This window comes from Desmodus rotundus, chromosome 4 (genome assembly GCF_022682495.2).
Source record: "Desmodus rotundus isolate HL8 chromosome 4, HLdesRot8A.1, whole genome shotgun sequence".
NCBI lineage: Eukaryota > Metazoa > Chordata > Mammalia > Chiroptera > Phyllostomidae > Desmodus > Desmodus rotundus.
In genome coordinates, this window is record NC_071390.1 from 48,382,671 (window position 1) to 48,513,260 (window position 130,590).

The 130,590-nt window shown below is 43.2% G+C and overlaps 3 protein-coding genes, 1 non-coding gene and 2 pseudogenes across 7 annotated transcripts; 5 read left to right on the top strand and 1 right to left on the bottom strand.

The window, feature by feature from the left end:
* Window positions 1–678: 678 nt before the first annotated feature.
* Window positions 679–28,514, top strand: VPS26A (VPS26 retromer complex component A). 2 transcript variants are annotated; one of them, XM_024561185.3, is made up of 9 exons: window positions 679–824; window positions 5,597–5,746; window positions 14,110–14,185; window positions 15,170–15,326; window positions 15,925–16,089; window positions 18,590–18,696; window positions 22,711–22,779; window positions 24,849–24,991; window positions 26,798–28,514. In XM_024561185.3, the coding sequence occupies exons 1-9, from the start codon at window positions 822–824 to the stop codon at window positions 26,909–26,911; spliced, it is 984 nt and encodes a 327-aa protein (XP_024416953.1). In that variant the 5' UTR covers window positions 679–821; the 3' UTR covers window positions 26,912–28,514. The 2 variants fall into 2 exon arrangements, with proteins under 2 accessions (XP_024416953.1, XP_071077330.1); XM_071221229.1 differs by lacking the exon at window positions 679–824 and adding an exon at window positions 1,146–1,169.
* On the top strand, window positions 19,809–20,403 carry LOC112305309 (small ribosomal subunit protein eS25-like; annotated as a pseudogene).
* LOC112305698 (U6 spliceosomal RNA) lies at window positions 22,137–22,243 on the top strand. The gene has a single exon (XR_008426787.1). It is a non-coding gene; the product is annotated as a U6 spliceosomal RNA (small nuclear RNA).
* A 5,434-nt stretch (window positions 28,515–33,948) lies between the features above and the next one.
* SUPV3L1 (Suv3 like RNA helicase) lies at window positions 33,949–64,088 on the top strand. Its single transcript, XM_024561283.3, has 15 exons — window positions 33,949–34,289; window positions 43,707–43,784; window positions 44,152–44,259; window positions 45,222–45,336; window positions 46,504–46,672; window positions 48,502–48,613; window positions 52,769–52,846; window positions 54,146–54,237; window positions 55,289–55,469; window positions 56,017–56,110; window positions 57,269–57,488; window positions 58,670–58,750; window positions 60,411–60,587; window positions 62,639–62,787; window positions 63,615–64,088. The coding sequence occupies exons 1-15, from the start codon at window positions 34,016–34,018 to the stop codon at window positions 64,045–64,047; spliced, it is 2,361 nt and encodes a 786-aa protein (XP_024417051.2). The 5' UTR covers window positions 33,949–34,015; the 3' UTR covers window positions 64,048–64,088.
* Window positions 64,089–75,823: 11,735 nt separating this feature from the next.
* On the top strand, window positions 75,824–122,943 carry HKDC1 (hexokinase domain containing 1). 2 transcript variants are annotated; one of them, XM_024561251.4, is made up of 18 exons: window positions 75,824–76,049; window positions 80,646–80,808; window positions 84,902–85,050; window positions 85,153–85,272; window positions 88,894–88,989; window positions 90,017–90,116; window positions 92,463–92,646; window positions 95,257–95,412; window positions 96,475–96,708; window positions 97,536–97,840; window positions 99,410–99,555; window positions 99,650–99,769; window positions 103,768–103,863; window positions 104,052–104,151; window positions 106,426–106,609; window positions 110,645–110,800; window positions 115,641–115,874; window positions 122,064–122,943. In XM_024561251.4, exons 1-18 carry the CDS (start codon window positions 75,987–75,989, stop codon window positions 122,206–122,208), a joined length of 2,751 nt encoding a protein of 916 aa, XP_024417019.2. In that variant the 5' UTR covers window positions 75,824–75,986; the 3' UTR covers window positions 122,209–122,943. The 2 variants fall into 2 exon arrangements, with proteins under 2 accessions (XP_024417019.2, XP_045052087.2); XM_045196152.3 differs by having other exon boundaries at window positions 75,825–76,049; window positions 90,014–90,116.
* A 6,528-nt stretch (window positions 122,944–129,471) lies between these two features.
* LOC112305521 (small ribosomal subunit protein eS24 pseudogene) lies at window positions 129,472–130,009 on the bottom strand (annotated as a pseudogene). The gene has a single exon (XR_011651171.1). The product of XR_011651171.1 is annotated as a small ribosomal subunit protein eS24 pseudogene (transcript).
* Between the last annotated feature and the right edge of the window lie 581 nt (window positions 130,010–130,590).

Sequence of the window (130,590 nt, forward strand, 5' to 3'; positions counted from 1 at the left end):
ATGAGGTTAAAGCCAGAGTACCCTTTAGGAGAACCATCGGACTTTTTGGGGAAGGCTTTTCCCCCTCACGGAATGGCAAGGCGGTACAATTTATCTGGGGGCCATCTATCTCGAGGTGCATCGTTCACGGTCCATGTACTTTAGGAAGCGACATTTCGGTACTCCAAATTTTTTTCAGTTGGTCCTTAGAGGCAACAAAGCTAACAAGTTCTCAAAACCCAGAAGTTCCCAGAGAGAGAGGGGTAGCTGGGTGGAGCTCGAGAAAGGTGGAGGAATGCCTCATTTCTGAATTAAAGACAGAAAGTCTGATGCGAAGCCTAAGACAGTAGGGGCTCGAGTAACAGCTTCCTGTCGTCCCCTCCGGGGCCAGAAACCCACCCGCAGAAAGAGCGTCCGGAACGAACCCTTCCCACCTTCGTCCTTTCCTAGCTACTAAGCTGGGTGGAAAGAACACGCCCATACGAGCAAAGAAGCTTGCCAGCAACCGCCCATCACGTGACCGAAAGGAGCGGGAGGACAACCAGGGGAGCCAACACGACAACCCAGGCCCCTCCCACTTTACGACATCTCGGTGCTCCGCCCCTTACGCCGTAGGGTGGAGCCCGAGGCCCCGCCTCCAAGCCGCCTCTTTCGCTCCAACGGGCTGGCCAGTAGGGCGGGGTGACAGGCCTGGAGGCGGCTGCTGCCGAGGCAGGGAGGGAAGGCAGGCAGAGGTCACGTGCCGTCGGCGGCCCTAGGTCACGTGACGGAGCGCGGGGGCTGGGAGTTCTCCTGAGAAAGGAGGAGTGGAGCTAGGGGGACGCGGTGGCGCGGCTCTGACAATGGTAAGTTCACGGCTACCCGCTCGTTTGCCTCCAGCCCTAGCCCGGGAGCGCGCGGCGGGACGGCCAACGGCGGTCCCGGCGTCGCGGAAGGGGCCGCGGAGAGCGGCGGGAGGGGGCAGGCTAGCGGGGCGGGTTAGGCCTGTCGGGCGGGCCCCGCCGGGTCGGGGGAGTGCGGGAGGCACCGTCTCTTCCCGGTCTCCGCCAGGCCCTAGCACCTGCGGGCGGCGACGCGCTCTCCGGGCGTTGTCGGAGACTCTGCCCGCGTTCCTCGATCGCCTGTGGGGGCCCTGGTTGGTTACGCGGACCTCGCCTCTGCGGGGGCCCGCCGCCGCCTCCCCTTCCAAGGTAGCCAGTCCGTCCGCTCTTCCCAGGCAACTTCGGTTTCTTTAACGTGGGACGACTCTTAGTCCTAGTTCCGGACTCGCAGGAAAAGGACGTGGTCACTCTCTTCCTGAGTGTCACTAGCTTGATAAACTCTATGATTTATTTATTTTTTTAACCTGGGAATGGTGACATTCTGAGAGTTCCTGGCCCCAGTTACGCCTGATGTTGACACTTGTAGAATGAAAAGGAAAAAAGAAAAGGACGTTGGAATAGGGGACATTTTTAACTCCAAGGACCAAGTTCCGTGGCCGCTGGTTTAAGCACTGGCTCTCATTTACTTCCCCAAGCTATTTCTAGAAACTTAACGCTTTGGGTTGTTAAAATGGCCTAGGGAGTAGAGGGCGGAAAATCAGAGTGTTCTAAACGCGGTGGGAATCATTAGCATGGGCCCGTGTGTTGCCAGTCTCTGGATTTGATCTCTCTGGGCGCGTTTTGTGGTAGTGTTCGTTTATTCGTTTCATTGAGCAAGAGTGTCTTGAACGCCTGCCGTGTGCTCTCATACAACCTGCTTTCCCAAAGCTCACTGGTTTAATAAGCTGCAAGACACTTTGGGCTTAAGACTAAGCTAGATTTATTTTTAAAACTTACTTTGAATAAATATAAGTAGAGACATGTTCATTCTTAAACTTGGAGCCTTTTTCCTTTTTATTTACCAAATAATTCCTTAGGTATATCCAGGTGCCCTGAGCAAGACTGAAACAGCTATTGCTCTTGTAGTTTACAATCTGGAGGGAGATACACATTTGCGTAATTATTTGTTTAACGTGGAAATTAGTTGTGATAAATACTAACAAGGAAGTGTTGAGGGACCTTGCCTTGTCAGGAGGTAGGGAAGTCTTTCATTGAATATAATTTGCAAAGAAAACTTTAAACGGCCCTTCTATTTTTTGCTTGCATTTAAAATCGTTACTTCTGATTAGTTTTTGAATTATGTTCATGAGCAATTTTATTTTCAACTTAGTCGTCAAACTAAATTCTGAGGCTTTATAACCTTGAAATGGGCATACGTGTAATATATGTATGAAAATCTGCTGTTTCATTGCTGTGCATGGGCTAAGTGAGTAAATTTTGAGAGCCTCCCTTCACTCACCTTGAGTTGCATTTCTTTACATCCATTGGACCTATACTGAAATTTCTTCAGTGAGAGCTAAAAAGTTTGTCTTTTAATGTAGCTACATATAATTTTGCTAGATGATAATACTCAGTATTGGATTTAAAAAACAATACAAACAATCTTAAGTTAACCTAAAGTCAGTGATAGGAGGTTTAGGCCATATTAGATAACTGTAAAGACAATTGCTGTGATGTTTTAATGGTCATATATTGCCGTCTAGTTATTTAAAGGCTACCTAAGTATTGGTCCTGAGAATCTCATATTCTAAATACTTACTTGAAGATATCTTTTCCAGAAAAACTGAGTAGTCTTTCTCTTTAAAGATCTGAAAACTGCCTTCTGTAATTTCAGCAAAAGTCTATGTTAATGCATCCTAATCTTATTTACAGTTTTTATTCCTGTTTCTTCCCAAGTGTCCACCATCCTAACAATTCTGTATTTTGTTTCCTCTCTACGTATGAGAAGTATTTAATTTGATTGTGAATAATTAAAAAATGTTAATTTTATGACTTTGAAATGACAGAAGATACACATCTTGAAATAAAAACTTTAAAAGCAAGACTTTGTGTAGAGAATTTTTCCTTTTAACTCCTTTTAGAAGAAAAACAAAAAAGAGAAACTTTTTTTCTCAGTTATTTTTTCTTGTTAAATATAAGACATCCACAATTTTTGGAGGCTTTTAGTAAGACTGATTCATTTTTGATGCATCCTAGTGATAAAAACTGGATGTTAATCCAGTGCTAAATTCTCATGGTGTCATTAACTAAACCTTGTTAAAGTGTTACAGTTTACTTCTCAACATGCTGTTACTTTGTATATGTAGTAGTATGTTGTTAAAATATCTTCTGATCTCTTCCAGGTTGGCCAAAAAGTCCATAGGGTTTTTTCCGTATCAAAGACACATTTTTCATTTTCACCAATAACTTTATTGATTTTGATATTTTGAGTATGTCGGCTATCTCCTGCATGGTATAACATTGGGTATTCTCAGTTAATGTCTTGATTTGATCGCTATCATCTTCACCTGGCTACATGACTGTGGAGCATCGTCAAGTGGGAAAGCTCCAGCACGAAACTGCATATTAGTTTTGACACTTTCCATCAGTCACAGCACCTTCTCCATTCACTGCACAGATTTTTTTTTTTTTTTTGCATTTCAGTTGCGTTTTTACCTTCCTTGAAATAATAAAGCATAATATCCTGAAAAGGTTGCTTATTTTCCTCTGTCTTCAATATTTTTTTAAATGGCTACACAAAAATTCACCGGTCTTGGTTTTTTTAAAAAATGCACTCAGATATGACAACTGCACAATATAATCTAACAAAATTGTTTCAAATGAAGTTAAAGGCAACTAAGCGCTTACTAGAGCCATCTTATGGGAAAAAAACAAACTTTTTGGCCAACCAGATATTTTTATTGTGTTGAAAATTAAGCCTACTTTCTAGTTTTCAGGTATGAAATACTTAATGGATATAGAAAATAATAAAAGATGACTTTACATATTTTAAATGTTTTGGAATTTTAATTCTTCTGTATTGTGTGAAAATAAGACATTTAATTATAATCATGTTATTAGTTAATTGTGAAGTTTTATAAGACAAGTCCATTTTACGTTTTAATTAGTGGCAATTTTAAAGATTTTATTCATTTACTTTTTAGAGAGGGGAAGGGAGGGAGAAAGAGAGGGAGAGAAACATCAATGTGTGGTTGCTTCTCATGTTCCCCCTACCAGGACCTGGCTGCATCCTGGCTGCAACCCAGGCTTGTGCCCTAGACTGGGAATCGAACTGGCGACCCTTTGATTCACAGGCCAGCATTCAACCACTGAGCCACACCAGCCAGGGTGGCAATTTTAATACTTATTTTTGATTACTTGATCTTTTTGAATCAGTCTTCAAATTCAAAGTTCAGCTCTGTGTGTTTGGGTAGATACCTAAGGGTGTAATTGCTGGGTCATAGTATATATTTATCTTTAATTTTACCAGATAACGCCAGCTGTTTCCTAAGCAGGTGTTCCAATTTATACTGTCACCAGCACATTGAAAGATTTTAAACAGAATGATGATCAGATTTATGTTTTTAAGAAATCACTCTGGTTGTTAGGGCAGAGTAAGAAGGGATGTAGGATAATAGGATAGACTGTTCTCTGTAAATATTTATTTTATTTTATTTATTTTTAGAGAGAGGGGAAGGGAGGGAGAAAGAGAGGGAGAGAAACATCAGTGTGTGAGAGAAACATCAATCAGTTGCCTCTCGCTCACACCCCAACCTGGGACCATCCCATAACCCAGGTATGTGACCTGACGAGGAATTCAACCAGGGACCTTTTTGCTGGACGACACCCAACCAACAGAGCCACACTGGTCAGGACTGTACATTTTTTAATATACTAGAAAAATTAGCTTTTGTTCATGACAATAATAATCCACAACTATATCTGATATTGGAATTACTAACGGATTTTGTGTTGCTAATGTGCTTTGGCATTCATAAGCAATTTGTCTTTGTCCCTTACAGTTCTGTCATTTTCAGGATTTATGGAACAAGGCTTATACATTTTCTTTGTAAAAATTCACAAAAATTTAATTATTCTCTCCCATTAGAGTGAGTTTTATTCCATTAGATTGAGTTTTATTCCAAGGGCTTATACGTCCTATTCAGACCTATATAGCAAGCAGTACATTATACAGGAAATAGTACATTGTAATAATTCATTTGGATTTGTACAAGCAATTTGGATTTATGAGTTCTGCTATAATGAAAGAAACTTACAGAAGTATAACTAAAGGTAACTTTTCAAATCCAGATGTTAAGAATTAATTTTTAAATTTCAGGTATATGTATTTGCTTACAGTATTTTGCTATTATAATGCACACTTTTTGTGCCCAAATTTTTGAGGGCAAATAAGGGTACGCATTATACGTGGGTGTAACGACTACATGCCATGGGTGTAAGCTGGTGTGTGATGCACACAAAAACATAGGTGCGCATTATACACGGCAAAAATGGTATTTATAATAGTTACCTATGGAAATTACTGAAATTACAGCATGTTTAAAGTTACGTAGTTTTTGTCTTTTTTATTATAAAAAATACAACATGAATTTATCCTCTTAAATTCAGTGTACAGTTTTAACTGTCAATTTAAGTCATTTCCTGTGAATTTACAGACTTTCGATCTCTTTAACTGTAGGACATAGGTAATTAAATTTGAATGACCAAATAGTGACTGACAAAACGTGATCATTATGAGCATTTTTCTTTTATTTCAGAGTTTTCTTGGTGGCTTTTTTGGTCCCATTTGTGAGATCGACGTTGTCCTTAATGATGGGGAAACCAGGAAAATGGCAGAAATGAAAACTGAAGATGGCAAAGTAGAAAAACACTATCTTTTCTATGATGGGGAATCTGTTTCTGGAAAGGTAAATCGTTTGTTTGTAGGATGCTAGAATTAGTCATCAAAGTGGTCTGTGCTATTTCTAAATTTGAATGATTTTATTGGAGATGGAATTCTTTCAGAGGGTTAGCTAAAATTCTTGATTCATTAGAACATTTACAGAAAACATTCTTTTTTTTTTTAAGATTTTATTTATATTTTTATAGAGAGGGGAAAGGAGGGAGGAAGAGAGGGAAAGAAACATTGATATGACAGAGAAACATCACAGCAACCCAGGCATGTGCTCTGACTGGGAATTGAACTGGCAACCTTTTGCTTTGCAGGATGATGCTCAGCCAACTAAGCCACACCGGTCAGAGCTATAGGAAAGATTCTTAAACTGAAAGGGTTACAGGGGTAGAGTCTGAATTAAATTGTGTGCAGAATTTTGTGTGTTTGTGACTATCTGCTTCAGACAATTTTTCCAGTGGGGCTGCAATCCATGCAAAGTTTATTTCTTCTGTAACATAAAGCTGAGTTACAGAGATTAAGGATAATTCTCTAGTATACCTTTCTAAAAGTTTCTCATTCTTTGTAGCTTATCTTTCTGTACTACTGCCATTGCATCTCTCATTTCTTGGTACCCTGTAGCGGACTCAGGTACATTTGGAATGTGTCTCTACATGGTCAGATACATTTATAATACCTTCTGTAATGTTTCACTTTCTCTCCTTTTCCTTATCAAGTGATACATAAGATTCTTATACTTTAGGAAATATGATCAATATTCATTAGTCTGTGATACTGAGGAGTGGTCATGCCATAGACAAAATCAAGCCATAAAACATTTGAAATAATTTTTTTAATGTAACATATGAGAGTTTTTCCTCCCTGCTTGTTAAATAACAGACACATGTTAGTTTGGAAAATAGCTATAATCCAATCATATGGAAAGAATTCACTTAAAATTTGGGTATGTTTCTTCTCTAGATTCTGCATTAATTAATGTTTATGTGACTATAGTATATTAAGCATACTTTTTCCCTGTTATTGGCAGATGACTTGTATACTCTGTCACAATTGTAATACATCTATGTATGTAAATTTCCCCCCAAATTTCTGTAGAATAAGATTAATAGGATGAATCCCTGAAAGTGAGTTTTTGGACCAGAAGATGTGAACATTTGAAGGGTGTTGACATACATTAATCTGGAAAATTTGCATCAAATCACACATCCATTATAATGTCTTGTTTCACCCAAAGGAACATTGAATATGATCACTTTTTAATCTTTGCTATTGTGATAGGTAAAGTGATATTATTCTTATAATTATCATTTGTTTGGTTACTGTTGTGGATAAGTTTAACTTAGGTTTATTAGCCATTTTAATGCATTGGCTGTTCTGGTCCTTTGCCAAAGTATTTCTATTGCTGATTTAGCATTATATCTGAAATAAATGTTTAGGTTTTCAACTTTACTTCTCTGGTACTCTTCCTTTAAAAAGATAGAGAGGAAGAGGAGGCTTAAAGAGCAGACAAAATTATCAAAAGGATGGAACATGTCAAATGAAAGAAGAGTGAATGAAATAGCGTTGGGTCTGTAGAAAAGAAGGCGTTCATGCGGTGGGTTGGAGGGGCAGGGATGCCAGTCTAGTACCAGTGTAGTCTTTCTAAGGAAAGCTCGAACCTGCTAAGACCTCAGATACTTAATTTGTAGATACGACAAGTAAATAAATATCTCTACTGCTAGGTTAAAAGCTTTTGAAGATCAGGGGGTCAGTGTGTGCTTGTGTTTTCTCCATGAAGTATAGTTTGTTTATATAATAGGCTCTCACGGAATATTTATTTGACTTGTTTATTTACTTTTTTTTAAGTCTAGTAGGGAACATTCCCATCTGGTTTAAAGTAATCTTATGTCATCTAGGCCAATTAGGCTGATGTTTATGGAATAAGTAAAGGAAGAAGGGAATACTTAAGGAAATACGGCTACCTCAGTATGGTTTTTAAAAAACAGCTGGCATTCAAATTACATTTTTGGAATTGCTAAGGATTGTATGTAGGCCTAATCAATAACTATAGAGTACATTTAAAAAATGACAAACCTCTTACAGGTAAATATTTTGCTCAAAGGATATTATATCTGGAATCTGATTATTTATTTACCTGAGATTTTTTCACTTTAACCTTTTTATTGTGAAATAAAACACATAAAAAACCACACAGAACAAACATTATATAAAGATACAAGTATTTTCTTATAATCACCATTCAAGTCAAGAAGAACTTTGCCAGCTACCTCATATGTTTCATCCCAAGCACAGTCCCTTCCCCTCGAAAGTAACCACTTTACCAACTTTTAAAATAATAAACTATGTTTCTTAATTGTTTAGTTTTGCTCCTTTAAAAGAAATTTATATGGCATTGAAATCTCTTAATCTCAGGTTCCCTCTTCATGCCTTTTTCTTCTTTATAATTTTTCTGTTGAAGAACCTGGGCCATTTGAACTGTAGCGCTCGTTCTCTCTGGCGGCATACTCGTGATGTGGTTATTGCCTGTTAATTGGCAGCTGGATCCAGAGGCTTGATCATATTCAAGCCTCTTGGCAAGAGTACAGGTGATGGTGTGGTTTTTCATCAGGGGATATGTGATGTCTAGTTTTCTGTTTTTCTCTTTTTTTCTTTTTTGCAACTCTTGTAACTGTGGTTAGTATTGATTCCTGGTATACCTCTAGAACAGGTCATTAAGTATGATTTATGAGCACTTCAAAAAGAAAGTTTAACAGAAAAAGAAGAAAACAAGCATTGGTTGTCTCTGACCCAGCATGGGTTATTAGGATAATTAGGTCATGATGGCAAAGTCCTCATGAATGGGATGAGTGCCCTTATAAAAGAGACTCGCAAGAAGCCCTATGCACCTTCTGCCACGTGAGGACGTGGTGAGAAGACAGCCATCTATGAACCAGAAGGCAAGCTCTCACCAGACACCAAATCTGTGGGTGCCTTGATCTTGTACTTCCAGCCTTCAGAACTGTGAGCAGGAATTTTCTGTTGTTTGTAAGCCCCCAGTCTATGGTATTTTGTTACAGCAGTCCAAGTGGACTAAGACACCTGTTAACCACTAAGGTACAAATCTGCTTTCTTTCACTATGGATTTGCCTATCTCGGACATTTCATGTAAATAAAATCATTATGTGTATCTAGCTCCTTTTATGATGTTTTCAAAATTTCTGTCTTTTAAAAAATTTTGGTAAAATATTTGCCATTTTTACCATTTTTTAAGTGTACAATTCAGTGGTGTTAATTGAATTCACAGTTTTGTACAACCATCACTACTGTTTCCAGCATTGGTTTATCAATCCGAACAAAACTTTGTACTCACTAAGCAATAACTACCCATTTCTCTTTTCTCCCAGTCCCTGGACACCTCTGGTGTCCTTTGTTTTTCTGTAAGTTTGCCTGTTCTTAGCATTTCATGTAAGTGGTCATACAAGATTTATCCTTTTGTGCCTGCCTTATTTCATTTACCATAATGTTTTCAAGGTTCATTCATGTTGTAGCATGTATCAAAACAACATTTTCATAGCTGAATGAAAATTCTAATATGTAATCATGCGATATGTGGATATGCCACATTTCCTTGTTTTCATTCATCAGTAAGAACATTTGGGTTTTTACTTTTTGGCTCTTATGAATAATGTACTTTTGTGAACAAGTTTTGTGTGAATATGTGTTTTCATTTCTCTTGAACGTACACCTAGGAGTCTTAATTGCTGGACCATATGTTAACTCTTTAACTTTTAGAGGACCTGCCAACCTTTCCCAAAGCAGTTGTACTTTATGCTCTCTGCAGCAGTGTTTGAGGGTTCCGGTTTCTTCACATTCGTGACGATGCTTATGATCGTCTATTTTTTATTAAGGCCATCCGGGTCGGTATGCAGTGGGATCTCTATGGTTTTGGTTTGCATTTCCCTAGTGACTAATTATATTGAGCAGCTTTTTTTTTCCTTATTGCTGTTTGTGTATCGTCTTTGGAGAAGAGTCTATTGCTATTCTTTGACCTTTTGTCATTGGATTATTTGTCTTTTTGTTGTTTTCTGTTACGTACGTACGTATGTATGTACGTATGTGTGTATATTCAAAATGTGTTTATTGGGATGTTCCCCCACTCAGCTTGATTCCAGTGCCTTTAGTGCTCCTTCCTTCTCTAAGCCTTGCTTTCCCTCCTGTAGGCTGGCAGAGCACAGGTAAGCAGTCAGCACACAACACTACTGTTGTGCATGGCCAAAGACGGTGGGGATTTTATAGCATCCTGGGCATTTCGCATCCATGAAGTAGGAGTTGGGGCTCTGCACCAGGCGCTTCTCGTGTTTCCTCTCTTTCTCTTCTGGAGAGGGAGGGATGAAGGAGATCCTTAGTGTGAGGCTTCTTGTGGGGAGGTCATCGCCACTGGCAAGGTGTCTTTGTTGAGTTGTCAAGTTCTTCATATAATTTGGATACAAGTCCTTTATCAGTTATGTTTTACAACTGTTTCTCTCATTCTGTAAGTTGTCTCTTTTATTGAAGCACTAAAGTTTTAAATTTTGATGAAATCCAGTTTATTTTTTCCTTTTGCTGCTTGTGCTTTTGGTGTCATCTAAGAAAGCATTGTCTCTCCGAGGTGATGAAGGTTTACACCTACCTTTCCTTCTAAGACTTTTATAATTGTAGCTTGTACATTTAGGTGTTTGATCCATTTTGAGTAATATTTGTACATGGTATGAGGTAGGGATCCGACGTCATTCTTTCATGTGTTGATATTTATTGTTCCAGCACTATTTGTTGAAAAGAACATTCTTTCCACATTGAGTTGTCTTGGGACTGTTGTAGCATCCACATTTTAGAGTTAAATTTAATTGCTGTTTGTCAAAAAATGTTTTGGAGAGTTTTTGAGGCATTCCTTAAGACAATTGGAAATACTTAGATTATCACAAGGCAAATAGGGAAATTTTAAAAAGCTACTTAGGTTCTTTTTATCCTTAGAATATTTACTGCTTTTGCTCATGTGACAAGTCTTCCTTAAGTCTAGAACAGTTGGACTGTATTACTGTATCTTCTGAGTAATTTGGGAGAGTTTTGCTGACTATGTGATTAATTATTGAAGTACATTTTTTTTGAATTGTGAAAACCATCTCTTGGGTCCAGCCATGCCCTTTCAAGCAAGAGAATAAGAAAGATTTCTTTTTTCCTCTTTGACAAACTGTTCATTGAATTTTGTGTCAATATGGGATGTCTCTTACTGTATCTTAGAACCCCAGGATTCAGGGAGGTGGTAAAGAGGCAGGGGTGATGAGGAAATTGTCTTGAAGTGATGGTATCAGGACCTAGCCACTTAGAGTGAACTCTGCATCTGTTCCTTATGGCAAAAGTGAACAAAGTCTGAGATGATAGAAGTTGATGGTGTAGATCTTCAAGCAAGGAATAGTTATTGTGGTATCTCATTTCAACATGATATGGACCATACTCTTCCAGCAGCATTTGGGAACTAATCTTGGATAAGCACAATCTCCAGCAACAATAATGTACAGATATCTTGGTGTCCACTGTAAGTGACCTATAATTGGCATGTAATATACTGAAATGTATTTGTTTTAATACAATATAGATGAATTTCACCCCTTAAAAGCTTTGAGATTGGCTTGTTAGAGCTGTTTTCATGGCCTTTTAAACATATATACATAGTCTCAAGTTTCTCTACTGTAATTACTTATTAATGGCAAAAGGAAAAATAATAACTTTAAATTGGAGAAACCTGAAGTTATCAAAGTGAACATCACCAGTACTAGAACTGGCTTCATGTGCTTCCTAACAAGATACACTGAGAAGGCCATGACTTCACTTTGTGGTGGTCTTGCCAAAAATGCATAAGCTGAGTCTAATTGTGATAAAACATCAAACAAACCTAAATTGAGAGACATTCTACAAAGTAACTGACTTGTATTCTTAGAAAAATGGAGGTCAAGAGAGGAGGTCGACTGAGGAATGTCCTAGATTAAAGGAGACCAAAGAAAAATAACTGTATGTAATGTATGATCCTGGATTGGAGCCTTGACAGGAGGAAAAAAGGATATAAAGTACGTTATTGGGACAATTGATGGAATTGAATATAGACTATGAAATGTTAACTTTCCTAATTTTGATACTTGCACTGTGATTATGTAAGAGAAAGTCCATTTCCTTAGCACGAAGTGTTTAGGGGTAGCAGGGCATGATGTCTCCAGTTATTCTCAGTTGTGAAAATAAGTCATATGTGTTTGCATGCATATGTGTGTATATAGAGAAGGTGATAAAGCACATGGGACAAAATACAAACACCTGATGTTTCTGTGTAAAGGTTATGTGGGATTTCCTTGTGCAGTTTTTGCAACTTTTCTCTCAGCTTGAAATTACATAATTAAAAGTTATAAGAGTGTGACTGAGTTGGTGTTAAAATTCTGTACCAGTTCACCATCATAATTTCATTTATTTTTCTATGCTCCTTTGCAGAATAGCTTTTAAGCCAATATGCTTAATTATTCCTTCCTATTCCGGGATTGTTAAGATTTCAGAATAGTTTGAATTAGGCTTAAAAGCGATTATATTTTAACATCAGTGGGAATCGACAATTTCAGCGTGTAAGCAGTTTGGTGGGAAAACAGAACAATTTTGCATTTCTACCTTTTGTGGTTTCGTAGTGGTTTTTTTTAACTGTAAACTTTAAAAATGTCAGATACAGCCATGTTCAAACAAAGATACTATTATAAACTGTTGCCACATAGACATTGTCTAAAGTATACTTTTTTCTATGTGCTTTATTAGTACAAATTAGGGAACAGCTCTGATTATTACTTGGCATACAAAACAGCTGGGAGTTATGCTTGTTTTATTTGTGGTTCAAGCCTGAAATTTAACTTGTTACTGTGTGTGAAACATATTTAAGTACTACTTTTTTTTCTTAAGTATTTTTCTGACTTTATATTTAAAAAAATGAAAAAAGCCCTTGAGAACTACAAAGAAGAAAACAAAATTATGCATAATCATACATTCATAAGTAACTGCTGTGAAGAGTATTTCTTTTCTGTAGTTTAAGGATATATATAATCGGCATGATAGTTGTACACAGTTTGACCACGCTTCTTTCATGTAACATATCATGCGCATCTCCCCACATCATTAAAAATTCTTTGACCATATTATTTTTAAACTTCAATAATATTTCATTATATGATGTATCACAATTTAATTATTTACTTATTTTCCTGAGATATTAATTTGGAAGGCAAGTAACTAACTCATCCTGGTTACAAATATGGAAGATATAGAAGAGTGATTAATTTATATAGTTTGTAACAGAAGTAATTGGACCTCTTTTTTATTGGTCTTTGATTTCCATTATCTTTTGAGAATCATTGTTGGAAGGAAAAGCTTTCAACAGTCAAGTTACTAATATGTTTTATAGTAAAACATATGCTTTTGTTTGTTAGCTAATCCTTAAACATCTGGAATTTTTAAAAAAGATTGTATTTATTTATTTTTAGAGATGGGGGAAGGAGGAGGGGAATAGAGGGAGAGAAACATCGATCAGCTGCCTCTCGCACTCACCCAAATGGAAACCTGGCCCACAGCCCAGGCATATGCCCTGACTGGGAGTTGAACCAGTGACCTTTCGGTTCGCAGGCTGGCGCTCAATCCACTGAGTCATACCAGCCAGGGCTGGAATTTTATTTTTAATATGTATGTACTTTACAGATATTTTGTCAAGTTAAAAATTTATAAATTTATAGTTTTCATTTGGCAGATATGAATTCATGGATTTTGAGATTATATATTTTGCTTCATAAATATGTAAGATAAATCATACTCAAAATTTAAAATTTAAATCTTTAAACATTCTGTCATTAGGATGAGAAGCAGACTCAGGACAAAAAATTGCTTTTAAGGGTAGAAATCATAAGAATGCAGCCTTGGTTACAAAAAGCTGAAAGTGATCTTTTAGGTCAGTTCTTGGAATTAGTTGCTTAGCTTACATTAAAATGCTGCTGTTGTAGGATTATTAAACTATTTGACCAGAAAACATATTTGAATAGTTGAAAGTTTTCCCTTTTTTTTTTTTGTTTTGATTGAGTCTTTATAGTTGTCCAGCTATAAGAAGGGTTCCTTCCTACCAAAGCTTTAAGTGTGCATGTAAGTAATAGGTTCATTAGTGATTGTATGTGAGTAAGTTATACATACGTTCTCAGGTGCTATAAAGGTCATCGTGATCTAGGTATGTGGTGGTGTCTCCAACTTCAAAAATAAATACCTGAAATATTACACATTGCATTCATCTGGAAGGAATCAATCGGTAGGCCCACTCAAAGGATTAACATCTCTTACAATTTCATGTTTTGGCAGGTAAACCTAGCCTTTAAGCAACCTGGAAAGAGGCTAGAGCACCAAGGAATTAGAATTGAATTTGTAGGTCAAATTGGTGAGTTGTAAAATAGTATTACTTTTTTTTTCTTTGATAACTAGAGGGTTGGATGTAGCACTTAAATAATTGAATTAGATCTTAGCTTTGTGGAAGGAATTGATTTTGCATAATAAAAGAAGATTTATTTTATAAACATTAAATTGTGTTTTAATTGTATTAAATGATATCTGACTCATCCTGCTTTTTATTATTAAAATTAATTACTAAAAATGAAAGGAGTTAACCGGCCTTGAAAAATAATTCAGGTAGATTAGCCGAGTCACTGAAATTTCCATCTGCCTCCATTTTTTTACCAGCTTCACTTACAAGTATGTGTCACCTTCATCCGTCACTTTCTAATTACCCATGCCATTTGTCTGCCTAACCTAGGATGTGCTTGTAGCCACTCACCTGTCAACAGAAACTTCCGTGTGAAAAGGAAAGGCATAATTTCTTCTTGACTTAGATCAACTTCTGTACATTTCCATACATATATTCACAGACATATTTGATTTTGCAGGAGTTTAACTGTATAAATCTTTTGGTATTGCAGATTCAGATAATAAAGAATTGGTCTTTATAATACTGTATACATAGCTAGTTTTAAAGCTAGCTTTCTAAGTTTTATTGTGCATTCTTAAAGCATCAAAGTTGGAATGGGTACGTTTATTTACATGTCTGCACTAGATGAGATTATGCTTGAGGGCCAAATTTGAGTAATTAACTGATGATTGATTTTCTTTTTTGTGTGTGTTATATATAGTTTTATCAAGGTAATATATTTGCCTAACTAAAGCAAAAGAATAAAAACACTTTTTGCCTTGAGGGTAGAAGGTTTGAATAATTGCTGGAAATGTGTCTTTTAAAACAGCTTCATATTGGGCAAACCCTACCTACGTTAAAAGAATGAATTCATTTTTATTTGCTTTGGAGGTAGAGATTTGGGTTTTAATGAAATGATATTAAATATAATCAGTCTTTTTGCTTTTTAAAATTTCTTAGAACTTTTCAATGACAAGAGTAATACTCACGAATTTGTAAACCTAGTGAAAGAACTAGCCTTACCTGGAGAACTGACCCAGAGCAGAAGTTATGATTTTGAATTTATGCAAGTTGAAAAGCCATATGAATCTTACATCGGTGCCAATGTCCGCTTGAGGTATGAATAAGGTGTAATAGAAACTGTATAGAGTCAAAACGAGAAAATGATAGTTATCAGGACTTCTATTATAATTCTGGACTGGAAGACTTAAAGAGTTTTAAAAATTCTGTCAGATGTTTTGTTTTGTCTGGCTAAAGGTGATCTGAGTAATAAGAGCCTTCTATCATTATAGATTTAGGGAACCTTGTTATGAGAAGTTTTAGTGTTACGCTTCCTTTGTATGAATTGTTCCTTGTACTTTATTTGTTGTGTAAATGGGATTACTCTCTGAATCCATTAGTTTCCCAACAGCTCTCATTTGTCATTTGCTCCATGGTTAAAGAGCGGTCTGGAGGGATTTCGTCCAGTGGGCTTGATGATAGCACTCCAGATTCATCTGAAAAGTGCGTGCACTAGTCTTGAAATTGAACTGGTTTCTTTTTTTCATAGTAGGGGCATTTATTTAAAATTAGAACTTCATGAACTAAATGAAGTAAGTTGATTACAAAAGAGTTCTAGCAATGGGAAAGCTGAGTTAAACAGTTAATGTTTGTTTTTTTAAAACACTGAAATTTATCATAGGAGATTTAACTTGATCTTTCCATTAACTTTGTAGGTATTTTCTTAAAGTGACAATAGTAAGAAGACTGACAGACTTGGTAAAAGAATATGATCTTATTGTTCACCAACTTGCTACCTACCCTGATGTTAACAACTCTATTAAGATGGAAGTGGGCATTGAAGATTGTCTACACATAGAATTTGAATATAATAAATCAAAGTAAGTACCTTTCACCAGCAGGTAACTTCAATGTTTGGGGGAAATTAAGAAGTAAGCTTTTCAGGTTTTTGTAAATTGGTCAAAATGAGGGTAGAATTGACATTAACCTGACTTAACAGACCAACAGAATCTCTGAGCTGAAAGAAACTTTAGAAGTTTGTTCTGGCTTCTGACAAAGTGCAAGTGTCTTTTATACTCTGTCCCTGCGAAGTCTCTGCCTGGTCCTTTTTTGTAGAGATCTTACCATCTCAGAAGGCAGCTAATCCCTTATGTTCATAAAAATTTACTTTACTGGCCTGACATCACTATAGCCTGGTCATCTTTTAAAAACTAAATAAAAACACTTTTTTCTCCTGACAAACAATAAATACATTTCATTATTAAAAATTTTGATAATGTGGGAGAGTCAGAGGAAGTAAAAATACCACATATTTTCACCTTTATCATTTAACAATACATTTTTTTAAGAAAAGATTTTATTTATTTATTTTTAGACAGAGAGGAAGGGAGGGAGAAAAAGAGGGAGAGAAACATCAGTGTGTGGTTGCCTCTTGAGCTCCCCGCACTGGGGACCTGGCCCGCAACCCAGGCCTGTGTCCTGACTGGGAATTGAACCAGTGACACTTTGGGTTGCAGGCCGGCACTCAATCCATGGAGCCACACCAGCCAGGGAATATATTTTCTTACATGTCTTTCCATGTGGGAGAGGGAGGTATGTATTTTTATATATGTTGTACTTTTACAGAAATGAGCTCACCCTTGTTTAGTTTAATGCCTTTTTAACTTTATTATGGAAAATTTCAAACATGTTCTAAAGTATATGAATATTACAATGAATCCTCATATACCCATTGCCTAGCTCCAGATTTGTTTGTCTGTATTCAGCCCTACACTCCCCACAGATAATGTAGCAGCAAATTCCAGATGTAAAATATTATTTATAAAAATTATGTATCATTTTTAATATGACTGTACTCATATCTAAAATATTAATAATTCCTTAATATCTTCACATATCCAGTTAATGTTCACATTTTCCTATATTGTTTCATACATAGTTTGTTTAAATCAGTATTCAAACAAGATTTGTTCAGAGTCAGTGCATCTAAACACATTGCATTTGGTTGTTTGACTCTTAAATCTCATTTATAGGTTTTTCCTGCTATTTTTTTTCATTAAAGCTTATTTGTTGGAGAAATGGATGTACACATGTGTTATCCCCTTCCTGTGCACTCTTCTGTTACATGACTCTTATTGGTTGTCACTCCCCAGTTTGTATCACTGAAAATGTGAAACGTCCGTTTAGTTTTTTCCATAAAATAAAAGGTGCATTTTTCATTTTCACCAATAATTTCATTGACTTGGATATTTTGAGTATGTCAGCTGTCTCCCGCTATCGGCTTCTAGTGGTCAGAGGCCGGGGTGCTGCCGAACATCTTCCAGTGCATGAGACAGCCCCAGTCTATCTTCCGTATTAAAATGGCTGCACAAAAATTCATCAATTCTGATGTGGTTTTTAAATGCATGCTGATATGACAGCGGTCACAATACAGTCTAACGGAATTGTTTTGAATTAAGTTAAAGACAACTAAGCACTACTAGAGCCATCATACAGAAAAAACAAAATGAACTTTTTGACCAACCCTATATATCATTGATAAAATTATCAGATAGGTTAGGACTTAAAAACTTGAAACCTTCAGACTGACATAACTGCATCAGTCAATTCCTGGGATATTATTTTGAGAGCTAAACCTGGGAAGAAGGTTTAAAAAGCCTTCTGGATATTGTGGGAATTCCCAGTTTTATTACCACTTCAAGTTACTTGAGTAAGGTCTTTGATTATTAGACATTACAGCAACAAACTCAACTAGGAAGTCTCTCTTTGAAGTCAAGTGATTTGTTAGCTACACTGTTCTAGCACTTGGAGTTATAATGATACTAAACTCTGTGTAGAGTTTTTATGGTTTGGAGATAATTTCATATACCAAATGAATATTTCAAGCATAAGATCTTAACTTTCCATGCTTAAGTTCTTTGGAAACTAAGTTATGCTCTGAGTAAGAACTAATAATCAGGCTGTTTTCCTTCTTAGGTGCATTGATAGGTGAAAGTTTGATTCCTTATTTTTATAGTACAGTCATTCACTGCATAATGACATTTCATTCAACAACACACCACACAGACAAAAGTGGTACATAAGCCTCAGTATAAGTAGGCTATACCATCTAGGTGCGTGTAAGTGCACCGTATGATGTTCACTCAACGACAAGATCACCTAATGATGCCTTTCGTAGAATGTCTCCCTGTCATTAAGCGGTGCATACTGTAAATTGATTAATACATTTTGAAAAAGAGGAACGTAAACAATACGAATAATCATTTTGACTTTTTAAATAGTTATTAATCTAAAGATGTTCAATAAAGCCTTTAGGGCATATTTTACTCTTTTTCTTTGTTTTTAACTATTTAGTAAGTGAGATATATTCTTTCTCCAAAGGTATCATTTAAAGGATGTGATTGTTGGAAAGATTTACTTCTTATTAGTAAGGATAAAAATCCAACATATGGAGTTACAACTGATCAAAAAAGAGATCACAGGCATTGGTAAGTTGAAACAGTATTTGAATGAAAATTCCCATTTTAGTTGAAATTTTAAAATATTTAAACATAAAATAAATATTCACACTGGATACTAACTTTGGCACTTAATATTGCTGGCAGTAGGTTACTCATTTATGTATTTAGAAAATTGATTTTTGAATACAGTAGTTCCTGTGTATTTGTGGAGGATACATTTTAAGACCCAGAGTGGATGCCCGAAACTATGGATAATATTGAACTCTGTATATACTTTGTTTCTTTCTATATATACAAACCTGTGGTAAAGTTTAGTTTATAAATAAGGCACAGTAAGAGATTAACAGTAATAATAGTAAAATAAAACAGTTAAAGAGCATACTATAATAAAAGTTATGTGAATGTGGTTTCATTCTCTTTCAAAATATCTTTTTTTTAAAAAAGATTCTATTTATTTATTTTTAGAGAGAGGGGAAGGGAGAGAGGGAGAGAAACATCAATGTGTGATTGCTTCTTGTGTGCCCCCTACTGGGGATCTGGACTGCAACCCAGGCATGTACCCTGACTGGGAATCGAAATGGTGATCCTTTGGTTCGCAAGTCGGCACTCAGTCTACTGAGACATGCCAGCCAGAGCCTCTGTCAAAATATCTTATTGTACTGTACTGTACTCATCCTTCTTTTGATCATATGAGATAATGCAATGCCTGTGTGATGAGATGAAGTGAGGTGAATGACGTAGGGTTACTTGAACATAAGCACTGTGACACCTTGACAGATGGTAAGATAACTGACATGAGGAATAGGCGGCTTATGCATCCTGGATACGCTGGACAAAAGGATGATTCACGCCCCAGGCAGAATGGAGCAGGTTGGCACGATACTCAGAACAACAAGCAATTTAAAGCTTATAAATTGTTTATTTCTGGAATTTTCCAGTTAATATTTTTGGATCATGATTGACAGCAGGTAATTGAAACCATGGATAAGGGGAGTGAACTGCTATAGGTACTAAATTCACCTGATTCAGAAATAAAGTATAAGAGACTATACAGTAAAAAGTGTCCTATTTCTGTATTTCAGCTCACAGGTAGTATGTTTATAAGTTTTAAAATCCTTCTAGACTTCCTTTTTGTCTGATATCTTATTGAGGCAGCAGTGGTAGCAGCTGTTCTTTTGAGTTTCCCTAAGGATGACAAGAAAAAAGATGTCAGAAAGTCGGCCAAGAAAGACAAAGACCCAGTGAATAAATCTGAGGGCACAGCCAAAAAGAAGAAATGGTCCAAAGGCAAAGTTCAGGAGAAGCCCAATAACCTGGTCTTTGTTTGACAAAGCAGCATATGACAAACTCTGTAAGGAAGTTCCCAGCTATAAGGGAGCTTCCAGCTCCTTATAACCCTAGCTGTTGTGTCTGAGACACGAAGATCCGTGGCTCCTTGGCCAGGGCAGCCCTTCAGGTGCTCCTTAGTAAAGGACTTACTCAACTAGTTTCAAAGCACAGAGCTCAAGGAATTTACACCAGAAACACCAAAGGTGGGGATGTCCCAGCTGCTGGTGAAGATGCGTGAACAACAGGTCCCACCAGCTGTGCATTTTGAAAAAGGAAACTTGGTTAAATAAAAAACCTTCTAGAGATTTATGCACATAGGCCCAAGTGTCTCTAGTTAAATGGTTACCTACAATACAAACTTGCTTTTTCACTTACATCTATGGATCTTTTCATATTAATATGTAAGAATGAACACTTCATTTTTTTAAATAGTACTCCATTTAGTATATGTAGTAGAATTTAACCACTCTTATATTGGTGGACATACAGGTTGTTTCCAGTCTTTTGTCATTACAAAAAGTGCTTCAGTTAATAATGTCATTTTGGCCCTGACTGGTGTGGCTCGATGGACTGAGTGGCAGCCTACAATCAGAGGGTCATGGTTTCGATTCCCAGTCGGCACATGCCTGGGTTGAGGGCCAGGTCCCCAGTGGGGGGCGTGCGAGAGGCAACCACACATTGATGTTGCTCTTCCTTTCTTCCCCTCTCTCTAAAAAGAAATAAATAGGTAAATAAATAAATAAATGAATCTTTAAAAAATGTCATTTTGCCTGTGTTTGTGTGTGTGCAGGATAAGTGGAATTGCTGTTGCAAAGGGTATCTTCATTTTTAATTTTGATATATAATACCAGTTTGTCCTCTTTAGGGTTTGTAACAGTTTGCACCTACCAGCAATGGCATGTGGAGGAGTGCCTCTTTTTCCTCTGTTCTCACCAGCACAAGGTCATAAAACTTGTAGCTGATGTGTTGGGTAGAGGGAAGAAGTTCCCCATTTAGTATGAATTTAGTTTTTTCATTCTGAGTGAGAGTGAGCATCTTTTCATGTGTGTAAGAGCTATTTACATTTCTATAAATTGCCTGTCCATATCCTTTGCCCCACCTCTATTGGATTATTAGGCTTTTTTATTTATAGAAACTATGTATCAGGGAAATCAATCCCTTTTTCTGTCAACAGCAAAAAAATAATTTTTTTCCCCCATGGGTGTCTTGCTATGGTGGTTTATGCCACGTAGAAGTTTTTGATATTTATGTAGTCATTTATTAGTTTTTCCTTTATGGACTCTGGGTTTTGTGCCAGAGTTTTAGACTCTGGTTTTTATGCCAGAATTAGAAAGTCCTTTTTCACACTGAGATTTCTAAGCATAATTTTCTTTGCTTGATTCTACTAAAATAATACATTATAGTTTGGGAATTTTGTTCAGATCATTTTGAATTTGTCCTGATGTAAGATAAGAGGTATGGATCCAACCTTACTTTTTCCAGATGCCTCCAAATCATTTATTGCTTCATAAACTTCCTTAAAAAAAATCCTTACTGAGGATATGTTTATTGATTTTATGAACAGGATGGGGAGAGAGAGAGAAACAGAAACATTGATCAGTTGCCCCCTGTATGTGCCCTGACTGGGAATTGAACCTGCAACCTTATGGTATATGGGATAATGCTCCAACCAACTGAGCCACCCAGCCAGGGCCATAAACCGCTTTTTAATTTTAATTAGTATGAAGATTTAGTTTGTCCCTTTAGCTTTGGGTTTTTTTTGTTTTTGTTTTTGTTTTTTTGCTGAAAATAATTCTAGGCAACAAACACTTTTTAAGAACTTATAATTGGTAGTAATAATTACAAACGTCTGTGATTTCTTAATCTCCGTATTTTACCTGCTAATAAATGTTTAAGTGATACAAAGACATTAAAACCAAACTCAGGTTCCCATTTGTTGTTTTTTTAAATTGTGTATTGAAATATTTTTTCTGAGTATAAAAATTGGTTATAGAAAATTTTAAATAAAAAATAACCTGTACTTAATCCAGAATAGACTTCAGTCTTTGCATGTTGTATATTTTACAACGTTGGGATCATTACTGTATGTTTTGGTATACTGTTTACTTACCACATCATTCTCTTTTTAAAAATGTCTTGTGCTCACTTCGGCAGCACATACACTAAAATTAGAATGCCACGGGGAAGATTAGCATGGCCCCAGTGCAAGGCTGACACACACATTTGGGAACACACACACATTATGGAACACACATTTGTTCCATATTTTTTACCCAATTAAAACATAAATAAATAAAGTGATTCCAATACTTTTTAGAAGGTGACTCCACAAATTTAAAAAACTGTATGTTAACCAAATATATAGTTTATGTTAAAGTTGACTTTAACTCCAGGAGAAGACAGTTTGGACGTTGCAGAGAAAACTAACGAGTCAGTGGTTGGTTCTGATGGGTATTGCTAGTTTTCAGTGTGGAAACTCTAGAAGGAACTCCGTGAAGAAGATTCTCTCATAAATCTGGGAGGAAGGGAGTGAAACATTCAGTGAGTGTTATGTGTAGATCATGAAATAGAAAAGAATGATCAACATTTTCACAACACGGAAAGATAAATTAGCACTAAAATAATGTAGTAGGAAAATAGGGAAGAAGTATTAAGACTGGACATTATATTCTGGAAATATTTAAATTAATATCATTTATGTTATTGCACTAGGACCCAGTACTACAACAGAAACAGAAACAATTGCTAAATATGAAATAATGGACGGTGCACCGGTCAAAGGTAACACACTTTTCATTCGTTTCTTTTGTACAATAGATAGTGCGAACAGCAGTGTCCGTGGCAGCTGGTTTGAAAGTATTTATGCCGTGCAAGAGTATTTGTGAATCCTTAAACGATTCCTACGGTAGATGGTTTCAAACATCATTTTTGTATATACACTGAGAAGACTGTAATAGTATTTCCTAGTCTGAAATAAGGTTTGATTTTTTTACTCAGTTTAAATTTAGAATTTAGAAGATACGTATATCTCTTCTTTTCTGAATTTATAATATTTTGATTGTCTTCTGTTATAGTAGTTCATCTCTATAAATCTTTTTTTATTGTTGCTGAACATAAGATGCAGTGTAGGTCAGCATTAATTCTTGTGAGATTCTAGAGTCCTGATAGCCCCCAAGAAAATAAGCAGTTCAATTGCTGGATAATTTTCAGTGTGTAAAATAGTGAAGCCAATATTTATCATTTTAAATTTACGGCTTTGTCTTTTTGTTACTCTGTTAGTAATTACTTCAAAAAGTAGCTCTCATTTTGCGTGCCAGTTACTCTCAGGTGCTCTAAAGTTCCCTACCACCCTTTAAGTTAGGAGGTGGTATCCCTTATTTTACAAATGAAACCAAGACGCAAACAGGTTAAAAAGCCTGTTAAAGGAGATAGTGTGGGGGAGGCAGAATTTTACTTTTACCCATCTTAGGTTTCCACCTGGGACCGTTAAAGAAAAAGATCACTAAGAGGAGAACAGTTTCTTTAATGTGTGCAGTGCACGTTGTGCAGGAGTAAACCTCCACAAAACAGGTCAGTCAGACCGTGGCTTCGAGTTTCAGCTTGTATAGCATCTTCCGAAGAACAATAAATTTGGAGAGAAATGACTAGACAGAAAAGAAGTGAGTTTTGGCCTTCTAAGGGTGGCAGACTGGGGGAAAGTAAACACATGGGAGGGAACTACCAGAGGAACGTTTGTTTGCAGACTCCTCTGGTGCCATCCCTGGGCTAGTTTGTCTCCAGTAAAAGGAGAATTAATGTCCTGTCTTAAGACAGAAAAGGGGCAGCCTTTTCTGCTTTTGCTGCTCCTTAACTGCCTTTAGCTCAAAATAATGTTTATGTCCGAGGCATATTTTGTGGTGACACATTCTGGTTTGCTTCGATAGCTAGTGAGCCCAGGCCTTTCCGACTCCAAGATCCACGAGTGTCTACTCTTAAGTTAGGCGGTATTACTTTGTAATACTCCAGCAGCCACAACTTGTTATGTAAAATGGTGAGTTGTGTATCTCAGGAAATAGATATGCACAAGAAAAGTATTATATAAAAAGATTCCAAATGGAATATGCAAATAATTACCCTTAGGAAAACAGAAGGTATGAGAATCTGAGTAACAATTTTTTTGGTAATAAAAGAATGTCATCATTCTGAACGTGTTTGTTGTTTTGGATGAATTAGTAATAAGTATTCAAGAACTTACACACGTGATTAGAAAGTATGGTCAACTTCATGAAAGTAGAAAATAATAAAACTATTAAAGAAGCACTTATCTGCTGGCAGTGTTTTAAGCTTTTTACATCTAGTGTTAACCCATACAGTCCTTATAAATTCTCTGCAAGAAAGGTGTCATTGGCATTTTCTCCATTTCACAGATGAGGAACTTGAAAAATTGTTAGGTGATATGGTCAAGATCCCACAGCCAGTAACGACAGAGTTGGATTAGAATCCAGGCATTCTGGCTCTAGAACAGTGGTTCTCATCTAGGGGCAATTTTGGGCCCCCTCACCCGCTATCCCCTCCGACATTTGGCAATGCCTGGAGACATTTTCGATTGTCACACTTGAGGAATATTACTGGCACATAGTGGGAAGAGGCCAGAGATGATGCTAAACCTCTTATAGTACGTAGGACCTTACCCACAACAAAAAATTAACAAACTCAAAATGTTAAAAGTGCCAAGGCTGAGAAACCCTGGTTTAAGGTTTTAGTTATGCTGCCTGCTCATGAGGAACTGAAGCACTAGTATCTTCTCTATAATGATTGGTGACTATATTTAATAATCTCTTAGAATTCAATGGAACTTGCTTTTCTTTCAGGTGAATCAATTCCAATAAGACTATTTTTAGCGGGATATGACCCAACTCCAACAATGAGAGATGTGAACAAAAAATTTTCTGTAAGGTACTTTTTGAATCTAGTCCTTGTTGATGAGGAGGACAGAAGGTACTTCAAGCAGCAGGTATGGTGCCACCCAGGCTGGTCTTTTTGTTCAGTGACAGTTGAACAGAAACACCTGAACAAACTCATTTCCTAAGCTTTACTATACTGAACAAGGGGTTGCTGATAAGTGCAAACACTGAGATTGTGAGAAGGAAGGAGGTGTGAATGGAATTGCGTGGTGATAGATCCCCCCAGTCATTCTGCAGGACTCCAGAATGGGCCACAGTTCAGCAGGGCTTTCATTTTTTTCTCGAACGTTTTTTATAAAAACACCTGCTGTTTAAAAAAAAAAAAAAGGAAAGAAAGAAAAAGAAATCAGGCAATGAACAAATTGAAGGAAAGGTCATCAAAAATTCCACCCTCGTGGTGATTGATTTTCCAGACAACGAACGTTGTGTGTGTGTTCGGTCACACAGTGCATGTTGTTCTTTACTCTTTCACCCAACAGTGTCTTGATTATCTTTTCTTTATCATCAACAAATACAAATTTCCATTAACACTTTTTTTTAAAGGTTTTATTTATTTATATTTAGAGAGAGGGGAAGGGGAGGAGAAAGAGAGGGAGAGAAACATCAATGTGTGGTTGCCTCTGGTGTGCCCCCATACTGGGGACCTGGCCCGCAACCCAGGCATGTGCCCTGCCTGGATATTGAACCAGCGATGCTTTGATTCTCAGGGCAGCACCCAATCCACTGAGCCACACCAGCCAGGGCTCCATTAACACTTTTTTAATGACTGAATTAACTTGATGGATTTGGAGGTTTCCCATTTTTCCTTATTGATTCTGTTATAAATGTTCATGAGATGACCCAAATCTCATAGTTTCTCATATAAAATTTTTACTCTAAATCTTGTTCTCATTTCAAAATCAAAGCCTGTGGTGAATTTTGAGTGAAGATTGTGATTAGAATGGTATGGTTTGTTTTTTTTTCTTTCCGTATTCTGAACCAGATTAATAGGTATTTCAATGTCAGTTGAGTGTTCAAATCATTTACGTACTGTGGCCTTACTGGATAAGTATGTTGCTTCCCATGGACATTCATTTGGATGTTTAAATTCTGGTATGTTAAAAAAAAAGCCTGTCATGACTTTATGAAGCAAGTAACTTTAGGAATTCAGAAGAGATCTCAGGATAGATTAGTTAGGGTCAAATTTAGATAGGCTGGGGAATAGAGTGTTAAAGAACGCATATATAGGGGAAGATGTAGGGCAGGCTTATTTGGAGTGTGTTGGAGGCAGAGTAACTCAGTTTGGCTGGAGAAGAGGTGGGTGTACTAGGGAGGGAAGGAAGTGGTAGGTGGTACATTGCATAATGGTTTTGGAGCGCCCCAAAGGCCTGATTGGAGGTTACCTGTAGGCATTGAGAACTGTTGAAGAGCAGTCAGGTAGTGTTTTAGATTAATCTGGTAGTCTGGTAATGATAGGAAGGACGGATTAGAAAGGGCCTCAGGCTAGCAAGGCAGTCATCTACAAGAACATATTTTAATATCTAAGATTGAAGTGACAAGGGCTTGAACTTGGATAAGAGTAGTGGAACAGCAAACCAAAGGACAGATTTAGTGTTTAAGTCAATAATAGCTAGAATTTTTGTGCCAGGTTGGATTGGTTGGTGGTGGTTGGGTGCATGGGAGCTGCTGGAGGGAAGCAGAGTGGGTAGAAAGGGCATTCCAGGATTAGACTTGGAAGGAAGTGGGTCAGTCAGAGCTTTAGTAGGGAAGAATTTCATTTTGGTTAAAATTGAAGTGGCAGTACTTTCAATGTGAAAACTTAAGGTATAAATAATACAAGAACATTAATTTTTGATATCTTCTTTGTTTTTAACTAGGAGATCATTTTATGGAGAAAAGCTCCTGAAAAACTGAGGAAACAGAGAACAAACTTTCACCAGCGATTTGAATCACCAGAATCACAGGCATCTGCTGAACAGCCTGAAATGTGAACTGAATAGGAGAAAGAAAGAAAAACAAAAAACTCTTATTACCGTTGAGATTAAGTTCGGCAGGTTAAAGATGGTTGCCGCATGTAGGGGGGAGAACACCAGAAGTCCATGTATAATAGTCTTCCTTTATCTTACAGTGCTGCATTTATTTTATGATATAACTAAATATTCTTCATGTACATACATTTAAAAAAGTGCTTTCTTTGAAACACTGGAACTTTCTTAAGCTGCCGGGTTTTTTCTTCTTTTTTTTTTTTTACTGCACACTTTGATTTGATGATAAGCACTCATGCATCAGTATAAACGTTTTCATATGAGTAGGCTGGTATCTGTAATTTTGCTTTCTTTCTGCATAATGTTGATTATAAATCCATTTCTCATGCTAGTGATTACCTCTTATTCTCTACATGCAAAATTATTTTGTGTTCAAATAAAACTAGAAAACCTGAGTGGCCCTTACATCCCAGAGAGATTTAAAATATGGCATCTCAGTATTTTTGTATATTACATTTTATGTTTTTACAAATGTATTTGAGAAATGCATATGGAATGTTTCACTGTAGGTTCTTCTGGTCTACCATTCCATAGCTTCCTGAATTTTATGCTCTTTGTAACCTTCTGTGGCAAGAATATTAATTTTTTCCCCAAGGGGTTGTGTGGCATGTCATCGCAGCCCTTTTAAAAATTTTTATTTATTGGCCATGTTGAGTAACTGTTTGGCTGCTGCTACCCAGCAGGTCCGCTGTATTTTCTGCAGTGTGGAGTTGACTCTATGTTGGCATTTTAGAATGTGTTAAAACTACGTAATTTTCCCATTAATACTTTGAAATTATTTTTAATTTAAGAAATCTTTTTACTACATACAAGCAAATACAATTTCTTTCACAAAGACTCTCTTCCCTTTTCAGGGGAGAATTTGAGGATGACGGGGGCGGTGGAGGTGGACCTGTTAATAAGCATGGAGTTATCCAGATCTGGACAATATCATGTTTGTTAAATTGGAACTTTGGCTTGTTCAAACTCAAATTTAAATTTAACCCATTCTGTTTAAATTTTAATACTAATTCAAGTCATTTGTTCAAAGTCTGAAAAAAGGAGGCTACAGTCATGAGCTAAGGTCTGACCTCAAATATACACTGAGTGTGGGTATAGGAACTAAACCCCGAAGCCTGTTGTGTGAAACTACTTTCACTTATGGTCCATTGGTTTTTGTACCAATATATTTTATACACTTCAGTGCAAGTCTCGTCAGTTAACCTTACTTTATGAGTAAGCTAAGTAACCCAAATTACATTTCTTTAAACTTATTTTACTACTATGGCACTTTGATAAAATGGTCAGTAACCAACTTCTTTGCTGACAAGAGGTTCCATGTACCATGTGCTGGAGCATCTATTTTACATGTAGTTATCCGTGAATGGTAATGTTTTCCTTTCATGTAAGTGCCTGTTCAGAGTTTCAAAACTTAAAAATGCCAAATATTTTCATGGTCACCTGCATGTAGTAATCTAGAAAATATTCAAAGGAAATTTGAAAACCAATTGTATTCATCCAGCCTCAAATTGTGAGACCATGATGTATAATAAAGAATTTGAGAGATAAACACATGTCTGTACGGTCAATTAATATTTGACAAAGGGGGCACGAGCATACAGTGGAGTAAAAATAGTCTCTCCCATAAATGGTATTGGGAGACCTGGACTGGTCCATGCAAAAAAATGAAACTAGACCAGGGATATGTTGGACAAGGGTTTAATCTCTAAAATATATAACAACTCATTCAACTCAACACCAGGAAGACAGTCCCATTAGAAAATAGGCAAAGGACTTGAACAGACACTTCTCCAAGGAGGACATACAGATGACCCATAGACATACAAAAAGATGTTCAACGTCACTAGGTGTCAGAGATGCAAATTAAAACCACAGTGAGATACCACACCGGTCAGAGTGGCTATCATTAATAAGTGCTGGTGAGGAGAGGATGGGGAGAAAAGGGAACCCTAGTGCATTGCTGGTGAGAATGCAGACTGGTGCAGTCACTGGGAAAAACTGGAATTTCCTCAAAAAATTAAAGTGGAACTGCCTTTTGACCCAGCAATTCCACTGCTGGAAATATACCCTAAAATCCTGGAACACCAATTGAACTTATGCACCCCTATATTCATAGCAGTGCGATTTACAATAGCCAAGTGCTGGAAACAGCCTAAGTGCCCATCAGTAAATGAGTGGATAAAAAAACTATGGTACATTTATACAATGGAATTCTACGCAGCAGAGAAAGAAGGAACTCTTGCCTTTTGCGACAGCATGGATGGAACTGGAGAATGTTATGCTGAATGAAATTAGCCAGTCGGTGAAACACAAATACTATATGCTCTCACAAGAGGAATGTGATGAACAAAATAAACTAATAAGCAAAATAGAACCAGAGACATGGAACAGACTGACAGTGGCCAGAGGGAAGAGGGGAGGAGGATAATGGAAAGAAGGGGAAAGGACTAGTCAAAGAACCATGGACCTGGACAACAGTGTGGGGATTGACTGTGGGGTGGAGGGAGGTGGAGGAGGGCAAAGGGAAAAATTAGGACAACTATAATACAGTAGCAAAAAGTTTGAAACACATACTGAGCTTGCTATTTTAATGATTTAAGTGGCACGGGTGTTGGACTGCTGGTGTCAGACTGGACCTTGGTTCACCAACCTCAGTGCCTGATTTCTGGCTAAGAATTTAGAGTCAACACTTGAACTATAAAAGAATTTACTAGGAAGCAACAGAGGTAGAAGGGAGTTGTAGAAGAAATGCTTAGGAAACAAGTTACTGAGGCAAAAGGAGGGCCCTTGGACCTTAGGAGAAGAAGGTGAGAAAAATGCACCCTGGGGAAGGTAGGGAAAGGCCTGAGAGCCCCACCTGATCCTCAATCTTGAAAGTATTTATTTGGAGGTCTCGGGAAGATCCCAATGGAATATTCATCAGTTTTCTAGGCGTGTCCTTTCAGGGTCATGGTCTCTACTGATTGGTGCCGGGGAGACAGTCGTCAATTCGTCTTGTCCTGATGTTAGTCATGGCTTTGCTTGTCTGGTGTTGCTTTTGGAGGCCAGGAGCTGAAACACAACTGAAGCCTCGATGTCATTATTAGGGGTTAATGCTTAAGGGAGTGGTCTTGCAGGGGCCTGCATGGAAGTCCCATGAGGCCACTCTTCAGCTCCTGTTGCTCTTCCAACGGGGTCTACTGCATGACTAGCAACATACCAGGGGAGGGAGAGGACAGAGGAGGATCCAAACCACATAATCAGAAATAAGAAAGGTTGGGGTGGGGACAGGATCTAAACCACATGACCAGCAATGTGCTAGGGGAGGAAAGATTACTCTGGGGGTGAGGTCCTTGTTTTCCCAGTTTTGCCAGATGCTAGGCACCTGGGGCTTTCTGCCCGGGTGACCTGTACCTGGCCTATCCTTGCTCTGCTCATGTCTGTCTGACTGCCTACACAAAAACAACTCTACTCTCAGATCTCCTATTGTCAGATTTATCACTTCGGTCAGGATTGCTCAACAGTTCAGGGAGCTGCAATTGTGACAATTTTTATAAATATTGTCAGTTTCAATTTTAAATAGCTACCCAATGCTTTTAATTAAGTGGCTTAAAACACTCAAAAAAAAAAAAAAAGGATGCTTATTCACTTTGCTTGAGGCTTTGTTGCATAACCAGTTTGAAAAATAAAAATTTAAATTTAGTATTTGGTGAATTGAGCAAAAAGTTGGCCTGTTTATCTGAAGTGAAATGGAAAAGAAATGTGTCTTTATAGGGTACAACATCTAATCTAGTGGTTCTCAATCCTGGCTGCATATTTAAATCACTGGCAGTTTTTGAAAATAACCACGCCAGGTTCTACCCAGACCAACAAAACCAGAATTTCAGGGATTGGGGCATAAGCACTGAAAAAAGTTACCCAGGGTTGAGAACTATCCAGGGGTGTCCAACCTGTGGCCCAGGATGGCTATGAATGCAGCCCAACACAAAATCTTAAGTTTACTTAAAACCTTTTTTTTTTTTTTGCTCATCAGCTTTTGTTAGTGTTTGTGTATTTCATATGTGGCCCAAGACAACTCTTCTTCTTCCAGTGTGGTCCAGAGACGCCAAAAAGGTTGGACACCATTTAAATATTGTTTTTCTCACTAGCGAAGAATTTTCATTGTTTTGAATTGTTGGGAAAGAAAACCTTTTTCTCTACCTCTTCTATGTTTAGGAGCCTGCTAATTAAACTGACAAAAGATTAGCAAGAGAAAAAACAGATTTAACTGAGTGTAAGGAAGTTCACAAAATGTGACTTAAAGGGGTGGTTAGAATTGGGGGCTTACATATTTCATTGATAGGGAAAGGGGGTGAAGGATACTTACAAACGATGTAATAGGGGAATCTGGGGGGAGAAAGGACACATAGGGAAAAGCAAATGACTTTTAGGAAAACTATATGGGTTCTTAGGAGAGCAGAGGGTAGATGTAACAGTTTTGTGACAAAGCCTGTTTAAGCACCGTGTGGACTTCTGTCTGGCCCGCAGTTTCCTGGTTGCTCCCTGAGATTTGTAACAATGGAGTTCTTTTTGGGAGGCTCTGCTTTTAGGCAGACAGGGGATTTCAGTAACTCAAATACTTTCTCAAAACTTTTATGCCAAGATGGCATATTCTGGAACCCTTCAGTATGGCTCAAGTAGTTGGAATACTCAATTTTAATAACCATGTGAGTCAGTGGTCTTATATTTAATTATGTTCCTCTTATGTTCAGCTGAATCTGTTCAACATAGTATGTAAGGAAATCTCCAGGGGTTTATACTAGCCTGGATTGCAATGTAACATCTTTTAAGTTTCAAACCAGATAAAGGCATACTGAGGAAAATGCATCGTTAAATACGTATAATTCATCCCTTTTTACGTTTGGTGTCTAATGAACATAATTCTTATGTCACTCCCCTATCTAACATCTCACAGTGCCTGCTTCAGGATAGTTTAAATTTCGTATCACACAACACCTTCAGCACCTCCCTCCTTCCTGCACTTCAGCTAACTTCTAGTAAGGCCCTCCTGGCCACTCTGGCTTGACACCATCTCGATGTCTGTTTGCTGTGTAGCCAAGGCACGCTGTGCACACCTCCAGGACTGTGCTTAACACACTTTTAAAAGAGGTAAATTCAATGGATTTTAAGCCTCTTCAAAAAAAAGAGAGAGAGAGAGGGGAAGGGAGGGAGAGCAACAATTATCAAAGTGAGAAACATTGACCAGCTGCCTCCCGTCCGGAGCCTGAACCTGAACCCAGGCATGTGCCCTGAGAATCGAACCCACCTTTCAGTTTACCCAGCTGAGCCAGATGGTCCAGGGGGGATTTTAAGCCTCTTGAGGGCTCAGCATGTTTTGTTTGGTATACTTTGTGCTCATCATACACACTCAATATCTGAATAAATGGATGAACCTAATTTTCCTAGTGATTATAAAATTAAAGGTGTGCCTTAGAAAAATATTGGTTGGCCAAAAAGGTCATTTAGTTTTTTCAGTAGGATGGCTCTAGTAATGCTTAGTTGTCTTTAATGTCATTCAAAACAATTTTGTTAGATTGTATTGTGACAGCTGTCATATTAGTGTGTTTTAAAAAATCTTAACCAAAATTGGTGAATTTTTGTGCAGCCATTTTAACATTGAAGATGGAAGAAGATTCCCATTTTCAATGTATTATACTTTACTATTTTAAAAAAGATAAAAATGCAACTGAAACACAAAAAGAGATTTGTGCAGTATATGGAGAAGGGGCTGTGACTTACTGAGCGTGTCGAAAGAGGTTTGCGAGGTTTCTTAGCACTACTGACAGTCTGGCCACATAATACTTTGCTGTGGGACTGTCTCATGCATTGGAAGATGTTTACCAGCAACTTGGCCTCTACCCACTAGAAGCCAAGATCAGGAGATAGCTGACATACTCAAAATATCCAGATCGATAAAGTTGTTGGTGAAAATGAAAAATGTATCTTTTATTTTATAGAAAAAAAATTAACGGACTTTTTAGCCAGCCCAATATATGGGCCCAAATGTAATAAAATTACTCTTTACCTTTGATATTTAAAAACTATTCTGTGGGGAGAAGTATAAGAGAACTAAGTGGTAATGAAAAAAATAATTAAAAAATTAAAAGTATTCTGTGAATCAAAGGCACATCGCAAATTATTATTATTGGAATCCCATTAGACACACACTACTACTTATTACATGACACATTCCTTCAAACTTCAAGATATTGATGTTTTAAAGTATAAGGAGAGATGGAAAATCTAACAGCATTATTTTGAATTTAATACGTGGCAACCTCATATGGCAACCAGTGCAAATGAAACAACTTCGGCGGGGCGCAAGGGCACATTTTTGCTATGAAGTTGTGACATACCAGCAGCTTGGATGATGTACACAAACAGCTCACATCAAATTCTAAGTACTTACACACGTGCCCTAGAAGCGGGTTACCTTAGAAACTGTAAACCAATGAAATATCTTGGCAACGCTGCTGTAGGGCAGATCAAGTTATGTCCTTTAATGCTACGCTATCAGAAAACTAAAGTTAATATTCCAAGAAACCTTTGGGGAAATGTTTTTAGCGTTCCAGTGGGCAAGCCATGCACACAAGACAGGTACTTGCTGCTCCATCCATCTCCCCCAGCACCGCTCACGGCGCTACCCACGTGCTTCTAAACCGGCGCCCACTGACCTGGCCAGCTTGCTTCACGTGACCCACTTAGCAGGTCCCTCCTCACATCTGTGACATTCCCAAAGGTGCCTGATTATTTTCTGGGTTTTTGTTTGTTATTTTAGAGAAAGCTGGCCCCAATATCTAAATAAAAAGAGATAACAAGAACCTATCTCTCCTGGTTTTCATTGCTGATCTTTTCTTCCCCCTTTTGAGCAACCTTATGGCAGCACTTTTTCTTTTTGACAGGGCATTTTCCTGGGCGCCTCCTCGGCTCGGCCCGGGTCTTTCCGGGGACCAGGCGCTGCTGGTTTGCGTCATGTCCACCGCAGGGTCCCCGTGCTGCTCCTGCCTGTCTCTTTCGGGGCCTGCGGTCTAAATGTCCTTCTCCCGGTGTGCCCTGCTGTGGGCTCGGCTCCCGGCGGGGCGCCGCGCTGGCCACCGGGCCGCGGTCTGCTCTGCCCTTCGTGCCCACGTGGGGCCCTTTCCTGGAGCTTTGGGGCGCCTTCCCGCCGTTGCCTCCGCCTCCTCCTCTTCCTCTGGAGGTTCCAAAGCCCCGGACACGTCCTTGTTTGTGCCGCTGACTGTGAAACCTCAGGGCCCCAGCGCGGATGGCGACGTCGGGGCCGAGCTCACGCGTCCCCTGGACAAGAGTGAGTGCGGGAGCTAGCGGGGGCTGCGGGGTGGGGTCCGCTGGGCGGCTGTGAGGAAGCTGCACCCCCTTCACCGGGAGACCCGAGGTCCGCTCGAACAGAATTGGCCTCCTTAAGTGGTTTGTGAGCCCCTGAAGGCTTGAGACTGTGTCCGATCGATCCTTTCATATGCCGGCCCAGAGTGGCCTTTCCGTTTCACTCTTCTTCTGTCAATGGTTTAAATCCTCTTGTGATGGGGCGGTTTTTTGAGCCGTTAGTTGGACGACTGAATTTTCTCGCACCCTTGGTTGTTTCGCCCTCGCTGCCCAGAATTACTGCCTTTGAGAAGGGACAAGGGAGTGCGGTAGTGACAGCCAGGGGACTTCTTTCAGTATTCTTTGTCGTTGACTGGGCACTGACGCAAACCAGACCCCGTGTTGGGCTGTGTGGTGGTTGCCAAGGGGAACCAGACTCAGATCCAGATCTCCCTCGTCCCAAAAAGTTAAAGAGTGTCATCGGGAGGAAGGACATATGGATAACAAACTGAAAATGATACGGGTGTCCTCGCCGAAGGTGGTCGTCACCGTGAGCATCCGGGGCTCCAGAGAGAAAGGATTCGCTTAGCATCAGCAAGAGATAGTGCGTGTTGTCTCGCAAAGCAACTTTGGGTGGATTTGACAGGGAGACGTGTACTTGTTTACGAGGGGAGTTTTAGACTCTGGGGCTGGGTGATTGGGGAGGTGAGGCAGTTTTCTCCAACCAGATGAAGCTCTGGGAGAATGGGGGATGCTCTAGCTTCACAGAGCATCAGCTCTCCAGGAACTCTCTTTAGGCATTTTGCCTCAACAAGCAACATTCTGCCTCCTGTTGTAGCTTTATTTTTTTTTCAAAGATTTTATTTATTTTTGTAGACAGAGGAGAAAGAAGGGAGAAAGAGAGAGTGAGACATCGATTTGTGGTTGCCTCTTACACGCCCTCCACTGGGGGGACCTGGCCCCCAACCCCGGCGTGTGCTCTGATGCGAATCGAAATGGTGACCCTTTGCTTCTCCGTCCGTGGTTCAATCCACTGAGCCACGGCCAGCCCGGGCTGTAGCTTTAAAATACAGAGTACAACATGCTATGGGTCAGACCTTGTTTTTCAGGACAGAAGTACAGTATTTTTACTAAAAACGTGATGGGTGCCTTGCAGTATGTGTTATTCTTTAACCTGCCCTGTTAAGCCCTTTCATTGTACTTGGAGTTGGGGGCTACATTACCTTGGTACTTTTAATAATGTAAATGTTTATGTTACTATTTATTGTTTTAAAATTATGACAAAAAATCAAAATTTACCATCATAACCAGTTTTTAGGGCACAGTTCAGCAGTGTTGAGTATGTTCACATTGCCGTGAAACCCATCTCCAGAACTTTTTCATCTTGTAAAACTGAACCTAATTTACTTAAAAAAAACAATTTCCCATTTTTAGTACTTTTTAAGGAATAAGTGGTTTTTGTGTGAGGTAAACTTACTAGATTTAAATATAGAAAAGTGCTTATTTTGTGTAACTATCCCAATTTACCCGAGAGCGTAAATGTCTTTGACCCTTCCAGTAAGAGGACAGAGTGAAGGCAGATTGTTAGCGCCGGGTTTTCTTCTGGTGGAGAACCCTTACGTACCTCCTTGAGACAGGGTACGCTGGGTGATTTTTCATCTCCTTTGGCTAGGGTTGATTCCGATGTTGAACTTAGTAGAACAAGTTTTTAACATTGCAAGAGGGGCTGCAGAGAACAATGAACTGCTACAGTTCTGTGTGGCCACGTGATTAAGCTATCAGAGTTTCACACAGAGATTGAGACAAGAAGCTGCCGCTTCTCAGTCAGTTGCCTGCTCTTCCCCCCAAACGTTGGGGTACTCTGAGACTGTCCCTTGTTACCTTGCCATCGCATTCTGCACTCTCCCCAGGGTGGCTCACTTTCTCCTTTCTCCTCAAGTCGGTGTTCCTGTTAGACCTTTCTCTTTAGCCTGGACCCCTCTCATTCTCCCTGGACCTGTATATCTAGCTACCTATGTGGTGTTTCCACTTGATTTCTTACATGCACTTGACCTTCACGTGTCCAAGACAACTTACCTTCTCCTCAACTTGCTGCTTCTCCAGGTGCTCCGGTCAAAAACCTGGTAGTCTTATTTCTTCCCATATCTCACCCCCTGCATCTAACAACCAGAAAGTAGAGTCGACAAGTCTTGTTGATTTTACAACATAAATATATATTGAATTAATTCACTTCCCTCCTTCTCCACTGCAACCAACCTAGCCTAAATAACCAGGTTCTGTCTTTTGGTGGGACTGTTGAAATAGCTTTTACATGTCTCTTTGAACACCTTTGATGTCTAATCCATTCTTTACCTGCAGACAGTATATCCTTTTAAAAGAGATCTAATCATGTTTTCCCCTGCAAAAAATTATTTAATGTGTTTCCGTTGTCTGCAGTTTAAAATGGTTCGCGATCACTGATACAGACTGTAAGGCCCTGCTGATCTGGCTTGGGTCCCTCCAGCTTCATTGCGTGCCCCTTTCCACGCTTTAGTAAATTGGTAAACTGTGTGCTTTTGTTCCAGGGCCTTTTATAGATGCTACTTCCTCTGCCTGGAATATCCCTGTGATTCTTTCACTGTTTTCTTTTTTTAAAATAGCAATCAGTGGCTTATATCGAATGTTTGCTAGGCAGATAACCATTCGAAGCACGTGACTTGTTTAATCTTCCTAACAACCCTTATGAGGTAGACAGATATCCCCAACAAATACTTTTTGGATGTCCACCATGAACCAAATGCTGTTCTGGTCACATAGTAGGTGATTGTGTACACACACACACACACACACACATTTTTCCTGGTTGATTGTGACACATTTAGCCATGTGGAAATACATTGAATATAAATAGATTGTGCATAATTGTAATTCAGCAAGTGACTGGCCTGATTTACAATTTACTTACCTTTCTGCATTTTCTCATCTGTAAAATAAGAATAATTTGCCCTGGCTGGTGTGGCTCAGTGCATTGAGTGCTGGCCTGTGAACCAAAGGGTCGCCAGTTCGATTCCCAGTCAGGGCACACGCCTGGGTTGTGGGCCAGGTCCCCAGTGGCGGCCACATGAGAGGCAACCACACATTGATGTTTCTCTCCTCTTTCTCCCTCTCTTCATCCTCTCAAAAAAATTAAATAAAATCTGAAAAAAAAATTCTCTATTTATGTCTCTGGATTGTAAAAATTACCATAAAATGTTTGGCAGAGCACTTTGAGAAGTGTAAAGGGATGAATAAATGTACACTAGCATCATTTGTACTAAACATTTGCTATGTTAAAAATGGAATTAAAAGTTGTTGGGCTGTCGGCCTGCAGTAGAATCTGATGTATGGAAACTGGGAAAACTATTCTCCTAGGAGCCCAGATAACCTCCCCTACCTACATAATGTAGGTTGGTGTGAGGATTTAACAAAATTATGTATTTTCTAGGTTATTTTATAAATAGGGTCTCTCTGTTTAGACTGTTAATAGCTGGTGTAAAATTCCTCAAATATGTTTCCACTTACAATCAGCTATCTCTGCCAGAGCAGGGTTTTTATGTCTTTTGGGCGATCTTACGAATTTTTAAGTGTTTAGAAGTTCCAGTGGTGAGTTACAGGTTAACTACTTCCATGGCAGAGTAGCCCTCTTCTTGGCCAGGTAACAAAACCGGAAGCTTTGGGAGGTCTCAAGTGGAGCAGTGAAGGGGGAAGGTAGCACCCAGATATCAAGGTCAGCCTGGTGAGCCCTGGCTGACCACAGGTGACAAGTGCACTTCCAGAGTGTGATCTTTTGACTTTTGATTGATCACTGGCATGTTTACAACAAATAATATTCTGGTGGATTTTATTAGCAGTTGTGACTCCTGACGAAGGGGTCGGATTAATTGAGGCGGGTTCTAGGCGTTTCCTCGGATTCTGGTACTGGTAGATGGGCAGATGCAGATTGGACCTTGTTCCCGCGCAAGAGGGTTGAAGCCTCTCACATAACCATGAGGAGGGCGAACTGGAAGTTTTGGGGAAGCTTCCTTGTCAAAACAACTGGGCTGATAAGTTCTGACATAGCACTCAGGAAGCGCAGAATTAGGGTGTAATGCTAAGGGAGGGGGTCAAGGTTATGGAGTCAGGCCCTGGATCATACAGACTATTAGGCGACACTTTTCTGACTTGAGTCCATTTAGCTTCCTGGATGATAATCATGCTGTCAGTGGCAAGAGGAACCTTATGAAAGAGTCTACTGAAGTTATTGTCATTTGATGTGAGTTTACCACGAACAGACACATTTGGGGTGTAGGGAATAGCTGAGGCTCCTCAGCCTTCACGCTGCTGTCATCCCATCCCCTGAGCAAGATGCAGAAAGGTCAGAGGCATCCGGCCTGATGCAGCCTTCTGCTGCAATAGTGGCATTTTAGCAAACCATCTACAATTTGTGACTCCCTTTGTGATGATATGAAAGGTTCAGCGTGAATTCCGACCGCTACTAGAACCATGTTCTGTATACCCTAACACTCAACCACACAAGTATTTTTTTGTAGTTTAAAATATTTTTTCTTCTTTTTTGCTTCAACACCACCAGTATTAATGTGTGTGATGTGCTGCTGAGTCGGCTCTGACTCCTGATGACTCTGAATGAGTGACGTTACCATGTCCTGCCCGCAACAGGCCAGCCCAGCTCCTGTTGTTTCTCGCCTGTGGCTGCTTTTGTGAAGTCAGCCCGTCTCATCCTAGGTCTTCCTCCTCTGCTGCCGCTGCTTATCTTCCCAGCACTGTTGTTGTTTCCAAAGATCCCTGCCTTTCCATGATGCGCCCGAAGTAAGACAGCTTCAGTTTTGTCATTTCTGTCGCCAGCGCTGTTTCAGGCTTGATTTGCTTATCTTTTTAATGGTCCAGGGTATTCATAGAGCTCACTTTCAACACCAAATTTCAAGTGAATTAATTTTTTTTCCTATCAGCCTTCTTCGCTGTCCAGCTTTCACACCCGTACATAGTAGTTGGGAATACGAGGGTGTGGATGGTATCAGCCTTGGTCTGTAATGAAACATTTTTGTTCTCGGTGATCCTTCCGAATTCTTTTATTACCGCCCTTCTCAGTGTCTGTCTGCCTTCTCTTGATTTCTTGGCTGTAGTCTCCATTTGAATCGATGACTGAACCAGGGAAAGCGAACATTTTTTAACAATTTCAATGTCTTTTTTTTTTTTTTTTTTAAGTAGGAGAGTTTACTAGTGAAGCAGTGGGGCTGAGAGAAGCCTGCTCCACAGGCAGAGCAGCCACGATTTCAGTGTCTTTATTGTCTGTGTTATAGTGGTGTATTTCCTACCCCTTTAATGCTATAACTAGGGTAGTGAAACTCGTTGTAATATTAAAGGGGTGGGAAATCATGCCACTACTAACTTTGCCACAGTGTGTCTTCAGGATTGATCCTGCCTTCCCTTTTTGGACCCTGGAGACCTTCTGACCATTCTGGTGACCTCTGTCCCCCAGTGTCACCACTGTGGCCTTAGCCTTTTTAGTTCTGTTATGAAGAGGTCGAATTGCACATGGGCTGGTCTACTTCTCCAGTCCTCAAGTGACCGTGCGTTGAGGTGGGCTGCCAGTAATTATTGGTGAGGACAGTGGAACAGGAGAACTGAGACATCTTAACAAAATGTCTAAACCATCATAAGGTTTGAGGAGTCCTAGACGTACAGCAAATAGCCACTATGTTCTAATTCAGGATGCAAGGGGAGTAAAAGCAGACCATTAGTTTTGTTTAAAGACTCCTGGCGGTACACTTACATTTAAAAAGAGAACTTATTCTGATGGACTGTCTTGTTGAACATTCTCTTTTCTCTTCTGAAGATTAGGTAATCATTTAAAACTCAATGCAGCTGTTCAGAGTTTATAGTGGGTCTTTTCATTTTAGCAAGTGCAGTTTGAATCCCAGCGTAGCCACATTAAACCCCCAGCTGTCATTGCAGGTAGCTGGAAGAAACTCCGTTACCTAGTTCAAAGTCGTGACTGTTGTTTCTGCTGTGGCTCAGATCCAGAGAATGTCCACTGTAATCACTGTTAATTTTAATGAGAAGTGAAAAAAAATCAGGTCATCCTGTTAAGAACAATGAAACAGTTAAAGCTTAATTTTAATGGAAAACAACTATGTTTCCATGTGCTTCTGTAGTAGATTCACATTTTTTCAGTGCTGTTTCCATTGTTAATGTTTTCTAATTGACTTCTAAAAACCGATAGCAGATTTTAGAAAATCCTTTTAAGTAAAATAAAGTATTGGTACAGAGAACCCTTACATTTTTGTGGGGGTAATATTCATTTTTAAAATCAGCTTTAAAATATTTACATACCATAAAGCTTATCCATAAAATGTATAATTAAGTGGTATGTTTGCAGGGTTTACAGCTCTCACCATAAATTAATTTTAGAACATCTTTACCGCCAGGAGAAGTCTCCTCCCCACCCCGCTCACCCCACTGCCCTCCGCCTAGGCGCACGGACCCACATTGCTTCTGTTGTCCATTTCATGTAGTACCGTGTGTGGTCTTTCCTGACTAGTTTCTTTCACTTAGCAAGAGAAACCTCATATTTTTTAAGCATTTTACATTGAGTAAAGTATTGTTCTTGTGTAACACTGGAGTGTTAGTTATAGGAAATGGATTAATTCTAAATAAATTTGATGTTTAGATTGAGTTTCTAGGTCAGCAGAATATCCCCAAGCATTTGCTTGTGCTTTATTCCAGTCTTTTATTTGTCACTGTTTTCCACTATTGCTGCCAAGAAACTGTTGCCCCTTATGGGACTGCTTTGGAGCTGGGGGCCGGCTCTGTCCCACAGGGTCCAGGACCTTCAGCGTGTCAGGCAACCTCCAGGTCCTTGAATCGCCCAGGAAAGAGGCCAGGGCGTGGGCTCCGCTGGGGAACAAGCAAAACATACACGTCCGACTGGAGAGTGAGTTGAGTGCGTGGTCATCTAGTTGCAGGGATTTTATGTTTCCAAGGGTGGAGGGGTTGTCTCCAAGCTTTGTGGTGCCACGTTCTGACTCCGCCTTCTGGTGGGAAGGGGCCTTGCCACACCACAGGGTTCCTGTCCTGTCCTTCATTGTTTCCCTTTGATCCTGCCCAGTGGTGGTGGCTCCTCCTTCCTCATGCCACTCGCCTGGATCTTTCCCTAACTTTGTATCCTGCCTCACCCCCTCTGGGTACAAAGTGACGGCACCCAGAAACGTCAGGATAACAGTCTGTGATAAAGAATATGTATGTATCACATTTAGTGGGCAAGTATGTGGCTAAACCAGCCATTTTGAAATTCCCTCATGTTGCAAACAAATTTTTGTTGGTGGATGATTTATTCAGGCTTAATTGCTTCAGTGAGTGTTGGGTGTGTTGTGGCTGTGTGAAGATGCAGTTGGGAGGTAGAACTGTAGGCTACTTGGCCTTTCTGTGTATCATGGGCAAAGACTAGATCTTCAATTTTGGCCGGCCTTTCTGTTGGCAGCGAAAGGGCACCAGGTGTGAGACTGGTGGGGCCAGACTGGAACTTGGTCCGTAACCTCTTTACTTGAGTTCTGGCTAAGGAAGAATTCAGAACCAAGACTCAGATTGTAAGAGAAAGTTTACTTAGGAAATCAGAGAGGTAGGAGAAGTGAGCCGTAGAAGAAATGGGCTCAGGAAACAAGCTACAGAGGCAAAAGAAGGGCCCTTGGAGTTCAGAAGAGGGAAGGGCAAGGAACATGCACCTGTGGTAAGGGGTGGGGAAAGGCGAGGAGGGCACGCTCCCTAGAGAGAACCTTACTGGGTCCTCTGTCCTAAGGGCTTTTAAAGGTGGGTGTTTTAGGGGTGGTCCCAGGGGAGGATATCAATAGAATATTCATGAACTTTCCAAGTGTGTCCTTTCAGGGTCCTGGTCTCCACTGATTGGTCAGTGCCAGGACAAGAGGTCATTAATCAGTGCAGCTGGTCCTGAGGCCAGCTCTGACTTGGCTTGCCTGGTTTTGCTGCTTTTCTGGACCTGGAACAGAAACACAACTGAGGCCTAGATGTTCCCCAGGGGATAGTGCTTAAGGGAGTGGTTGTGCAAGGGCCTGTGTGGGAGTCCCACGAGGCCATTCTTCAGCCCCTTATTCCTCCTCCAAGGGAGTGTACAGAAAGACTAGTGACATGCCAGGGAGGAAAGGTTGGGAAAGGGTTTGAGCCACGGGACCAGCGATATGCTAAGGGAGGAAAGGTCACCCCGGGGCCCGGGCCCTTCTTTTCCCAGGATTCGTGTTTTTATTTTAAATCCTCACCTGTGGATATGTTTATTGATTAGAGAGAGAGAAGGGGAGAGGAGAGAGAAACACCAATTAGTTGCCTCCCTTAGGCACCCCCACCAGGGATCGAACCTGCAACCTATTGGTATATGGGACAATGCTCCAGCCAACTCAGCCACTGGGCCAGGGCTGTTTTCCCAGTTTTGCCTATTGCTAGGCACCCAGTGCTTTCTACTCTGGTGATCTTTCCTACCTGGACCCGCTCCTTGCCCTGCTTATGTCTGTCTGACTGCCTCCCACATCTCCAGGAACGCAGCGTGTATGGCTGGATCGGTGAAATGTTTATCTGTACAGAATAATGCAACAGTATTTTAACATGTTTCATGGCAGCACAACCTCAGCTTGATTAATTTAACATATTTTGTAAAATAATTCATAGTGGCATGCTCCCTCAGCAGGCATCTAATTCACCCTCTCCTGCAGTATAGTAATTTCTCTGCCGTTACCTTTGAGATACAGTCATTTAAGTCTTGTTTGAGTACTCTCAGTGACAGGCAGCTGGCACTTTTGTGAGGCAGCCCCTTTTCATTGTTCTAATTCTTCGGAAGCTCTTGTATAAATTCCACTGAAATCTCCTTCCCTCTCTTCCCCCTGACTTTAGTTACGCCATCTAGAACAAAATAAGTGTAATCTGTTCTCCCTGAAATCATGTTCTTCAAACCAAAGATCACCCCGGCTTCTTTAGTTATTTGCATAAAAGTATAATGGTCTGGTCCTTGCAGTTTTGGTTGTCTTCCTAGATACCATTTATCTGCTTAGTGTTAGCTGTTGGTAATGGTTGTAAGTAGACAGAATGGACCGTGGTTATCTAAAAGCGGTGGGTGGAGGCTGGAGGCAGTGTCTAATCCAGTAGCTTCTTGCTGGTTCCTCTGCATTGCGACAGGAACAGCGTGGTGTTCCCGGTTACCGTTTCCTCGGCACTCCATCTCACTGCGGAATCACAAAGAGCTAGTGATGGGTAAAGCTAGTTTTGCAACGCTCAGTAGACTGCAGCCCTGAGTGCTAGGACTTCGAGTTTCGTTCGCTTTCTGGGCATTTCTGTCTTGGGGAAACAAGGGTTAAACAAATGATAAATTTTGTTATCTTTCTTCCAGATGAAGTAAAGAAGATTTTAGACAAGTTTTACAAGAGGAAAGAAATTCAGAAACTGGGTGCTGATTATGGACTCGATGGTAATGCCAATGAAATTCCACTGGAGATATTTATTCCTTTCTGGGTTACAGCTTTGCCAGTATTGTGTAGCACTTTGGGTGGCCTGGACACAAGGGCACAGTCGTGATCTGCAGGGTGTCCCTGACCTTTGCTTCTGTCTGAGCAGGAGACCCACAAGATGAACCTGGTGAGGCAGACATACGGCAAAGGAGCTGTGTGTTCAGCTTGCCTTCGGGTTGCGCTAGGATTTCAGTTTTAACCCAGATCGGATAAATTAAAAAAAAAAAGATGCTTCGATTAATTAGGTGTGCTGTGTGTATATACTTCCTAACACGAAACGTGAAAGGAAAACTAAGCCTGCCCGTTGTGACTTTGTGTCTCCTGCAGCCCGCCTCTTCCACCAGGCGTTCATAAGCTTTAGAAATTACATCATGCAGTCGCAGGCCCTGGATGTGGACGTTCACATTATTCTGAATGATATTTGCTTCAGTGCAGGCAAGTGTTTGTGGAGATTGTGTAAGTCCTGCTGACCGTGCTTTCTGTTTCCTCCCTTCTTCGTGTTCGTTTCCCTAGTCAGGGCTTCTTTGTTTAGAATGGGCTTTCTTTACATTCTCCGTAAATAATGCAGTGCTGGCCTAGGAGGTTGTCTGGGTCCTTTTGCTCTTATACTGGGCGCCCGAGCTAGTTATTCAATCACCCCTATGTCTTAGACCGGAGGTGGATTTGCTCTATCAGCCATCTGCTCGTCACTGTGTGTTAATAGTCACAGTGAAACGGACTCTCACACGAGGTGGAATTAATGCACAGCAGATTCCAGCTGTTTCGGCCCCTGACTGCTTCCTCCTATCAGGACAGAGTTCTTGACATAAAAGAAAAAAGAGTAAGAACATCATTATTTTGTTCTCATAGGCAGGTTGTCTTTGGTTTTATGTTTTAAATGTATTTGATCATTAGACCTTACCCTGTGCCGGGCACTGAGGTAGAACCTATGTACACGGAAGAATGGGACAAGCCCCGCCCTCCTCAGAGCCACCAAGATGTGGAGGCTCCTTGCTGAGAAATCAGTTCACGTTCACGTCTGGTGTCTCAGTGGTCTGTGGTTTAAAAAAGGTTTGCACCTGCATTTCTCTTCAGTAACCACAGGCCTTTTCTCTAATGTTTATTTCTAGGTTCCTTATTTTTTTAATTTAACTTTCACCAATACTGATCCTTTCCTGCTTGCATTGGGAGAGTAGAGCATGGTGGTTGGCAGCCATTTTTCTAGAAAATACAAATGAAAATAGAGGAACGTGTAAGAGGACGCAGGATCTCAGGAAAGGGTAGTTTCTCAGTCCAGGGTTTTTCTCTTTATCCCGGCAGCGTCCCCCCAACTTAGCTCATTAAGAAAAAAGGTTTCACCAAATGTAGTTACAGATAATGTGTAGATCGCTCCTGTTAATCAGTGTTTTCTTTTCCAGCTCATGTGGATGACTTATTTCCATTTTTCCTGAGACACGCAAAGCAGATATTTCCTGTGCTGGAATGTAAGGATGATCTGCGTAAAATCAGTGACTTAAGAATACCGCCTAATTGGTCAGTTCCTTCACTTGTGGTTTGAACTTTTCAGTTTCGAATCTTGGGACAGTAATGATTATTATTATTTTTTGTTGTGTGCTGGGTGATAAATCATAAGGAATCTAGATTGTTTTGTTTTCCGTAGAAGAAGAGGCAGTTAATTCTAGCAGGCAGTTAACTGGTGTCATCTTTTTATCCTGATCCAGCTTGGTTTTAGGTTTCATTGTTACAGAGCTGGAGTAGCTTGCTTTAAGGGGTCCTTAAAATCCCCATGTGCCTTTCTGTGTCTCGGCCGAACGCCTGGGTGTTAACACACTTCCTCACAACCAGCAGGGGTAAACTCCCGTATCTCCCAGCCCTTTGCCACCTCATTGAGACTTTCTCCTCAGACCCTTAGCAAGCTATTCTCTGCTAGGCTCTGCACGTGTTCAGCCCAGCCCTTGGCCAAGGACCCATGGGGAACTCCCACACAGACTTCAAGGCTCCCCCTCCACTGCACCCTTTCTTTTCTTCCACACTCTGTCTTTCAAATTTCAGTTGCTTCAGCAACTCTGAACTTGGGTCTCTGCTGCTCACCTCAGTGGGACTATTGTACTTGGCTTGGGTTCCACCTCCCTGTGCTCTGCTGGGGTGTATTATGGCTTATCCCAAGTGTTCCCTTCTTCCAGGGCCTGTAGTCCTGCATTGCCTGTTGTCCACGTCCCCAAGCAACTGCTGCATATGATTTGCCCAGTTTTGTACTTGTTTGTGGTGGGAGGGCAGGTCCAGTACCACTCACCATGGCCAGGGGCAGGAGACTCAGTCATTACATTGTATATGTCGGAATTCAGAAGCCTGGGAATATTTGCTTATAAGGTCGTGTGTTTAGAGCTGTGAACATATCTATGTAGCTACTGGTAGTTTAAACTTATTTTAAGTAAATACTGAGGAAAAAGGATTTGTACAATGGCAAAAATGCCCAGGAAATTAATTTGCATTTGGATTTTTCTGTCCTCTAGTTAATAAATGTCATTCTTGGAAAGTCATTATTTTAGTGTGGATATGAAACTCATCATTTAATTTTTTTAAAGATGTTATCTTAAGAATGTTAAGAGGATCTTGCACTGGAACATTTTTAATTGCAAACTTTGCCGAGGTGGATTTTGAAATTAATAAGATGAAGCTGTCTACCTACTCCTCTTTTAGGTACCCCGAAGCCAGAGCCATTCAGCGGAAGATAATATTCCATTCAGGCCCCACAAACAGTGGAAAGACGTATCACGCAATCCAGAAATACTTGTCAGCAAAATCTGGAGTATACTGTGGCCCTCTGAAATTACTGGCACATGAGATCTTCGAAAAGAGTAATGCTGATGTCAGTGTATTGCCAAATATTTGCTCCTTTTCTTGTTAATTTTGTGTGTTGCGGGGAGGGTAAGAATGAAGATGGGAGAGTGGAGTGCTTATGCAGAATACCCTTCGTTAACCAAAATTGCCGTATTTCTGTGCACCTGATCAGCCATCCGTTGTAAGATGTAGCGTCATTTTATGTGCAACTGAGAAAGAAAAAGGGCTGCCACCTGAACTCTGACATGCCATCATTTGTTAAGATGTGTCCTGATTTCAGAGATACTGAAATGTGAAAAAAATGAGTGTGTTAGAATGAATGAAACACAGTGTTACAGAATAGTTCACATGTACAGAGTTGGGCGGACAGTAACACAAATAACCAGATCCCACTCTCCAGTTTCTAACATTTTGCCATACTTGTTTTTTTAAGAAATAAAATATTGATATAGTTGAAACTCTCGGAACCTCCTCCTTTGCCTCCTCAGAGCTGACCACTACTCTGTTAGGGTGTTTAATTTACCTTTAGGTTAGACCTCTGATGCGATCAGTTAGAACTAATGGTAAAGACTGAAGCTACCTTTTCAAACCTGAAAAGGACTTGATGCCCTGTGGTCTGAGACGTTGATTTTGTTTTGTTATTTTAAGATTTTATTTACTTATTTTTAGAGAGGGGAAGAGAGAGAAAGAGAGGGAGAGAAACATCAGTGTGCAGTTGCCTCTCGTGCACCCCCAACTGGGGACTTGGCTGCAACCTGGGCATGTGCCCTGACTGGGAATCAAACCAGCGACCCTTTGGTTCATAGCCGGTGCTCAATCCAATGAGCCACACTAGCCATTGTTTTTTATAATGGGGCTAAAATTTGGTTCATGTTTTATTATGACTATAATGTGAGATTAACCAGTTTTGGTAGGTAATTTACCTTCTCTATTTTTTGTTTGCAATGATTTATACAATTTTCATACATGGTTGCTTCTTAATCCATAAATATTTAAAAAGTATTTTCTCAGAACCAAGATTTTCTTTTATATAACCACAGAATATCGAAAGCAGGACAGTATTGATAGACTATTACTATTTGATCCATAGTCTATATTCTAGTAACGATAACAACACTCCCTTCGTACCCTGCCCCAGCTGCCCCCCCCCGCCAGGTTCTGCCCAGGCTGCTATACGTCTTTCGTTGTCGCGTCTCTGGTCCCCATTACTCTGAGACAGCTTCCTGGTCTCCCTTGTCTCTCATAGCCTTTACATTTTGGAAGGCTGCTGCAGGTCAGTTGCATTGTAACCTGTCTTTCAGTTTGGACGTGTCTGATGCTTCCTCATGATTGGTTTCAGGTCACTGGGAGGCCAGCGGCCCCAGGTGCCTGGAGTTCCCCGGATTTAGCACTGAAAGTTTTTCGTCCTTGGGAACCCCTCAGACCTGGGCGAACCAAGGTGGTTGATCACTCCGATACACCATAGCATGAAGGAATTACATTAGGAAGACTTTACATTCTTAAATTTTATTTATAATATTCTCGAATATAGAGACATTCCATGTTTACTTAAATAAACTGAAATAGTACAGAAACATAACAAAGTTAAAAAGTAAAACTGCTGTGATTTTTCATGCTTTTGTTACCTGAGAATTTAGCTGTCTTGAGATGTTTCCAAGTTTACATAGGTTTTGTAAGAGAATAGCTTTTATTTTTTATGAAAAAAATTTTTTAAAGGCTTGAGAATATTTTACTTTGGCTGTGAGACAAATAAACTTGATCGCAGTGGAGAACATTCTGTTAAACATCCAAAACTACTCTTTACTGTTGTTTCAAGGTGAAAATACTAGTTGTTTTTGTTTGCTTTTTGCATCCTAGGGTGTGCCCTGTGACTTGGTGACAGGCGAAGAGCGAGTGACTGTAGACCCGGATGGGAGGCAGGCCGCCCACGTCGCCTGCACCGTTGAGATGTGCAGTGTCACCACTCCTTGTACGTGCTCGCCGGTTTTAAAGACTTAGTATTTTTTATTTTAAAGTAGTGATCAGCATATGAGATGCTTTTTGTGAAAAAATTCTAAATCGAGACAAAGAAGGGAAGTGTGCAAGAAATGCTCGTTATCTGCTGTCACTAATAAGTGCCCAGAACTTTCTGTCATGGGTGCTTCTGAGTATTCTCTCCCTTTTTCTCCTGAACGGTATGTTAACAGGTATGAGGTCACCTTCGCACCAGTCCTCAGTTCAGTTCTTTCCCCCTCTCTTTTTCCAGTATTATTGTCTATTGGCTTCAGGGGTGCGGCATAGTGGTTAGACAGTCATACACTCTATGAAGGGTGCCCCCCGATATGTCCGGTACCCGCCTGGCACTGTACATAGTTACTACACTGTTACTGACTGTGTTTCCTACGCTGTACTTTACATCCCGTGACTGTTTTGTAACTGCCAATCTGTGCTTCTCCATGCCTTCACCTTTTTCACCCAGTCCCTTGATCCCCCTCCCCTCTGCCAGTCATAAGTCTTCCTTGTATCTATGAGTCTGTTTCTGTTTTGTTTATTTATTTATATCATTCTTTAGATTCCACATATAAATGAACTCATATGGTATTTCTTTCTCTGACTGGCTGACTTCACTTAGCATAATACCCTCTAGGTCCATTCATGCTGTTGCTAATTATAAGATTTCATTCTTTTTTATGGTCGTTTATTACTTATATTTTTGATATATTTTTTTTCTTCTTCCTCCTCCTAAGGAAGACCCTTTAACATTTCATATACTGGTTTGGTGATGATGAACTCCTTTAGCTTTTTCTTGTCTGGGAAGCTGTTTATCTGTCCTTCAATTCTAAATGACAGCTTTGCTGGGTGGGGTAATTTTGGTGGTAGGCCCTCGCTTTTCATCACTTTGAATACATTCTTGCCAGTCCCTTCTTATCTGCAAAGTTTCTTTTGAGAAATCAGCTGACAGTCTTATAGGAATTTCCTTGTAGGTAACTGCTTTTCTCCTGCTCCTTTTAAGAGTCTGTCTTTAATTAAACTTTGGCATTTTAATTATGATGTGTCTTACTGTGGGCCTTTTTGGGTTCGTTTGTCTAGGACTCTCTGCTTCTTGGACTTGTGTGTCTATTTCCTTCATCAGGTTAGAGTGGTTTTCCGTTACTATTTTTTCAAATAGGTTTTCAGTTTCTTGCCTTTTCTTCTCCTTGTATTCCGGCATCCTCGTGATGTGAATGTTGGTACACTTGAAGTTGTCTCACAGGCTCCTTACACTACCCTCATTTTGGGGGGGGGGGGGGGGCGGTTGGTTTTTTTTTTGCTGTTCTGATTGGGTATTTTCTGTTTCCTTGTATTCCAAGTTGCTGATTTTATTCTTTGCTTCATCTACTCTATTGTTGATTCCCTCTAATTCTTCGCTTCAGTTACTGTATCCTTCATTTCTGATTGGTTGTTTTTTATGGTTTCTATGTCCTTTTTCATGCTGTGGAAGTTCTAAGTTTCTTGAGCATCCTTATAACCAGTGTTTTGAACTCTATCTGGTTTGCTTGCCTCCATGATTTAGTTCTTTTTCTGGAGATTTCTCCTGTTTTTTCATTTGGGACCTATTTCTTTGTCTCTGCATTTTGGCCACTTCCTTATGTTTGTTTCTATGTATTAGGTAGAGCTGCTACGTCATCCAGACTTGGTAGAGTGGCCTTATGCCGTAGGTGTCCTGTAGGGCCCAGTGGTGCAGCCTCCCTAGTTATCCGAGCTGGGTCCTCCAGGTTCGCCTTGTGGGGGCCGAGTGCACTGTCCTGTTGTAGTTGAGCCTTGATTGCTGTTGGCATCACTGGGAGGTATTGACCCCAAGCTGATCGGCTGCAAGGACTGGCTACAACTGTAGCAGAGGAGCCGCTGTGCAGGAACCGATCCTATGGTGCAGGACTTGCTTCAGTGGGCTGTGGTGCTCGCTGGGTGTGTCGCTCACGGAGGTGGTAGGGTTGTAATCTGGTGTGGTCTGAAGCTGTCCACGGGGTGCACTGGCTCTGGGGACTCCCAGGAGGTACCAGGTCAGCCACTGCCTGTGCCCTGCCTGGGGCCACCCAGCACCAGCTACAGGGCTATATGCAAATAGCTGTTACTTGTGCTGGGCTTGGAGGTATCCAGGAGAGGCCAAGCTGCAAGCCCAGTCCAGTTGCCACTAGTGCCAGGCCTGGGGCCACTTAGTGAGAGGTTCAGGGTATGCAGAGGCCAGATGCTGCTTGTTTGAGAGATGCTAGTAAAGTCTGAAGCATGAGGAGAGAGAGGCCATTTGTATGGAAAAGCCACTGGGAAGGACTTGGGTGTGTCTGCAAGTTGGGTGGAGCAAGATCTCAGGGAATTACCAGGTTAGGGTTACCAGGTTGATGGGGTCTCAGATATGGTGCCCACCTGCTGGCTCTGTGTGGGGAGGGCTCAGAAGAGGAACAGTGGCCTCTGCCAGCCCGTCTGGGGGAAAGCTGCTCCACCCTAGCTCTCACTCTGATGCCAGACTGTTCAGTTCCTCCTCTGTGCTATATAACATTCCATTTTATGACTGAAATGATACATTCCTTCATTAAAGGATATTCAAGTTGTCTAAAGTCTTTCACTATTATATATAGTACTACAGTAAATCATTTAAGAAACTTTGAAAATATTTTAAATGAAAATTAACTTTCTTATTATATAAGCAATTATATCTTCATATAAAAAACAAAATTAAATACAAAGAGAAGAAAAAGTACATAATCTCCCAATCCCATCCATTGAGAATCAAGAAGTGGAACCTTGTGGTGTATATTTTTCAGATTTTTTTCTGTTCATGTGTGCATTGTGTATCCTTTGTGGGTGTGTATATTACAAAATCGGGATTATGTATTGCGTGCTGTTATGTATTGGAGCACATTTTGTAGTGTGCTTTTTTTCATTTTAATACTAACTTTCTGAGTAAATGGATAGTTTTTAAAAAAAATTACTTCATTATAAAAGTTGTACATGGTAAAAATTGAGACAGCGCAGAAGTTTGTAAATCAAAATTCCCTCTTCTACTCCCTCTTTTCTGATCTTGTTTGTATATAACCAGATGCGATAAGCAATTTTTAATCTAATGGTTTTTCAGTGTAAAATTAACTTTGTTTCCTAAGTGTCATTGTGGGCATATTACATTTTAAAAAAATTGAATGTGCTCTTTATTCCTTGGTGTTTGGGGACTAAAATTAAAATATAATTTATGTGACTTAAAGAAAATATGGTTGGAAGCATGGTGGCATTAGAAAATAAAGTGAGGCACTAATTTTCACTGTAGTGATGTGTTTAAAAACCTTAAGAATGAGCACAGCTGGGGCTCAGGGAGTCACACTCTCCTCTGCACTCTCTGCTCCTTGCAGCTGTCCGGGTTGCTGTGGCAGAGATGCTTCCTTCACTGCAAGGCTCTCTGCTCCTGGCTTCTGGAAGCATGATACCTTTTTCTTTTACTGCTGTGTAGGTGTGTTACCGCATTTTGCCGTGTATAATGCGCACCCATGTTTTTGGCCCAAACTCAGGAAAAAATGTTTTAATTTTTTATTTATTTATATTTAGAAACAAAACCTATTTTCATTTTCCAGGGTTTTTTTTCATATAGATATCGTTACTGCTTTCTAGAGTTACACTTTTAACACATAAGCATAAATAAAAGAATTAAAAACATTTCTATGATATGGAATTAGTACTACCCATGTATAGCATCCTTATTTTTCCCTCAAAAATTTGGGCAACAAAGTATGCATTATACACACCAAAATACGGTAGTTCTTACTAGGCAGATTCTCCAGTCTGCCCCTGAGATGGCAGAAAATAGAACAGATGACCCTGCTTCATTTGGGCGGTGGGGAGGAAGAGCAGTTAAGAGTCTGGACCATGGAGCTAGATGGCCCCGGCTTGAATTTCATGTTTTTGATCTTACACTTAATTGCACATACTGTGTTTTTGGGCCAGTGACTTGACTTCTCCGGGCCTCAGTTTATTCTGTAAAATGCAGATGATGATGATTTTGCTCTTACGTTTGTTGGGAGGATTAAAGGAAATACAATTGTAAAGCACTTAGTGATCAATGATGATGATTATCATGTTGTTTAAGTAGCTCATAGTGCTCATGATAACTTTTTTTTTAAAGATGAAGTGGCTGTGATTGATGAAATTCAGATGATTAAAGACCCCGCCAGAGGATGGGCCTGGACCAGAGCACTTCTAGGTTGGTGGTCTCGATGCTGTAGAGCCTGTGCTTGTGACGTTGCTCCGAGATGTGTGCACCTACCTGCTTGCCATGGCCGAGTAGGGCCAGGTGGATTCTTTCTCTTTGACACAAATCAACAAATAAGTCAGCCAAGTGTTAGTTTTATTTTCAAATGTTACTTAAATAATGGGAAGTTCACTTTTCCAACTATAAAATTAGCATAACCGTTTAATTAAAGTTACAATGTTCAAATCTCATCATATTTACAACAACCACTCTTAAGATTTTGGTGTTTCACGCCAGTTTTGTGACTATATAATTTTGTATCTTGGTTTTTCAGTTATGTTGTTGCAAGCATTGTTTTAAGAATTTGTTTGCTTACTTTTTTAGAGGAAGGGAGGCAGAATGAGAGGGAAGAAACATTGATGTGCAATAAATACATCAATAGGCTGCCTCTCACACACCCCCAACTGGGGACCTGGCCTGCAGCCCAGGCATGTGCCCTGACTGGGTATTGAACCGGTACCTTTTGGTTCTCAGGCTGGCACTCAATCCATTGAGCCACAGCAGCCAGGGCTGTGTCAGACACTTTTTTTGTACCCCATTGTAATATTGTTTATTCTCCATTGAAGAGTTGTAGTATAATTTTTTCCACGAGTTGAACATTTTCCCCTATTATTAATAATGCTGCAGGAAAAATCTTTCTGGCCATAGCTTTTTAAAAATTTATTCTATTATTTCTTTAGGATAGCCCCCTGGAAATGGAATTCTTGAAGTCCATGGACATGAATACATGTTTTACTGTTTGATATTGGAGTGAATGTTTTATCAGCATGTTGTAGGGCAGGCGTTTCCAAATTTAAAAACAAAGTGCTGTGCTCTTTCTTCAGAGAGTGTTCATTGAAGCTTTAGTGTAAAATAGATGAAAATGGATCTGCTAGGGGGTAAGGAGCTTGCAGTTCCTTCTACCTCCCAGCCCCCAGCCTCTGAAGCACCTCAGTGATTCCGTGGAGGCCAATTTGAAAAACACAAGTATGGGACTAATGTTTGGCGCTAATGATGAAATGCCAGGTTCTAGTCCTGGCTGGCATCACCTTCTAATCTAGTCAACTCAAAACCTTGGCCAAATCGATTTAAAAGCCTTGAGATTTATAAAAATGGAGTTAATCTTTGTTGAGGTTTGAATCAGAGATAATATTTATGAACATTTGGTAAAGTTGTAAGGCAATAGGTAACAAATATTTTTGCTATGTAAAGTGTTGCTTATTTACTTTTATGTCTTTAAAGTTTTAAAAGTTGTGATTTTGCATTCAACAGGACTCTGCGCTGAGGAGGTCCATTTGTGTGGAGAAGCTGCCGCTATTGACCTGGTTACTGAGCTTTTGTACATGACTGGGGAGGAGGTGGAGGTACTAGACTATGTTTTGTTCTCAGCGTGGCCCAGATCGCCCAGAGTACCCAGACGGTGGCTTTATAGGCCCCAGGTAGTGGCAAAATCAGGCCTTAACTGCAAAGAAAGCTTCATTCCTCGTAGTTGACAGGGTTGTACGTAGTTGGTTGAACCTCATGACTTGAAGTTCTGACCGAGTGGCCATCACACAGTAAGTCTTCCAGCGCATGGGAGGTTCTTCATATTCCCTTGACAAAACCTTCTGGAGTTTCAGCAGGGCTCTTTAGAATTAAATACATCAGGAATGTTGGAAGTTTGAGGCTCAGCAGAAGTTTGTGGTTTTTAAAGTCTCACTGGGGCTTTTCATACATATCTAATTGCTAAAGATAGTTTATATCCCTTCCCCAGATTCCTAGAGTAGGAAGTAACTACTTTTCTTTTAATCTTACTTTTCGTTTTCTTTACCTGAGTTCTATAGTAAGATGAAGAAATATTTAAAAATTGGTCTATTACTTCAGTTTTGTGCTCAGCTTTTAGGGAGAGATAGTAGAATGTCACAGAAGATATTGTGGGTTTTAGTCTTGGCTTTGCTGTTATTAGCTTTGTGTTCTTAGGAAAATCATATAAGGCTAGAACTGGAAAAAGTCTCTTCACATCTGATCTTTCATTGGGCTCTATTTTACTCTTCTTTAAAAATGGAAATAATGGGGGAGGGGTGGAGGGATGGGGAGAAAAGGCACACAACTGTAATTGAATAACAATAAAAAATTAAAATTAAAAAAAATGGAAATAACAGTTAATAACCCATCTTATCTTACTAAGTTGCCATGAAAATCAAATGTGTATGAAAGTGCTTTGAAAATTGATGGAACATTGTTTAACTTTTTATTAATTTAGAGGTAGCATTGAGAACTGATGGAAATTTTATTATAATATTGAAGTAAATGTGTTTCTGTATTTCCCCTTGAAAAACATTGGAACTTGTCAGCTTTTAACTGCTCTCGAGTGTCTGTAAGTTGAAGCTGAGTTGGGCGTGTTATTTCACAACATCACGTCTTTTAATGTTAAAGGTTCGAAACTACAAGAGGCTCACCCCCATCTGTGTGCTGGATCAGGCACTAGAGTCTTTAGACAACCTTCGGCCTGGGGACTGCATTGTCTGTTTCAGCAAGAATGACATTTATTCTGTGAGTCGCCAGATTGAAATTCGGGGATTGGAATCAGCTGTTATATATGGCAGTCTCCCACCTGGTAATTACTGGCTTTCGTCATGACAGAATATGAAATCTTTTTTTTGCCATTCATATTGAGATATGTATAGAAAACACAGTAAAAGACATTGAATTGAGATACTTGGTATATCAGTAATTATTTATAGGTCATATAAAAAATGTTTCTCTAGTTCATCTTGGTAGGGATAGAAATATTTCAATTATTTCTAGCACTTATATTTGCTGCTATTGTTAGGCAATATTTTAAATGTTGAGCCGATGATTTTCTTACTGAAATGTCGTGAAAATGTGAACTTGGTAATATTAAAATTGTAGTCCTGAAATCTGTTACATGTCCTCAGACATGGTAAAGCTGGTGTGGTGTGGGATCGTGCTGCTGTGTGTGGGGATAGTTAACGGGGTGGAGATAAAGGATAAGAGGCTCTTAGAGGGTGTGAAGAAGTAAGTGTGAAACGATAAGCATTTAATCCATAAAAATGGAAAGTAGGTGAGGATTTCCAAGATACACTTAGTGTGATCCAGTAGAAGATTGAGAACACTGATTTAACATAAACTTCTTATTTTAGGGACCAAACTTGCTCAAGCAAAAAAGTTTAATGATCCCGAGGATCCATGCAAAATCCTGGTTGCTACAGATGCGATTGGCATGGGACTTAATTTGTAAGTGATTTTGTTTTTAATAATTACGGACATTCAGTGGCTTAGATGGCAATTAAGAAATTTCTGGTTGGTATTAGAGTGACTGAACACTTAGCTTTCGGAGATGGGTATGAGCATGTAGGTCTGTGATGCCTCGTGCTTCCGCCTAGGTGTTAAGGAAGGAAAAGGAAAGTACCACATGCACGAGGACTTTGAATGCTGCTCCCTCTCACTGCTGTCCTGTTATATTACCTTACTTTTAGTTTTTCAGTCAGTAAGTTGTGTGACTGCCTACTGTGCATGTAGGGCTAGCCGTTGTCTGTAGGGGCAACAGTATTAAGCCTAACCATTCCTCTCTGGGAATGAATCAAAAAAACTATCCAGCCCCAGCTGGTGTGGCTCATTGGCTTGAGCGTGGGCCTGTGAACCAAAGGGTTGCCAGTTCGATTCCCAGTCAGGGCACATGCCTGTGTTGCAGGCCAGGTCCCCAGTAGGGGGCGCGCAAGAGGCAACTACCCATTGATGTTTCTTTACTTCTCTTTCTCTTCCCATCTCTAAAAATAAATAAATAAAATGTTAAAAAAAACCCCAAAACAAACCAAAGTTGTTAATAGCAGCTAACTTTTTTTTTAATCCTCATCCGAGGACATTTCAATTGATTTTAGAGAGAGGGGAAAGGAGGGAGGGAGAGGGAGAGGGAGGGAGAGAATCACCAATGTTGAGAGGGAAACATTGATCGGTTGCCTCTCCTGTGTGCCCCAACCTGCAACCTAGGCATGTGAACCTGCAACCTTTTGGTTTATGGGATGACGCTCCAAACCAGCTGAGCCACACTGGCCAGGGCAATTGCAGTCAACTTTGAAAAGCAGCCTGAGAACACTTTATGTGATTTACTTGTTAAAAAGTTATTTTCTGTCACCTTACTGAGGTATAATTTGCATCCTATTTACAGTTCACCTATTCTAAAAGTACAAGTTCATGAATTTTAGTAAATTTACACAGCTGTTGGAAAAATACTTTTTAAAGGGAAGACAAAGAATTACCCACCAGCTTTTTCCTTATTTTGAAAAGCGGGAAGAATTGCAAATAGGCCTAAACTAGACTTGAGTGAGCACTTCTGCAGTGACCCAAATGACAGAGAGTTGTTCATCTGTGAGATCACCTTTATTTCTATTTCAGGAGCATAAGAAGAATTATTTTTTATTCCCTTATAAAGCCCAGTATCAATGAAAAGGGAGAAAGAGAACTAGAGCCAATCACCACTTCTCAAGCCTTACAGATTGCTGGCAGAGCTGGTCGATTCAGTTCGAAATACAAAGAAGGAGAGGTTACAACGATGAATCGAGAAGACCTCCGTTTGTTAAAGGAGATTTTGAACAGGCCTGTGGACCCTATAAAGGTAAAGTGTAACGTGTTAATTACTTCTCTTTGGAGGACAGTCATTCCTTTCTTCACCCTTCTTCCAGACTCTTGCCTCAGACACCTGAAAACAAACAAAAATTGTATGCCATGAAATTATGTCAAGAAAGTCCTCCTTTATTGCTTTGGAGAGGAAGAGAGACCCCTGGTCAAGAATGGCGTGCAAGTGAAAGACCCGAGTGAGCGAGTTTCGTGAGCCCGCTTTTCCTTTAGTTCTTCCTGCAGTCGAGCAGCAGATGGGGAGAAGGGCTCAGTTGCTTCAGGTGGGCACACGGCCACGGAAGCAGCCTGAAGGGTTGCCGATAGCCTGAGTGTGGGACACCAGCAGCACTGAGCAGTACAGCTTGGAGCCAGTAAGGACAAGGTTAAATTTTGGTTAGTGTAGCTAATGAGGCAGAAGTGTACAAATTTCAAACAAACTGTTAATGTTTAAAGTTGCCTGGAAAATTTATTAAATGTGGCTCTTCTCCTTTTTCAGTGACCCTAGGTAAAGGGGAATATAAATGAGATAATGCAAGGAAAAATGCCAGGAGGAAAGCTGAGGGTGAAATGATGTCTGTAGCTGTCGTTAAGAGTGCAGCTGGTAGTGGCGCACCGTTTCCCTCCTGTGCGCCTCATTTCTGGTGCTCCTGTTCTTCCGACTGTGACTCACACCTCTCCCCTTGCCTCTTTCCTGTTCCCTTTCCTCCTCTTTTTCTAGCTTGTACTTACCTGTAGGCATTTCTTAACAGTGCAGTGTACACTTAAAGAGATAACTGACCTTCAGTTTAGACACCTTTTCATGTACTTACGTATGTGTGTATGTCAGTTTTAATGCCCCGGTTAAAGCAGTTGGGTTTTCCTTGTTTGTTTTTGTCCAGTGGAGAGAACTGAAAGCCTGGAACGGATTTTGGTACTTTATCAGATCATCGTAGACTTTTGAAATATAACTGAAATATGAGTAACAGATTGACTAATGACTCAGTGGGTATAATTGGTTAGTTTCACTGTGTCATCTCATTAGCTTTCCTAATAGGTAATAAATGGGGAAATGAGGATGCTTCTCAGCATTTTACTCACATTCTTATGTAGGACTTTGTCTTGAATTAACTTAGGAAAACTTGTACTTTAAAAAAAAAATTAGCTTATGTTTTGTTTTGTTTTTTTTTTCTTTTACTAAAGGCAGCTGGTCTTCATCCAACTGCTGAACAGATTGAAATGTTTGCCTACCATCTCCCTGATACCACACTTTCTAATCTCATTGTAAGTAGAAAACCGCTTTTAAACCTCTCTTCTACGTGTCGGCTATGGTAAACAATGCTGTAATGAATACATGGATGCACTTGTCTTTCCAGCTTGGTGTTTTGCTTTTCTTCAGATAAATACCCTAAAGTGGAATTGCTGGGTCCTTTTTTGTCTCTTTTACAAAGTCTATTTGTCTGGTATAAGTATTGCTACCTCAGCTTTTTAAAATTTAAATTACCTTTTTTTTTTAGTTTTTAAAGATTTTATTTATTTTTAGAGGGATGGGGAGAAAGAGAGGAAGAGAAACATCAATGTGTGGTTGCTTCTCGTACACCCCCACCGGGGACCAGGCCTGCAACCCAGGCCTGTGCCCTGACTGGGAATCGAACTGGCAGCCCTTTGCTTCAACCCTTTGCCTCGCAGTCCAGTCCTCAATCCACTGAGCCACGCCAGCCAGGGCCACAGCTTTTTGTTTGTTGCCATTTTTGTGAAATATCTTTTTCCATCCCTTTCCTTTCAGTCTGTGTGTCTTTTGATCTGAAGAGAGTCTCTTGTAGACAGCGTATGTGTAAGGGTCGTGTTCTCTTCCCCACCCAGCCACCGCGTGTCTTTTGATTGGAGAATTAAGCCATTGGCATTTAAAGTAATTGTTGATAGATATGTATTCATTGCAGTTTTATTATTTATGTATTTTTCTTTCCTCCTCCTCTTCTTCTTCCTCGTCTTTTCTTTCTTTTTCTTGACCCTTCATCATTTCTTGTAATCCTCTAGCTTTTTCTTGTCTGGGAAGGTCTTAATCTGTCCTTTAATTCTAAGTGTCCATCAGTAAGTGACTGACGCGTATATGCAATGAAACATGACTCAGCCAAAAAAAAGTATGAAGTCTTGCCAGCTGCAACGACATGGATGGACCTAGAGGCTGTTGTGCTGAGTGAAATAAGTCAGAAAGACAAATGCTTTATGATTTCACTTGTATGTGGAGTCTAATGAACAAAATAAATGAACAAGCAGAACAGAGACTTACAGATAAAGAGAACATTTTGACAGTAGCCAGATGGGAGGGGTTGGGGGGCATGGGGGGTGAAGATGAAGGGATTAGGAAGTAGGAATTGGTAGTCACAGTCGCAGGGATGTATGGTACTGGATAGCGCGTGGTCAGCAATGTCACAAGAGCTATGAATGCTGTCAGATGGGCACTAGATTTATTGGGGTGATTGCTTCACAAATTACGTAAATCTCTAATCAGTGGGTTGAACACCTGAAACTAACATCATATTGGTTGTCAACTGTAATTGGAACCCTTGAGATCTTGCTTCCTTGCAATTGTCATCAGTTTTGGCTGAAATAAACTCATAAAAATTCTTAAATAAATTAAAGAATTAAAAAATAAAAACATAAATAAATGTTGATACATCAGGTAATTACTAGTTAACCTTGTGGCCATGAATGGATAGTCTGTTTCTGTGAAGTTGCTGTTTATCAAGTTTATGCTAAAAGTGAAAACTTTTGAAATCTTCTGGGACTTTGAGTATTTTGGGTTGAGGAGGCAATGAATAAAGCAGACGTTTCTAGAAGTCGGTTATGAGTAAAGAAGATGGCCTTTTGTAGATTTGAGTACATTATTCACGTCCAATTAGGCAGTCCAGTAATTTGATCTATCTTCCCCATCCCTCCCCAGGATATTTTTGTAGATTTTTCACAAGTTGATGGGCATTATTTTGTCTGCAACATGGATGACTTTAAATTTTCTGCAGAGTTGATCCAGCATATCCCGTTAAGTCTCCGAGTGAGGTATGTGTTCTGCACAGCCCCTATCAACAAGAAGCAGCCCTTTGTCTGCTCTTCGTTGTTACAGGTAAGCCTGTGTCTTTAGCATGTTTTGAGTTGTTTCTGGTTGAGGTATTTTTTCCCAAACAGTACTGTTACTCAAAATAAAACAATTGGGGAATATCCTTTAATATGAAATGCTATGTAAGAACTTGAATAGAAAGTGATTCCCTTCTTCATACAAGTGATTTTGGGGGGAAAGGAGAACTCTTGCTTTGTATTTGGGCTTATACGGTAGCTTTTGTGAAGAAGCTAAAACAAAAATAAATAGTTTTTTTCAAGGGAAGGGGGGTCCTTGACTTATGATGCACTTTTTCTTTAATGGTGTTGGGCGGTGCTTTTGAAGGGAGAGCGACCAGGGGTTTTGTAGTGGCAATAGTGTTTGGTTTTCTCAACCATAAGGCACTGAGCCAGGGATCGCTGTCTTGCATGAGTTTGGTGTCGGGATTCCAGTCCCTTTACTTTTTTCTTTTTTTAACACAAAGGTAATTGATTTTTTTTTTTTGTAAATCCTCACCCGAGGATATGTTTATTGATCTTAGAGAGTAAGAGAGAAACATCAGTGTGAGAGAGCACCATCAATCGGTTGCCTCCCACACACGACCTGACCAGGGATCGAACCCACAAGCTTTTGGCGCACAGGACAATGCTCCAACCAACTGAGCCACCTGGCCAGGGCCTGGTCCCTTTTCTTTTAACTCATTTGAGTAGGGATACAAATAGCTGACTTCTGAGGAGCTCAGGGTTCACCAGAACAAGGGGCCCAGGGAGAGGAAGGGGAAGCTGTGTCCTCTCACCGTCTGCACCCTTGCTCTCCCTGTTGCTGTGCTTGGAGCGCCCTCGCCCCACACCAGACCCAAGACCTCCGCTTTGAACGGCTTTCTGACTCCGGTTGTCTTTTTGCTGCCGTGTCATACACAGACCTTAATGTTCTGTACGTTAGCTCAGTTTCTGTCCACTCTGTTTCTAAATTTTAAAATTACTTGAATAATATATAAATAACCTTTTCTTTACAAAATTAAAACATTACAGATAGGGTAAGTTGGGCTACCCCAGTTTAGTCCTGTGACATAATTGTTACCAGCGTGTGTGCACCCTTGCAGACCTTTGCGGTCGCATTTGCCTACCTAGATACACCGGTTCGTGTAGAAATTCTAGTTTTGTTGTGTGGGTGTGCTTTGCCATAAATGCTGTGATGACTTATTCTGCACCTTGCCTCTTTCTTTTTCCCTTATTAAGTCATAGAGGTCTTCCATGTCCAGGTTTATCTAGAAAATACGTTTCTTACACATGCTCCCCCCCATGGAAGCACGTCTGTGCCTTTTCCTTCCCCCTTTCCTCCCTTCTCAGTCGTGCATCTCTTAAACTCTAAGGCTCCCCATGAGATTGCAACCAGGGGAGCAGTGGGCAGCAGCAGCTTGTTCAGGCTAAGCCCCTGAACCCGTCTCCAAGGCCCCCTTTGTTGCTTCTTCTATCCTAAGCCCTTCCTCATTTCAGTGTTCCCAGCTTTAATAAATATACTCTGAAAAAATATGTGTGTGTGTGTGTGTGTGTATGTTTCTTAGAACTGGCATTTGTTGGAGAGCGAGCTGGCATGAGGTTGAAGTTAATGGAACAAAGTCTTAAGTACTGCACACTGACTTGGATGGAGCTTGAGCCTTGACCCCCTGACACCATTCTTCGAATTATTCTGATGAAGCAGAAGCATTTTACTACAGATTAAGGACAGTTGACAGTTTCTTATGTGTTCTGTTTAAAGATTAGAATGTGACATCTAGAGGTTTTCCCTGCTCTCTGTTACTACGGAACTTTAAAAGAGCTTAGTTCCATTGATGGCCTCTGAGGACAGTGGTTTTGTGAAAAGAAGGAAGTCATTCCCCCCACCTTTAAAAAAATTTATCTTTATAAAATATTGAATGTTCTTTAAAATACAGAAGAGTGTAAAGAAGGAAAGAAACCAGCCTGCCCTTTGAAACAAAATCACAGTTAACATTTTGTGTTGCTTTATTTTTTTTTTCTAATCACAGACTTAAGTGAATTCTGGTTCTTTTACTCAGCTCTTTTTGCTGTTTCTCTCAGTTTGCCAGGCAGTATAGCAGGAATGAGCCCCTGACCTTTGCGTGGTTACGCCGATACATTAAATGGCCATTGCTTCCACCCAAGAATATTAAAGACCTCATGGATCTGGAAGCTGTGCATGATGTCTTGGATCTTTACCTGTGGCTAAGGTATCAAATTTTTCTTCCATGTGCTCTCATTTTTCTAAGTAATAGGGCAAATCACAGGTTTTATGAATGGTGTTTTGCTCTTTTTAATTAGGCACATATTTGGAAGGTGCTCTATATTACGTTTCATGTCCACAAAGGCAGTTGAGCCTGGTTTATCCCCATTCCAAAAATGACTTAAGGCGTTCGTGTTGACTCCAGTGAAGATAGGAAGGTGAGAAGGTCCGTTAGACCCCTGCTACTCAAAAGGCGGTCTGTGGACCAAAAGCATGGCTGTCACCTGGAAGCTTGTTAGAAATAGAGAGAATATCAGACTTATTCAAATTCTGCATTTTAACAAGACCCCCGGGTGATTCATTTACATATTAACATTTGAGAGGTGCAATTCAAATCCTCAGTTAACATCGTTGATAGGGTCTGCAACTTTAAGAGAAGGGATCCATAACAAAACCAATTTAACCATAGGCTAGTCGATATAAACTAGAGTTAAGTTCCTAGGGCATCGCATCAGAGTTATAATGGAACAGTGTTAGACAAAGTGGTGTTATTCGAGGACCTGCTGTACTGCTCTAGGTCAGTGATTCTCAAAGGAGGGGTATGTCCCCCTGAGGGGAGCATATTGGAGTCACTTAAGGTAGGAGTGACAACCCATCCTCATAATGACATATTGCTCAGGTGCATTGGGGCAGAAATAAAAGTTGAGCAAAGACATTGGACACATTTTGCAAAGACAAAACATTTGGAATTAATCAGTGTCAAGATGTAGATCTGTTACTGAGATTAACTGTGATGAGAGCTGTTGCTATAATAATGATGTGTCTTTTTCCCAGCTATCGGTTTATAGATATGTTTCCAGATGCCAGCCTTGTTCGAGACCTCCAGAAAGAACTAGATGGCACTATCCAGGATGGTGTACACAACATCACCAAACTGATTAAAATCTCAGAGACACAAAAGCTGTTGAACTTGGAGAACTGGTCAGCAGAGAGACAGTCTCGTTTGCAGGGACCATTGAAGAGCCAAGCAAGAAGGACACGCGTGGCCAGAACTTCAGGGGGTAAAGCTGCCGAGCCACCCAGCCCCAGCGCAGCAGAGAGCTCCCTGGCTTCCAGACTGGTGCAGCAAGGCCTCCTCACCGCAGACATGCTGAAACAGCTGGAGAAAGAGTGGCTGACACACCAGACTGAGCGTGGCAAAGAAAGAGCGGAATCTGGGGCTTACTCGAAAGGGTCAAGAAGGAAGAAGGGACCTGATTCGGAATAGTGTTATTTTATTTTTATTTTTCAAATAAAAATTATTTTAAAATCCTTTTTCCCCTCACCTGCATTTACTGCTTTATAGTATTGTGGCTCTCTCTTACTGGGTTTTGTGTTTGTGTGTGTGTGTGTGTGTGTGCAGAAAAATTAACTCTTAAAGATGAATAAACTGGGTTTATTCTGCATTTTAAAAATATGGAACGTCTTAAAGATTTTATTTAAAGGTTTATATAATGGCCCCTTGTAGTGCAGCACTAAGGCAATGCGCTGTAAGGAACTGTGTGTGGTGATAAACTCGGTTTGGTGAGTGTGTGACCAGTTTCCCGCACTGTTGCTGGGGAGGTCATGGATGGAATTGTCTGACGAAAAATTGCTGCCTGTCGTACCCACGTGCCAGAAAGCTGTTCTAGGTGCTGGAAATAGGCAGTAAGCCAGACATATATTCTACAGAGCTTTTGATGTGGAGACAGAGAGGAGTAAGTTAAATAAATGATGTCAGCGATGTGGGGGTAGAGATTGTTGTCTGTCTAGTTCACTGCTCTGTGTTCAGGGCCTGGAATACAGGATAAGCACAGTCTCTGTTAAACAAGTGGATGTAATTTCAGAGAGAACTGCTAGGCTAAAGTAGAATAAGGGAAGAGAATGACAAGTGGTAGCAGTGGGCTATTTTCAGTAGAGTGGGTGGTCTTCCCAGGACCACAGATCCGTCTGATGCATGGGGGCCTCTACCTGTCCAACAAAGTTTTCAGCCCTGTTTAGAGATACAGCTACAAGGAGTTTAAGGGCATAGGCTTTGGAGCTGGACAGACCTGAGTTCCGCTTCTCACAGCACTACCAGCTCAGTGCCCTGTGCTCTCTGGGGACTGGTCTCTGCATCTGAAGATGAACGGTAGTGCCTACTTAGAGTTGGGCAGGGGGTTAGATGTGATGAGGTGCCTTTCAGCACAGCGCCTGATAGACAGGAAGTGTTTTGCAAATGAACCTGAAGATTTGATTCAGTCTGGGCTGTGAATTGACCTCTGAAGTCATTCTAAGAACTGCACTAATTTCTTGAGCAACTGCTAAACAGGTTGACTTCAGACTAGGGATTAAACTGATTTAGTTGAAATTGGGTCAAGGAACGGCCAGGTTGCCAAGCTAGTCATCTCTTTTTGTCTTTTTCTTTGGTAGTTCTGAGTTCAGATGTTTCACTGAATTGAGATAGCAATCTCTACTCTTCTGATCTTTGCCTTTGTGGCAATAAAGGCCAAACAGGTGGCACTGGCCATATTTCTCCCTTGCTGGTGGGCAAACAGTAGTGCGATGCCCACAAGGGCGTATTTCATTAGATGCTCTTCACTGGACTACTTGGCTTCTGGAATTAGCCTTCCCCTGTGACTCACACCATAGCAGACCTAGTCCATTCTTGTCCAGATGGTCTCAAGAAATACCCATGAATGAACAGGATAATGGGTTTGGTGTCATTGTATTTAAGTGATCAGGCACATTACTTAGAGGGTTAATTCTCCATTTTCCATTTTCTCCATTTTGGGGGCCGGAGTTGGCAAGTCACAGAAGACACTTAAGCAAGCCACTTGTAATTTTTGCCAAGTTAAATGTTAGTGAAGTCTCAGATAAGAGGAGTGGAGGTGGGGGATGCTCTAAAGCAAAGGCTTCTTAAACACTGAAATATAAAGAGTGTGAATAGTGATAGTTTCCCTTTTTACCTTTCCCTTTGTGGGGGAAGGAGAGCTCTGTGGTTTGATGTAAGAAGAGACCACAGAAAGATGAAGTCGGATGAAACAAAAAAGGAAAAATACAGGTGGAGTGGCTGTGCAGAGTGCTTCAAAGGTCACTGAAAACAACCTGGTCTTCTCGGCAGCAAGCTTGACCGGTCATCACCTCTTCAGGGGCTGGGCTAGCTGAGTCCCAGCCGTGTTTCACTAAGGTCCTGTTCTCAACCTTTCTGAAACAGAACTCTTTTTCTCTTGCAGTTTTCTAACAGGGTTTGAAGCCCTCTTTGGATTATTGCGGATTCAGCTGAACCTCAACTTGGGGCATGGACTGAGACCTAGATGCTGACCTCAATTCCATAGGTACGGACCTGGGTAATTTAATAAGATGTGGTTAGTATCTAACTAGTTAGGAATAATAGCCAATGACTATAGTGTTTAGTATATTTTATCTGTGGACAAGTGTAATTCTACGAAGTGAAATTGGGTCTTTTGAAGATGCCTATTGTGAATCATAAACATGCAGCACCATCGTCACCAATCACCAGAGTCTCCTACGGCTCAGAACGGGGAGTCTGCAATCAAATGCAGTCATTCTTTGCGTGTCCACCTCAAAAACCTATTGGAATGTAATGAAAGGTGTGGTTTGCTAAAAGACAAGCGAATGATAAATGAAACAGGTTATTTTACTTTTCTGTTTCAAAGCTATAAAATACATGAACAGAGAGAGCAGTATTTATAAACGTGCTTCTGAGTTGTCACTATTATCTAAAAGCTTGTCCCTTAACATAGTGCACACAGAGATGATAAACGATAGCTGTCTTTATGGGCAAAAAAATGCCAAAGAAGAAAAAAAAGTAGGATTGAGCTTTGAAGACTGACTTTATGAAGCTACTTTTGGCATATTTTGGTAGAGGAGGTGATTTTGAACTTGTCCTTTAAGGCTATACTCTTTAAGAATCTATTCACAGATTCTATATAATGTGTCCCTTATCCGCTCCACACCCCTGAAAAGCCCCTGGTACTTACAGAGGCTTGGGAAGGGCTTGTAACCCAGGCTGCTTTGAACCACCTTTGACACACCTGTGAAGTGCAGGGAACTAGATCAGGCCTTGCTGGAACACGTTTTTTCCCAGGCACTTGTAATCAAGTTGAAATAATTTTTTTACAAAAATTCTTAAGTAATTCAAAATGTTCATAAATCACCTTATTTTCTTTTAACAGCTACATTTTCATTTTCTTGACATGTTTATCACTCACTGTTATCCTTTTAAAATTGATAAGTGAATGGGTGTTGATCAGTCTATAAAATTTCCTCTGCATGTAAATATTCAATGTAATACATGATATAAATTCAAAACAAAGTTCACTTTTAAGTAAGAACTCTCCCATGACCCACACTTCTGCACATTAATTTATCTCTATATACATAAACCAAATAAGCTTAAGTCATTTTTCAAAAATTGATTTTTGTGAAAGGAATATATACACCTCTTTAAAAACCAGAGACAAGCACTTCCAACTCTTATTATTTATTTTTTCTAGTATTTACCTCACTGACTAATATGCATCTCCTATTATCTCCTGAGTCATCACTTTAAGGCTTTAGCTACTGATTTCCTATTATACCAGGTGAGCATTTAGCTTTCTTAAGTCACTCCTTTTCTGCACTTCCCTTTTGATATAGCTATTAATTCCTTTTTGTTAAATGAGTATTTAGAAATTATACCCGTGACTTTTATACTACTTTCTAGGCAATTTCTGTAACTTTGTCTTCCAATCTATTGAAATTTTTGTCTATCATAGTTTTAGTTTCATAGACTTTATTATTATTTTTTGATAGTTCCTTTCTTCATTTGGAAAATAAGAGTAACAATAAACAGTGTAGTGTCTACATCGGAGAAGAGATTCAGAAACACCTTTTAAAGAAAGAGTCATAGAATTTAGAAGAGTAAAAGGGAGTGTGGCGTTGAGGGAGAGAGAAGATAAGGATTTAGTTGCTGCTTGTGAGAGAGTTGGCATTCTAACGGCCGCCAGTCCTCAGTTCTTCGTAAAGTGGATGCTTTCAGCCATTGGAAGAGTCTCTCCCTTGGCGTGATGGAATAAAAACCTCTCATGACTTGGTCTCTGAAATTCTGCACAGTAATTTAATTTTATTACCACCTGGTTCATATACTATGACTTTTTGCTTAGTTACAGTATAAACTCACATAAATGATTTTCAGCAGAATTATCAATTCTGCCTCCTGTTACTTAATTTTTAGTAATACCAGAACTCATGTATTTTCACATCTTCTTTTAACTTTAAATCTTGTCTTGATCTTTAAACTTTTTAGTTTATCTTGCTTGTTTTCCTAGGCTAATGCTCTTCTTCCCTTACCAACTCAACACGTAATATCTTGTATTGTTACAACAGACAACCCTAGTATAGTATTTCTTACTGGCTGCTGAATTTAAACCGCCCAAAACTAATTAGTTTCCGTAAAATGATTTATTTTGTTTTTTATTTGTTTTAGCATTTCCTTACTTCCTGGCACTACAAGATACTTCCAGGTCATCTTGTATAGGTACCCTGTCCCAGTTCTAGAATCGGCCATTTCTCCAACAGCACCCCCTCCCCCACTTTTTTTTTTAAAGAGTGATGTTAGAAACCAAGGTCTGGGCACTAGGTGTGCTTGTTGCTACTGGGTGTCATTGCTCTAGGGTTTCTTAGCTGACAGCAAAGAAATGGAGGTACGTGAACATATTAATCTATGTATATATACATATCTGCAAATTTGTATTTATAATACATGGATATATATCTCTATATATCCTAAACACGAGTTTATACTGTTGTTCTTTTTTTTTTAATATATTTATTGATTATGCTATTACAGTTGTCCCATTCCCCCCCCCACTCTACTCCAACCTGCCCACCCCCTCCCTCCCACATTCCCCCCCTATAGTTCATGTCCATGGGTCATACTTATAACTTCTTTGACTGCTACATTTCCTACACTATTCTTACCCTCCCCCTATTTTCCACCTATCATCTATGCTGCTTATTCTCTGTACCTTTCCCCCCCCTCCCCCTCCCACTCCCCTATTGACAACCCTCCATGTGATCTCCATCTCTATGGTTCTGTTCCTGTTCTAGTTGTTTGACTAGTTTGCTCTTGTTTTTGTTTTAGGTGTGGTCGTTAATAACTGTGAGTTTGCTGTCATTTTTACTGTTCCTATTTTTTATCTTCTTTTTCTTAGGTAACTCCCTTTAACATTTCATATAATAAGGGCTTGGTGATGATGAACTTCTTTAACTTGACCTTATCTGAGAAGCACTTTATCTTCCCTTCCATTCTAAGTGATAGCTTTGCTGGATACAGTAATCTTGGATGTAGGTCCTTGCATTTCATGACTTGGAATACTTCTTGCCAGCCCCTTCTTGCCTGTAAGGTCTCTTTGGAGAAATCAGCTGACAGTCTTATGGGAACCCCTTTGTAGGTAACTGTGTCCTTTTCTCTTGCTGCTTCTAAGATTCTCTCCTTCTGTTTGATCTTGGCTAATGTAATGATGATGTGCCTTGGTGTGTTCCTCCTTGGGTCCAGCTTCTTTGGGACTCTCTGAGCTGCCTGGACTTCCTGGAAGTCTATTTCCTTTGGCAGACTGGGGAAGTTCTCCTTCATTATTTGTTCAAATAAGTTTTCAATTTTTTGTTCTTCCTCTTCTCCTTCTGGCACCCCTATAATTCGGATGTTGGAACGTTTAAAGATGTCCTGAAGGTTCTTAAGCCTCTCCTCATTTTTCCAAATTCTTGTTTCTTCATTCTTTTCTGGTTGGATGTTTCTTTCTTACTTCTGGTCCATACCGTTGATTTGAGTCCCAGTTTCCTTCGCATCACTATTGGTTCCCTGTACATTTTCCTTTGTCTCTCTTAGCATAGCCTTCATTTTTTCATCTAGTTTTCGACCAAATTCAACCAATTCTGTGAGCGTCCTAATTACCAGCGTTTTGAACTGTGCATCTGATAGGCTGGCTATCTGTTCGCTGCTTAGTTGAATTGTTTCTGGAGCTTTGAAGTGTTCTGTCATTTGGGCCTTTTTTTTGTCTTGACGCATCTGTTACTTAAAGGGGCGGAGCCTTAGGTGTTCCCCGGGGAGGGGTAACGCTGGTCGCTGCGCTGTGAGGCTGTATGTGGGGGAGGGGCTGAGAGAGCAATGGCGCCGGCTCAACTCCACCAGATTTTAGTCACTCCCTCTGTTACCCACAATCAAACTGGGCCCCCCTGGTGCTGGTTCCCAAGTGGGTGGGCCTGTGCACGCTCTAGGCCCCTTTGGGTCTCTCCAACGACCTCTCCTGTGAGGCTGGGAGTTCCTCCTGCTGCCGCCCCAACCCCCAAGGGTGTTTTCACTCACAGGTTTGAGGCTTTATTTTCTCGCGCTGGAGCCCTGGGTTACGTGGTCTGCTTTGCTCCCTGCCGTTCGTCCAGGTTTATCTGTGCGCAAGTGTGGGGCTGCGGGGTCTGCTAGTGGTCGGACTGCCTGCCCCGTTTGTCCCACACTCCGCCAGTCTCGGTCCCGCCACGGCCACGCGAGTCCTCTCCGCCCCAGTGCCCGTCTCCGCCCCTCCTACCGGTCTGGATGAATGTTTATTTTGTATTTCCTTGGTGTCGGACCCCCTTGCCGTTGGATTTTCTGTCAGTTCTGGTTGTGCGAGGAGGCGCAGTGTGTCCACCTACGCCGCCATCTTGGTTCTCTCTATATACTGTTGTTCTGAACTCTACTCCAGTAATATAGATCATTCTAGCCTTCCCCCTTGCTTGTATATACCTTCCCACTCAAACAGTGAAAAACCTACCTCCCACCCTCCACCCTCCACTCACTTAATTGTTCAGTTCCAGCATACACGTATAGTGGTTGCAGGTTTGTAAAGCCAGGCTCCTGGGGGAAACAGCTGTGTCAGCCAGCGTGCAGTGCTACGTATAGTTCCTTTTGCCTTTAGTCTTGCTGACTCCGCTCATGTCCAAGATCATTAGGTCAGCATCTGCCCGTCCTCTTCAGTGAGGCTATTTCATACACTTACAATACAGTTAGGTTCTTTTGTCGGTCTGTATTACATCCCTGATCTCCTAAATAATAATGTGTTAAATTCACATACACTGAAGTCTATTGTTCATGCTATAAAGTTCTGTGGGTTTTGACAACTCTACTGTGCCATGCATTCATTGCTACGGCGTCACACAGAATAGCTTCCCTGCCCTAAACTCCCCCGTGCTTCACGTACTCGGCCTTCCTCCGCCCCCAGACCCCTGGCAACCACTGATCTGTTTACAGTTTCTGTAATTTTGCCTTTTTTCGTATCTGGTGTTTAAATTTTCCTCTGAGGCCATTTAGTTTCACCGGAGGAAAAATGGATCCCCCAACTCCGCCCAGTGAGGGAGGAAAGGGATGTGTACAGACAGGTGTGTGCTGGTAGGAGCCACACAGGAGGAAAAGTGGTTTTGGGGACTCGGTGTTCAGCTTGAAGTTTTCACTTTGTGGCTCTATTTACAGTCTTGCGTCCCGCTCCCACTTCCCGTGGTGCCTAATAGTCCCAAGTCCAGAGGCTGTTGGGTACAGTCTCTCCAGAGAATAAACACACCGTCTCTTTCCTGTGTGTAGAGGTGGAGGGGGGGTGTTGGTGCTCACTCATTACTCTAGGTGGAGGGGCACACCTGGGGCCTAACTACTTTTTTATTTAGATTTTTTAACCAATGGTTTAAAAAATGGTTTTTAGATAAAAACCAATTCAGATTTTTAACAGGATTTTTTCCTGTTTTCAGCTCTGGGTTGCCTTCTGCTTTTCAGAGGCATCTGGACCTCCAGTTCCTGAGCCTTCTAGAGTTACAGATACCACTGCTCGTTTCTCAGCAGAATCACTCTGCAGGCACTTGGGTTTCATTGTTTCCTCTGCTTGGCCATTACTTCTCTGTTTTCTGTCTTCCAAAATTGTGTTAAGATCTCTTATCTGTCACTGTTTACTTTCTCTTTGTCTTGGTGGGTTTATGCCTCCTTTAACCAGAAGTCTCATTTGCTTTTAGAAGTTTGCTGTTTTGTGCAGTTGTAATTATAATCACTCTGAAAATTTTTAAAAGCCACATTTCCTTGTATGACTTGCCTTTCCTTGATATGTATTTTGCCAGTACAGCTCTTAATGTGCAGTACAGTTGAGATAAGGAAAATAATCACGTACAGTTGATTTCCGCATGAGTATTCCCGGCTTTCTCTTGGGTCAGGAGTAGACCTATAAAAACGACCAGTAGCATTCTTTTGAAACTTGCTGAGGTTAACATTTCTGCTTCATTTGTGGTTCCTCCCATGGAGACACCATGGGAACTGTCACTCCTGGCAGGATTTGGATGCTTCTACACTGACTTTCTTTATGGAAGTGTGCGTTCTGACACTCTTTCCCATCCTTTTGCAGCGAGTGGAGTACCAGCAGGCCAGACCGATTCATATTACGGACCACTTAACTTAGGACTCGTCATTACAAAGGATATGGGACAGAATTCAAGCTCTATTTTGTTTAGTAACAGGAATAGAATGTTTATAAAAGTCCTAACTGTTCGTATAATTCCAGGAAGTGGAACTGGTACCTTCTAGTGGTTTATGGTTATGTTTTACTGAACACACTGAAAGGACTGCATGCATTTTCTTACCCTGAGGGACCAAATGGAATGAGTTGAGAGCTGGTTTGGAGGTCCTAGCAGGGGAGCGCAGCTACTCGCATACCCTTGACCGAAGACCGGTCCTCTCCTCTAGTTAGGAAGGTCATCCTTTTCCACCAAGCGCGCAGCTTCGGGAGGGATGCACGTGGATTGGTGAGGGAGGAAGGGGACACCTGTCTAGCAGGCCAAATCAGTTGAATCAACCCCGGCGATCAGTGGGGTGGCAGATGTCGCAGGCAGATCGCCCTCACATCTTGGAATGAGTTGAAATAGCAGTTTTAATAAGGGATCCCTAGCCAGGTGAAGGCTTAAAGTGATGCTCTTAGTGTGCCCATGGTGGACCACACACCTTCCTTTATGGGACCTCCTTCATCAGTCACTCTCAGCGACCACTGAGGTAGCTATGAACCCTTTGCAGATATGAACTTGGAGCCGCCACCTTCAGTGAGGACAGAGCCAAAGTGGGAGCCCAGGGCCTGTGCACTTGCCACTGCGCACCACCTTTGGCCTGGGCGTCCCAGCTTAGGCCGGTGTTTCCCCTGTGCTTCGCTTCCAGGTCAGTGAGAGCCAGTGTAGCACAGTGATTGTGCGTGGACTCTGGGGCTGTACCACCACGCAGAAATACCGATTCCACCAGGTTCTGGTTGGGCTCTGTGTGTTAGTCTCTCCCCTGTAAGATAGAGAGAATGATAGTGGGAATTAATACTGTAGAAGACCTAGTGAACACTATACACGTGCTTACTAAGGTAAGTGGAATTGGACTTCTGGTCCTCTCACCGTACCCACTACTTAAAGGAATGCAAATATTGTGTTTTCTTCAGGCCTTGCCGAAGGGAGAGCTGTGCGGACACAGGTGGGCGTAGAGGTGAGAGCATTTCCCTTCCTACGTGGAAGATCTGGGGCGGATGGGTAACACACTTGAACTGAAACGTCACTGGGCAGTGCCAGCCATCAAATAGTTCTTCCTGAGCAAAATCCAAGATACGCTTACACTTTGATGTCCTTGAACAGCCACGTAGAGCTTTAAAATGGGTGAAAAGTTCCAAGGATTGGACTGAAATAATCAGACAAGAAATGGTAAAATAATTGAGTTATTTTTGTCTTCATTCTGTAAAGTGAGGCGGTTGAGCGAGATGACTCCAAATGTGTGCGACCTTCGTAATCATAAGCTTCCCGACTTAGTGGGCCAGCTCAGACCAAGGTGAGGTAGATGCTGATCTGCCTGGAGAAAAAGAGCGGAATGATGGAACAGATGGAAATTCTCTGGTAGTTTTTGCCTCATGAAGATTCCCAAGGCTGCCTTTCTGTGCGATTGCAGAGACCTTTGGCTGTGGCTCTGTTTCCTTTTGCCCTCTGGCCATCGTGACCTGTACCCCTGTGCTGAATAAGTCAGCGGCAGTTGGCGCCTTACTGCTCCACAGAGGTTACTGTCTAAATGGTGGAATTAAGTGCCATGATCGGTATGTTTTTCTCAGCCTGTGTAGGCTCAAGCACAGAGCGCCTGTTTCAGAGTACCAACGATTCCACGTATTTGGGAACCGCAGAGTCGCAACAAATGAAGGTTAACCTTTGTCTGCTCTTACGATACACAAGGAAAAGGAGCTAAAAGAGTTCATAGTCTGAAGGGGAAACGGACGGGAAAGGGTTTGGTTTCTCAGTCTGGGAGACGTTGACTGATACTCATTTCTCAGATATCAATTTAGAGAAGCATCTGGAGTAATTTTAATCAAGCATCACAGACTTCCAGTGGCTCATCCACATAGTGGGTGGGGAAAGGGCACTGATTGGGGAATCAGTGGCTTTTCAAGAGACAGCTGTTGAGGGTTCTCTTACCAGGCAATTAGTTGTAATTATTCTGATTAATGAGGTTATGCAGGAGAAAAGCAAACAAAGTTGAGGCTGCCCAGCTGACCAGGAAAACATGTTTCTTCTCTTCCCTTCTATTTGAAGAGGAGTTTGGTGTAGGAGCGGGGTGGAGGTGCCCAGCTGGTCTTCACTAACCTCTGGTCAGTTGCTAATTTTAGGAAGCATTTTATTAGTATTTGGGAAGTGTGGTCAAGAATTCCTTCATTGGCCTGTTTCCCCCACTGGGAAGACCCTGTTGAAGTGATATGTCTCTACTTAGTTTTCCAAGTAGTTGGAATTCTTAATAATAACCCAGCAGAGTGCTGCTGCTGCTTGGTTATCAATTGAATATTTTCAAGAGAAAGAATAGAGGCAATACTATGTACAGGGTCTGGCAGAAGTAAGGCCTGCTTGGTTGGTAGGGTAATAACAGATGTAATAGTTTATAGATTTAATTTGAAAATTTCACCTAAAATGCCATATGATATGCTTGAGTGTGATGTTGTTATGTTACAGAGTTACATGCTTATGATTTTGTAATAAAAGCTTTTGTAAGAAAACAGAGGCGTTTGTGCCGGACCCTGTATTAGTTAAGAGCTGAGCCCTGGTATTGAACTCCTGGGTTTGAGGCCTCACTGTACCATTTACCAGCTTTGAGATTCTCAGTAAGTCACTTAACCTTTCCGGGCCTCGGTTTTCTCATCTAAAAAGTGGGGCTAGCAAGTGCTCCATCCATGTGAGCTGCCGTTAGCACCATTGTTACTGTTACTGACTTTGCTACCTGACCGATGACGGGGGAAGAGCGCGAGGTCTGTAATGCCCACACAGCCGCCCCGTTCTGGGTCTCTCTCGGTGAGTATGAGCGAGGTAACCAGGCGGGAACAACAAACACTCAGTGGCATGAGATGTCTCCCATCTGTAACTTCCATGTTTCTCTCCAGCAGCAGCTTCCCAGTGCACACTGGTGATTTCAATTCATTCTTTCTCTTACATATGTTTTTTTCCGGTAGTTACATATGTCACTACCTTCAGAATTAAGATTTTCTGGCTTACCGTTGAGAATAGATAAACCTTAATTGATTATTTCCCATTACCATGGACTATTAGCTGATCATTACCATGACCTATCGCCAGCGGAGGATTGTGTTCCCACATGCTTGAACTCTCCCTGACGCAGGGCAACGTTTAGTCTTCACTAAGGCAGTGCTGCAGAGGAGCAGGGGTCATTAGCTATACAGCTGGGTTACTGCTGGGTTGAGAGAACAGGGCGCAAGAGGAAAGCCCGAGAGTGGACATTCGCGGGGCAGCCTAGCTGGTTGAAAGTAAGTATTGTTCAACACCCAACTTCTCCGATTATCCTCGGCTGAGTGGGCTGCCTGGAGCACTGGCTTGAGAGTGTTGCTTAGCAACACGATTTTGAGAACCAGTCTCAGAGAGTCCAGCACTGGATCCCCTCCCTCCCCTTCACCAGCGCTCAGCTGCCACCCTAAGCCTCCTGTTAGACAATGGAGTGTGCTGGAGGGAGGGACCAGTGAGGGGGCGAAGTTTAATCATTGAACTGAGCAGCCTGGAAGTATTTAACCTGTGGCACCGAGTTCCCCAGAGGCCTCCAGCCTGCATTGGAAGTGGGCAGTACTCTGGAGACGGGAATACACACTGCACAATTATCTTTGACTGTCTGAGGAGAAACCAAACTTGGGAAAAATGTTTGCGGTGCACTTGATGGCATTTTACTTCGCCAAGCTGAAGGAGGATCAGATCAAGAAGGTAAGGAAGGACTCAGGAAGCTGAGCAATGTCTGGTTCATTTTTCATTGACAAACGCCCACACCACAAGGACTTAAGAGAGCTTATTACAAAACATACAGGTGCCCTGGCCAAGTAGTTCAGTTGGTTAGAATGTTGCCCCACTATGCCAGGGTTGCGGGTTCGATCTCTGGTCAGGGCACACACAGGAAGCAATCAAATGCATAAATAAGTGGAACAATAAATTAATGTTTCCCTCTCTTTCTGCCCCCCTCCTCTCTCCCCCTTTCTCTCTCTAAAAATCAATAAATAAAAATCTTAAAAAACCATACAGGGCTGCACAGGACCAGTAAAAAGCTCAGAGCGGGAAGAGGAAGCAAATCTCCCAGGTCGGATGCTACATTCTGTCCTGAGCCTTGAGTTTCACTCGGAACTTCTGGGAAGTTCCGACAGCAGATGGGAAAGGGATGAGGAGAAAGTCTTTGGAAACCGGGGAGACTGTTAGATGTAGGGAATGTTTGAGGGGAAAGGGTAAAAGGAGAGGAGAGTCATCTTAAAAGATGCTGAGAACTTGTAATTTCCATGATTCTTCATGCGCTTAAAAATGTAAATATGGAACCGAGCAGGACGTGAGTTTTAATGTGCGGTACTCCAAACACTTCTCTGTATGTGCTGTTGCTGGTAAAGGTGGACGCTATTTTGCCACTCCGTCCAGGAAAGCGGCCTGCCAGATTCACTCCAGGGGGGCTGGTTCAAAGTTGCCAAGGCTCCACCTGGGGCCGTCGGCATTCTCCTGGCCAGCTGGAACCAACTCAGCCTGCCCCTGGAGCCCCTCTAGCCACGCAGCTCCAGGCAGTCCTCCCAGCCGGTGCACTTGGCCAAGGTCACCCAGGTGTTTAAGGTGGTGCTGGGGCAGTAAACCGGAGTTGCTGCCTCCTGCTCCTGTGTCTCGGTGCCTCTGGGCCTCTCAGAGAGAGGAAGCGTGGTCTGGCAGCTCTCGTGTTTGGTGGGATAAACTCTCACCAAATCTTGTTCATCAGAGAGTTGGAGGTTATAGCAAATCTTAAAGTATTATAAATCCATCAGATGTAACCTGTCTTAATTTTCATTTGCTGATGAGATTCACGAAGTCCTTTACTGGCTTCTTCAGGAGCTGGGAACGTGCTCTGAGACACTGCTTCAGGCTCGCTTTCTGGTGTTAGCTGCCCAGTAAGGGTGAGACTGCACCTGGGGCAGTCTTTGGAGCCTCTGACACCTGTGCTTCTGCAGCCAGTTTCCTTCCCTTGGACCTCTGTGCTGGCTCATCTTTTGTTACATCCTAGAACCAGGCAGACACGTTTGTCCACCAGCCCAGGTGCAGGCTCTGGAGGCCCTTTGACTGGAAGTGCAGCCGTCATGGATCTGTGCCAGGTTCTTCTGGTGGCAGGGCCAGCCTTTGTCAAGGTCTGCCGTTGACCATTCCTTTTCCCGGGGCAGGCAAGAAAGCTTGTGAAAGTGAGCGGTGTAGGGATAGTCAGGAACGCTTTGCAGCCACCTTAAGCAAGGGACTCCACGGTACCTGCAGTGTTCTGGGAGGCTGATTTATGGGCTGCTGGGGTGAGTCACAGGATCTGAGAACTCACCTGTTCACTCAAGGTGGTGAAAACACACCTGGTAAGAAGGCGCAGGTGCTTTCTTCCTTCTGGGCCAGTCCCTCCATTCCGTGTTTCCTGCCTCTAGAATTGCCAAGATCCTGAGCCTGTTTGCCTGCTAGGGTTACTATTCAGGTCCTCGAACAACTTTTTAAAATTTCCCTATACCAATATTAAAACAAAAACAAAGTAAAACATAAAGGAGGGAAGGAAAGAAAGGAAAGAAGAGAGGGAGGGAAGAAAGAACCTACTTCCCTTCCAGTTCAATATATTGACAGCATTTGACCTATGGATAACATCGGGCTGGAACTGGTCGCTGACCTGTGGATTGTTCACTCCTAAGAGAGGGACTAGTGAGGTTTCCACAGTGTCCTTTTTACAGTTTAGAAAGTCAACATTGCGAGAGGTGGAGATGTTACCTTCAGTCCCACCCCCTCCCAGCCCAGAAAGATTGCAGTGCGGAAGCCCTTGCCATCTTCTCTCACGGTGTGTGTGTGTATGGTTACGTGGGACATACGGTTCCGAACCCGTGTCCTCCACTTACTGTTACTTTGTAACCACTTAGGTACATTTCTCCCTTTCTTTATAATTACTGTAACATCTTCCTAATATTCCAGCAAGCTGGGTAATGCCATAACTTAACTTTTCCCTTTTGTTGCACTGTCTACTTCCAAAAATATTTTTTCTTAACAGTTAAAAATTGCTATCCTAAATATTGCTATATATTTAATGTTGGCCACCTTTGGGCTTATTGCCTAAGGACGGCTTCCCAGAAGTGAAGCCACTAGGTCAAAGAGTTGAGCCTTTTTATGACTTGACTCACGATACGGGACCTTTGGATTGAGTGAGCGCCGAAGTCCCTTGCAGCTCCCACACCTGCCATTCTGGAAGCTCTGCACTTACATTTCAAAGTTTGCTCTTCCTACATTAAACGTGCTGCTTGCTGGCTCTTTTGTTTATAAGACATCCCAGGTGTGGTTTGTGGTTGCTCTGAAAGTGGGCTTGGTTTCTGCAACTCAAGCAGCCTCCTCGGTGCCTACGATGTGTGCCTGGTTACACAGGCCCAAGAGTCACCTATCCAGGTTTAAACTATAGCGTTTCCCCCAGTCTGTGTTCTGTCCTTTCCTTCTAGCTACCGTCCCAGGTGCTGTGGGAGGTACAAAGAATAAATAAGAAACTGTTCCTAAGTTGACATTCTTTCTGTCCTAACTCGAATTAATGAAATAGCGGGAGCAGTAACCCAAAGTCCTGAATGACTGTTTAACTGCAGCTCGCACTTGTCTCGAACGGGCTCAGAACCATTGTGCACAGAAGGGGCGACGTTATGCGGATGCCCAGGGAAGTTCTCTGGGGCTGAGTGAAAATGAGCGACAGGTGTAGGGCACTGTGTGAGGGGCCTTGGGTGATGACGGGAGCAATCTTCGTTCTTGTGTGGCACGTCTCACCCTTCCCAAGCCCCAATTACTTGGGTCACGTTCCTTTCATTGGTTTTCTCCGTGTGCGTGGCAGTGCCAACCAATTAGTCATAAACAGACTCAGGATGACAGGGAGTCCTTAATGAAGCATGACCTGGTTCTGGCCTATCTTCTCAGACACGCTGAAAGCCCAATTGTCCTTTCTCATTAATGGCTCTCTGATGGTTTTCTGGCCTCTCTTTGGCCCCCGAGTTCCCGCAGCCGTGGGCTCTTTCACGGGCTTGCGTCTCCGTATTGGCTCCGACTGAGCCAGGATGCCTGCTCTGGGCCTGGCCGATGGTTGGGCACCTGTCCTGTAATGAAGGTCATGTGGCCCCTGCACTTTTGGTTTAATTTGTCTGTTGGGCTAATGGGTCCTGCGTGGAATTGTGAAGCAAAACCAGGCCACATGGCGAGGACTCTGGAGACTGCATTGTAGTCCCAGCGCTGCCACTTACCGATAGCTCTCCGAGTGCTGCTCAATGGCCTGAACCTTGGAGTCATTATCTCTCAATTAGGGGCAATCATGTTGCCTTGCCTGGCTGCCTCAAAGGGACGTCACGGATTTTAGGTGGGGGGACATGCGTGAGAACACTTGCAGCCTGCAATGCATGTTCTTAGCCTTCGATGAACGTGGGAGACAGTTCATCCAGAAACGTGCTGGGGTCAAGTCTTGCTTCTTGGATGGATAGACAGGCCACTCAGTACACAAAGCAGGGCTGGGAATACAGGGCACCTATACCACTGTCCCTTTTCCTGCCCCAGGCAATAATCCATCCCAGTGAGACCTGGGAATGCAGGCTGCCTCCACTGAATGATTGGCGTGGGGGAGGAAGCTGTTCTTCCATTCTTGATGTGACACTATGACCTTCAAGTGGACTGAGGAGAGCCATAGTGATTTTTATACCTTCCCTATGTCAAGGGGACCTGTGACCCAGTTTCCTGGTTACTTGAGTGGCATCCAGTCATTTCCAATAGTAATGGGGGCTGGCTTTAGGAGTTGAACTTCATTCTAGTTAGAATAACCTCAGTTAAAAACAAAATGGAAATGTAAAAGATTAGAGTTTAGAGATTGTGGTTGGGAGCTGATTTTGACTCTGAGCTTCCTAGCAGCCCGTAAACAAAGGGAAACATGTTTGGAGGTATAATGTCAGTGGATGAAAAAAGTGTCTGTGTTTGGGAATGCAAGGTTCTAGCTGTAGCTAGTCTTTTCCAATGGAGAGGCGATGGGGCGATGGTGAGGGCTCTGAACTGGGATTTAGAAACCCTGGCTCGCTCTTAGTTTTTGCTTCTCCACTGTCCCATCAGAAAAATGGGGGAATCATTTCTTCCTCAAATCTTGCCCTTTGGAGGAATAAATCCCACCTCTTTCGTTCCACTCTGTTCTCCCAGCTCCCCACCTTGTCCCCAGCTTGATGACGGGTCAGGCAAGGAACCTTCAGGAACCCGTGTCACACAACGGGCCCCATGCAGCTTCATCACAGGAGCGGGAAGGGACAGCAGGCAACCCCGGTCCCCCTGGTGTCTTTCTAGGTGGACAGGTTCCTGTACCACATGCGGCTCTCCGATGAGACCCTTTTGGACGTCATGACTCGGTTCCAGACTGAAATGCAGAGGGGCCTGGGAAAGGACAGCAACCCCACGGCCTCAGTGAAGATGTTGCCCACCTTCGTCAGGGCCATTCCAGACGGCTCCGGTGAGTGGGGCTGGAGGCTGCCCAGGGCTTTCCCCAGTGTCAGGGTCCCAGGGCTCCATCCAGGCTCCAGCAGCGGCTTTGGGGCTCTTGAAGGAGTAGGGATTGAAGACTGAGGGGCTCTCAGGGGCCTTTGATTAGATTGGCTAGGTTCTGGGCCCCTTTGGGACGAGGCCTGGGTCAAAGCAGTTTGGCTTTGCCGTTAGAGGCCCCTGGGAACTGGGGTGAGAAAGACCTGTTCCCTGCTGGTGGGTGGGTGTGTAGGGTGGGCAGTGCGCCACCCTGGAGGAACATGAGCTTGGGAGAGAGACAGTCCTGCTTTGAAGTCTTGCCCAGCTCCTGATACTGCTCTGAGGGTGCTGAGGGCACTGTGGTCCTTGACGGGTCATCCAGCAGTTGGGAGGAAGCACCTGAGTCATGGGGTGTGTGTGTGGGGAGGCACTGGGGCAAAGTCCTGGTTTCCTGTGCGGTGGCGGCTCTTCCTGCAGAGGTGTGTCCGCGGAAGCATCAGAAAGTGGCCTTTGATGTTGGGAGGCTGCTGGGCTGATGTGCCTTCCTGGCCCCTGGCTGCTTCAGGGAAGGTTTGGAAGCGAAACTGGCCCAGTTTGAGAAACTGCGCCTCCTCAGGCCAGGAGACACCTCCTGCTTTCTTCACTGTCTCCTCAGCCTCTCATCACACAATAAATCTTTAACTCTTACTAGGGGTCCTGTTGCAGTGGGGTCCGAGCTCAGAGGCCTTGGCAAGTCCCAGGACCCTTGCACTCCTGTCCTCATCTGTACAAGGGCTGTGGTCAGTTTGTGCTACCAACATGCAGGGCCATTGTAGCCAGATAAGGTTCTGTGGCAGGATTGTTTTAAAATCTCCAAAATGTCCCAAGTCCTCAGTAACTCTTGTGAGCTGGTGGTGTAATTTCGTGATTACTAACCACACTGTAGATTCTGCTTGTTCCATCCGAGCCCGCCTGACAGGACGGAACTGTCCGATCCTCAGTTCCCGCCCCGTGTTTCATCCAGGGAGCTGCACTGGCTCTTCTTACAAAGTGCCTTCGAAGTGTTGTTACCAGCGGAGCCTTCTCCTTTGCCAGTCCTGACGGAAGTGCCTGTCACCTGATTGGGAAGGCAATTGGGATTCTGGAGGCCCTGCCCCAGCTACCTCTCTTCGTGGCCTCTTCCTCCAGGCTGAGCCCTCAGCCTCCTGGGGGGTGATCGTTGAGGGGTGAGCCCTGGGGTCTGCACTAGGATGGAGCCCCTGACTTGTGTGAGCTAAGACTCACCTGGGAGGATTCCTAAACATGCGGTTTCCCAGGCTGGTCCCCTGGAGATTCAGGATCTCCACGGTCTACACGCAGTCACTGTGCACCTTCGGGAGAGGCTGCGCTGGGGACTGGGTGGGGAGGGGCAGAGGCCCAAGCCCTGACAGTGGTGTAGGGGCAGGGAACCCCGGCTGTCATGTAGTCTGGAAGGTCACAGGAGCATCACCCGCAGTAGGTGATTGTCAAGAAAATCTCACCATCTTGGGAGGTCATTTAAAAAAGTCATTATTCTTTAATTTATTTTTTAGCGTAACATATACTTTCAGGTGTACAACACAGTTATTCAATATTTGTATATATTGTGATATGACCACCTCAGCAAGTCCAGTTCCTGTCCATCACCACACAGTGACACATGTTATTTTTCTTGTGATGAGGACTTTTAAGATCTGCACTCTTAGCAACTTTCAAATGTGCCATACAGTACTATTAACTATAGTCCCCATTCTATACATTACCTCCTTATGATGGGAGGTCCTAATAATTTTAATAATGACTGAAAAGACCCTGATGGCCCCCCTTCTTCTGGGCAGGTCCTCCCCCCACACGCCCCACCAAAGTCCATGACTCTTTTCTCTGGGGTCAGAGTCACAGAAGAGATTACACCACGTGGTTCCCATGATGTAGCATCTTGAGTCGCAAGTGGAGCGAGGTGATTGCATGGTGATAGTGGTGCTGGTGGCCGGAGAATGAATGAATCCATGCCAGCTCTGTACTAGCTCTCACGTGCTGTTTCCCATCTGGACACAGCGCGAGAACCTCCTCTTTTATTCAGACCCTTTGGTCTATCCTGGTTGGTGCCAGAGGTGTTTTCCCCAAATCTCAGCCAGATCTTGGCACTCTCTTACTTAAAATCTTTCTGTGGCTCCCCCTCACCTTCTGGGTAAAGCCCAAGCTCCTTGGGAATGGGGTGGCTTTTCTAAATCCTGCCAGCCTCATTTCTGTCACACCTCCCTCCTTCCTCAAAAGCCCAGCCATGCCCCCCTCAGCCCAACGTGAGCTCATTTCTTCACGCAGTTTCCTCTCCCTGGGACCTTGGCTCCCGTCTGGCTGCCCTCCCATCCTTCAGCACTCGGCTCTGTATCGCCCCCTCTGGGCTGTCCACTCCTGCCCTGATTTAGATGCCGCTCCCTGTTGCCCCAAGATCAGAGCACTTGCCCTACTGTATGAAACCGACTGACCGCCTTAGCCGTGTTTCTGATGATGGAGCGCGCAGTCCTTCGTCTTTGCGCCTGGCCTGCTACGTGGCACAGAGTTGTGCTCAGTAAATTCGTACGCGGACTGTGTGATCTACCCTACTTCCTATGGGATGAGATAAGGTCTGTGAAAGCAGCTCTCACTTGGTGTACATGATGAGTGCTAATCAGATTGCTCTGGTTCTTGGATTCCCTTCTGAATAATAAATGGCTCCATCAGGCATCTTTGGGGGATGATCTGGGGAGGTGAGAGTCTCGTTTTCCAGATGTCTCCACAGAAACAAAAGGCCCAGCTGGCTGGGTCCGTAAATGAGGGCTCTAAACCTTTGCTACTCTAGCAGTGGTCCACTGACCAGCAGCCAGCGGCACCTGGGGCTTGTTTTTTTTAAGATTTTATTTATTTATTTTACAGAGGGGAAGGGAGGGAGAACGAGAGGGAGAGAAACATCAGTGTGTGGTTGCCTCTCACATGCCCCCTACTGGGGACCTGGCCCGCAACCCAGGCATGTGCCCTGACTGGGAATTGAACCTGCAACCATTTGGTTCGCAGGCTGGCACTCAATGCACTGAGCCACACCAGCCAGGGCTCCCTCTGTGTTTTATTTCACAAGATGGGAATCTGAATGGCCAGCAGGCCCCTTAGATCCATGCATGAGTGTCTGGGGTCACATGGTACAAAACAAGACCACTTGGGTGCCAGGACTTGTGGGCATGGTGTTTCACTTCTCTGTGCCTTGGGCACATATGATGACCCATGCTTGGTACATGTAGCCACTTTTTAGGCACAGACGGTTCTTTAGGAAGGCTTGCTGGTTCAAGGGTTTGCCCACCTAAGTTCTCATCCCGCATCCATGGCTGATGCTGAAGGCTGTGGCAGGGGTCCTGGGAAGGAATGCTATCTGGGTCCTGAGCTGAAGTCATCAGGGTGGGCCGCCTTGCCTCAACACGTGTATCATTTCCCCTCTTATCAGTAGCATCTGTCTTGTGCTTGGCTGGGTGGTGGTACATTTTCTCATTTTGAAGTGACTCTGGCCCTAAATATTGAGCATACTAGACCCCTTAAGGGTCATCATTTGGTCCCTGCCCCCAGCCCCCGTCTCCCTTCTGTCCTGGAGCCTTTTCCCTCTGCCCATGAGACAGAGGCTGGTGTGGGGCTGGTTTCTCCTCCCTGCACTGCCCCCTCCCTTCCCTCCATGCCGTATCTGCATCCCCCATGCTTGGAGTAGCAGCTCTCCTTCCCAGTAGTGGTCTGCTAATGCTAGAATAAGCCCCACCCTCAAGGCCCATCTCTTATATCATAGTTTGCGTTTGCCTTCCCCATAGAAATACAGTTATTCCCTACAGCCTGGCTCAGTGGGCAGGGCCGTGAGAGACTTGGCTCACACCCCAGTTCCGCCCCTTACCCAGAGGGCTCAGATCAATGGCTGTGCTTCTGGAGTCTCAGGAAGTGTGCAAAAGGATGCCTCGCTCTGTGGGGTGGTTGTGAGACTTAATGACATTTCTTACATGTCCAACTTCTAATGTAGATCTTGCCATATAGCAGACCCTCAATAAACGATAACTTCATTTCATTTGTTTTTTAAATAGAAAATGGGGAGTTTCTTTCCCTGGATCTTGGAGGATCTAAGTTTCGCATCTCAAAGGTGCAAGTCTCTGAAAAGGGGAAACAAAATGTCCAGATGGAGAGTCAGTTCTACCCAACACCCAAGGAAATTATCCAAGGGAACGGCTCAGAGGTACCAGGGCAGGGGCTCTGTGGCGTGGAGGGAAGGCCTCGGCCTCGCGTGTATGAGTGGCCATGCTTCAGTCCAGCGTCTTGTGCTTTCTCCTCTCCGCAGCTGTTCGAATACGTAGCTGGCTGTCTGGCAGATTTCATGAAGACCAAAGGGCTGAACCATAAGAAATTGCCCCTCGGCCTAACCTTTTCTTTTCCCTGCAGACAGACTAAACTGGAAGAGGTAAGGCTGGGGCTGGGGAGGGAGGAAGCGGTGCAGGATTCGGAGTTCAGGGCTGGAGAATGCGTGGGAGTCAGGCCGGGAACAGGAGGGGTCGGCAGGACTTTCCTTGTTGTTTTTTTTTTTTCTTTTTCTTTTTCTTCTTGTAAATGATGATGTGGAAATGGGAGGCAGAGAGCTGGTTAACATGGCTGCCTGGATTTCATGCTCCACGTGGGCATGGCACAGGGGAATGGCGTGGTTCTCACCCCTTCGCTCGGTGGGTCTCAGACCTGGGTAGCATTGGAATCTCCTGGAGGGCTTGTTGGACGTGGATAGCTGGGCCCTGCTGGGGTCTCTTGATCCGTGGGGCCTCAGGTTTGCATTTCTAGCAGGGTCCCATGTGAGCAGGGTGCTGCTGGTGTGGGGACGACAGACAGCTGACTAGAACCGGGGCGGGAAGGCTCGGGGATCTCGCCTCGCGGAACCTCACCTCTACACGAGCCCTTAGGGGGAGGATTGCAGTGGGGTCACTGGAGGGACAATGTTGTTGAGCAGATGCCACACCTGGGATGTAGTCTCAGCTGTGACACTAGCCAGCCAAGGGCTTAGGTCATTCATCTTTGTGTGTCTCAGACTTTCAATTTGTAAACAGGGAGATGTCAAACCCAATTTTATGTAAATCTGTGAAAATAAATAAGGGTCCATATAAAAGGAGAATAAGCTTTCTGAGGCCCGGGGGTTATGGTCAAGGGGCAGGTCTTCCCAGGTCACGCCTGTCTGGGGTGGGAGCCCGTGATCACGACACCCAGCTGGCAGCCACAGCATGGACCACCTTGGTAGCGTGGACCGCCTTGGGATGTGTGTGATACCGCTGACTTACGGGTCTCAGAGAGTGGGCAGGAAATGGGTTTTCACCTCCCACAGACATGGCTTTGAATCATTGTTCAGGAAGGTTGTGTTCCCTGGGAAGTTACTTCTTGAGCCCCTCGTTTTCTTATCTGTAAAACTTGCTTAATAATATTTACTTGCTGCACCACGGTAAACCTCAGGCAAAACCCCCGCGGTGCCCAACACTTTGCCTGGTGCATCAGTGGTCGCTGAGCATGAGGATGGTGTCTCCAGTTCAACAGATGTCTGGTGGGGGAGGGGGGCAGGCACTGTTCTACATGGTTCTTCCTCTCCACCCCCAGGGCCTCGAGCACAATGTCTTGTATTGCATAGGTGTCTGGTAACTATCTGACAGCTGAAAGGTGTAATCAATCATTTACTTGATTGCATTGAATGAGAATTTACCATCATCTATCCATACAGGGGATGGGCTGAAATTTACTTTTTCATTATTTTATAAAGAAAGGATTGGGGGAAAACAGTAGAGAGGAAGTTTTCAGGGAATGTTAGCTTTGCTCTGAAGTGTCTTCTCTTTCTGGCTGGAAGAGCAGAGTCCCTGCAGTCAGTAGAGGAAGGAGGAGTCAGGAGTCAGGCCCGGAGAATGGACTCACCTGGTAGTACAACACCTCTTATTCAAGCTCCGGAGATTCCACGGAGAAGGAGGAAAATTCTCAATCTCTGTGGGAGTTAGTTTGACTTTGAGAACCAAACTTGCATATTTTCTTAATAATTAGGGGTGAATGTATGGTTTGTCTGTCCATCCAGGATTTTAGCATTTATCTAAGTCAAATGCGCACAGCATCTAATAATAATAATAATGGACCTCAGATTTTAACGCAGTGTCTTGCACTGTGCTGATATTTCTATATTTGAGAAAGATTGTAGCTCAGAGAGGTTAAAAGACTTGCCCAAGGCCACACAGCCAAAGTGACTCAACCCACGCTTGCAAACTCCCTGTTGAATCACCTTTTCAGAAAGACACCGCTCTGGAACTTTGTTTCCATGCCGGCAGGTGCCTGAAGGCATTTGGGCCCATTTTGTGTCTTATTCCAATAAGGATTTTAAAGGAACATTTGAACTAGGGAAGAGCGCTTGATTATATTGAGGAAGTGAGAAATGCTTTTATTCATCAAAGTCTAGTTGAATTACTTGTAATATATAAAATTTCCTCCCAAACTGCCTCTCAGTGAAGTCAAAAGTGAGAAAGAAAAGCTTTAGACCCAGGAGATGAATTAAGGACAAGAGCTGAGTGTGGGCTCAGCTGTTCGGCCGTGGCTGAGCATCAGGGGTAGGTTTCGTGACCCTAACATGCGGGCTCTGGGAGAGGGTGGTCTGCTCAGCCGCTCTGGGGGAGGAGGGAGGGGGAAGCCTTCAGGAAGATATCTGGCCAAGGGTTCTTCTTTGTGAAACTAAAAAATGATCAAAGAAGGTAAGGCATGAAAATGAAAGGAGAACGTCACTTTGTTTATTTTGTCTTTGTTTTGTGTTTTTTTCATGAGAGAACAGACAAGTGTTAGCTGAAGAGAAATTTATGTGCGTGTGTTTGTGTTTCTAATAAAATGGTAATATTTATTCAAGACAGGAAAAATAAAGAGACAGGGGGAGGGAGAAAGAAACGGAAAGTTTAAGGAAGAAAGTAGAAATCACCTGTAATCCCCATTTTCAGAGATACCCACTACTAGAATTGGGTTTTCATGTCTATGTTAGATGATGTTGTGCCGAATATATAGTTTTTAAAAATATAGTTGTATGTACTGCTTTTTTCATCACAGTACATCACAAGCATTTGTTCCTCACTCCTCCAAATATCCTTCCCCAAAGAGGTCCCACGTTGTCCCTAGCACCTTTTTGGTGGGGACGCCACCCCACCGTGTCTCAGATGAAGCAGGGATGTTACCATAGCCTGTGAAGGCAGAAGTCAGGGAGAGTGGCCGCTAGGCGGTGCTATGGTGCAGGGGGAAAGCCTGGTTGCAAGCTGGGAGTTGGAGGCCTGCGGTTCCGGTGGAGCTCTGCCCTTCACTCCCTGTGAGACCTAGACTGCTTTCCTTCTTCTCTGAATCCCAGCGTCATTACCCTTAAACAGACGGGGTTGGGAAGATGTGGTCAGGGTGTCTGGGAGTTTGGGCTCAACTACTCTTGACCGTGTGGCCTTCCGGAACCCTAAATCTCCAAGACCTCGTTTGGTCTGAAAAATTCTGATTATTTGCTAGTTTTGACATGAAACTTTTGGGAAACACCAATTTTAAGCAAACACCTGATAACGCAAATTGAGAACCATTTCTGTAGTTAAATTAAGTTCCTGAGGGAGCCCTACAAGGTAACACCATGTTAGTTCTGTTTTGTGGACCTGGCAAACCATACATTCTGCACACAGACATGTATCTACCACACACCAGGTATTTCCTTCAGACCATTCCTGTGGCGGCGGCAGGGACGTGACGTTTCCATTTCTCAGATGAGTAAATGGAGCGTTAGGTTAAATGGCTTGTCCGACGTCTTGTGAATCCAAGTGTTCTGACTCTTTAGCAATTATTCTTTCTGCCACTATGTGTAATGTTTCAAACTGCCCAGAGGGGAATAATAAAGATGCTTAAATTATTGGAAAAGGCCCCTGAAGAGATATGGGAAGAATTGGGGTGATTCAGCTTCAAGAAGAGAAGACAGGGGGTTGTACTTTAAACATAAAATTCCTGCAGCACATTTTCAGAACTGAGTGCCCTCTTCATCTGGGCTGCCTCTGAATTCTTCCCCCAGGGTGTCCTGCTTTCCTGGACCAAGAAGTTCAAGGCCCGGGGAGTTCAGGGCACAGATGTAGTGAGCTGTCTAACCAAAGCCCTGAAAAGTCACCAGGTGAGGAGTTTGCGACAGGCTGGGGGGGTCAGCCAGTCTCCGCCCCTTTTTATTGGGGGCGGGGTCTCACCGGTGCCTGCCCTGGAAGGACAGGAAAAGGAGCTGATCTCAGGGAAGGTCTGTAGTACAGATGTGGCGCTTTAGGTAAACCTACTGGGGAGCCTTGGTATGTGGAGCTTGTTCCAGTTACTGCTGAAAGGTGGGCCGCACTCCCCTGGGGCCTCCCCAGCTGCCACAGCCCAGGGGTGGGGGGGGCGTGTCTTGGTCAGACCCCCACCTCTCCTCTCTGAGGCTTAAAAGATCACTTTCTTTCCAGTCTGGTTCTCTATTCCACTTCCACCCTCTATTTGTTGAATATATGTATTTGTTTAATACATTTTATAATAATCCAAAAGCAAGAATGCTCCTTGCTAGTTGGAGAGCACACAAATAAACCCAGACTAGCTGCTGCCCGGACAGCAAGAGGACTTTCGACGTATGCCCTCCCGGTTTGTTTCCTCGTTGGTAGCCTGTGTCTTTCTCTTACTGTTTTCACTTTGCTTTAAAATACTCCCCCAAGCCTTGGGGAGCAGTAGTGCAATAACCCAGGCTGACTTGGCAGAAGGGAAGCCCAGGCGGGAAGCCCATGGTGCTGCCCTTGGAGAGGACTTGGCTGAAGCTGGCTAAGGTGTCCCCACAGTGAGGACTTCAGTGTCTTCTCCTGGAGGCACCTTTGCTTCCAGGATAAACGTGCTTTCCTCCGGGTCCTTCAGACTAGGGCCGGGCTGCCCCTCCCATTTCCATGTCACAGAGGCCTTCAGCCACAGAGCAGGAGGAGCATGGGTCCCCTCTCCAGCCACTCTTTCCCTTGCCTAGACCCCTGAACCGTGACAAAGGCCTGGCTTCTGTCAGGCGGGCCCAACAGGCAGGATCTAGTGATTTTCTCAACCAGCCGCCTTCACTGCTTTTGGGTTCTCTGTGGGGAAGGCTGAAGCGATAACACCCCCTTCCCGCCCACTGATGCCTTCTGGGGCTCGTGTGCCAGCAGGACCTCGATGTGGATATCCTGGCCTTGGTCAACGACACCGTGGGAACCATGATGACGTGTGCCTATGACGATCCCTTCTGTGAAGTTGGTGTCATCATTGGTATTCAGTCTGACTTGCTTTTTGGAGATGGGGGAATGGGGCTGGTTTAGGGTTTAGTTTCAGCAAACTCGAAGTACGTTTTGTGGGAAGGGTATGGGGGCTTCCTACTTAGAAGAGCATGAAAACTTAGTGCACACATCCATCCATCCATTCAGCAAGTATTTCCTAGGTGCCTATTGAGTGTCAGGCCCTGTCTCTGCTTTGGGTTCTCAGTGGTGAGTTAACACTCAAAGGCCCCTGGGCTCGTGGGGCTTTCAGTGGGGAGGTGGGTGGAAGGCAAACAGGGCCTAAATAAATGAGACAGTTTCAGGTGGTGCCGACTGTGATAAAGAAAAGAAAGCAGGGTGAGGTGACGGAGAGTGAGTACAATGGGTGGTCAGGGCAGGACCCTCGGAGGGTCCATTTGAGCAGGGACCTCAGCAGCGAGGAGGAGGGAGCAGAGCGGAGGTCAAGAGGCCAGTCCTTGGCAAAGGAAAGAGAAAGCCTGTGGCCTCTGCAGTGAGAACGAGTCCGGTGCTCGAGGAACTCTGACAGGCTGAGTGGGGCCTGAGTCAGAGCGAGCAAGGGCTCAGAGTAGCCTGGTGTTCAGGCTGGGGAGAGTGGACGGGACTGGACAGGTTGCACAGGTCACAGACGCAGTCACCATAGGGTCTTTGGCTTCTACTGCAAGGGAGACAGGAAGGCACGGGAGGACACTGGGTAGGGATGGACAAATGGGGCGTGCATTTTTAAAAGCTCATTTTGGCTGCTGTGTGAATTGACCATTTGGGCCAATAGTGGAAGCAAGGTGACCAGCCAAGAGGTGACTGCACTGTGTAGGTGAGACGTGGTGGCAGCCTGCACCAGGGAGGTGGCAGTGCAGTGGAGGTATCTGGTGGGTGGTCCCTGACCTGGGAAGGGAGGGGCCCGGCTGGAGGGTGAGAAGGCAGCATGGGGGGACAATTAAAGCCTAATGGATCGGATTTAAAGGCTGTTCTTGTGTATCCCCTTCCACCTTCTCATTCCTTTACTGCTACTGGGAAACCTTTCCTGGATTGCTTTTTCTTGACTTCTAACCACAATCTGCTCAGCCTGACTTTCCCAAAGGGTAGGATCTTTATACTTCAGGGGCTTGATCTGCCTCCCTGTTCCTGGAGCCTCAGAATAGGACCAACACTTGCCAGGCCCGGTACGCAGCTACTGCCCACTGTGTCCGTCCTAGTGACTCTGTCAGGTAACCTGACACAGGGCCCACGGCTACGCGTGCATGCTGTGCCTAAGAAGTGTCCATGCTTTCCGGAGAAAGCTTTTCCCAAATAATGTATTACATTTGCCTCTCTGCATTTCTTATTTCTCATGTTGGCTTTAAAATCCTCAGCCCGTCCCTGTCTAGTATGGCTCAGTGGATTGAGCACCGGCCTGGGAACCAAAGAGTTGCCAGTTCAATTCCCAGTCTAGGTCACATGCCTGGGTTGTGAGCCATGTCCCCAGTAGGGGGCGTGTGAGAGGCAGCTACACTCTGATGTTTTCCTCTTTTCCTCCCTTCTCCTCTCTAAAAATAAATCAATAAATTCTTTAAAAAAATAAAATAAAATCCTCAGCCCAGAGTATCAGCAAGGGGAAGACACTTAAATTTTTTAAGCAACAGCTTTACTGAGGCATACACTTTTTCTCATCTTAGGTGTACAGTTCAATAAATTCTAGTACATTTACAGTTTTGTAACCATCACCACTATTTAATTTTAGAATATTTCCATCATCCCAGTGGGTGCCAAGCAGATGGTGCCCATTCGCAGTCACTCCCTGGGACTCAGATGTTTGAGGCACTTCCCTGGAGTGATTTTGTGTTGGAATAAGGAAATTTTGCTTTCCTATATGATAGCTAATCACTGTCAAAGGTAAGAATGTAGTTTATGCTAGGAACATTTTGTGGCAGTTCACTAATAAAGAATATCTTTACCATCAAATAGAGACGAGATGAAGTGGATTAGGGAAAGGACTTCAAAAATTACTGTGGGTTGGTAATTAAAAACAAATAAAGTTAGGTTAACTCATCCTCCTCTGTAAATGTGCTTTGTCAGCTCTCATACACATTCAGTAGGGACTTCCTCACAGTCGACTTCATTCATCACAGCAAACCACTGGCAGCCCGAGAAGTATAGACGTGACACGTCAGCTTTATTCCTGGTGAGCTCCCTGGGCTTGCCGAAGCTGCTTCTGCCCTCAGCAAGAACCAGCCCCGGTGGTGGATCAGAAGCACTTTGTGCTATATTCAGAGAACTCTCAGACAGTGAAGGGTTTTCTCCCTGCTTTTGCCCAGCTGGGAGCTCTTCTGTCTTTGCATCTTCTCTCCCATCCCTCGTTCAGGCACTGGCACCAACGCGTGCTACATGGAGGACATGAGCCACATCGACCTGGTGGAAGGTGACGAGGGAAGGATGTGCATCAACACTGAGTGGGGGGCCTTCGGGGACGACGGGGCCCTGGAAGACATCCGCACTGAGTTTGACCGTGATCTGGACCTCGGCTCTCTCAACCCAGGGAAGCAACTGTGAGTGTCCTTGCGCTCTAACCTGGACATCAGCACCAGGAAATACCTGTCACTCCGGGACACTTTATACCTGGGGGGCTTTTTAGTTGCAACTAGTTTTCCATCACAATGAGTGTATGAGGCAAGGTCTGTATTTTACTTTCATGAGCAAATGAGGAAATAAAACCAAGGAAATGGAGTGATTTTGCTTTGATTATAGCTGAATTCCAATTCAGTCCATGTTTCTGGAGCACGTGTATGTGAGGCAGGGGAGATACAGCTGTGAGCCGGATGACGAGGGTCTTGCCCTCTTGGGCATTTGATGAGTGGCCACAGAACAAACCAGTGCAGCCGAAGGCCTGATCACCCAGCTCCTGGCGAGACTCCTTCCCAGCCTCGGTCTCGTGGGCACTTTCTCCATCCTCATCCCACACTCGCCTGCAGGGGAACTACTGGGGGTCTGGCTCAGCGCTGTCTGCATGCTGAGCTCCCGAGGGCAGGCTCCACGTGCTGCTTGCCTTTCCTTGCTACACAGCGTCTCACACATTATTACAGCTCCTTAAGTGCTGAGTGGAAAACATTAAAAATTAAAAAAAATAATTTCAGACTTATGGAAAAGTTGAGAAAATCATACAAAATTCCCCTGCATTCAGATTTCCTAAATGGTAACCTTCTCTCTCTCTGTGTGTTTGTATATGCGTATATATGTATAAAATACACATATGTGCATAAAATACACATCTGTACAAAATTATTTTTCCAAACCATTTGAGACTAAGTTGCATACATAACGTCCCCTCACTCCTTAATACATCAGAGTGTGTCCCCTGAAAACGAGTACTTTCTTTTACATAACCAAAGTATAATTATCAAAATAGGGAATTAACACACAATCTAATATCTATTTTACAGACCTTATTCAAAGTTCACCAGCTGACCCACTAATGTCCTTTCTGAAAAAGAAAACAGCTGTGCTGGTCCTTGGTCCCGTCCGGGATCACACGCTGCGATTTGCTGCCATGTCTCTTAGCCTCCTTTAACCTTGAACTCTTCTCTGGTGTCTGTTTTTCACGACCCTGAAACATACAAAGCTGCTTATTTTACAAAATGCCCCTCAATTTGGGTTTGTCTGATGTTTCCTCGTGACTAGATTCAGGTGGTGAATTTTTGGCAGAATATCCCACAGGTGGTGTGTGCGTGCCCTTCGGGGCCTTGCATCTGGAGGCCCGTGTTTGTTCTGTTACCAGGGAGGCGAACTTGAATCGCCTGGCCCTTGTCGTGGGGGTCACCTGTCGGGGACATGTGACAGGTGTCCCCACCATAAGGGTGCTATTATTCCCTCTACAATGAATGAGTACCCAGTGAAGAGATGCTTTGAGATGATGTACATATCCTGTTTCTCATTAAACTTTCATCTTCTAGTTTTGGCATCCACTTGATGAATTTCTAAGTCTTTCCTCTGTTGATGAGTTGTTATTCTACTGTAAGGAAGAGGTTCCTCATCCCCTCCGTTTATCTAGTTATACTGATAATGGATTCATGGAGTTTTTTAATTTCATAGGTTATGATTTCTTCCCATGGTGTTTTTTTTAACCAGATTTTTTTAGATCTGGCCAGCGAATCCCCTTCAAGCTGGTTCCTGCATCCTTTTGACATGTCCCCATCACTTTTTTTTTCTGGCCCAGTCAGATACTCCCGGTTCATCGTGTGTTTTCCCAGCCCCAGCCCTGGGATCCACCATTTTTCCAAGAAGTCCTGGTGAATAAAAAGTTCAAGGACCTCCGAGAAAATATTTAAACACAGACATGCTTGTGTGGGAGGTGCATTTCTGCTTCAGATGTGTCTGCTCCCCAGCGTACACCCAAAGCTTCGCTGGTGGTGCAAAGCGGCCGCGGCCCGAAGCAGGGCTGCCCCGTCGTTTTTGACTTTGTCACCCCGCCCTCCCCATTTCACTTCACATAATTTCCACTACCCCAAAGCCAACCTGGATCTCTTTTGTCTTTTGCTTCTGCAGTGTTCTAAGATTTTTAATAATGAGATAGATAAAGTTGATTAGGAAACAGGTTTCCTTGATTTTTCTATCTTATTATATTTGGAGAATCAAAACATATTTAATAGTTTACCTAGGAAATAATTAGTAACTGCTTGGTGGATGCAGACCAGAGTCCAGGTGTGGGGACCTTCCACCCACCTTTTCATGAACCTCCCGGGGCTGTCCAAGGCCACCTCAGAGACACAGCGTCCTTCTCTCTTGGACAGAAGCTTGGTGTAGAAGTTGGAAGCATCTGAAATTTGGATTTGTCATGCCATGATTGGGACAGTACCCTTGTATTGCAAGGCCTCTAAAGTTGAGATTCCTAATGCCTAATATGAGAATGACACCCCCATGGCCAGGGGTGACTGAGTTATAGATTCTTGGAGTCAAGCACTTTGTGAGCAGGAAAGAACTTCAGATCTCCTCTTGTTTCGCCCTCCCCTTGTTTAGGTGAGGAGAGGGCACCCCAAGCCGGGATGGAGCCAGAGGCCTTCTGACCCTTGGCGCGGCCCTCCCACCACTCATGCTCCTGGCTTTGGGAAAGGATGCTGCATAACCAAAGGCGTTGCTGCTATGATCTGTTCACCAAATTGCAGGTTTGAGAAGATGATCAGCGGCCTGTACCTAGGCGAACTCGTCAGGCTCATCTTGCTGAAGATGGCCAAGGCAGGCCTCCTGTTTAGTGGCAAGAAATCCTCCAGCCTGCACACCAAGGGTGCGATTGAGACCTGGCACGTGGCTGCCATGGAGAAGTAAGCTGCTGGCCAGGCCCCTCCCACCTTGACTCCACAGGGGGTTAGTTCCGGGTGGGCAGCCGTTGTGGGACCAGAGAAGGGGCCAGATCTTCCTTCTTCACCAGGCTGGTTTTCGACCTGGTCACAGCTTGAGGTGGGTTGGCAATGCCTGCCATGTCTCAGATGTGGCTTCTCGCTGCTGGTCTCATCGGCCTGGGATTCTGCTGATGGAGGTCTGCACCCTCTTCATGTTTTGTTGCCTTCTGCCTCCCTAAAATGGTGACTTATAAAATTTTTAGGGTCACAGACCCTTTGAGAATCTGACTCAAGGTCTGGACCCAAATGTACACAATTTTGCTTATAGTATCAGGGCGTCTTCGGACCCATGAAAGCCCACGCATGGAACTCAAGTTAAGAACGCCTACTATAGCAAGAGCCTTCTCTACCCGGTCCTCTTGGGGACTGGCTTTGGCTTTGCTGATCTGAGGCCTCATACACGGGTCCCTGCGGTGGGGTGTGGCCCCAGTCAACTCAGGGTCCTTCTGCTCCAGCTTAGAAACCCTGGCTTTGCCTTGAGCTTTGTAATCAGTGTAGATCCTGAGCTTGACGAAATGGCATCTGACTCCCAGAGTCTGTATTTGTGCAGAACTTGACAGGGACTGAGTTTCAGCTAAAGGCAGTATAGTACAAGGTGGTTAAAAGGGTGGACTCTGTAATCTAATTGCCTGAGTTCAAATCCTGGCCCTTGTACTTACTAGCTGTGTGACAGTGGACAAGTTACTTACCTTCTCTGTGCCTTAGGTCTCTCTTCTGTACAACATGGTAATGACAAAATTCCCCCCAGGGTTGTTGTGGGGATTAAGTTGCTATGTGTCAGATCCTTAGACAAGTGCCTGGTACATAGTGAGTGCTCGGTAAAGGGTGGCTCCTGCGATTGGTTTTCATATTGTTATTATTATTGTATGACTATGTGCCAGGCTGTTTCTTTTCACAGTCCTGAGAGGTGAGAAAGCTGGTTCTCCGAGGGGGACTGCCATGGGATGGGAAAGGGTGGCCCTCTCATTCCTGTCCTCTGGCCAGGTATAAAGAAGGCCTTGCCAATACAAGGGAGATCCTCAAGGATCTGGGCCTGGAGCCTTCAGAGGCTGACTGTGTTGCGGTCCAGCACGTCTGCACCATCGTCTCCTTCCGGTCAGCCAATCTCTGCGCGGCGGCCCTCGCCGCTATCCTGGCACGCCTCCAGGAGAATAAGAAGCTGGTGCGGCTCCGGACCACGGTGGGCATGGATGGCACACTCTACAAGATACACCCTCAGTGAGTGCTGTCTGCAGCCCCCATCCCCCCCAAATGTGCCTCCCCTGGAACAGAGTTCCCATGGTCTCTCTAAACTAAGCTGCTTCTCTGGAACCAAGCATCTCCTGTTGGTTCTGAGAATTCAGGGGAAAGGCCGAATTCAGAGATGCATCCATCTAGCTGGCTGGGTTGCTTTGGGGGATTATTCTTAGAGAAATATCCTGCTGAAGCCACTGATTGCTTGACTAGCAAGATCATCCATTTCTGTGTTTAGCCATCTGGCCACCCATCTATCCATCTATTCATCTATCTATCCATTATTTTTGAATACCTACTGTGTGGCAGGACTGGAAAAACACACCCAGTTATAGATGGGGAAAAATTGGGATGACAGAGGTTGCCAAGTTCACATGAGGGATGCTGGTAGGAAAACATGTAGAAATGAGAATTTCTCAGAAGGAGGGAGTGCAAAGGCTCTCTGGCTAACAGGGGTGGTATTGGAAGTCAGGCAGGTACCCCTGGAAAGAGCTGGGGACAGAACCCTTCCCCTTTGGACAGAGATGATGTCTGGCCAATACGTTATGCATGGACATGCCCTATTAGTTGAAATATTAGTGGTAAAATAGCCACTTCTTTGAGCCTCCTGAGTGTCCCCTCCACTGTCCCAGCTGCCCAGTCCCTCCCCCAGTCATGCCCTGCCCCTGTACCACCTAGCAACTAAAGGAGTGAGTCCTGGCCCAGCAGAGCTCCTAAAGACCCCACTCCACTGCTACACCTGTGTGTGTTCCCATTGGCTGGGCCCGGGCCTTTATAACCATCACATGTTTTGCCATCACCCCTGCTTTCAGGTACCCGAAACGCCTGCACAAGGTGGTGAGGAGACTGGTCCCGAACTGTGACGTCCGCTTCCTCCTGTCGGAGAGTGGCAGCACCAAGGGGGCAGCCATGGTGACAGCGGTGGCCTCCCGGGTGCAGGCCCAGCGGAAGCAGATTGACAAGGTGCTGGCTTTGTTCCAGCTGACCCGAGAGCACCTTGTGGGTGTGCAGGACAAGATGCGGGCTGAGCTCGAGTATGGGCTGAAGAGGGACACCCACCTGCTGGCCACAGTCAAGATGCTGCCCACCTACGTCTGCGGGATGCCGGATGGCACAGGTGGGCCATGCATGCAGCTCTCTTTCCTGAAGGGCCCCAGAACTCCCATAAACCTCCTTAGATCCAGTTAAGTTTTTCTGAGAGCTTTGGATTCATGTCTGTGATGACGGGTGGGGGAGTAGGGGAGAAGGTCAGTACTCCTTCTGAATCTCTTTGCCATGGTTGCTCCGAGGCATCGGCAATGAAAGAGTACTTCAGTTAGGGTATGGGTGTGTGTCTGTGTAGTTGAGACCATGGAGTGTACCCCACATTGTTGGCAAACAGAAGACCCAGATGCTGTCCCCAGCAGCTGCCATCTGGACACTTGGAGTCATCTGGCTTGTCTTCCTGCCAGCTTCTCTGCCTCTCTTCTCTCCCGAGGCGTGGCTCTCTCCCCTCTCAACATTCCTGCCTCTGGTCGACCCCTGATCTTTCTCCCAGTCCTCTGTGCTCGGCCGAGGGGAGCTGCTCGACAGTGGAGTCAGTTCTGTAGACAGGTTACTTCCCCTCCTCGCACCTCATGGGCCACCTCATCCCGTGGTTTGTTTTTGAACATTTCACTTCACCCTCACAACCACTTTGCATGTTACATACAGAGAGAATGAGTCTCATTGCATGGATGCCAAAACTGAGACTCGGAGGGGTTAGATGACATACGTAAGGTCACGTTACTGTACTTTGGGTCTCTCAACCAAAACGATATCTTTTCCAAAGCCAATATCCTTTGAGTCTACGTGGGGTGGGAGGTGGGGGGGCTGAGAGCAATAAAGGTCCTGTTCAATTACTGATCCCTTTGTCCCTTTTATTATCCTGCCTTCATCCCTCAAAGTTTTGCTAAGAACTGCTATGTGTCAGGCTCTGTTCTAGTCCCGGTGATATAACAATGAGGAAAACTCGATCCCCACCCTTGTTGAGCTGCCGTGCCATTGGGCCAGCAGACAGTAAACAAACGCCACATGATGCCATGTAATGACGGGTGCTGTGAAGAAAGGGCAGGGAAGGGGTAAGAGAGATGTCCTTGACAAATTCAAGGAGCAGCAAACGATCGGCGTGGCTCTGGCAGGGTGAGTGAGGCAGAGAGCAGGGCGAGTCTTCACAGAGCAGATGGCGATGCCCTGCGATGTTGGAGAAGTAAAAGGCGGTGGGTGGTATTGGGTGTTGAGGGGTGAACTTGATATGGTTCACTCCTCAACACTAACAACTTGATAGTATTAAATGTCAGGTGGGGTGTGGGAATCCGGGGAGGGGATGAACAATTCCTCTCGGCCACACAGACAGTATGGAACCAACTTTCGGAGTCCCTGGGAGTCAGGGCAGCCTGGCCTGCTTCACCCCCAGGGGCTCTTTGGGCATCAGTATCATGTGTGGCCTTTCCCAGACACCAGAAAGCAGGCTGGCCTCAGACAAGTGCTGCCCAGTCCTCTGACACAGTGCTCGGTGACCTCCACGCCCCTCCACGCCCCCCTGAGCTCTGGGGGGGCAGGCTCTGAGTCTGCCTCTCATCTTCGTCTCCTCTTCCCCCCAATGCCTCACACGAGTCCCTGCTCGTTGCACGGTGGTGGAACGGAGCGCTCACTCTCTCCACCGCAGAGAAAGGAAAGTTCCTCGCCCTGGATCTGGGGGGAACCAACTTCCGGGTCCTGCTGGTGAAGATCCGAAGTGGACGAAGGTCGGTGCGAATGTACCACAAGATCTTCGCCATCCCTCTGGAGATCATGCAGGGCACCGGCGAGGAGGTAAAAGTCGGGCTGAGGGTTCTGTGCTCCAAGGTGCCAGCCTGCCACCCTGTGTCACCGCCAGCCTGGTATGACTGCCACTCTCTCCCCGTAGCTGTTTGACCACATCGTGCAGTGCATCGCCGACTTCCTGGACTACATGGGCCTCAAGGGAGCCCAGCTGCCTCTGGGCTTCACGTTCTCGTTCCCCTGCAGGCAGACAAGCATCGACAAGGTGAGACAGCCGCCAGAGTACAGCAGCCTGGGGCTTCCCCCCTCCACTAGGGGGGTCCCAAGGTACCTCTGAGTCACTGTTCATGTTATTCAGGGGTCTTAGGGCAGGGCACCTGGAGAAACATGATTGAGAATTTTAACTATTTAATGTTTCTATTATGTTGCATTTTTCATTATTTTTTCTATTGAAGTTCACACAAGTATTGAGGGTAATAAACAATAGAGGGACACGTACATAAGAGCACTATTAAAACAAGATCAAATCACATAGTGGAGAGGTGGGAAGAGGTTAGGCCACTTGTAACACTTGGGCAGCAGTAGTGCGAGCGTCTTTCTGGGCAGCCCCCGTAAACAGGGAGCGCAGCGGGCTGCAGGGTCTTTATCGTCTGGTGAGCAGAAGCTTCCCGGCGCATCAAAAGAAGTGCTCTTCTTCCCTCACATTAGGCTCTCAGAAGGGATTTATCACCTGGACACTTACTTAATTGACCTTGAAGAACATCAAGAATAATAATTTTAACATGTTACTCATAATAATTTAGAAACATGTATCACAAGGTCTTTCTTGAAATTCTGGGGTAGAAGCACATTCACCAGCCCATGAGTATGGAGCCCTGTCTGTCTCTGACAGGCTCATGCCAACCAAGGCATAAAAGCCGAACGCCACTCAGCGTCCAGGCGGAGGTCTGCTCAGCACGGCAGGTCGCCCAGAGCACTCGTGCTGTAATAATAAGAAGAGGGGCACCGAAGATTTGTTAGGATCTTGTTTAGTCCACTCAGTGTCTCCACGAGCCACACACTGTTTTTGTTTTGCTGTATTTTTTATCATTTTTAATGATAATGGTAAAATATACATAACATGACATTTAACACTTTATTTTTTTAAATTTATTGATTTTAGAGATAGGAAGGAAAAGAAAAAGAGAAAGAGAGAGACAAACATCGATTTGTTTTTCCACTTATGTGTGCATTCATTGGTTCATCCTGACTGAGGATCGAACCTACAACCTTGGTGTATTGGGACGATGCTCTAACCGCCTGAGCTACCCGGCCAGGGCCAACACTTTATTTTTAAGTGTAGAGTTTGGTGGTATTAAGCACATTCACATTTTTGTACAACCATCATCATTATCCATCTTCTGAACTTTTCCATCGTCCCAAACTGAAGCTGCACACCCACTCAACAGTAACTTCCCATCCCCCTCCGCCCAGCCTCTGCCAACTACCCTTCTGCCTTCCTTCTCTGTGGATTCGGCTGCTGCAGGTGGAGTCATGCCATAGCCTTTTGTAACTGTCTTATTTCACTGAGCATAAAGTCCTCAGGGCTCCTCCCTGTTGTAGCACGCATCAGAATTTCTCTTCTTTTTAAGGCTAATATTCCACTGTATATATACACACCGTTTTTAATCACTGTTTTGTAGTGGAGCAAAATAGGGGTGCAGACAGGTTTAGTGAGTTGTCTGAGGTGCTACACTCATAAGTGGTGGTGGAGGGGCCCAACCCAGCACACTGGCTGTGGACCAGGCTCAGAGGGGGCACGCTCTCGACTCAGTGGTTTTGTTTGAACTGTTGATATTTTGGCTGTAATGCACAGCACACTTACATGGATATAATCAAAACCAAAAAAAAAAATCCTTATTGTGCACATTACATTCTATATTTTCTATCCTACTTCATATTTCACAAGGAAATCGAGGCACGCAGGGCTCATCCGAAGTGGAGGTGCAAAATCAGAAGGGGAGCGGAGCTGTCCAGGGCTCTGAGAACGCAGTGACAGCCAATGCGTCGAGGCCCACCCCACCCCACGCCACGCCACCCACTCAGAGAACGGAGGGAGAGGGGTTCACAAGGCTGCACTCTCTGGTTACAAGGCTGATTTCGCAAAGTTAAAAATGCCAGAATGCTAAGAGCCAGAAGATCCACTCCTCAAGATTCCGTTCCTTAAACGTGTGCCCCAGGAGAAATGAATGAGGATGTTCACTACAACACTGCTTTTTAGTAATTTCTAATGAAAAATTAGAAATAACCAATGTCTGGCAATAGAAAGAGACTAAGTAAATTATAGTCTATCAATCATATGGAAGCTATTGGTTTTTACTTAACAAACACAACTATAGTGCTCACTCTGTGTGAGACACTGTTCTAAGAGCTTCCTGATGTTACCTCCCGAACTGGGGGACAGCACAGTGGACTAGTTAAGAGCGTGCGTGGGTCTGGAAGCTCTTTGTCTCAGTTTGAATCTTGGCTTCTACACTTACTGGCTGTGTGACCTTGGGCAAGTTACTCGACCTCTCTGGATCTTGGTTTGCTCACTTGAAAAATGGAGATAAAAATAGTACTTAATGTATAGTTAAGTTTTGTGGATTTTTAAATTTTTGTGTAATTATACTTGAGGAATATTTTGCTCAGTGAACAAAATATTCACTGAGGGCAGGAATATGTCAGATCTATGTTAACTGACCTGGAAAGGTCTGGAAGATTTGTTACTGAGAAAAACAAATTGCAGCAGTCCATACACAACATGAACTTACTTAAAAATACATGTAAACAGAAAGAGGTCTGGCAGCACTCATATCAGAGGCAGTAGAGGCTAGCTCTCAGGCTGGGGCGTGGGGAGTTATAAGGGACTTTAATTTTTTTACAGTGGCAATGCATCCCTGTGTAACTGCTGTCATTGAATACACACTTGGGGGTGGGGGTTGTGGACCCGCGTGTGGCTGTCCGTGGTCCTGAATGACCAACAGGCTCCAGGACACAGTTGCTCCTTTTGACCCAGAACACTGGGAGCTTTGACACAACCCCCAGAAGGTCTGACAGGCTCATGAAGACACAGCTTAAAAGGAGGGGAACCAATGGAGCAAAGCCACTGATGGCTGGGGAGAAAAAAGAGACTTTAAAAAAAACATTGTTTTTGTGTGGTTGCAACTAAAAAGAGATTTTTCAGTTGGGAGTACATCTCTAATGTCCTACAAAATCTGCCAGGAAAGAAGCAGGGGAGCCCAACTTTCCAAGGACTGTAGGGAGAAGGAGGGAGGCTGGGGTTGAGGGCCTCAGGTGAGGTGCCTTCCAGCCCCTGGGGCTGGGAGCATTGCCGTCAGAGATACCGGCCACCTCTGCTGTCCCGGAGCTCTCCTGGCCTAGATGGCACAGCTCCATCAGCCCTCACCAGCCATCACCGCCCCCCTTGCCCCCGCCCCCAGGCTCTGGAGCCTGAGGCTACACTAACTGCTGTTCTTGGCTAACAGGATAGCCTTTGCTTCCTTTTAAAAATTAAAAATACTTTTTTCTTAGTATTATAAAAAATTATACCTGCTAATTTTAAGAAAATTAGAAAATACAGACAAACAAGAGAGACTAAAAAGCACCCATAATCTTGCATCCAGAGAAACAACTATCCACCCCTTGTTTCAGATTTTTTGCCAAGGGGGAGAGACAGCACTAGGGAAGGAGAGATATTTTAAATGGAGAAGTAGAATAATTCACCATTCACTTGTTTCATGTGTGTTCACCTGACAGTGTATGGTGAGCATCTTTCTCTAACCTCTAATCTTCTCTCACAGCGTGAGTTTGTATGACTATCCAACATTTCCTGTATTGATGTACAAGATGATAGGTCCATGGTGTTGGAATGACGGGATGCCTCTAGTGTTTTACTCTGGAACAATGCTTTAATAAACACTCTTTGGCTTTACCTTTAATCATATTTTAATCTGCCTTTGGCTGCATTAGCAGCGGGATCACTATGATCCAGGCCTTTGCTCTCTGTCGTCATGGCCAGGGAACACCAGCTGACCACTGATGAGTATGAGTTGCAGCAATTATCTCCCTCAGCAGTGGACCCTGTCTGAGGATCCTCCTTTGTAAGGCCTCTAGGGCTAGTGTTAGGGCTGCAGAGATGCAAGCAGTCAACAGCACACATATCTGACAACCTGCTAGATGTTGAGGTTGTACAGCGGTCCCAGAAAACTACTGCTCGAGTGAATTTCCCCTCCTTTCTTTCAGGCAATGCTTATTGAGTGGACCAAGGGCTTTAAGGCTACTGACTGTGAGGGAGAAGACATGGTGGACATGCTCAGGGAAGCCATCAAGAGGAGAAATGTATGATACGACATTGAGGCTCATGCCTGACCTAGCCCCTTCCCCCAGGCCCCCATTCTACCAGCCTATGTCCAGTCCTCTGACTGACCACTGTGTCTCACACCCAACCCCCACCTTGGGTTGATATGCCCCTTCTGAGTCTGCTGGGCTTCCATGTTCTACCTACAGTGGAGCTGCTTCCTTTGCAGGAGTTTGACCTGGACATAGTTGCAGTTGTGAATGACACAGTGGGGACCATGATGACCTGTGGCTATGAAGATCCTAATTGTGAGATTGGCCTGATTGCAGGTGAGTGGTCAGACAAGGCCTACTTCCATCTGATTCTTGGAGGTTCCTTCTTAACATAGTGAGGGATGGGGTCCATTCTCCCATTACACAGAGGCTCTGAAGCTGGCTTTGTCCAAGGCAGAGATGAAGTTCAGATTCTGATTCCAGGTTTCCTAACTCCTAAATCTTAACTAATGTTTTTCTTCATTAAGAGTACTAAGCCAAGGTTATCCTTTCTGTGGAGGAAAGGGAATGATATAAAAAGAGAGGATTTTCAGATTAGGGTCTTGGAGCAGATTATCCGGGGAGGAAGGAGGCCTCAGTTGAGTCATGTTGGCCTGAGGCTGGCTCCAATGCACACCTCCTCTGTTCTGGGATCCTTGCTGGCTCTCAGGGTGCACAGGATGGGAAAGAGTTGGAAAGAAACCTGAGAGAGAAGAAGGGAAAGGCCTGAGGTGATGTAGGCATTTTAAGGGTCTTTGGGAGAACTCTGGCAGTGATTATAAACCAGGGTGGATTCCAGGGGCATGACTGTCATTAAGAGTTGGGGAAAAGGGTGGGAGTTGAACAGGTGGAGATGGGGGTGAAGGGCATTCCAACTGACAGGCACAGGTTAAGGAATGACAGTCTGCCAAGGTTGTTTCAGTTGGTTGTCTGGGGTTCCTGGGGGTGAGCAGTAGGTAGAACAAGAAGATGGAAATATATTCAGATGTCTTTGATGCCAGGTAAGAGGTTTCATCTCACTCTAACAGGACCTACTTTGTGACCTTGGGCAGCTTACTTACTGTGTCTGGACTTGAATTTTCTCATCTGTGGGGTGGGGGGGCTAGGTATAGGAGATAAAAGAGGTGAACTTATTTGATTAAATATAATAGTTGCCTGGACTGTTGTGTTGAGAACAGTTCTGAGACCAGGTCATGGGCAAGGAAGAAAAGACATGCCAAACATTTGCTTGTCCAAGACTAGGTTATTCGGCCTGGTTGGTGTGGCTCAGTGGATTGAGCTCCAGCCTGCAAACCAGAGGGTCGCTGGTTCAATTCCCAATCAGGGCACCTGCCTGGGTTGTGGGCTAGGTCCCCAGTGTAGGGTGTGTGAGAGACAACCACATATTGATGTTTTTCTCTCTCTCTTTCTCCCTCCCTTCCCCTCACTCTAAAAATAAATAAATAAAATCTTAAAAAAAAAGACTAGGTGATTCCTCATGGTCCCTATGGACTCTTGCAACTCTATGACTACTTGGAAGCTCACTTTGTGTGTGTGTAGCTTAACAATGGTGATGATGATGATGATGATGATAACAACATCACCATTTATTGAATACTTACTATGTGGAGGAATCTTACAAACATCATCTCATTTTTTAAAATCACAAATTTTCAAGGTCTGTCCAGAAGGTATCCAGCCACGTAATATGAAAAATAGAGACATTTATTGAAGAAGATATAAGATACAAGAACAATGATGATACAGGACAACAACGATACAGGACAATGACGCCTCAGTCCCCTTCAAAGTAGGCACCTTGGGACCTCACACAGTTCTCCCAACTGCCATCAGCTGCCCGTTGTATTTTCCTGAATCTTATTAAAGGTCTGAAGTCTCTTCCCTTTCAAAGGTGATTTTAGTTTTGGGAAAAGCCAGAAGTTGCAGGGTGCCAAATCTGGGCTGTAAGGGCACTGAGTCACCTGGGTGATTTGATGTTTCACCAAAAAACTGCACAAGACTTGATCCATGAGCAGGCACATTGTTGTGATGAAGCTGCCGGTCCCTAGTTGCCCAGAACCATGACCTTCTGAATCATCCAAATAGTTTCCATGGAGGACTGTTCAAGCTTAATGCAAAATTTGATGCAGATTCATTGCTCTACTTGCTCAGTCATTTTGAATGTGACAAAATCCGCACAATACACATGCTCACTCAAAGGTGTCTCCTGCCCCCACTAACTAGTACAGTAAAGTTGTTATTGTTCACACATGTGCATTCCAGTCCACTCTCCTTGGCTGCCAGGGTACATTGATGTGCAAACCGTTCTTGTTATTATTAATGATGGCTGGACTTTTTCCAGACAGACCTCATATAAGGCAGGTATTACTACTTCCTTTTCACAGATGAAGGATCTGGACGTCTGAAAGATGAGATACTTGTCTAAGGTCACTCAGCAATGAGGGTAAAGCTGGAATCCACACCCAGTTGTACCTGACTCCAAGCCTAAATTCCTGTCCACTGCACCCCACTGCCTCTCTACGACCTGGTGGTGTCTTCCAAAGACTAAAGTCTCTTCACGACTCCTTCTAGGAACGGGCAGCAATGTGTGCTACATGGAGGAGATGAGGAACATAGAGATGGTGGAAGGGGACCAAGGAAAGATGTGCATTAACACAGAGTGGGGAGGATTTGGAGATAATGGCTGCATAGATGACATCCGGACCCAATATGACAAGGAGGTGGATGAGGGCTCCTTGAACCCTAGCAAACAGAGGTGAGAATGTCGTGTGTACATGTCTGTAGGTTGGGCATACACAGCTTTACCAGATCGGGGCGGGGCGGGTGCTATTTTCATGTCATAGTCACTATAGCTTTGTATATTTCCTAGAATTCACTATCAGATGGCAGTATACAGTCTCATTTGAACGAAAGCAAAATACTATGACATTTCCAATATAAAGAAGGGTTGTCTTTTTCTTTTTTAAATTATATGTTATTGATTATGCTATTACAGTTGTCCTGACTTTCCCCCTTTCCTCCCCTTCACCCAGTACCCCCCATTCCCTCAGGCAATCCCCCCACCATTGGCCACTCCATCTCCCACACTGTACTTTACATCCCAGTGGCTATTCTGCAACTACCCACTTGTACTTCTCAATCCCCTCATGTCTTCACCCATTCTCCCCCTTCCCCTCTCCCATCTGGCAACCTTCTGGAAACTAACTTCTTTTCTCTTACTTTTAAGAATCTATCCTTAACCTTTGGCCATTTAATAATGTGTCTTGGAGTGGGCCTCTTTGCATCTGTCATAATTGGGATTCTCTGTGCTTCCTGGACTTTCATGTCTATTTCCTATACCAAATTTAGGGAAGTTTTCTTTCACTATGTTTTTAGATAGATTTCCAATTTCTTGCTCTTTTCTCCTCTGGCACCCCTATGAGGCGAATGTTGGACCTATTAGAGTTGTCCCAGAGGCTGCTTATACTATCCTCATTTTTTTAATTATTTTTTTCTTCTTGTTCTGCATAGTTGTTTTTTGCTTCATTATGTTCCAAATATTTGATTTGATTCTTGGTTTCTTCCACTCTACTGTTGTTTCCCTTAAATTGTTCTTTATTTCAATCAGTGTGTCCTTCGTTTCTGACTGGGTCTTTTTTATGCTGCTGAGGTCCTCACTAAGTTCCTTGAGCATCCTTATAACCAGTGTTTTGAACTCTGCATCTGATAGAGTGCTTATCTCCATTTCGTTTAGGTTTTTCTGGAGTTTGGATCTGTCCTTTCATTTGGGCCATGTTTCTTTGTCTGCTCATTTTGGCAGCCTGCTATGTTTGCTTCTATGCATTGGGTAGAGCTGCTATGACTCCCTGTCTTGGTAGTGTGGTCTAATGTAGTAGGTGTCCTGTAGGGTCCAGTGGTACGGCCTCCCCTATCACCCCAGCTGGTTACTTGAGGTGTGCCCTTTGTGTGGGCCGAGTACAAGTTCCTCTTGTACTTGAGCCTTGGTTGCTGTTGGCAGGTCAATTTGAGGGATTTACCCAGGCCAGTTGGCTGGAAGGACTGGCTGTGACCACTGACCACTAACCTCTGTCCTTCATGGAGGATAAGCTGTGTAGGGACAGGGTGGTGGTGCTCCAATATGGTCTGTAGCTGTCCAGTGGGTGTGCTGGCCCTGGGGTTTCCCCAGTGGTGCAGGCCAAGGTCAGCCCCCACCTGTGTTTTGCCCTGGGCGCCCTGCCTGAGCTGTAAAGCAATCTGAGATGGCTGCTACTTGTGCTGGGCTTAGAAATTCCCAGGTGAAGCAAGCTGTGACTCTAATCTGGTTGCTGCTAGGGCTCACTGAAGCCAGCTCTTGCTTGTTTGATAGGATTTAGGAGCCAAGACCAGCCATTCTTACAGAAAAGCAGCTTGGGTGGGCCTGTAAGTTGGGTGGGGAAGAGACACTGGGGATCTCCAAGGTGGGTCTCACAGTGTTAGCCAGGTTGATGGAGTCTCAGATATGGCGCCAGCCTATTGGCTCTGTAGGGGGAGGGCCCAACAAAAGGACAATGGTCTCTGCTCGACCTGATGCCAAAAACTTCCTTCTCTCCCTGTCTACAACTGGTGCCCTTCAAGCTGCCACCCCGGTGCTGGAGCTCAGAGGGAATGAGTCTGAGTACTTGAGTCTGTGTGTGGGTTCCCCAAGAGGAACTGCTTAGTGCTCCATCAGCCTCCTCCACTCACTCAATCTCTGCTGGTTTTTGCAGCCAGCACTTGTGGGGACTTATCTTCCTGACATTGGAATCCCGGGCTGGTGGCCTGGTGTGGATCTGGGACTCCTTGCTCCTGAGATATCCCTGAATTTTTATCCACGTGGGTGTGAGGCCAGCCCGGTCCACTTCCACAGCCCCCTACCAGACTGGATGGATGTGGTTCTTCAGTTCCATAGTTGTCGGACTTCCATTCAACTCAATTTCTGATGTTCCTGAGTGATGGTTGTTCTGTATTTTAGTTGTAATTTTGATGTGGTTGTGGGAAGAGGGAAGCCATGTCTGTCTATGTCGCCATCTTGACCAGAAGCTGGGTTGCCTTTTTCTGATTTCCATAAGATACCATAAGGGCTAGTGTTGGCTTTGGAAGTGAGGTGGAGACTGTCAAGAAGTCCATTTACTGTGGGCCAGTGTCACAGAGCAAGAGTACGGTGACTCCATGGGCCCTCTCAGGATGGGCTTCTGGGAGGTCCAATTCAGAAGTCCAAAGCCTCAGACTTTCTGGAGCTGGCTGCCAGGTTGCTGCCTCTGTTGTTCTGGGGTGAGGACGTGGCCACAGGGGAGGATGGGGGAGTCCTGTTTCTCAACCAGGATGTCATGTTGCAGCCTGGGTCACAATCGCCTGTGAGGTGTATTCCAATTACTAATCATACTAAACGTACTGAAAATAGTGAATGGTTCTTTTTTAAAAAATAGATTACATTTTCACTTGCATCCCCATATACTTCCTGAGTAGGAGAGAAAGGAGTGGGTAGGGATAGAGCTATCGTGCAAGGAATTGATGATTAACCTGGGCTTGTGCATTAGAACCGGGGCTAGCAAACCTCTTCTATAATGTACCAGAGAGTAAATGTTTCACTATCCAGCCACAACTAAACTCGGGGTCTTAATATATAAAATGAGATGGAAGTGCGGATTTGTTGAGATAGGCAGTAGCCAAATGCAGAAGTTGAGCAGACAGGCAATGTAAAGGGGTGCCTGGGCCACAAATGTTCCGGCATTCTCAAACTGTGGAATGAGGACGCTGTAGAGAAGAGGCTTAGCTTCCTTTGGCACTAGTCTTTGTGGCTGGAAGGCAGGTGGGTTGTAGTAAGCCCAGCTGAGCCAGGGACTGCCCCCAAAAGAAAAATCCTGATAAATGTATTTATCTTTGAACCAAGGTGGGGCATCTGAGTATCATGGCTCTTCTCATGGGGCAAGTTCCTTCTGACTTAGTTTTGTGGCTGAACCCACTGGAGGCTTCTATTTTTGGAGCAAGAATTTAAGGGGACAGCACACTTGTCTGTTTCACCTTGGTTCCTCGGTTTCACGTTAGGGCCTGAGCAGTGAAAAGAACACACTCGTCCAGCCCCCAAGCCGCAGGCGCTCTCAGGGTTCCATTTGACCCTGCAGGCGCTGGGGGTCCAGCCCTGCACCCCTGCAATTGATACCTGTCACACTTACCTGTGCAGAGTGCCTGGTCAGTGCCTGTTGGTGACAAAGCACCTTCTCTTGCCCCTCCCCTCATGTTGCTCACAGCCTGATAGAAAGGGGACAGGGAGATGACATTTTTTGAGCACCCCTGGTGTGTGCAGTTTAAATGTATTCTCTGATGACTCCCACTAGGAGAATCTCTAGTGGGACAGATTTTTTTCAAGTATAAGGCTATGAAAATCTCTGGTAGAACAGATTTGTAATACAAAGCCAAGGAGAACTGGCTTTGGGGCCAGGAGAGGATCTAGCTTTTGCTCAGCACCTACCGTATGCCCGATAACTTGCCTCTCAATAGCCTTGTGGGGTCAGTGTTTTGTTCCGTGTTTTATTGATAGCTTAGTGCTTGCTCAGGTCATGGCCCTACCGTGTGGCAGAGCAGGGACATGGGTCCTGGTCAACACGGCTCCAAAGCCTGGCTCCCCACCTCATTGCACTTCTCTGGCCTGCTGCTCACTCTGAAGCACTCCGAGCCAGGCAGCTGGCAGATGCCAATGCTGTGCCTTCCACAGCCCGACCCGTGGTCTCTTGGGAACCATTCATCAGCGCTGATTTTCCTGCTCTCACCAGCCTTATCCCTCTTCCCCAAACAGATACGAGAAAATGACCAGTGGCATGTACCTGGGGGAGATTGTGCGGCAGATCCTCATTGACCTGACGAAGCAGGGGCTCCTCTTCCGTGGGCAGATTTCAGAGCGTCTCCGGACCAGGGGCATCTTTGAAACCAAGTTCCTGTCGCAGATTGAAAGGTTACATGCGATCACGTTCCCCTGCTCGGTGTGAGAGGCCCTGACTTGGACGTGCTGCTGTCATGCCAGGGTTAGGCGGGTGTGAGATTTAAATTTAGAATGAAAGGGCAGATAAAGTGCTTCTCAGATAAGGTCAAGTTAAAGGAGTTCATCATCACCAAGCCCTTATTGTATGAAATGTTAAAAGGAGTTAACCTAAGAAAAAGAAGATAAAAAATATGAACAGTAAAAATGACAGCAAACTCACAGTTATTAACGACCACACCTAAAACAAAAACGAGCAAACTAGGCAAACAACTAGAACTGGAACAGAACCATAGAGATGGAGATCACATGGAGGGTTGTCAATAGGGGAGTGGGAGGGGGAGAGGGGGGGAAAGGTACAGAGAATAAGTAGCATAGATGATAGGTGGAAAATAGACAGGGGGAGGGTAAGAATAGTGTAGGAAATGTAGAAGCCAAAGAACTTATAAGTATGACCCAGGGACACAAACTATAGGGGGGAATGTGGGAGGGAGGGGGTGGGCAGGATGGAGAGGAGTGAGGGGGGGAATGGGACAACTGTAATAGCATAATCAATAAATATATTAAAAAAATAATAAAACAGTAAGGCCAGGATCAGGCAGGCGGTTGCCTCCTGGGGCTGCCCCCGCTCCCGCTGCATCAGGACCACACTCAAGGGTGTGCACACAGTGGGGGGCGGTGGAGGGCAACAGCCTGCCCGGGCCCTGAGGTTCCTAAACGGTTGCACAGGAGTTAGCTTAGGCCTGAAAATGATATTTGTTTGTTTCTGAAAAGAAAATAGGTCCATAATACTATGGAAAAGTCATTTTAAAAAATCACCCATATGCTCACGAAATACAGCTGTTTTTATTTTTACGTATTATATTCCCTTTCAAGTTCTTGAATACTTTTTAACATATTTTCATGATTGTAGTCCCATGACATGTATTATTCTGTGTATTGTTTATTCAGTGTTTATTCATGCAAATTTTCATTTACAACTCTGGTTTTTATTTGATTTTTTATTATGAAAAGTTTGAGACATACACAAGAGTAGAAGGAACAGTAAAACAAACCCATCTTCAACAGTGACCCACTCATGGCCAGACGGGGTTCATTTACATACTCCTGCCTCCCCACCCACAAACTGGAGTCATTTGAAACAAAAATCACCTTTTATGTGAGTTCCTCTGTAACTATTTCAGAATATATTTCTAAGATATTTCTTTAAAAAAAAAACAGTACCATCATTGCACCCAAAATAGCTAATGATAAACCTTAATCTCATAAAATGTCCCATCGTGTTCCCGTTTTCCAAATTGCCTAAAAATAATGGTTTTTACAGTTTATTTCTTTACATCAGTATCCAAATAAGGTCCATACTTTGTATTTGGTTGATATATTTTAAAATATTTTATTTATTAATTTTAGAGAGAGGGGAAGGGAGGGAGAAAGAGGGGGAGAAAAACATCGATGTGAGATTGGTTGCCTCTTGTATATGCCCTGACCCCAACCGGGGACCAAACCCACCACCGAGGCAGGTGCCCAGGCCAGGAATCGAACCGGTGACCTTTCACTTTGTGGGACAACACCCAATCAACTGAACCAGACCAGTCGGGGCAATTTGGTTGATAGGTTTTCAAAAATATGTTTTGAATCGATACTTTCCCGCCCTATCTTGTTTCAAATGTATTTGACGAAGAAACTATCCTTTTATCCTATGAGTTTCTTCCTATGTCAAAGATTTTGATGATTGCAGCATTTAGCATTTTTTTCTGTCCCTGATATTTCCCACAAACTTAGAGTTAGACCCAGATGCATGGTTAGATTCCGGGTTGAGTTTTAAACAAGAATATTTCATAGGGGTACTGCATCGTCTGTCTGTCTCTCTTTTATGACGTTAGCAGTAACGATTGATGCTCACTGCTTAGATCTGTGATTTCACTGGAGATTGTAGAGTGGTGATGATGCTATCACTCCTGCGTTTATTAGCTGGGATGCTTCTAGAAAGAGAAACTTCCCAGATCAATTCTTCGGTGTAATTATTTTAAATGGCTGCATCATTTTGCCTTAGGTTGCTATACTATAATTTACTAAACTCCCCCTTTAGTACTAGATTATAATTTATAGTCTCCCCCCTTTATGGCTAGATTATAATTTATAGATTTCTACAATTCTGAGTAACACCATAATTATTGTTTTTGTGCACATAGTCATTTGCATCTCATGAATTATTTCCTTAGGAGCAGAAGCATTTGGCTCAAAGAAGCATTTCCCTATGGACACACTTTTTTAAAAAGATAGTTCCAGATGCCACTACCACCAGTTACGTGCAGACGTGTCAGTCTCACTACTTTTCCTACCAGCCCTGGTTGTTACCGCAGTTTTCGTGTTTGGAATTTTTCTCAATTTGCATCCCTTCATTTAATTCTCCTGGTCTTTATGGCCAGGTACCAAGAAGCCAAAAATCATTTTTGGGAAAAAAAGAAAACTTTCTTTTTAAAGAAGATTTTATTTATTTATTTTTAGAGAGAGGAGAAGGGAGGGAGAAAAACATTGATGTGAGAGAGAAACATCGATGGCTTGCCTCTCAGGGTCTGAACCTGCAAGCCAGGCATGTGCCCTGACCGGGAATCAACCCAATGGCCTTTCTCTTTGCGGGATGATGCTCAACCAGCTGAGCCACACCACTCAGGGCAAGAAAACTCTTCAGAAATGAAAGCAGTGCACTTACCGAGGGAAATCGGATGGACCGTTGCAGAGGAGTTCCTGCTGTTCAAGGGGGTGGTGGTCGAACCCGCAGCAGCAGCAGCAGCAGCGATTTTACGTTTCTGCAGTGTTGCTTAGCAAACCTTTGGCATTCTTCTTTCTGATCTGGTCTTCAACTCCTCAGATGCAAAAGTGCAAGTTAAAAGTCTTCACCTTTGGTGACCAGAGGGGTCCTCTTTTGTGTGGGAGAAATAGTTTCTTGCTTGTGTGCAAGAGATAAACAGATCAGCTTATTTGGCCTTGCTTTTTTGAATACAAAGGAAGTTGTTCCTGGACAAAGCAAGTTGTCAGGACCTGTTGCCTCCACAGATATTTGCACCTGCCACTGAAGGTGTCTGCTTCAGATGCTTTGATTCCTACAGGCATTTTTTTAAAGCTTTTATGCAATAAAAGAAGATAATCCCCATCCAGTGCCAATGGGGAGATAGCAGGTGCTATGCTGACTGTGGCCCATTTCAAAACATGTTGCTGAATGGGCAGGACAGTGATTCTCAGGGGAAGACTCCTGGGTTTACCGTCCCAGAGCCTGAGCTTAAGATTCAGCTCTACTGCTTACCTTGGCTGTGCTGTGTGATCTAAGGCAGGTAGCTTCACCTCTCTGGACCCTAATTTCCTCTATAAAAAAAATAATTGCTCTGCTGCTTTACCCCACGGATTGCTCTGAGGATCGAGGAAGGGAACGTGTATGAAAGAACTAGGTAAACTGTGCAGGGCTGCACTATGGAAGAAATTTTATACATACTAATACAACCCCACTTTTTTTCCTCCTATATAAATATTACTCATTCATAAGCCAAAGAAAGAAAATAAGAATTACTGGTAATTCTACCAGCATCTGAATAGATTTCCTTCTGCTTTTTTTGGTTGTTGTTCAAGGACAAACATTATTTAAAAACAAAAACAAACCAAGGTAATATGGCATGTAGTATTTTTTTAAAATTTTATTTATTTTTAGATAGGGGAAGGGAGGGAGAAAGAGAGGGAGAGAAACATCAATGTGTGGTTGCTTCTTGAGTGTCTCTTACTGGGAGACCTGGCCTGCAACCCAGGCATGTGCTCTGACTGGGAATTGAACTGGCGACCCTTTGGTTCTTAGGCTCGCACTCAATCCACTGAGCCACACCAGCCAGGGCGGCATGTGGTATTTTTATAGCTTATTTTTTCACTTAATACGTCATGAGCATTTTCCGTAGCATTAAATATAAACTCATCTTTAAGGTCTACAAAAGATTTTATTGCCTGGCCACACCCCCGTTTACCTGTTGAATCTGCTCTATCATCACAGAGGTTGTTTCCCAGTTGTTCTCTCTTGATAATACTCCCCTCCCCTGGGTAGTGCCTGCGACAGTCAAGGCTGTAACTCCCCGTCACTTCTCTGGGGAGTCAGAGCTCTGTAAGTTCACTGTGGGGTAAGCAGGGTGTAGAGTCGAGGCTGACGGGTCCCCACCATGGGTGCGTCTCTGCATGACCTAGCAGGTTCCCATTTACGAAGATGCTGACTGTACATTGTGTGGTCATTTATTCATTTGCCCATTGAAGGTACACAGCCCTGACTGGCTGCTACGGAGGCGACAGTCTTACCCTCAAAGAGCCTGTAGTCTAGTTGGGAAGAGAAAGCACAAGATCAAAATAGTTGCAAAGGGACAGTTGGCCAGCTGAATGGGGCCAGAGTACCAGGAGCTAGTGGGCTCAGTGGGAGAGGCAGGATGTGGTGTGAGAAGGCGCGTGTTTGAATCCCTGCTCTCTGGTCTCTGTGGGCAAGTCTCTGGCGCTCAGAACCTCGGATTCCTCTTCTGAAAAATGGATACCCGATGTGTCATTTGCTGAAACTAGTAATAGCTCTGAGTGAGAAAATAGATTTGAACATGCCGAACATAGGAGGTTCTCACACTTTATTTTTGAAGCATGATAGGACTCCTGGGGGTGGCATTCTGCTCCAACTTAGCCATGGTCCAGATCATTTTCTTTCTCCTTCCAGGACATCTAGGGGTGGGGGGATGTGAGCTGTGTGAGGCAGATTCCAGGGCGCCCAAAGCAGGTGCTGATGTCTTGTTCTTCTTGCCTGCAGCGACCGGCTGGCCCTGCTCCAAGTGAGGCGGATCCTGCAGCAGCTCGGCTTGGACAGCACATGCGAGGACAGCATCGTGGTGAAGGAGGTGTGTGGAGCTGTGTCCCGTCGGGCTGCCCAGCTCTGTGGTGCGGGCATGGCCGCCATCGTGGAGAAAAGGAGGGAAGACCAGGGGCTCGAGCACCTGAAGATCACTGTGGGCGTGGATGGCACCCTGTACAAACTGCACCCTCAGTGAGTGCCCGCAGAGGACGGGGGTGGGAGCGTGCTGAGGTGAGAGTGGACCCGGTTTAACTTGACGGACAGGGTTGAGCCCTGGTGGCTCTGCTTCCTGGTAGCATGATGTGAGAATATTTGCCGTCCCCTCGGAACCCCAGCTTTTTCATGGTGAAAGACGGGCTGCAGTAGCCTCTGCCTCACAGAGCCACGTGAAGGTTCCAGGGGTGAGTACCCGCTTCACACAGTGCTCAGTAGATACAAGCGATGATTACTGACACATTCCCATTGACCTCTCAGGGGAGAAGTGAAAACTGACTGTAAACATACAGCATTGTCAAGTATGAGCTGCTTGTAATTTTCTTAGCTCAGAATAAGTGGACAGAAGGATAAAGAGCCCCGCCAGGCAATATGAGTTTGAATCCTGGCTCTTCCACTTAGGAGCGGGGAGGCCTAGAGCCAGTTTCTTACTCCATTAAATGAGGGCAAAAATCACACCTGCCTTGTAGATCGTTGTGAGGATTAAGTTAAACAGTTTGTGTAGCATGCACAGAACATCACAAAAACTTCAATGATGAAAGCTATAATTTTTATTTTCATTTCAAGTTTTACATTGTTTTGGTGAAGAGGAAAAATATTAACAAGCCTATACAAATTTCCAATCATGTGGAAATGTATACATGGACATGTTATTGTAATCCTTGTTCCTTAGCCCTTTCTGTGATGCTAATTGTCCTAAATAACTGAGTGGTATCTTCTCTGGCTTTTTTCTTGTGGTTGCATATTTTTGTTGTGGTTCCTGCAAGCCTCTCCCTTGAACCACAACTTAACTGAGGAACAAAACCACGTGATCATTTCAATAAGTATAGACAAAGCATTGGGTAAAATCTAACACCTTCCAAGATGAAAAGTACTCAGCAAACTAGGAAAAAGGAAACTTCCTCAACCGGACAAAGAACATCTCTGAAAGATCTACAGCTGATATATTTACCGGCATAAGGCTGGATGCTTTTCCTTTAAGATCAGGAACAAGACAAGGATGTCCACTCTCACACCTGCTGGTCAACATTGTACTGCTTCTAACGCTGCCTCCAGATGGCTGTGTGATTTTTATCTATCAGTCAGATCTTGATACAAGGAGAGGTTTGTAAGAACCAGACCCAAAATATGTGACCTCAAGGGGAAAATCATGGGTAAGTCTAGCCCGGGCTGTTGGGCAAGAAAAGGAAGTAAAAGACATCCATATCGGAAAGGCAAAAATAAAACTATCTTTGTTCACAGATGACATGATTTGGTATATAGAAAATCCTAAGGCATCCACACACACAAAACTATTAGAACTAATAAACAAGTTCAGCAGGGTTTCAGAATACAAGATCAGTGTACAAAAACCAATTATGCATTAGCAATGAATAATCCAAAAGTGAAACTTAAGTAAATAATTTTATTTGCAACAGCATTAAAAAGAATAAAATACTTAGTAATAAATTTCACAAAACAAATGCAAAATGTGTACATTGAGAACTATAATATATCATTGAAAGAAATTAAAGAAGACCTATGTAAATGGAAAATCATCCGTATTAATGGATGGGAACACTTAATATTAAGATAGCAATACTTCCCAAATTGATCTTCAGATCAAACATAGCCACTGTCAAAATCCCCACAGACTTCTCTGCAGAAATCAACAAATTGATCCTATCATTAATATGCAAATGCAAAGAACTCAGAATAGTCAAAACAGTCTTCAAAGAAGAACACAACTGAAGAAGTCATACATCTCTATTTAAAAACTTACTGTAAAGTTACAGTAATCAAAACAGTGTGGCACTGACACGAAGATTAAACATACAGACCATTGGAATAGAAGTTGAGAGTCCAGGAATAAACCCACACATTTATGGCTAGTTGACTTTCAACAAAGATACCAAGGCCATTCAATGGGGAAAAAATATTCTTTTTAACAAATGGTACAATAATTGGATCTCCACATGGAAAACAATGAAGTTGGACCTCAACCTCACACCATGTACAAAAATTAACTCAAAGTGGATCAAAGACCTGAATTAAGAGCTAAAACTATAAAACTTTAAAGAAAACATAGGTGTAAATCTTCGTGACCTTGGAATAGGCAATGGCCTAAAATATGACATCAAAAGTATAATCAACAAAAGAAAAAATAGATAAATTGGACTTTATCAAAATCAAACATTTTTATACACCATAGAAATTAAAAAGAAAGAATGGAAGAAAATATTTGCAATCATATATCTGATGAGGGACTCATATGTAGAATATATAAGGAACACAACACTTAAAACAACTCAACAATAAAGACAGTAACCTGATTAACAAATGAGCAAAGGATTTAAATAGACATCTCTCCAAAGAAGATCTACAAATGGCCAGAAGCACTCGAAGAGATGCTCAGCATTATTAGTCACTAGGAAGATGCAAATCAAAACTGTGCAACAGCACTTCACACCCACTCAGGATGGCTATAATAAAAGACTGACAGTAACAAGTGTTGGTCAGGGTGTGGGAAAATTGGAGCCCTGATGTATTGCTGGTGGGAACACAGTCTGGCAGTCTCTCAAAAAGATAAACAGCCCTGGCTGGTGTGGCTCAGTGGATTGAGCGCCGGCCTGTAAACCTAAGGGTTGCCGGTTTGATTCCCAGTCAGGGCATGTACCTGGGTTGCCAGCCAAGTCCCCAGTAGGGGGTGCGGGAGAGGAAACCACACATTGATGTTTCTCTCCCTCTTTCTCTCTCCCTTGCCCTCTGTCTTAAAAAAAAAAAAGATAAACAAAAAGTTACCATATGACCCAGCAATTTCATTCCTAGGTTTACTCAAGAGAATTTAAAACATGTTCACACAAATACTTGTTGGTGATGTTCACAGCAGCATTATTCATAATAGCCAAAAGGAGAAGCAACGCAAATGTCCATCATCTGACGGATGGGTAAAAAAAATATTGGATAGCCATACAATGGAATATTGCTCATAAAAAGGAATAAAGTACTGACATATGCTACGACTTTGATGAACCTTGAAGAGCATTATGTTATGTGGCCAGACACAAAGGTCCACATATTATAGGATTCCATTATATTAAGTGTCCAGAATAGGCAAATCTACAGAGATAGAAAGATTAGTGATTGCTGGAAGTTTTGGGGGGGTTGATGTGAATAGAGAATGACTAGTAATGGGTATGGGTTTCTTTTTTAGGATGACAAAAGTGTTCTGGGATGGGACAGCGGTGATGGTTTCACAACTTTGTGAATATACTAAAAACCACTGAATGATATACAGAAGGAAGGAAGGAAGGATGGAAGGAAAGGAGAAAAGAGAGAAAGGAAGGAAGGAAGGAAGGGGAAGGGGAGGAAGGAAGGAAGGAAAGAGAGAGAGAGAGAGAGAAAGGGAGAGAGAGAAAGAAAAGAAGGAAAAAAAGAAAGAAGGAAGAGTTAACTGAGCAGTGACTGCGAAGCCATTTTCTCCTATCTCCTGGGAAGTTTGGGGCTAAGTACCCTCACTTTGCCTCCAGCAATATTCCAAACATTCTCTCACTTAACCAGCAGAGCCCCAAGGAGCACTTGTGGTTGGGCAGAGTCACCCACTGGCTGTCTGTTAGAGCTGGGTTCAGAACCTGCTCTGGGAGAACCAAGATGGCGGCGTAGGTAGACACACTGCGCCTCCTCGCACAACCAGAACTGACAGAGAATCGAACAGCAAGGGGGACCAACACCAAGGAAACAGAAAATAATCATTCATCCAGACTGGTAGGAGGGGCGGAGACGGCACTGGGGTGGAGAGGACTCGCGTGGCTGTGGCGGGACTGAGACTGGCGGAGTGTGGGACAAATGGCGCAGGTAGTCCGAGCACTAACAGACCCTGCGGTCCCACATTTGCACAGATAAACCCAGAGGGCCGGACTCAGAGTGGCGGAGAGTGGGGCAGGCAGAGTGGCGGATAGCACATTGCGGCACCACATTCGCCCACAGATAAACCGGACAAACGGCGGGCAGAGAAGCAGACCGCTGCGCAACCCAGGGCTCCAGCTCGGGGAAATAAAGCCTCAAACCTCTGATTGAAAGCGCCCCTGGGGGTTGGGGCGGCAGGAGAGACTCCCAGCCTCACAGGAGAGGTTGTTGGAGAGACCCACAGGGGCCTAGAGTGTGCACAGGCCCACTTACTCGGGAACCAGCACCAGAGTGGCCCAATTTGATTGTGGGTAGCGGAGTGAAAGACTGAAATCCGGAGGAGAGTGAAGTGGGCGCCATTGCTCCCTCTCGGCCCCGCCCCCACGTACAGCATCACAGCCCAGTGACCAGCGTTACCCCACCCTGGTGAACACCTAAGGCTCCGCCCCTTAAAGTAACAGACGCGCCAAGACAAACAAACAAAAAAATGGCCCAAATGACAGAACACTTCAAAGCTCCAGAAAAAATACAACTAAGCGACGAAGAGATAGCCAACCTATCGGATGCACAGTTCAAAGCACTGGTTATCAATATGCTCACAGACTTGGTTGAATCTATTCGAAAAACAGATGAAAAAATGAAGCCTATGCTAAGAGAAACAAAGGAAAATGTACAGGGAACCAATAGTGATGAGAAGGAAACTGGGACTCAAATCAATGGTATGGACCAGAAGGAAGAAACAAACATTCAACCAGAAAAGAATGAAGAAACAAGAACTTGGAAAAATGAGGAGAGGCTTAGGAACCTCCAGGACACCTTGAAACATTCCAACATCCGAATTATAGGGGTGCCAGAAGAAGAGGAAGAACAAAAAATTGAAAACTTATTTGAACAAATAATGGAGAACTCCCCCGATCTGGCAAAGGAAATAGACTTCCGGGAAGTCCAGGAAGCTCAGAGAGTCCCAAAGAAGCTGGACCCAAGGAGGAACACAATAAGACACATCATAATTACATTACCCAAGATTAAACGCAAGGACCTACGTCCAAGATTACTGTATCCAGCAAAGCTATCATTTAGAATGGAAGGGAGGATAAAGTGCTTCTCAGATAAGGTCAAGTTGAAGAGGCTCATCATCACCAAGCCCTTATTATATGAAATGTTAAAGGGAGTTACCTAAGAAAAAGATCAAAAATAGGAACAGTAAAAATGACAACAAACTCACAGTTATTAACGACCACACATAAAACAAAAACGAGAGCAAACTAGGCAAACAACTAGAACATGAGGGTTGTCAATAAGGGAGTGGGAGGGGGAGAGGGGGGTAAAGGTACAGAGAATAAGTAGCATAGATGATAGGTGGAAAATAGACAGGGGGAGGGTAAAAATAGTGTAGGAAATGTAGAAGCCAAAGAACTTATAAGTATGACCCATGGACATGAACTATGGGGGGGGAATGTGGGAGGGAGGGGGTTGGGCAGGATGGAGTGGAGTGGGGGGGGAAATGGGACAACTGTAATAGCATAATCAATAAATATATTAAAAAAAAAAAAAAAAAAAAAAAAAAAAAAAAAAGAACCTGCTCTGGCCCAGGGTCCCAGGATCTGTGGCCCAGATGCTCAGGCCTTTGGTAAACACACTTTGATCCCACAGCCTGGCCTGGTAACTGACTCCCAGGATGTCGATTCCAATGGATTTAATATTACAAATGGTAGTTGGGAGAGGCCAAGTGTTGTGATTAAGGCTGTGTGCTTTAGGGGGAAATTAATGGAGGGAGAGACGAATGAATGGATGGATGGATAAAGCAAACAGGGCAAAATTTTAACTTTGTTGAGTCTAGGCAGAGGGTACAGAGGTACTCATTGAACTATTCTTTAAGTTTGAAAAATTTGAAAAAAATTTGGGGAAAATTTGAACAAAAAGTGTGGGGTTTAGAAAAAGACTGGCCTGGATCAAATCTTAATAAACTGACTGGTTGTGTAAATTTGGACAAGTTTCTTAACTTCGGAGCATCGATTTATTTATGTAGTGAAGATAGCAATAATTATTTTCAGACTACCATTTGTTACACTTTGATATTCTGTATATCAAACATCTAGAATATTCTCTGGCATTAGTATTGTTCAATAAAAGGTAATGTTAAAACAGCTATTTGAAAAACGATAAGCTCTTCTAGAACCTTGAGAATCAAACTGGAAGCAATAAACTAATTTGAAATAATTTGTAAATACGCTGATTCCATGTGTCAGTGCTGATGAAGGTTTTTTCTTCTCTATTTTATAGCTTTTCTACGATACTGCAGGAAACTGTGCAAGACCTGGCCCCTCGGTGTGACGTGACGTTCATGCTTTCAGAAGACGGCAGTGGAAAGGGAGCAGCTCTGATCACTGCCGTGGCCAAGAGGTTGCAGCAGGCACAGCGCAACTAGGAAGCTCTCCTGGTCGGCCGATGCTCCTTGTGTTCTGACCAACCTCTCCTCCGGCAGATGAGTGGGTCAGGGACCAACAGGAGGGCTTCTGGCCGACTTTGCCTTCTGGGTGGCTGAAAGAGAACCCCAAGTTCTTGAGTATTCTTAGCTTTTTGTTTCTGGTTTTCGAGGCCAGTACATGATATCTCTATTTGGTATATTTGGGCTCAAGATGAACCAACTTGTAAAATCAAAGCACGTGGCTGGAGAGATCCCCTTTCAGCAAATTTTTCAGTTGAGAGCCTGTCAGTTCTCTATGGCTTTGGGTCTTGTGGCCACTGCACTTGGCAACATATGCGCGATCTGCCCACGTGGCCTGGTGGCTGCCTCCCACGGTTGTGCTTCGGTCTTTGGGCCCTCTATTTGTGGAGGCACGCTTGAGAGGGCTAGGGACTCATGTCATAAGCTGGAGATCTAATCTAACTTGTCCTTAACTTGTCATGTTGACTCCAAAGACTGGAATATTCAGGATGTGGAGGGCTGGACCGCCAGGGAGCCTGTGGGGAGCTGGCCTTGCTCACAGGGAGCGGTGTCGGCACCCCGCGGGACTTTTTCTCCATATGTGTGTGTCATTGGGAGGGGCATCTTTTGGGGCACCTGGTTTTCATTTTACAGGTGGTTCGTGCCGCTAGTGTTGACACTAGTTTTAAGGACTGTTGGGTATAGGAAATCCAGTAAATGAATAAAAAGTATTTTACTTCCTAAGAATCTTTGCATGAGGTGTTTCTGTTTCACCTGGGAGGCTTGCTTGGTAGCTTCGTGCTCTGCTGGTGGAATAAGGGGCACAGAGTTGCTGAGAGCATCTCTCCAGTCCAGCCTTCTTACCAACAGGGGGGAAATATCCGGAGCATCTTCTACACTACCTTTCCCAGATTATCCAAATTTCATTTGAATGCATACTTCCACTGACTCTATCACGTGACCCACAGTCTGAAAGAGTGAGAGAGAGGCCCCCTGGAACTGGGGACAGACAAGGGAGTGAGGTTCACGGGGAGGTGTTTTTTTCATACATTCAGTAAACATGTATGGAGATACTGCTGCAGGCAGGTGCTGGATTAATCAAGATGAACTTTGTTGTATATTTTAGGATTATGTCTCCCTGGAGCGAGGTTAGATGGATTTATTAAGTTTATCTTTTTGTATTTTAAGGTTATGTCTCTTTGGGGAAATGTTTCATGGTCAGATTTTTGTCTTAGTGAACCCCAAACCTTGTCGTCCTTGTCTTCTTTCTGGAGCTCTCCCATTCCTTGGTAAGACGCCTCCAGCTCCCAGCCCCTCTTTCCCCTGGTTCTGCTGGGGGTCTCTCCCTTTGCCATCTGCTTAGACAGGTGATCTGGCCCAGGTGCAGGTAGCCACACCACCACAATCTCCCACAGCCTGGTCTGTCAGCACGTGTTCGGCAAGATGACCCGCCATGGTCTCTAACCCAAGGTATCCAGGCAACTTTGCACATTCTGACTAATTGATGATATCACAGAATCCTTCAACCGTAACGGAACTGCGGAGTGGGCAGACATCGGCTTGCTGTCCTTGGACAGGTCCGCCCCCGAAACACCTGGGATGATGGAGGGCTAACTTTTCAAAGTTTCCTAGGCAAGACCAGCCACCACACCACACAGCAAGGTAAATGATCCTCCTGTGGGCCCCACAGACTCTTCCTCTTGGGAAGAGCATCTTCATCTACATTTTCTGGTCCTGTGGTTACTCTCTCCCTGTAACTTTTTGGCTGGAAAGAAGAGATGAACATAGATTTAAGAACTCCATCGTCCCCATAACTCTGACTCTGCAGAACAAGTGACCTCATTCCCATTGGTCTGCCTTTAGTTGGCTAATGAATGGCAGCTGGGGGAAATGCATTTCGCATCCCCACTGTCCTGGCGGTCCCTCTCTTGCTGTTTCACAGCTGGAACTCCTGGGAAACCATATTTTATTAGAAGAATGCAGGAGCGTGGGAGAAGTCGGATAATAAAAGAGGGATCTGGTAGCTCATATTTGGGGTGAACTAGGAGGGGCAATGAGGGTAGAAGAGTTGAATTCATTTCTGGTCCAGCCAGGGAAAGAATGAAGCTGGGGAGAAAGTAAAAATACTTTAAAAATCTTTTTTTAATATGAGAAAGAAAGATAAAAATAAAGGTACATCACTGAGAACAGTTTGGGGGGATGGTCTAAAGAGCAGAGATGCACTACCGCCACAGGAGGCAATTCCAGAGGGTGTCATTCACACCAGTCTATACACGGCCCGGTTTTTGAGTCACCTCTTTGGTAGTTAGCACCATCTAGTGTGGCCCTTCCCAAAGCATGTTCTAGGATCAGCGAGGTGTTCCCAAGAAGCCAGTCTCTGGAATAACCCTTTCCTTTAATTCTCAAACAAAATGGCTCATTGCTCCACCCCACATTCTGAAGAAAGGCCTCAAATTCCAACAGTTCCTGAAGGGAACACTTATACCCTCCGGCGACTCCTGTGATCCCTGCTCCAGCTGGCTCCTCGTCTCAGCTGCCCTCAGAAGTGCTGTGGTTGCTGCCTCTGTCTGTGTTTTGGCTGACATATGGAACTGTCCCTTCCTCTTTGATTCTCCAAAACACCATTAACTCAAGGCCAGTGTCTGGAACAAACTTAGCTAAAGGTTCGGGGATGATGGCAGGGATGGCTACACAGAACAGGCAACACTGTAAACACGAATGTTGGATAACGAGGTTCTATGACCGTCCCCACCCCAGAGAGTTTTTCACTGCCCATCTTTCTCCATGAGTTCTGCTGGCTCCCGTGTTGTAAGATTCTTCCCACGTTCTCTGGAGACTTCTTTCTTGTCTTCTCTGAATTCTGGACAACTCACATAAAATGAAAAATTTATCTTGCTTTTTTAAAAAAAGATTTATTTACTTTTAAAGAGAGGGGAAGGGAAGGAGAAAGAGGGAAAGAAACACTAATATGGGAAAGACACACCTACCTCTCACATACCCCCAACTGAGGACCTGGCCTACAACACAGGCATGTTCTTTTACTGGGACTCGAACCCACAGCCTTTCATTTGCAGGCCCTCAGACTAACATGCAATCCACTGAGCCATACCAGCCAGGGCTCTCTTGCTTTACTTTATAAAGCAAATGACTCTCCTATGGTATCAGTCCACACCTATGCCAGCCCGAGGCCTCAACCAAAAAGGCCCATTGAGGTGTTTGAATAAAAAGAGGGACTTTCTCTCTAAAAGGAATTATTCTGTTAGAGTCAAACAACATCAAGCTTTATTTCTTGACATAGAGTAAAATACATATTTAAAGTGTATATTTTGATACATTTTGATGACCTCACCACAAACAAGATATTGAACATGTCCATTACCATAAAAACTTTCCTTGTGACCCTTTGTGACCCCTCCTTCCCACCTCATTTCTCCCCCCATACTCAGGTAACTGTTGACTTGCTTCCTGTTTCTATAAAATTTAGCCTTCATTTTCTAGACTTTTATATAAATGGAAGCATATAGTTGGTTCACTTTTTTTTATCTTGCTTCTTTCACTAAGTATACCTATTTTTTTTTGAGTTGTGAGAGTTGTTTATATATTCTAGGTACTAGTCCTTTGTCAGATATGTGATTTGAAAGCATTTTTTTAAAGATTTTTATTTATTTTTAGAGAAAGGGGAAGGGAGGGAGAGAGAGAGAGAGAAACGTCAATGTGTGGTTGCCTCTCATGTGGCCCCCACCGGGGACCTGGCCTACAACCCAGGCATGTGCCCTGACTGGGAATCGAACCGGCGACCCTTTGGTTTGCAGCCCACACTCAATCCACTGAGCCATACCAGCCAGGCCTTTTTTTTTTTTTTTTTAATCCTCACCCAAGGACATGCTTATTGATTTTAGAGAGAGGGGGCAATGGAGGGAAAGAGAGAGAGGAGAGGAGAGAACATTGATGTGAGAGAGAAACATCCAGCAGTGGGTGGCCTATCCTGTGCACTCAACCGGGGACTGTTCTCACACATGCCAAGCCTGGGGATGAATCCGCAGCCCAGGCTTGTGTCCTGACCGGGAATCACACCCACGACCTTTCGGTTTACAGGATGACACTCTAACCAATGGAGCCACACTGGCCAGGGCTCAGTATACCTATTTTGATATATACTCATGTTGCCAGTATCAAGAGTTCATTCCTTCTATTTCCGAATATGCTGATGTGTGCATATACCACAGTGTGTTTATCCATTCACCTATTCATGGGTATTTGGATGGTTTCCAGTTTTTGACTATTGCAACTTAAGCAGCAAGAATATTATATGCAAGTCTTAGTATGGACATACACTTTCGTTTCTCTTGAGTAAATGCCTAGGAGTACAATAGCTAGGTCTTTGGGTTAAATTTTTAGACTAAAGCAGAACTGTTTTCCAAAGTTGAACCATTTTACGTTCACATCCACAGTATAGGAATGCTCGAGTTCCTCCACATATTTGCGGACACGGGATTGGTCGGTGGTTCTAATTTTAGACCTTCTAATAAGTGGGTCCTCATGTGTAATTGTGGTTTAACTCATGTTTCCCTGAGACTTAGCATCTCCTCATATGTTTATTGGCCGAATGTTTTCCTTCTTCTGTAAATGCTTTATTCATGGCTTTTGCCTCTTTTTAAACTGAACTGAGCCTGTTTTGTTGATTTGTAGGAATTCCTTATATACTGGGGTGAACAAAAGTAGATCTACACTTAAAAGAAATAATACAATAATTAATAAATAATACAAAAATAAACTCTGTCTTGCGTACTCACCGCTAGAAGCCTACTTATGCCCACCCCTGTGTTGTGATCTAGTCCACTGTCGGTTTTAGGCATTTCAAATATCTTCTCATTTACAGTTTGTATTTTCATTTTCTTTAAGCTTTTGATTAACATGGTTCTAAATTTAATATTGTCAAGAGTCTCATTCTTTTTTTAAAAGTTAGCATTTTTTTTCGTGTCTTATTTAACCAATCTTTCCTTACGCTCGAGGCCAGAAAGATTTTAGTAGTACGGTCTTCTAAAAAATGTAGTTTTGTTTTTGACATTCAGTTTTTAGTTTAAGTGAAGATGATTTTTATCTGCCTATGAGTCAGAAACAATTTCATTTCTTCCCCATGTAGATAGTTTTGCAAGCTATCTAAGTAGTCCCTTTCTCCACGGATGACATGCCAGCTAATTAAATTCCACAAAAACCCAAAAACACCCGTTGGCAAGTGCACTGATGTTGCGTCGCGTCTGTAGATCGGGGTGGGGAGAGTGACCTTTTTAAGACACCGTTTCTTCCGGGCCATGGAACATCTCCCCACTGATGCAGGTCTTCTCTAATGTTTACAAAAGCGTGATTTTCTGCACAGGTCTGACACTCTTTTTTCCTTAGACTTACTTGTAAGTAGTTTATAGTTTTATTGTGATTATAAATGAAGCCCTTTAAAACATGTTTAGTTCCTAATTGTTTGGTGGCTGATGCAGAGAAATATAGCAGATTTATATCATTGATCTTATATCCAGTTACATATTTTCAATTACTTTTATTAATGTTTTTTTGATATACAAGTTGTCCTTTATTTACCTTTTTTTTCCAGAACATTTATCTAGCACTGGTATAGTTTATATTTATTTTATTATTATTTAAACAATTTTAATTATAGTTGGTATGCAATATTACATTAGTTTAAGGCATCCAATATAGTGATTTGACAGTGATATACCTTACAATGTGATCCCCACACTAAATCTAGTTGTCATCTGTCACTGGGAAGGTTTATCACCATATTGTTAACTATATTCCCCTTCACCTTTTTTCTTTTTGTTTTTTTTAAATTACATTTTATTGATTATGCTATTACAGTTTTCCCAATTTCCCCCCCTTTATCTCTCCTCCACCCTGCACCCCCAGCTCTCCAGCATCCCCCTGCCCTGACTTAGTTCATGTCCATGAGTTCCACATATAAATTCTTTGAGTTCTCTGTTTCCTGTACCATTTTTGTTCCTGTCAATTTAATGCCTACCAATTATGCTTCTTCTTCCCTGTACCTTTTCCCCACTATTCCTCCCCTCCACCTCCCCACTGAAAACCCTCCATGTGATGTCCATTTCTCTGATTCTGTTCCTCTTCTAGTTTTCTTAGTTTTTGTTTTCATTGTTTTTCTTTCTTTTTAGTTTTTTAGTTTCATTTGTTGATAGTTGTGAGTTTGTTGTCATTTTACTGTTCATATTTTTTATCTTCTTTTTCTTAGATAAGTCCCTTGAACATTTCATATAATAAAGGCTTGGTGATGAAGAACTCTAACTTGACCTTATCTGGGAAGCACTTTATCTGCTCTTCCATTCTAAATGATAGCTTTGCTGGATAGAGTAATCTTGGATGTAGGTCCTTGCCTTTCATGACTTCAAATTCTTCTTTCCAGCCCCTTCTTGCCTGTAAGGTTTATTTTGAGAAATCAGCTGATAGCTTTATGGGCACTCCTTTGTAGGTAACTGTCCCCTTTTCTCTTGCTGCTTTTAAGATTGTCTCTTGCTGCTTATCTTTAATCTTGGGTAACTTAATGATGATGTGCCTTGGGTCCAACTTCTTTGGGACTCTCCGGGCTTCCTGGACTTCCTGAAAGTCTATTTCCTTCACCAGGTTGGGGAAGTTTTCCTTCATTATTTGTTCAAATAAGTTTTCAATTTCTTGCTGTTGTTCTTCTCCTTCTGGCACCCCTATAATTCGGATATTGGAACATTTCAAGTTGTCCCAGAGATTCTTCAGCCTCTCTTCATTTTTTTGGTTTCTTGTTTCTTCATTCTGATCCAGTTGGATGTTTATTTCTTCCTTTTGTTTCAAATTGTTGCTTTGAGTCCTGATTTCCTTCCTGTCACTGTTGGTTCCCTGAATATTTTGCTTTATTTCATTTTGGGTATCTTCATTTGTTCTTTCATTTTCAACTGAGCTCAGTCAGTTCTGTGAGCATTTTGACTACCAGGGGTTTAAATTTTCCATCATATGGATTGGCTATATCCTCCTTGCTTAGCTCTCTTTCTGAGGTTTTGCACTGTTTTTTCATTTTGGCCCTATTTCTTTGCTTGGGGCCCTGATAAGTTGTAAGGGGGCAGGGCCTTAGGTATTCATCCAGGCAGGGCAACCCTCCTTGCCGCCCTGCGGCCCCCCAACCCCCCTGGGGGGAGCGCGCCAGAAAGGGAACAGTGCAGCTTGCCTGCTCATCCCTGGCCCACTTTTCTTTTTTTTTTTTTTTCCACATAAAATTCTTAGTTTATTTATCTTCTCATGAAAAATCTGCATAATCACCACAGATAAATTCACTGAAGAATCTTTACTCCTTCTGTTGACCAATCTCCAGCTCACTTTTCGCCTGCACCAACACTGGCCTTTGCAGTCCCCCTGACTTTCTTCATTCTGTTCTTGCGTTCCTTTCTCTGTTTTCTTGAGGTCTTCTTCTTCCCGTATAGGCCATGTCTTGCGAGTCTGTGTTTGGGTTCATTTTTCTTTGCATAATCCAAGGAATCATAAATCATGCCAAAGCCAGTTGTCTTGCCACCACCAAAATGGGTTCTGAATCCAAACACAAAGATGACATCTGGTGTAGTCTTATACATTTTGGCTAGTTTTTCCCGAATTTCTGTCTTGGGTACTGTTGCCTTGCCAGGGTGAAGGACATCAGTGACCATTTGTTTCCGCTGAAGTAGTCTGTTTGTCATGAACTTCCTGGTCCGGATAGTCACTGTGTCGTTCATGATGGCTGCCGATCTTCAAGCAGCAAGGGAGGAAAAGAGAGCCCTGGCCCACTTTTCAATGAACTCTCTCGTGTAAGACTGGGAGAAATTCCCAGCGCCGCAACTGCCTTAGTCCACAGTCAGCTCTGAGTCTCAGTTTCCCCTTAAGTCAGCCCCTCCCACGCAGCCCACTGAGCTTCGCAGCCAGCCCCACCCCCAGGGTCTGCCACCTCACTGAGGTTTCTCGCCGTTTGCCACCTTAGTGGTCTGGTTGTTCTCTTTGTTTCTTTAATTCCACGGTTGTCCGAGTTCCATGCAGTTTGATTTGCTGGCACTTCTGGTTGTTTATTGATTTCAGATTGGTTGTTATCCTCCTTTTGGTCATGCGAGGAAGCAAAGGGTTTCTACCTACACCTCCATTTTGGCCGGAACTGTCTGGGCCATCTACTTTTATTAATCTTTTTAACTCCCCTACCCCCTCCCTGGTAATTACTAATCTGTCCTCTGTATCTATGATTCAGGGGTTTGGGGATTTTTAGACTCCACATACAATTGAGATTATACAGTATTTGTCTTTGTCTGACTTATTTATCTTTGCATAACGCCCTCAGGGCCCATCCCTGTTGTCGCAAATGGCAGGATTTCC

Bases quoted from the DNA above. Each gene is read 5' to 3' on its own strand.
- VPS26A (XM_024561185.3), top strand. The intron at 5,747-14,109 runs GTAAATCGTTTG...ATGTTTTGGCAG, and splicing joins GGGAATCTGTTTCTGGAAAG to GTAAACCTAGCCTTTAAGCA. The intron at 22,780-24,848 runs GTAACACACTTT...CTTTTCTTTCAG, and splicing joins GGACGGTGCACCGGTCAAAG to GTGAATCAATTCCAATAAGA.
- SUPV3L1 (XM_024561283.3), top strand. From the start codon at position 34,016: ATGTCCTTCTCCCGGTGTGCCCTGCTGTGGGCTCGGCTCCCGGCGGGG. The intron at 45,337-46,503 runs GTCAGTTCCTTC...CTCCTCTTTTAG, and splicing joins TTAAGAATACCGCCTAATTG to GTACCCCGAAGCCAGAGCCA. The intron at 57,489-58,669 runs GTAAAGTGTAAC...CTTTTACTAAAG, and splicing joins GGCCTGTGGACCCTATAAAG to GCAGCTGGTCTTCATCCAAC.
- HKDC1 (XM_045196152.3), top strand. From the start codon at position 75,987: ATGTTTGCGGTGCACTTGATGGCATTTTACTTCGCCAAGCTGAAGGAG. The intron at 103,864-104,051 runs GTATGATACGAC...CTTCCTTTGCAG, and splicing joins AAGCCATCAAGAGGAGAAAT to GAGTTTGACCTGGACATAGT. The intron at 104,152-106,425 runs GTGAGTGGTCAG...GACTCCTTCTAG, and splicing joins TGAGATTGGCCTGATTGCAG to GAACGGGCAGCAATGTGTGC.